Source organism: Zootoca vivipara, chromosome 1, assembly GCF_965207765.1.
Source record: "Zootoca vivipara chromosome 1, rZooViv2.hap1.1, whole genome shotgun sequence".
NCBI classification, from domain to species: Eukaryota; Metazoa; Chordata; class Lepidosauria; order Squamata; family Lacertidae; genus Zootoca; species Zootoca vivipara.
The window spans coordinates 85,075,847-85,183,095 of record NC_142582.1 but is presented as its reverse complement, the minus strand read 5'-3'; the positions used below and the strand labels follow the sequence as shown (position 1 = coordinate 85,183,095).

The 107,249-nt window shown below is 44.4% G+C and overlaps 1 protein-coding gene across 1 annotated transcript; it reads right to left on the bottom strand.

Annotated features, from left to right (window-relative positions):
* Nucleotides 1-421: 421 nt before the first annotated feature.
* On the bottom strand, nucleotides 422-83,739 carry CREB3L1 (cAMP responsive element binding protein 3 like 1). Its single transcript, XM_035115505.3, has 12 exons — nucleotides 83,106-83,739; nucleotides 37,161-37,389; nucleotides 26,306-26,466; nucleotides 23,137-23,215; nucleotides 19,056-19,213; nucleotides 17,527-17,676; nucleotides 13,019-13,077; nucleotides 10,352-10,420; nucleotides 7,209-7,308; nucleotides 6,053-6,173; nucleotides 2,751-3,015; nucleotides 422-2,061 (listed from the first exon to the last, which is right to left on the bottom strand). The coding sequence occupies exons 1-12, from the start codon at nucleotides 83,211-83,213 to the stop codon at nucleotides 2,025-2,027; spliced, it is 1,536 nt and encodes a 511-aa protein (XP_034971396.2). The 5' UTR covers nucleotides 83,214-83,739; the 3' UTR covers nucleotides 422-2,024.
* Nucleotides 83,740-107,249: the final 23,510 nt, after the last annotated feature.

The window sequence follows — 107,249 nt, the reverse complement described above, 5'->3', positions numbered from 1 at the left end:
TGAACTACCCTGAGTATAGAGCGATGTGCAAATTTAATAATAGCACATCTTTTATTTGCTTGTTTTGAAAAGCAAATGTGCTTTTCTCCTACCAGCAAGGATAGTTCCCATGCAACAAGATTTCTTCCTCATCTATTATATTATAAGTATATTATATTATAATTATATTATTATAATACAATAGCTACCGGGGTATTGCTATCAGAATGATAGATCTAGGAGGGAAGCTGCTGTCATCATTCCCTAGTAATTAACATTTCTGTATAAGCCCTCAGAGAAACACTGCTCGGCTCAGAGACCTCTGCTCACAAAGGGAGAGCACAGCTATTATTCTGTGAGTGATGGCAGGCCTGCACTTGCACTGAGATTTGCTAAATTAATAACCCCTCAATTAAATAATGAAGAATCTGAACAACAGAGCTGATGCTGCATCTTTTTTTTTAATTTTGCTGCTCCAAAGCAATTGCAGAGCTAGTAACAGAAGGAAAAGAGCGATATATAGTATTTAAAAAGAAAACTAGGCAAACAACAGCTGCTAAGACTAAGAGGAAACAGCGACCTGCAAAGAGAGGAAGTTCATAGAGGCCAAGCTCGCAATAACTCTTAATAAAATACAATACAGAAAATAGGATCTGAGAGTCTCCAAAATACAATATCTTAAGGGATTGGCAATAATACAAAATAAGGTTCATTATGTACAAACAATTTCTGCTTTTGGTCTCTGTACAACCATGTGAACTTGAGGCACGCATGGACTATGCCCAGCAGCATGTCTAACTATGGAACAGTGGTTCTTTATGCTGGTTTTGGGTTGGGACAGAGAGAAGGGTGTTTTAGGGGTGGGGTGAGGAGGCTGCAGCGATATGTGTTGGTCCCTGGTGGACTTGACTGGAGAAGAATTGCTCTGAAGGATCTCTCCATCCCTACATAAACTTTGGAAAGGAAAGCCAGGGCTGCAGCTTGCTGACTTTTACATCTGTCCCAAATGTCACCAGGAAACATTAAATGAATGGGGGACATGCAAGGAACATACACTCGTCCCTACCATCTCTGCAGAGTGAGGAGGAGTGTATTGAGACAGAGCCAGCCAAATCTTCCTTTTCCTTAGGTAGCTGATCTGGAGGCTCATCCAATCTGCAGTCTCATGTTTTAAAGGGGGAAATGATAGATAAAAAGGAGCCCTTGAGGTGGCTTGTCTAGAGAAAATTGAATGAAAAGACTGTCTGCAAAGAGAGCCAAGAACTGGGATAAGATTTATTCCCAGGTAAGTGTGTTCCTCATCACAGAGGAACTGATTCATAGGGGTACTTTGTGAACTCTGCTTAATGTTTGATGGGGGAAAGCCTCCTTTGAAGAACGTTTTTCTCTTTCTCTTATCTGAACATTTAACTGTAATATGTCTCTGCCTTTGAATTCTTTCATATTTTGTTTTTTATGTAACTATGTAGAAATAAGTCACAAAGTAGAAATTAAGCTTTTTCTGACACAGAGACAGACACGGCTGGGGGAAATTTATATAGTACAGATTTGTGTGCCAAGAAGTTGGTAACTTGTGGTGACATATTGCAGAGAGGGGAAAGAACATAACCAGTGGACGTGGTGATTGTGAGTGGGGGTAAATTAGAGGGCTGACCGAGGCTTCTGACCAAGTTGCCAGACGCAATCCCTGATTGTGGGGAATGCAATTTTGACACTGGGAATCGAGTGTATAAGAGGCAGAACTCAGGGCCACTTTGGAGGTGTCTAAATGGAACATCCTCTCCCATGTGCTGTGCAATCCTATGCATGTTTACGCAGAAGGAAGTCCCATTCTCACCAATGGACCTTCTCCCCTAGTAAGTGTGTTTAGGGTTGCAACCCACACCCCTTACAGTGTAATCCTACACATGCTCACTCAGACTTTAGCCCCACCAAGTTCAATGGGACATACTCCCAGGTAAGCATGCATGGAATTTCAGCCTTGACCAGGCATCTACTAAAGGATCCTCCACCCAGACGGAAGAGGCCCCGAGGGTTGGCAGCTGCTACAAGTATTCAGCTGCATCACTGGAGGTTCTGTCTCTGCAGAAAGAAAGGGAAAAAGTACCAGTCAGTCATTTTGTCACCTGCTATTTATTTCTCAACTCTGTCCTCATAATCAACAACAACATTTTATATATTTATATCCCACCCACCCCCACCCCCCAGAACTGGGACTCAAAACAAGCACAGATAAAACACAAAATCCTTTGTTCTATTTTTCAGGTTGGCTAGTGAGGTTCCTCGGAAGATTCTCCTATTTCCTTATTTCTCACTGTCAGTTGAGTGGGGTGGGGTTCTCTTTGCCTGGACCAAGTTTTCCCAAACTTGGTTCTCCAGCTGCTTTTGGACGACAGTCCCCATCATCTCTGGTAGCTTGTAGTCCAAAAACAGTTCGAGACCCAAGTTTGGAAAACCCTGGAACATAGCTCAGAGTTAAGAGTTTATGCTGTGCACGCAAGAGGTCTCAGGGAAGGATCAGAAACTTTAGGTTTATGGTTGCAAACAGAGAAGAAAAAACACAGCCTGCCCTTGTGACTCTTGAAGACTGCAATCAGCAGTGATGTTATGGCATGGAGTGCCTGACGTCTGCAGATCTGTTAAAAGCACAGGAGTAGCGGTTAGTGGTTTTCTTTAAAGTTGGCAACCCTGTTTGGACCCCACGTCGCACTTCAGAGATGGAATATAGTTGGTATGAGCTGGAAAGAGACGAAAGCCCCACACCTGCTTACCTCTCCTGGAATGGCTTCTTGGGGTTAGTGAGAGCTGAGCTGGTCTGGTTCTGATCTGGCCCCTCCTGGTGGGGTTTGTGCAGGTATTTGGCTGTTTCGTGGGCCACAGCCAGGGGGCTGTGCACATGCTCCTGAGGTCGCTGTTCTTCGCTTTGGCTTTGGTCAGCCTCCCACTTGTCATGAGGCTCCACAGAGATGAAGGAGCTGTAGCCTTCCTCAAGGGAGCCCCCATGCTCATCATAGAACAGAAGGCGCCGTGACTGAACTGAAAAGGGAGAGTTTTGTTAAGGGCTGAGAACAGGAACTTCACGAGGCTGTTCCCAGCCCACTCCAATGTGCCAAGGCATGTAGATAAAGCCAGTCACAGAATATAGAGACATCTTGACCATCACACACAAACGTATTGCAAGGCTTTGCATTCCCTCCCCTTCTTGTTCTCAACAGCTTCACAGCAAGCAGAAATCTAGCAGGTGAGGCATTCATCTGCTGCATCTCCATAGGAGTAAAAGCTGCACACATTCCATTTCTGCCTGTCATGCAGTTCCTGGAGGCTAAAAAACCAGGCCAGAAAAAAAGTGGCAACTGTCAGAAAACTTAGTTGTCGGATACCTGCCCAATATTATTCACTAGAGTGAATTCAGTGGGTGTGTTTTCATAGGAGACCCATATAGTTCCACTTTCAGGTCCCATAATTTCAGGACAAAGAAACAAAAACACTTCTTCCTAAAATCCAGCTGTGGGACCCAAATTTATTTTTCATAAAATGGTGTCATGTGATCGTAATACATCCCAAAACTACATGAAAATGTTTTCTGACCACCGGCGGAACCCTTTGACACCAGAGTTGGGGCCAAGTCTATATATTGCAGGCCTTCCAAATAAGTTTCTGCAAAACAACACCCTTATGGTAACAACTTCTTCACACGGTGGTCATGGCTGTGCAGTGCTACTTCCATGTGGATGTTGTATGTAGAATATACCAAGCCAATACCAGAGATTCTTGGTGGCTGCTACAGAGTGGAGAAGTTGCCACACAGACGCTGTGATTTATAGGCTGCTGCTTTGTTTGGGCCAAGAATGTGGCAGCACCTTTGAACATGATATCTGTACCTTTAAGGAGCAAATAAAGTCCTTCCTCTTTGCAGCTCCATGCCTGTATTTAAACAGAGCTGAGCCTGATCAGGGTTTGAATGGGAAGCCTACATATGTTGTTCCAGGTTTTTAAGGGATGGTTGGGATACAAAAGCAATAAGGAAAAAGCACTACTAAAACTGCCACTGAGGCTATAAAACAGACTATCCCAACTGCTCGAGGGCTTTAAAACAGGCCATCTGTTCAGAGAGAGAGAGAGAGAGAGAGAGAGAGCGCTATTCTTCCTCTCTTCAAGGCTTTCAGCTGGTCTGGCTACCCAAGGGCCAATATACACATTGCAGCTGCCTCCTTACTGAGTGTTGGCTGAGCCATAAACAAACAACTTAGGTCTGGTTGTGACCTCCATGCTGCCAGGCTTTAAAGCAGATCATCCTGCCTATGGCCGTACACAACAAAAGGGTACCAGCTGTTAGTAGGTTATTGGAGATTTTAAATCCCCCCATTCCAAAATGCCAACTCAATTGAGATGAAATACTTAGACCTAGTGCTCATGAACAGCAGATAGGTTGGCAAGCCAGTGTCTCGACTGTAGCATTTCAGACTGCAGGTGAGGCCTCAACTGAATAAATAATTCTTATGTACTTTTTAAATATTTCCCCCATCCTTTCCCAGTGAGCTAAGAGGTTCCCTGGCACCAGTAGAGAATCACAACAACCCTCTATGATAGATAAGGCTGAGAAATAGTGACTGACCCAAAGTCACACTGTGAGGTTTATGGCTCACTGTGCTACATTAGGGACTTTAAGCAGGCGAAATATGTGCTCCCTTTTCCATGACATCTAATTTTCCACAAAGAGGAAATCTGTATGAAGGAGAAACCTAGCGTGGTCAGGGAGTAACAAAGGAAGCTGCCTTCTCCGAGGGCTCAATGGACAATGAGGCTGACCGGGTACAAGGCAGCTGCCTGTGTTTCTCCTTGGCAAGCTAGCTCTCTATTTACAGGATTTTTTAAAAAATGGGGAAGCATTCTATAATATCAATCCCCCTCCCAAGTACACTCCTTGTACAAATCTAAAGTGGTACAGAGCCCACAGGTTTATGTGGGAACCAGACCCTTGTTTCCAGCTTGTCTTGCCGTGTGTGTTAAGGAGACTCATTAGCCCAAAGAAGGATTTTAGATCAGAGGGCTGAGTTGGAGTGACAGATATAGGCCCCATTTGCACTTTAAAGCAGTATCATACCACTTTAAACCATCATGGCTTCCCCCAAAGAATCCTGCGAAATGTAGTCTGTTAAGGGTTTATCAGGAGACCTCCTATTCCCCACCAGAGCTACAATTATCAGAGTGGTTTAACACGCAATGCCTCTTCCCAGAGACCTCTGGGGGTTGCAGCTTTGTGAGTAGGAGTCTCCTAAAAAAACTCTCAGCACAATTTTAAAGGCAGGCCAAGAGTGAACAAATGAACTGGAAGATCACATGTTTATTTGAATTTGGGCTTTATCTTCCAAGGTCAAGAAAACTTCCTGGCTAATTGGTTTACTTCCCATAGTGGGAGGAACAGGAGAAGAAGCATCTGAGTCTGAGGAAGAGGAGAATGAATCCTTTAAAAGGCAAATGAAGCTTTACTGTACAGCTAGGCCATAGGACCATGTAATGAATAAATGAGCAAGCAGCTCTGGAGGAAAGGTCACCCAGGAAACAAGAGCAATGCATCACTCTAATCCGTGATTCCCAAACTTGGGCCATCAGCTGTTTTTGGACTACAACACCTATCATCCCTAGCTAGCAAGACCAGTGGTCAGGAATGATAGGAACTGTAATCCAAAAACAGCTGGAGACCCAAGTTTGGGAAATACTGCTCTGTTCAAATGATACACTCTTGTAAATAAAACAAACCACAGGGGCAAGACTGGCTGTTTACACACCATACATTTAAAGCACATCCCCACCAAAAAAATCATGGGAGCAGTAGTTTGCCTTTCATAGGCCTATAATTCCCAGCATCCTTAAACTACAGTTCCCAGGATTCCTTGGAAGAAGTAATGGGCTTTAAATGTATGATACATATGCAGCCTTTGCTAGAGCTACCCTTAAGACAGAAGGATAATCTGCACCGTCTGAGGAAATGGCTGGCTGGATTCAGCAGTGATTTGGGGTAGTTCTGGCTCTTCAAGAGGGCTTTAGTAACAATTAGTAACACTTGACTCACTTTTACTGGTTGTGTATATGTCTGGCGTTGGAGCTGTTTTTACCGTCTGCGATGCTGAAGAGAATTCTGGGAGACACGGCATTAGGGAGCCCAGAACCAGAACAAAGCACAAAACGAGGACCTGTGGAGGAGATGCAGCAGAAATAGTCAGTGCAGTCAACAAACAGGGTGTGGATATGTACACGAGTTCACACAAGTCAACTGAGGAGAAAAGAAGGAAATCACAAACTATTACAGTACTGTGAAAATCAACATAATTCAGTTACTAAGCGCATATTTACTTTAGTATTTAGTTTAGATGTGTGTACAGTGGTACCTTGGTTTGCATACATTTTGGATTACAAACACGTCAAACCCGGAAGTGTGTGTCCCGGTTTGCAACCTTTTTTTGGATTACAACCCATTTTGGGGGGATTACGAACAATTTTTTTGTGGGAGGCCCCATTGGCGAAAGCGCACCTTGGGTTACAACCTATTTTGGTTTACAAACGGACCTCCAGAATGGCTTATGGTTGTAAACCAAGGTACCACTGTACTTATTCCATTAAAATCCCAAATGCCAATATGATACTTGCAAGCAAACCAAACCACTGACATCTGAATGTTAGCATTACATTCAGGTTTTAAAACAAATTATTTACTCCATTTCTGTTCTGCCTTTCCTCCAATGAGCCCAGGGCTGCATACATGACTACCACCACCCCTGGTTATTCTCACAACAACCCTGTGAGGTAGACTAGGCAAAGAAAAAGTAATTGGTCCAATGTGAGCTTAGTGGCTGAGTGGGAATTGAAACTGGATGGCCCTAGTCCTAGACACTTTAACCACATTTAGAAGAAAAGTAGGAGAAACAAAATTCAGAGACCACTAAACTAAAACATCTCATTCTTGCCCATAGAAGAACGACACCTCCCCCCCCCCCAGCAGGACTTATGATTTGTCTCCCTCCAAACAAAACATGAACTGTAACAAATGTTTCTTCTTGGATTACCACTCTTGGGTTTGTCTGGGGGAGACAAACCACAAATCTGGTCAAATGGGTCAAACACCATCCAAGTCCAAGACCACCTGGGGGAAAAATGAGATATATGTACACAATGAAGAAATAAAGCTCAGGACTTAAGTAACCAAGGAATGGGTAGCATGCAGACCTTACCATCAAGCAGGTCCCTGTCTGTGTGGAAGCCATTTTATATGGCCTAGAAACTTTCCCTGCTACCAGAGCTTGCAGTTTTTGTAGTTGCTGCAGGAGAGTCCTATGAGAGAGCAATTTTTTTTACATTTAAAAGAAACTGTTAAAAAAATCAGAGAAAGAAAGAAACAGAAAGAAATCCAAAGACATTACAAATTCAGAAACTTATTATTTATTGTTATTATTTATTGAATTTATATACCGCCCTATACCTGGAGGTCTTAAGTAGCCTGAGCTTAATACTTTCAATGTTCTTTTTTCCAGAAATACTATATGCACTATGTAAGATATGAAATGTAAAAATCAATTCAATGTTCCGGTGAAGATGTAAGCACTTCAGAACAAGTCATGGAAATGAGATGCTCCTTTAGCTAACGCTACATTATTTACAGACCCTTTCAACTTTTAACATAGAAACTATCTTATGAACTGCTCTACCATGGTAGGGTTTGCACACCCACAGTGGCAGGTTACATGCCTAATTTTGTTAAACCCCAAAAATGTTAATAGCCTTAGGGATTAATGCCTGAAAACCTCATTTGTCCATAGGTATAATGCTGGGGTTGTTTATTTTCCCAGTAGCTGCTATCTTTTAAAAGAACAGTGTGAACGGTTTGAGGATGTGACGTAATTACTGCTGCACATAGTGAACCATGGATTCAGATTAGAGCTGGATTAGAGTACGTAGACCTGGGAACCATTTCAGAATAACTGCTTTGATGCAGACAAACAGAAGTACCAGGAGAGGAAGAAAGAGTGAGATGGGGGGCAGGGCAGGGGAGGTCTATTATTCCAAATACAACCAACAATAAGCGGAACTCCAGAATTCATGGGAGAAAGGGTTCATAAACTGAACACAAGGATTCATAAAAAGCCCAGCAGATGGCAGTCACCAACCACCAACATAGCTACTTTAGCTACTGAAAAGCGGAGAATATGCTCAACGCTTCCAGGGTCTCTAGGGAGCAGCATCAAGCCACAAAGGTAGGGTCAGAAGCTGCTGTTAGGCAATCAGAGGAAATGAGTGTGACAAAGAGTCTCTGAATGAGGGCAAGGAGCTCAAGTGCAAGGTCAAGTGTGCTGGCAAGATTAAGTGAGGGGATAGGTCCTGGATAACAGGGTCACTGATGATAGTTTCCCCCATTTGGTTAAAGTCTTGCAGATTACAGAAAGCCTGATGGGAAGAGCCTGGGAAGGGAGCATCTAAGGCTGATTACACAAGGACATGAAGCAAACCATGCTGTGAAGCTCCTCTAGAGGTGCTTTATTCCTGCACTATTCATACATATGCTGATCACAAAGGAATGCCTTAATTCTGCCCACAGAAGAAATTTGGGTGCATTTCAGAGGGCAAATAAGCCCATACTGTTTGTGACTAATGGGAATGCTGGAAAGAGAAGACCAGGTCCTGTTTCTGCATTGCTCACCTAGACCAGGAGAAGCCAATGTGGTTCCCTTCAGATGTTGTGGACTACAACTCCCATCATTCCTGACTGTTACGGTAGTTATGCTGGAGATCATGGGAGTTGTAATCCAGAATATCTGGACGGCAACACATTGTCTTCCCCTGACAGAAAGTGAATCCTCTATAAAGAAAAGTCTGTACTCCTGGTTCCTTCTTCCATCTCAGCACCTCTTGGTGTGGATAATACATTTGTAAAGCTGAAAAAGCTATTCATGTGACCCCAGCCTGTGGGCATGCATGGAGAAAAAGAGTGAAACTAGAGCACAGTAGCCTAGTCTAGGATGTGGAGGTGTTGCCCCCAAACCTGTTGTCTTTTGCATATGTTTTATGTGCTGTGACTTTGGTTTTGGCCCTTCATGGGAGGCTAGGCAAAACTCCCGGTCCCCCCTGTTGTCTTCTCCCATTGCTACATGAAGCGGATATTTTGTCTTCTCCATAAGCATCAAAAGAAACAAATTCCTTGGACAGAGATTCTGCCAGGCGGGAACAAGGGGGTCTCAAGGATTGTTCAGGCAGAAGCCCAGCTCACGGCAAGAGGCAATATCTGCTTCTTTGTTATGGCAAGTGTGGTGCCTTAGAAGGGGTGGCACCACACCAAAACCTAAACCAGAACCGTACAGAGACAACTCTCCCCCAGATTGAGGCAAGAATCCCAGGAACTGTACTTTCCCCCTCTCAGATCTACAGTTCCCAGGATCGTTAAGAGGAAGCCATGTGCTTTACATGCAGGTGTGGCCTTTGATTCTGAGGGCAGCAGTTTAGCATTCTGTTCCCAGCCTATTTTTTGCTAACAGGCCTGCCATAAGAACTCCCCTAAAACTGCTCCTCATGTAGCTGCTAGACTCTTTTCTAGGTAACACTCTCCGCACCTCAAAGAACACAGAAAAGAGTTTCATTTAATGCAACGAAAGGCCAGGTCCTCAACCACTCATAGAAGGCCTGGGGGGAAAGTAGAACTCCACACAGTCCCCTGTTCCTTCAGGCATCTTGATTGGCTCTGAGCTCAGCTGGTTGTGTTTTTTGCCTCCCCACCCCACCCCACCCATCTATAAAACCCTTCCAAAAGATCAGCTTCTAATCTGGACATTTGGCTGGTGAACTTCAGTGACTGAGCCAGGACTGACTTCCTTGCTCCCTTCAATGCAGGCCCACTTAACCCTCGTCCTGGTCGCTGACTCTTGTTCACCATGGCCCGTTCCTCACCCTTGGCTATATAGAATGCTTCCCGGGATAATGATTCCAGCTTATACCTACCTAACCTTGGCAAGCACTCTCCCAAGAAACCAATCTACAATTAATTTCACTTCAGCTGTCAGCCAGTTGGCCCCAAGGCCAGGTAGGCCACTGGGAGAGGGGCAGGTTCTCGAGAACAGGAGGAAATGGTCCACTCAGAGGTGCCCCCATCTGCACCTCCATCTGTCAAAAGTTCCTTCCTGGCTGTCATAACACAAACATTCCTCATTTGCTAACCAAACCCAGCTGACTAGCTGCTGCTGCTGCTGCTGGAAAAATAAAAAAGTTATACTTTGGGGTAAGCCAAAGTCCGCCAAGAAATCTCTTCTCTTTTTGTTCCCAGCCTTCCCCTGACCTCCCTTGCTTGGCACCATCCTTCAGTCAAAGATCAAATGTGGGTTCTCCTCACCTGTTTGCATTTTCTAAGGTCTCTACTTTTTTCCACAGTTCATTGTTCTCAGATGTATAACTTTCAACCCTGGAGAAGTAAAAACAAGCCCCATTTTAGAAATAAAGAAATCCATCAGCCTGATGCACAGCCACCTCCAAAATCTCACCCTTAAGCGCTAACCTACTGTAGATGCAGCTATGAATTGCAGTTAACATTCACAGTTTTGTGATTTAAATAACAGTAGCAAGGAAGCTCCAGCAGTCCCCAAACTGTTAGAGTGGGGGGGGGGGACTTTAACTCTTTCTGTCCCTATAATGGTCCTGACAAAATAGCTTCTCTGCCATTGCAATCCTACACATGCCTACTCATAAGTAACCCCCCCCCCTTAGGTTCAACAGGATTTACATTCAGCTGCTGCTCTTTGCATTTCAAGAGAAGCTGCACTGGTGCCATTCTGGAGATCCTTGAAATGCAAATAACATATTTGGAGAGGCAATTTTATCAAGACTGTGGCAGAAAGAGAGAGTTAACCTTCCCTTCCCACTCCAGTCCCAAGGCTGCTCAGAATTCCCCTCAGATGCTATTTGCATAACAAGAAACACTCATTTTTACTCTTGGAGGGAACTGATTTCCTAGATCCATTTCAATTGGTGTTTTAGGCCCGGGTTTCGGTACAGAAACTACTTCAGTTGCCCTGTGTGATTAGCTCTGTTGGGAGAGAGATGAGAAACATGTCCCTGTTAATTCCCCTTGACTTCTCAGCAGCTTTTGATACCATCAATCATGGTATCCTTCTGGGGTGGCTGTCTGGGTTCGGGGTGGGCAGCACTGCTTTGCAGTGGTTCCAGTCCTACTTGAATGGTCATTTCCAGAGGGTGATGCTTGGGGAGTGCTATCTGGCCCCATGGAGCCTTCATGGTGGGGTTCCTCAGGGTTGGATTTTATCTCCTATGCTGTTTAATATCTACATGAAACCGCTGAGTGCGGTCATCCAGAATTTTGGAGTACGTTGTCAGCAATATGCTGATGTCACACAGCTCTACTTCTCCTTTTACATTTGCAGGGGTGGCAGTGCTGAACCATTGTCTTGCGTTGGTTATGGACTGGATTAGAGCCAATCCAGATAAGATTTAGGCATTATTAGTGGGTGGTTCCCTAGAAAAGATGAATGGAAGGTGGTCTGCTCTTGATAAGATTGCACTCCCTCTGAAAGAACAGGTACTTCTTCCGAGTCCACTGCTGTTGCTTGAGGCTCAGGTGGCCTCAGTGACATGTAATGCCTTCCCATCAGCTTCAGCTGGTGGCTCAGCTGCACCCATATCTGAGCAGGGGTAGCCTAACATCTGCCTATGCTCTGGTAACCTAGATTACTGCAATACGTTGTACTTGGGGCTGCCTCTGAAGACGGTTCCGAAACTTCAGCTGGTGTAGAATTTAGTTGCCAGGTTGCTCACAAGGGCAAGACAGTTTGAGCATATTGAGTTTTCATATTCTGAAGAGCAAAAAAAAGAGGACACATTTGCCTACTTTTAACTATGAATCGCTTGGACAACTCTCATTTTACAAACCCATGAAAATGAGGATGTGTCCTGGAAAAAGAGGACATATGGCTACCCTTAAACCAATGCTGCAGCTGAAAACGTAGAAATCAGGGCTGAATAAGCCCTGTTTGTAGGAAGTATAATTTTATATTTTCTTATTCAGATTTATATGCCACCCTTCAATTGGGGGGGGGGATCCAGTGCCATTCACAAAAGTACAACAAAATGCAACAGGAAATACTGTAAAGCTATTAAACAACCATTAATCGCAACATCAAGGTGTATTCCTGCTCTTCTTACATTGTGCCCATTGTGCAGAATATGCTGCAAGAAACTCTTGTTATCTCCCATATAGCATTTTTCTATGTACAAAGTTCTTTACAATTCTAACTGCATTTACCTTCACTATGGAACAGAGAAGTTGGTTAGGCTAAGTAGATGGTGACTGACCCAAAGTCATCCAATAAGCTTCATGGATGCTTATTGTAACAAAAGCTACCGCCTCATTCACTGATCCATGCTTCTCCCTCCCACTCCCTTTTTCAAGGATGAGGATCAGTGAGATGGTGGTACCTGGCTATCCATGAAGAATAGCACATTTGTTATTGAATTCAAGGACACAGATTCAAGGACATCTCACCCAGCAGCAAATTCCTTTCATGGGAACAGGAACTAAGGAATTTGTGCTATAACAACTCTGGTTTCTCCTTCCATCTTTATTAAACTATTTGCAGTGCTTGGGAAAGCACACTGAAAGCTCAAGGGGTTTTGAACAGGCTGCTGGAGAACAATCTTTCTCCCTTGGCATTCGAGTTTAATTTACATAATTGTTATATGGTGAAACATTTGATTTAAGTGATATCGTTAAGCACATATCGTTTCATACATTTATTTATTAGATGTGCATCTTACTCTCTGGGTAGCTGGTGGACTTCTTGAATCATTACATTCAAGACTTTGACAACAGCACGATTCTTTCCTAAAGCAGGGACGCATTAGGGAAGAGACTTAAGAGAATGTGCCACTTCTGCAAGAGGGTCACGCTGCTCCAGTAATTCTCATGATGCAGCCAAGTACAAAAGAAACTACTGATCTTACAAATCTAGAGTTAATGTAGCATGGAAGCTCAGAGAGAAGAACATACTTTTTCTCCAGACACTCCACATATTCTTTCTTCTTCCTGCGGCTCTCCTGTGCAGAAATCTAAGGAATGAGGAATGCCAACGTTAGAAATGCGAATGTAAGCTCCTGAAGAACAGTTCCCATATAGTAACTCTCCAGCCTGGCACCCTCTGGGTGTTTTGGACTACAACTCCCATCAGCCCCAGCCAGCATGACCAATGGTCAAAGATGATGGGAGGTCCAAAACAGCTAATATAATAATTATAATTATAATTTATTATTTATACCCTGCCCATCTGGCTGGGTTTCCCCAGTCACTCTGGGCGGCTCTCAATCGAATATTAAAAACACAATACCATAGCTGTCAAGTTCTCCCTTTCTTTAAGGGAAATTCCCTTATGCTGAATAGGCCTCTTCGCGAGAAAAGGGAAAACTTGACAGCGATGCACAATACAGCATTAAAAATTAAAAACGTTCAATAATAATAATTTATCTAGGGAGTATGTGAGTAGGGAAAGCTGTTCTAAGGGGTCAAAGTCAAACTAAATGTGATGTGAATAGCATCACCCACATTTCGTTTTGTTTTTTTAGAATTTAAAAGCAGCCACAGAGAAGCCAAATTTGGATCAGGGTCCCAGCACTTGGGGGAGTTAATCCTTTCTACCCCACATCAAGGCGCTGTTCCCTTTGCTGAACAAAACCCTCAATGGTTACCATTGGTGACATTTTTCCATCTTCGCCACATTAAGCAGTCGGTCCCCTACCTTTCTCAACCTGATCTGACCACAGTGATCCATGCAATGGTCACCTCTAGGCTTGATTATTGTAACTCGCTCTACGCGGGGCTGCCCTTGAAACTGACCCAGAAACTCCAGCGGGTGCAGAATGCTGTGGCGAGGCTCCTTACGGGGTCCCGGCCGCGGGATCACATTCATCTAGTGCTTTACCAACAGCACTGGCTCCCGGTGCAGTACAGGATCAGGTTTAAGGTGCTGGTTTTGACCTTTAAAGCCTTATGCGGCTTAGGACCCTCGTACCTACGGGACCGCCTCTCCCGGTATGACCCACAGAGGACATTAAGATCCACAAATAATAACATACTGGAGATCCCGAGTCACAAGGTGGTTAGGCTGGCCTCAACCAGGACCAGGGCCTTCTCAGTACTGGCCCCGACCTGGTGGAATGCTCTGTCCCAGGAGACTAGGGCCCTGCAGGATTTGTCATCTTTTTGTAGGGCCTGCAAGACAGAGCTGTTCCGTTTGGCCTTTGGACTGACGCAGTCTGACCCCACGGTTACCCTCCCCTAAGGTTTTATCTCATAATGGTTTTATTTTATTTGTAGATTTTGAATTTTAACATTGTATTAATCTGCATTTTAACTGAATTGTTTCTTTTATACTTGTGCTGATATTATCTGTTGTTAGTCGCCCTGACTGGGAAGGGCGGGGTATAAATAAACCTACCATTCAAATTATAGACTGGTCATTTCTTCGTCAGAGGGCAAACGGGCAAATTTAGCAGGGGATCAACCCCCCCCCTGTAGATTTTCTGTGTCATATCTTTTAAGATATCTTTATTGTCATTGTCCCCTTGCGGGAACAGCGAAATTACTCAGTTGCTACATCCACTCAGATAAAGCATTCCACATAATCCAAAATAACAAAATCTAATTAAAAACAGTAAATATATTACAAAATTACAAGTAAAATAAGATGACTTCAAAGTCCAGGCTTTCCATTTAAGGCCAAAATCGCTCTAGAGAAGAAACTGTTCCTGAGACGGCTTGTTCTTGCCTGCATTGTTCTATATCTCCGTCCCGATGGCAGGAGCTCAAAGAAATGGTGACCAGGGTGCGTTGGATCTCTTGAAATGTCTAGTGCTTTTCTATGGCACCTGGTGGTGTAGATTTGTTCTAAGGTGGAGAGTGAGCAGCCAATAATGCTCTCTGCTGTTTTAATAATTCTACACAGCCTTGCTCTATTCTGAGAAGTACAGCTTCCGTACCACACACATCAACCGTACGTGAGCACGCTCTGTATGGCACAGTGATAGAAGGCAAGCAGCATCTTTTGTGGAAGATGGTTTTTCCTTAAAGTTCTCAAAAAATACAGTCTCTGCTGTGCCTTCTTCACAAGCCCCCTTGTATTAACACTCCAGGACAGATCCTCCTGTAACTCAATGCCTAGAAATCTAAACGTTGTTACCCTCTCCACACAAATTCCGTCAATCAAAAGTGGCTGGACCTTGTTCCTCTGTCTCCTAAAGTCCATCACAAGCTCCTTTGTTTTCTTTGTATTTATGCCGCTCCACCTCATCTCTATAGTCCGTTTCACCCTCCTTATCAGAGATGAGCCCGATCACAGTTGTGTCACCTGCAAATTTGACAACCCTATTTCTAGGGTGGGTAGCGACACAATCATACGTATAAAGAGTCCTGTCACTACATAACTCCCCAGAGCGCTTTCGCATGTTCTTGCGCCAGCTGAAATGGGAACTGCATGTGAGCTGGGCTTCTGCTTTCTGTGCTCCTTCTGCGGTCATGGGGAGATGCACATGACAACAATTAATTAATTAATATCCTGGTTGTCTATTTTCATAATCAAAATCAGAAGGTCTTCCAAGAAAATATGCATTAAAAAGTATGGTGTGCTCTTAAGGTTTTCTGGGAACAGTTTCTGACATCAAATTCCTGCTCTGTCCAGTTGATCAGCCCTAAATTGGCTGCTGTGTCACAATCTGGGAAGGCCTATAGGCTAGAGGTAGAGTACACACACTTTGCCTGCATAAGGTTCCAGATTCAATCCCCTGTAATAAATAAAATCCTCTGCTTGAGACTCTGGATGGTTGTCCCTAGCAGAGCACAGAGCTAGGTGGGCCAATGATCTGATGGTGTATGCAAAGGATCTTCATGTGTTTGTGGGGCTGAGCTCATGCTTTGCACACCAAAGTTCCCCGACTCAGTTCCTAAAATTTCCAGTTGAAAAATTATGCCTCTATCAGGGCTGGAGATCTCCTGACAGCTTTTTTTAGGTCACCCTAACATCCTGTTGTAAAAACTTACATGTTGCTGAATCAAATATTATGATCAGAATGCAAACCAACTTATAAGCAAGGGCTATGACTTAACTTCTTTGTGGATCAGAATTTCCCAAAGTGGCTGAATCACTTGGGCCCAATGGGCTGTATCTTTGTCTGAGTCACAACAGGTGACTAATGCATACCGTGGGCTCGTAATGTGGGAACTTACATTGAGTGGTGGTCCACAGTTAGTATTTCATATCGTATCAAATATCATAGTATTTCATTTGCTTGCTCATTCACCTTGGTGAGAAACAACTCTTTTTGGGCAATTAGCTGATGAGACTGACCACTCAAGAGGCCCATTATGCTCACAAAGTTACAAGGGAATGAGTAGTATGCTGCAAACAGTTTTGATGGAATGGTGCATTTATACTGATCTTCAAAGCTTTTAAAATATATTAATAAAGGAATATGGGGGGGGGAGAGGGGGGGAAAGAAGGGATGTCTAGTTTTCCAAATTCTCTAGATAGAAGGCCCATATGCTGCCATCACACTAGGCCAAACCATGGCTCAGTGCAAACACATGTCTCCAGGAGAGGAGGTTCTTTCAGTTATACGGGCTGAGTCTTAGTCATGAAAATCATAATATTGGGACAAGAGGACAAATAAACAATAAAGCACGATGACTCCCAGTGCACAGATTGCAGCAGCTTTGCTCCTTCCAGCTTCCTTTGCTGCTGTGCCATGCTGAGATAAGCCATCGTTTGCCTTAGCATGCCATACAAACTCAGGCCTGTGTTTTAGCTCTCACAAAAAAAGCACAAACCATAGGACAAACCTTAGTTACAGCTGTGGTTAGTTTGGAGAGAGCAAAACCATGAGCCTGGGCTTCAACAGCATGGTAGACTAAACTATGGCTTAGCTCAGCATAGTACAGCAGCAGAACGAGTGAAAAAGCTGCCATTTCCTCGTTGGAAGTCTGCTTGCTCATGCGCTCATGCTAAGCCATGGTTCAGCTTAGTGTGATGTGCGAAACGGGCCCTTGTCTTGACTTGCAAAGGGATATATTGTCTCCTGTCCCAATATTATGTTCATCATTAAGGCAAAGACCTTGTAATAGAAACAACTGCATACTGATTCCCCATTTACCTCGGCCTCTATTTCCCTTCCCTTTATCTGCTATTGCGCTTGTGTCAATTTTTAGATTGTAAGCTCAGCAGGGCAGGGCCCTGTCCACCTGAGCAAGAATGAATAGCTAAATAAATCATCCTTCTCATCAATAACTGCGATGTTGGAAATGCCCTTGATGGTTGTTGTTGTTGTTTTTTAAGAACTTCAAGTTCTGGATCTAGAAAGCTTATGGCAGCATTCAAAGCCCTATCACTACACAGATTTAATTTTACCCGGCGAACCTCAGATGAGGCAGCAAGTTAAAGAAGCATGCTCACATTAATCAAACACACACACACACACACTCCTGATTTTTCCCAATTCAGTGGAATTATAGACCTTGTTCTTGATCTTTCGTCTAACTCTTTTCAGTGCTTTCTCCTCTGCTTTGGTGAGAGGCAGCTTGGTTGGGATGGGATAGCCCTCGGCAATCAGGGTACGTTTCTCCTCCTCGGTTAGGAGCAGGGGTCCCGAGGTCCCTTGCAATTTCTGTAAGTGAAAAGGAAAAGCAGGAACATTTTCAGAATTCATATCAACAATCCCGTCCCCAACTTTCCCCTGCAAAATGAAGGGCTTTGCCCCCAAAGTCACTATTGTGCTGCTTCAAATTTGGGGTTGATATACTGCTTTGAGCGGGGTGGGTGGGGAGGTGGGAAGCAGCATTCCTCATTACCACAACCCGAAAGGCCTAACTACAAGTTACATTCATGGCTTCGCACCGTGAAACTCCAAATCTCCAGGCAGTCTGAGAACTGTAAAATCTAAGGCAAAACAAAAACAAAAACAAAAAACCCCATGCATGACAGAGGTCAATGTAAATGCCTCTTGGCTGTCTCCTAGCTCAGACCTGGGTCATGGAGCCTGAGCTTCCACAGACACTGCCTGCCATGGACCAGGATTGGCAGGATAGGCACCAACTGTAACAGATATGTTCTACCTTTTTGACAATATTTTACTCTCTTGCTAACTATGCTCTTTGAAATGTGCATTTTATATTTGACTTCCTTTAGTAATGTTTTCTTTAGAAATGTTTCAGATAAAAAAATTACTGTGTTAAATGTGCATTCTGTAGTTTATACCTCCATTGTAATGTTTTATTTTGAAATCTTTAAGGTAAGATTTTAGTTTCCTGTCAATTATGTTGCTTTGAATGTATACTTTAAGTTTCTTCTGTTTTGTTTAATCCTGTTACGTTTTATTTGACGTTTTAATGTTTAATATTGTAAACCACTTTGCAATTTCCCCCCTTAAAGATATAAAGCGGTATAGAAATGAAATGAATATGAATAATAAGTAAGTGCCTTAAAATAGCTCCTTTGCCAGTAGTTATGAATTATTTCAGCATCACGCTTAGAGATGGGTGAATCTGACAATTTCACTTTCTCATTTTTCCAATCTTAAGTCCATCTTGCCCCATTTCTACATTAGTTTGCAATTTTTTAAAAAACAAAATTTTGCACAAAAATTAATACAAATTTTTGTGTGCATTTAAATGTACTTTTGTCTACTATATGCATTTTGGCAAGCAAATTTTCCTGACTTTTTGCACAATATTTTAACTACTATGCACATTTTTAATATGCATATTTTGTTGGGAGAACTCCCATTGCAAAATTCTGAGGAGTGTGAATTTTGAAGGGCAGCCGCATTTCCATCTGTGCGTTGGTTCAGAAAGTTCAGATTAGGAAAGTTCACACTTAAAATGCAAACCATTTTATTTTCTCCTCCATCCTTGTCACAATCCTGACCTGTCACACATTCCCGTTGTGCGCCTTATGAGGGGGTCACTGCCCAAAGCCACCCTAAACCTGAACTTCGTGCTCCGAGCCTTAAGATTCACGACAGGAGCTTCCCAGCTCTGTGCTTACATGTGGTGCTGTGAGGAGAGGAGAAGAAGAGATTGCTGTGGAGGAGCGTGCAGTAGGGCGGACTGGGCTGGAGGGAGGGAGGGATCTTGGGCTCTGAGATCCGTCACTGTCACTGCCGTGGCTGCTGGGAGGAGTAGGTGGCATCTGCACCAGGTCATCTAATGCGGGAGATACAAAGCAGAGGTTAGCAGACAGTAACAGCACACTGAGGCACGGACAGTGAAGGAGAGAAAGTATTTGATGAGAGAAGAATCGGAACAAAAGAGTGTGAGGCACAGAACAACAAGGCAGTAAGAAAGAGACAACGCATATTAGGAGAATCATAGGAATTATAGATTTGGAAGGGACTGTGAGGGTCATCTTGTTTAACCCCCTGCAATGCATCAATCTTTTGCCCAACGTAGGGTTTGAACCCATGACCCTAAAAAAACAGGGAAGGTTACATGAAGACAACAACACTAAAACATTTCACTGAACACAGATTTTTTTTTAAATGAAGCAGGAATAAATTAAGCTAGGAAGACTGCTTTATGAGCTCTGGCAATAACGGTGTATTAAGGCTCATGAGAGAGGCTTGCGCTAAATCGTGGGGGTGAATATTTTATTATCTCCTATGCAACAGGTCCCAGGTTCAGTTCCTGGCATCACCAGCTAAAAGGATTTCCCATACAAAGACAGACTTCCAGCAAGATCTTGGAGAGCTGCTGTCAGTCAAGTAAACATAAATGGTATAGATGGCTCAGTGCCGTGCCTTAATATAATATGGTGGCCATCATATGAATATTTGGTTTTGACCACATCAAGGTCCTAAATGAGAAATAATTATTTGAGATATGTTGCCTTTTGATATAATATGCAGCTTGGCTCACTTGCTTAATTCATCTGAAGCAAATTGTTCTGTGCACACCATTATGCACAGGGCATGTTGTGATCTGTATTGTGTGGCGCAATTTGACAAGGGGCTGATAGGTGAATATTCCTATCTTTGTGCAGTGGTTTGGACTTGTTTTCATGTGGTACTGTGAGCTCTAGGATTCTATCAATGCAAGCAAACTTTGATTATCTTGAAACAGCAGGAAATGTTTGGTCTGGGGTGCAAGCTTGAGCCACTTGGACTAAGCACCAAAATAACTGGATTCTTAATGATGATTTGTTGTTATTGCCATTCATTCACATTGTTCCATCAGTGATGCACAAGTCAATTCACAAAATTCAGTAAGATGGATATCTGAGTTCAAATCCAGATAAAGGGGGAAATGAATCAAGGAAAGGAGTGGAGGGGGTGGGAAAAACCACTCTTTGTTCTGTAATGGTTGGTTATGTAGAGCATGTGGATGGCTTTCCAGCTCCTCTGAGTAATTGGTTCCACTGCAGAACTGCTCCATTTTGCTGCTCTTAGCATTGCTTGCCAGCCTCAGCTATTTAGCTTTCCTGGCGCCGTTTTTACAAATCTGAGCTGCTCGTCCTTGGTGGCCTGTTTCTCTTCCCATTGCTTATGCATGTCCTTTTTTATTTTCATCTCTGCTGTAAGTATTTTTGTGCTGTCGCAGTGTCTTTTTAAGATGCCTCCCACTGGAATAATTTGTAGCCTTATCAACTCCATCTTTGGGAACTCCCACCCATCCTGGCATTCCCCCCCCCCAATCTCCAGTCATAAAATCTTACCCATTAAAGCCTATTACAACCAGTTTTTCTGAAGCCCAAGGTGAACCCACTCATCTTTAACTTTATATAGGATCATGAATTCCATTGTGTGACAGTCACTTCCCCCCCCCCAAATTCTTTTGGACAAGTTATATTCTTCAATTGCTCCTTTCCTATCATGAGAGTTGTCCCAACAAGTCTTCTGGAACATACTCCCCTTGTATCTTCCACCAGAACCTGGATTTGTTAGATGCTGCCTCTCCTCCTTATTTAATGGACTGCTGGTGGAAGATGCTGAGCTTGCTAAAAGTCACATTTCAAAAGACGCCTGTTTTGCGAGGGTAAATAATGAGCTGAGCATTTAAGAGGGCCTAATATTTTGTGTGAAGCATTGCTTGCTTACTTGAATATGAGTGCTTAGTGCCTAGGGGGAGGATATTACATTTTAGAGCAAATAAATAAATGTGCTCATTTGTTCTGAGCAGACCCCTCTGTGGTGTGCTAATGACTGCCAAGCTGCATTCTTGGTGTCATTACCCATCTGGAAACAAAACTGAGATCCTTTACAGTGATACCAGATACATAAGAACTGGCACCATACAAGGGCGTACCCACCACGGGGCAAGTTAGGGCAGCTGCCCTACTCTAGAAGCAGGGCTGGTGGGCAGAGGCGGAGCACAGCCCGGCGGAGCGCGAGTTCGCCATTCCCGCCGCGCCGCACCGCACCGCACCCTCCCTCCAGCTCCCCGTCGCGCCCTCAGGCAAGGCCAAGCACGGCGGGGAACCAGGGAGCGCGGCGCGGTGGGCGGGAATGCCGAACTCGCGCTCCGCTGGGCTGGGCTCCGCCTCTGCCCACCAGCCCTGCTTCTAGGGAGGGGCACAGCCCGGCGGAGCGCGAGTTCGCCGTTTCCGCCCGCCGCACTGCGCCCTCCCTCCAGCTCCCCGTCGCGCCCTCTGGCAAGGCCAAGCGCGGCGGGGAACCAGAGAGCGCAGCGCAGCGGGCGGGAACGCTGAACTCGCGCTCCGCTCGGCTGGGCTCCGCCTCCGCCCACCAGCCCTGCTTCTAGGGAGGGGCACAGCCCGGCGGAGCGCGAGTTCACCGTTCCCGCCCATTTTGTGGCCCCTCCCCTTCCGTGCCTTGGCCCCTCCCCTTGCCCCCCCCCTAGTTTTGATCCTGGGTACGCCCATGGCACCATACGCTAATATCCTTCTAATGGCTTGCCACTAAATGTCCTATACAAAATGAAACAAAAAAACTTCAAAATGTCTGACTGTAACAGAAGCCCTGCTGGATCAGACCAAAGGCCCCTCTGTTCAGGCATTCCGCTTCTCAGAGTGTTCAACCAGATGCCCATGGGTAGCCCAGAAGAAGGGCTGCTATTCAGAGGCATAGCGACTCTGACCCCAGAGACAGAATACAGAACAGAGCTGGGGAACCTGTTGCCCTCCAGATGTGGTTCGACTCCAGCTCCCACTGACACCAGTAGAAGTTGGAGTCCAACAACATCTGGAGGGCTGAAGGTCCCCCATCCCTGATATAGAATATAGCTATCATGACTTAATAACCATTGCTAGCCTTTGCTGCCATGATTTGCCTAATCCTTTTCTAAAGTCATCGAAGTCAACAGTCTTGTGGTAGCAAATCCCATATGTATGGCGAAGAAGTATTTTCTCTGTTTAGCACCTGTTTAAAACATTTTTGTTTAGGCAAGTTGATTTAGACGTGTATTTCAATCTGCTTTTGCTTACTGTTGATTTCAATTATCCTTTGAATGTTTTAAAACACCTGTTTTTTGCTGTCTTCTACTGATAATTTTAATGTGGCTTTGTAAACCACTTAGAGGTGTTATTTCAATTCAGTAGTATATACATTTCGTTTTTTTAAAAAAAAATAGTTGTTTTGTTTAGCAAAGGGTAGTATACCCTTTCTCTTGGTGGGCTACTCACCCCCAAACAAAAAGCAGCCTGCTGAGAAACAGCATTGGCATCTTGGGTTTCACGGCCAGCTAAAGGTTTTCCCAAGCTCCAGGCACATTGGCATTTGCATTTCACAGGTACACTGTTTTTAGTCAGTGCCATGCGACTATGAGAAAGCCCACTAAGGGAGGCATAGCACTGCTAGTTGGATAAAGCACACAGACACGAGACTCATGAAAGCACTAATACTGTACTCAGAGAACTCAGGTAATTGTGCCCTGTTAACAATTGTTTCTTGCAGTCTCATTAGGTTAGTTAAGCAGCATCAGCGGATTACAAGTGAATCCCACACATCCACAGCCGACATCACTCATAATAACCTTTGTGGGCTGAGGAAGGAGAGAGAGACACTTTAGAAGCTTGTGCTAATGGGTTGGTGGAGGATCCACTCTGCAAAAGATAGTTTTTAAAATAATGAGGCTGGAGGGCTGATGAAAGCGACCTGTAACTATTTTCTTACCTGTTGGTACATTTAGAAATTGGTTCACCTCTCTGGGTTCAGCTTTGATTACAGGTTGGGGCGTCATTTCTATGGGAGCCTGTATGTAAGAATACAGAATGCAACAGTTTGATTTTGCAAAGGCAATTCTTGCATGACTCTACCCTGCAGATTAACAGGCTGCTTTACCATGCAATGTAGACTCACAAGGTGCAAAACATCATACTGCAGCCCATCATTTGCTTCTTATCATTTACTCTGGCCTTTGATAGTTAAGGTTTTTTTTTATGCGGGACACACCTCTTCTGCTGAATGCATATCATTCTGCTCCATTTGAGGTCAGTTTTACAGGTTTTATAATTGCAATGGTTTTAGCCACTTCTGTATTGGATATTTTATTGTTACCTGTCCTGGGACCTTATGATGAGAGGCAGGTAAGAAACCATATGAATGAATGAATGAATGAATGAATGAATGAATGAATGAATGAATAGGTGGGTTCATTCTGAGACGATGCAGCTCTGCACAGGTATGGTGCGATTTCTGACCCCCTTCTGGGTGCCAATGAGGCCTGCACTTCTTTTTCTAATGCTGTAATTCTGTGCCATGGGTAGACACAGAGAGCAGCAGATCCTATGAGTACCACAATGGACGGAAGAAATTCTCAGATGCAGGGATTGGAATTACAGTATTAGACACCGTGGCATTCAGCCCAGGAACCATGAAGGTCAGGCATTGATACTCTGCTCCTTGCACCATCTCAGCCTCTGGTCAGAATAGAAAATGGTGGACAATTTGAGCTGGGATGCAGCTACCACAGACCAGAATTCTCTGGAAAATCATGTGATTCTGAAGGGCCAGTCCCATGCTTGCTGTATGTGTCATGTCCCTCATTCTGCACTGCTTGAGAAGAAGTTAACCCAAAGGCCAGGTCTGGGGAATTTGTGGCCCTACAGATGTTGCTGAACTACAGTTCCCATTATGTCTGACCACCCTGACTGGGACTAATGGGAGGACTCTGCACGAGAGTATCCCTATGGACTTCCAGGCTGGTTCCTTGCCTGCCTGCTGCCTCCTCTGCTTTGGGTGCTTGCCACCTCTCCAGCCATTAGAAGCTGGACTTTTTCAGCAGTTGCGTATTGTACATGAAAAGCCTTTTGAGCTATCATTGAGCTATGGAGCTTTCTAAATGCATGGTAAGAGTGCAGAAGGTGCAGGTCGGTTGGTAGCTAACCTACTCTGAAACAAAACTTATAGTGAATACCAGCATGCCCTGTGACTACGGCCATAATCCTCCTTGTTTTGATGACAATTATTTCTCAGCCCTCCAGTTGCCCTTCTTCTCCATCTTATCAACTTGCATACCAAAAGCCAGCTGCTCAAAGACAAGCAAAAACTTTTTTAAAAAGTTGTCTCCAGGGAAGTCACAATTCAAAACAAGAGTGTTTTGCCAAGCATCATGCAGGTGCGCTGCCAGGGTGCATAGCACAGGTGGCATTCACTTTGTGGACAGAATCATATTTGTCATTACCTCCTCTCTTCTCAAGCTCCTTTAAAAAAATCCATTTAAACTTTTCCTCCACATTCTCTCCCTCTCTTTTGATCTGTTGTAATTTGAGCTGGGAGTATTTGCACAGCCTTTGGAGATAGAGAACAGCCTCTACTGTTCTCTGGGCCTTCTGCAGGACCACTCAACAGCTGGTTCTGATCAAATGAGACTAAGAGTTAACACGAACAGCACTTAGTTCCCAGCTGCACCAATGCAATCCTCTTACCAGCATCCCTTTCCCACCAAAGGCATACACACACACACACACACACACACACACACACACACAACATTAAACAGAGATATTTCACACTGCCTCATACTGTAAACACAGCTCAGGAAGGGAGCTTGGTATGGCTGTCAAATGCACACACACACGCCACATGGATCTGCATTTGCAGGCCCAGGGAGTTCAAGCTGTGTAAACAGAGAAGGAAGTTTGTGTACATGTTTGGCTCGAGTAGCTGGCTTGTTGCATCCAGTTTCCCTTACCCAACATAAGTGGAAGGAAGATAACCCATGCTGGGCTTTACAACAGATCAGGGCGATCACTCACTTTATTCCGGACAACAGGAAGAGCTGCAGGCCAGGGTTGGGGAACCTATGGTTCTCCCGATGGTACTGGACTACAGCTTCTATCATTCCTGACAATTGGCCATGTTGGCTGGGACTGATGGGAATTGGAGTCCAACACCATCTATGGAGCTACAGGTTCCTCACCCCTGTTGTAGGTAATGTAAGAAAAACCTAATGCTGCCTCTGACCTTACAAAGCACCCAGCAGTGACAGTTACAGTCTAACAGGTCCTTTGCCAGCCTGAGGGGCAGTTATCACTATATACGATATCACTATATCACTATACAGTATGTGATATAGTTAGGTACGGTAACTTTAAAATCTAGATTTCATGGTTTCATGGGTGGAGCCTTCTTCAGATGGTGACACGTGTTAACACACTGCTTTCAACCCAGGGTGGGTATGGCTGCCTTCTGGCTCATACTACTGAAAGCAGCTGAGGAATAATTTAAATTTCTATACATTCCTTCATCGGAGGATCATAGGGCATCATCTGGATGGCAGTTTCCTCCCATGACTGATTTAACGCTGCAATGCTAAACCTTGAACAAAAGCAGGAAGGTACCACTAGGAAAGGGTACCAATTGGTGCAGGAGTTTGACTCTATAGATTTATTATTGTTTTAGACTGTATTTTGCCACGGGTCACTTTCATGCAGATCCTAGTAATTCTGGGCCTTCCATATGAAATAACAGCTATCAGCAAGAGCAGGCATCCCCAAATTGCGGCCCTCCAGATGTTTTGGCCTACAACTCCCATGATCCCTAGCTAACAGGACCAGTGGTTGGGGAAGATGGGAATTGTAGTCCAAAACATCTGGAGGGCCGAAGTTTGGGGATGCCTGAGCAAGAGGGTCAGCACTCTGTCCAGACATGCCTTAGGTGTCCTCTGTTCCCTTTTCTCCATTAGTGACTTATTTCAAATCAGTCATAACAAAAATAAGAAATGGCTAGCTTTTATCTTCCACCACATAACAGCCCTTTCTTTTGGAATGAAGGGCTTGCAGGAGGATAAGTTGCACCACAACTTGTTATATTGCAGACAACAATGATGCAGCAAACTCACCTCTTCAGGGACTGGCAACCTTTGCAGTGGGTTCAGGTTCAACATGGGTACTGTATTAGCTGGCGGCTGAGTCTCAGGAAGTTCTGGTGCGATGTTCTGCTCCTGTTTCACCAGGATGGAACACAGCTTGTGCTGGAGGGACCACATCCCATTTTCCAGTTCTGAGAAAAGAACCACATCAAGTTGTACTGTAAGCAATGCGGACACGGAGCAATGGATTCAAACTACAAGAAAGAAGATTCCACCTAAACATTAGAAAGAACTTCCTGACAGTAAGAGCTGTTCAGCAGTGGAATTTGCTACCAAGGTGTGTGGTGGAGTCTCCTTCTTTGGAGGTCTTTAAGCAGAGGCTTGACAGGCATATGTCAAGAATGCTTTGATGGTGTTTCCTGCTTGGCAGGGGGTTGGACTGGATGGCCCTTGTGGTCTCTTCCAACTCTATGATTCTATGATTCAATATAAGGCGTGTGTGTCTCTCTCTCCAATGCCTTCTAATTAATACACAGGAAATGTTGCAGTAGGTGGGAAACCCAGTAATCCCAGCAATAAGCTCTGCTGTTTCAGAAGGCAACACTAAAGCCCATCTGCACTATACATTTAAAGCAGTTTCATACCATTTTAAACAGCCAAAGCATTGTGGAAACCAGAGTTTGTTAAGGGTGCAGAAAATTATTAGGGAACAGCTATTCCTCTCACACAGCTACAATTTCTAGAGTTCCCTGGGAAGAAGGATTGATTGTTAAACCACTCTGGGAACTGTAGCCTCTTACTGATGATGCATGGTATTGTCTGCAAAATGTTATTCCACAATAAATGTGTCTTAAAGACACATTTGGTCTCTGTGTTGCTTTTGCTACAGCTGGTTAAACAGGGCTACTCTTCTGAAACTTGCAAAATTAATGTTTGCAGAATTGTGGTGGCTACACTCGCCTCACCCCTCATCGCCTCAATTCAATTTGACACTGCTATTTGGTCAGACGCCAGGTGAAATATTTTATATTTGTGGATCCATTGTTGCTCCAAACAACTTATCAGGCATACCATTGTAGAGTCAGATTTCTAGTTTTAGCTGAACACGGTAGAAAACTCAACACATCAAGAGCAAAATGTTTTTAAAAGTAAATTCCTCTAGTACTGTTTTTATTTTTGACAAAACAGCTCAAAACAGAACTTGTCAAAATGGACCCTTCCTTACCAAGTGTTCTCTTGTAGTCTTCCCAACAGCTGTTATTTGCAGTAAACAGATTAAAGGTAAAGGTAAAGGGTCCAGTTGCGGACGACTTTGGGGTTGCGGCGCTCATCTCACTTTACTGTCTGGTCATGTGGCCAGCATGACTAAGCCGCTTCTGGCGAACCAGAGTAGCACACAGAAATGCCGTTTACCTTCCCACCGGAGGGGTACTTATTTATCTACTAGCACTTTGATATGCTTTCGAACTGCTAGGTTGACAAGAGCTGGGACCAAGCAACGGCATCTCACCTTGTCGCAGGGATTCAAACTGCCAACCTTCCGATCGGCAAGCCCAAGAGGCTCAGTGGTTTAACCCACAGCACCACCCATGTCCCAGGAAACAGATTAGTATGCTGCTAATTCCAGGCAGAAACAAGCACATGAATATTACATACAAACTACATGGAAGCTTTTCAGTGCTAGGAACAAGAATGAAAAGGAAATTTTCTTCCGGAAATAGCTCCTGCTTGAAACCCAGGAAGACCTCTGCCAGTCAGTGTGTAGACCATAATTAGCTGGACCAATGGTCTGGTTTTGTATAAGGCAGCTTCCTATGTTCTTCCTGAAAAGGTCTGCAGGTGCTCCCATTGCAAATTGCTGGAAGCACTTATCTGCTTCTTGTCTGCTGCATTCATTTATTCAGCAGTAACTGCACCTGCACTGGCTTCTGAAATATGTGTGTTAGTAAAGTGACCACAAAGGTTCCTTTAAGAAAAAAAGCAAATACAGTACTGTAACAATGCTTAATCTCATGTTGTATCTACAGCAGCAACATGAACACATCCAGCAACATTTACTATTATGGTTGTTCTACAGCAGGCATGTCAAACCTGCGGCCCTCCAGATGTTTTGGACTACAATTCCCATCTTCCCCAACCACTGGTCCTGCTAGCTAGGGATCATGGGAGTTGTAGGCCAAAACATCTGGAGGGCCGCAGGTTTGACATGCCTGTTCTACAGTATTGGGAATGGAAGAGAGGCGACAAACTAGCATTTTGTGTATGGAAAAACAAGAGAAGAGTTAGTTTAGCTACAGTTTAGGCTTGGTCACAAGTTATCCTGCAATATGTTATTATACTGTTACTTAAACTTTCACTAAATAATAGCAGGCTTGGATCTCAATGGTGTCTTACATACCGTGTTTCTCCAAAAATAAGACACTGTCTTATATTTATTTTTCCTCAAAAAAACCACACTATGGCTTATTTTCAGGGGGTGTCTTTTTCCCCCTCCTCCTGCCGCGGCCTGCATTGCTGCTGCGCCTATCACTATGTCTTATTTTAAGGGTATGGCTTATATTCCTTGAATACTTAAAAATCCTGCTATGGCTTATTTTATGGCTACGGCTTATTTTTTGGAGAAACAGGGTATATTAACCATGAGGTTCCAAGAATATACATGTCCTAGGGTAGAGAGTAGAAGGCATTTACAGCAGAGAAATGAAGCAATGCACCCACTCCTCCTTCACCACGGTCTGCTCTAAATTCGTCTTCTAAAGTGGTTCTTAATTAAAGCAAACAAACTGCACCAGGGCTCAATTAACTTAATGTATTTATTTATAACCCAGTTTTTCAGTTGAAAAGACTGTCAGGGCACTTTACAGATTTTTTTGATTTTTTTTTTTAGACAATCCTTGCCCTCAGCCTCATGGGCGTACCCAGGATCAAAACTAGGGGGGGGCAAGGGGAGGGGCCAAGGCACGGAAGGGGAGGGGCCACAAAGTGGGCGGGAACGGCAAACTCGCGCTCCGCCGGGCTGTGCCCCTCCCTAGAAGCAGGGCTGGTGGGCCGAGGCGGAGCCCAGCCCAGCGGAGCGCGAGTTCAGCGTTCCCGCCCGCCGCGCCGCGCTCTCTGGTTCCCCGCCGCGCTTGGCCTTGCCAGAGGGCGCGACGGGGAGCTGGAGGGAGGGCACAGCGCGGCGGGTGGGAACGGCGAACTCGCGCTCCGCCAGGCTGTGCCCCTCCCTAGAAGCAGGGCTGGTGGGCGGAGGCGGAGCCCAGCCCAGCGGAGCGCGAGTTCGGCGTTCCCGCCCACCGCGCTGTGCTCCCTGGTTCCCCGCTGCGCTTGGCCTTGCCTGAGGGCGCGCCGGGGAGCTGGAGGGACGGTGCGGCGCGGCGGGAATGGCGAACTCACGCTTCGCCGGGCTGTGCTCCGCCTCTGCCCACCAGCCCTGCTTCTAGAGTAGGGCAGCTGCCCTAACTTGCCCCGTGGTGGGTACGCCCTTGCTCAGCCTCACAATCTCATGGCACAAAGGGGGGAAGAGAGAGGAAGAAAAAAGCAAACTCAGGCACCAGTTCTTAAAATTACTCAGTTTGCATACCAAAAACCAGCTGGGGTGGACACAGTGTGTGGAGAGGAGGAGCCAAAAAAAGTCTCTCAGCAGGGGCAAAGCAATGGCTCAACTCCGAACCCTGGAGCCTAATGTGTTTGTATGTAAAGATGTGCAGGAAGTACAGTCAATTCCTGTACTTCTTACCTATTGATGATCCTGGGGATTGAATCAAGAACCTTTTGAACCGAGGCTTGGACTACCCTCATGGGCTATCTGGGGCAGGTTGCCATGAATGAGACCATTTTAGAATCATAGAATTGTAGAGTTGGAAGGGACTACAATGGTCATCTTGCCCTATCAGCTGCAATGCAGGAATCTTCTGCCCAATGTGGGGCTCAAACATATAACCCTAATATTAAGAGTCTCATGCTCTACCAACTGAGCTATCCCAGGAGAAGGATAGCATTATATGCTTATTGCTCAAAAGCTCTCCAGGCATAGAAGGAAAAAAGGGTGTGCATGCAAAATAAGAAGGTGTTGTGATCTATCCGGATAGGCCAGGCCTAGTATAAGTATTGCCTGTAACAGTGGGGAGGGGTATATTGAAAATGAGCACAAATTGTCACGTACACACACTGCTTCCCTTCCCTTGCTCACTTATTTATCCACATAGTAAATGCTGTTAAATGGAGTTGGACAGTTGCATTTACTCTGTAATAAGTACTGCCAGATCCATTGTGGAATTAAATTTACTTATTGCTAGTTTGGTGTTTGTTTGTTTGTTTTAAAGCAGACAGTAAATTGGTTAGTTTACTTCTTTAACAAAATAGCAAAACCCTGCTTCAGAAAGCAGTACAGCCAGACAGTACTTTGAGTACAACTCAGTTGAATACCGCTTATTAAGCCAAAATAGATATTTAAATAGTCTTTGCATGCGGGCGGGCGGGGGGGGGGAGATTAATGCACAAACAGGGCAGACTTATGAATAAGCACAGGCAAAACTGACATGGATCAGAAACAGACTAATTTGTCCATCCCCAGATGGCTGCACCCTGCTGTGCTAGGAGCGCCAAGAGAACTGGCTTGAGCAATCTCCCCTGGACACTCCACATGTAGTCAGATACTTGGAATGTGTGTGTGGTAAACACTAGGGACTCGTAATCTAAAGATATTTGGGGGGAGGACCCATTGATTCCCCAGAGCTGTGCAAGGGTACTGGAGATGAGTAGTCAGGGAAAGCTATTAACTGTACTGTCTTCTTTTCTCATCTGAAGTGTGCATGCACATGAAAGCTCATACCAATGACAAACTTAGTTGGTCTCTAAGGTGCTACTGGAAGTAATATTTTTATTTTGTTTTGATGCTTGCTGCAGCATGCAAAGAAACTTATAGTGCTCCATACTACAGAACTGTTCCACTGTTCCTCAGTGCCATAGTCTCCCACCTTTGCTATGAAGAAATGCACTTCAGAATGAAGAACTGTAGCAGAACCCAGAAGCAGCTAGCGTACCCAACCGCCCCGTCCCTAACATTTGGCAGAACAAGACTGCCGCCTCAGGCAGCTGATTCTGGGTGTCATGTAAGGGCAGCCAGTTGTTAGTTAATTTCATCTGCACTGTTAGGGAGACACACTTGCAAGATGTTCTGTCTCAGCTGCCAAAATAAATCGGGTACTATACACCTTGATTTGAGAGGGGGGAACATTTGCTGTTCCTCCTCAGGCAGCAAAATGCCTTGGGTTAGCCTTGTGCACATGGCTTCTGCTAAGACACAAGATTATTAGCCATCCTGTTTTACTGATGTTCTCCATCTTGAGTAGGAGAGGTTTGTTCTGAGCATAAGCCCATAGAGGAAGCTCACAACATGCTGCATTATGTATGAAAATATTGCAATTCCCAAAATGTACATCTTGTAGATCGGGGAGGTCCTAGGAGCGTACCACTGGAGAGTACCTTATCTTCCCAAGCATGCTGGCATACACTCCCTCACACACAGTGAAAAGTGGTACAAACCCACAGACAAGGTTTGGCATGCGGCAAGCTCTTTCTCTAGATCAGCCCTGATCATTCCATTTTAAAAGATCTACGGACGAAGGGTGGTATACAAATTTAATAAATAATAAAAACAAAACTAAAAGAAGGATCTACCAAAGGGGGGGGAGGGAAATTTCTCTGCCTCTTCTCTTCTTAATGTTTGGTATCACTCAGCATGGATAATCCCTAACCGCAGCAGGGAAACCTATTCCCTGCTTTTGCTGAAAAGAAGGCTTTTCTTCTCTTGTATATACTGAATCTGTGCCATTCTCTCTTCAGGCCAGCTGCTGTCCTTCAACTGCTGGGACACCCACATGGTCCCACAAATTACAGGATCCTCTGCTGGGGTTGCTCTAAAAATATCCTGGCATCCTGAATTATCCGAAAATGAATTGTTTTAAAAATAGGCTCTGAAATGACTGTTCCTCTCCGTCTCCTACCGAGAGATCTGCGGGTAAGTAAAAAAGCCACTTAGTCTTCCACACGCGCCAGTAAGCACTGGCTGCAGGCAGCGGCTTCCACTGTGTCTACTACGCCCAAGCCAAAAGTGCCAGGAGAGGCACAGAGTTCTGTGCATCCACACCCAACAACCCAAGAGACCCTTTTCTCTCCTGCTGCCAATAGAGAGCACAAGTTGACATGTTTTATTAGACCTCCTTCTTGGAACGGGGATGCATGAATTTTACAGAACTTTTTCCAGACAGGTTGCAGCAGGCCAGGCCTTGACACAAGAGGAGGAGCTTAGAGTTAGGTCAGTGGTACAGCAGAAGCTCCCAGGCTCAATTCATGGGATTCCCAGGTAGTCTGAAACCCTGGAGAGCCTCTACCAGTCAGTGTCAACAGAACTAGACTGGGCAATGTTTTGCCTCAGGAGAAGGCAGCTTCCTAGAAGTACTCATCAATTTGATGTCAGAGGCTGTGTGAATATTGAGATGCCCCACAAGTGAAGAAGGGGATCTCTACCACTGAGCTGTGGTCCTTTGCCATTGAACATCTGAAAGGAAACCCACATATATAACTGTACACAATGTGTGCACTCTTGTATGTGAGGGACTCCATTTGCTGTTCAATAATGGCCTAGGCCCAGTGTACATGAAGGAGCATCTCCACCCCCATCGTTCAGCCCAGACACTGAGGTCCTTCTCAGAGGGTCTTCTGGCGGTTCCCTCACTGCGAGAAGTGAGGTTACAGGGAACCAGGCAGAGGGCCTTCTCGGTGGTGGCGCCTGCCCTGTGGAACACCCTCCCATCAGATGTCAAGGAAATAAACAACTATCTGACTTTTAGAAGACATTCTGGCCCATTTGGGGTGCTCCATCACATCTAGACTTAGTTATATTTCAAACCAAACATTCTAATACAGATCCTAACAAAACTTGCTGGAGTCCATTCATTTCCCCTCAATATGGTTGTTCATTCTTTGCCCGGACATAGGCAAATGGCTCTTAAAAGTTTCACTGCCAAACAAATCTTAAACACCACCATTATTTTTTCCTGCACTGCCTCTATTGTATAACCACATTGATGATTTCTTTAAGTCTGAGATGGATGGAGACATAGATAAAGTGAACCAAGAGCCCAGCATATATCCCCAAAGGAGCTTACTAGTTCAATAAGGCTCAAAGCAACAAGAACTGGGAACACATTGTAATGTTCAGTGAATAGTATGCTAGTGGGAGGTCATTTTCTTGGACCAGATCCAGTATGGAAACAACTAACTCTCACACTAAATGACGATAAAGCAGTAAGTTTTCTCTTTCCCTCTCTTAAAATAGTGGGTTAGTGACTCTTACTGAGTCATGAAGCCAAAATCCCTGTTTAGTCTGTTGTTGCAAGCCCTGATTAAGAAGCAAAGGTCATTGTTAAGTCTGGTATATATTTTCATATAACAGAGCTCAGTTCTTATTTGAAATGGTCAATTTCTGTTTCTTCCATTACTGCTGCTCTGAGCAAAGGACACTTGGTAAGCAAGGAAAGCTGAAATTGGCTTTCTTTAGTTTGCTGCAAATCACAGCATAATCTTACACATGTTTACTCGGGTGTAAGTCCCACCGTGTTCAGTTAGGATGCTCCCTAGTAGGGATACACAAAACTGTCAAGTTTGCTTCCTCTCTGTTTCTAACTTTTCCAATCTTAAGTTTAGTTCCTCTTATTTCCACATCAGTTCACAAAACATTTCTTTTTAAAGTTCTTATGAAAATTTGTTAGCAGTTAATGTGTCTTTCCCCTAATATATACATTTCTGCAAGTATTTCCCCCCCCCAAATATAATGCATTTTGCATGTTCTTTTCATTGGTATTTATTTTTGGATTTTATTTTATTTATTGCATAAGATTTATATACCGTACCACATGATTGTAGAAAAAAATCTCATAGTGGTTTACAAAAAAGAGAAAAACAATAAAATTATCACTAAAAATGTAGTCCTAATTTAAAACATACAGAAGGTTAAAACCACAATAAAATAGACTAAAACAAATTAAAACTCCCACAAACTTTCTAAATGTCTGGGTAGGCTTGTCTAAATAAGAATGCCTTCAGCAGACACTGAAGGAATACAGTGAGGGTGTCTGCCTGATTTCAATAGGCAGGGAGTTCCAAAGATTCAGTGCCGCCACACTAAATGATAAAGTTCTTACAGATGTGGTGCCAGTGTTATGTGGCACTTGTAAAAGTGGCTGAGTTGGCACATAAATATGTTATTCACATTTTCCCATAGTATATGCATTTTATGCACATTATTTGTATGGAGAATTGCAAAATGTATGAATTTCAAAGGATAGTTGTTTGCCAGTTTATACTGTTTCAGGGAATGCAGATTAGGTAGGATCGCATAGTGTGGTTATTACTGCAGCCTTATTTCCTTACGAGACAAGAGGGTCTTCTTAAATGAGCAATGCAAAGAAATAGAGGAAAACAATAGAATGGGGAAAACCAGAGATCTGTTCAAGAAAATTGGAGATATGAAAGGAACATTTCATACAAAGATTACCATAATCAAGGACAAAAGTGGTAAGGACCTAACAGAAGCAGAAGACATCAAGAAGAGGTGGCAATAATATACAGAGGAATTATACCAGAAAGATATGGAGGTCTCGTACACCCCAGGTAGTGTGGTTGCTGACCTTGAGCCAGACATCTTGGAGAGTGAAGTCAAATGGGCCTTAGAAAGCACTGCTAATAACAAGGCCAGTGGAAGTGATGATATTCCAACTGAACTATTTAAAATTTTAAAAGATGATGCTGTTAAGGTGCTACACCCAATATGCCAGCAAGTTTGGAAAACTCAGCAATGGCCAGAGGATTGGAGAAGATCAGTCTACATCCCAATTCCAAAGAAGGGCAGTGCCAAAGAATGCTCCAACTACCGCACAATTGCGCTCATTTCACACGCTAGCAAGGTTATGCTTAAAATTCTACAAGGCAGGCTTAGGCAGTATGTGGACCAAGAACTCCCAGAAGTGCAAGCTGGATTTCGAAAGGGCAGAGGAACCAGAGACCAAATAGCAAACATGCGCTGGATTATGGAGAAAGCTAGAGAGTTCCAGAAAAATGTCTACTTCTGCTTCATTGACTATGCAAAAGCCTTTGACTGTGTTGACCACAGCAAACTATGGCAAGTTCTTAAAGAAATGGGAGTGCCTGATCACTTCATCTGTCTCCTGGGAAATCTCTATGTGGGACAAGAAGCTACAGTTAGAACTGGATATGGAACAACTGATTGGTTCAAAATTGGGAAAGGAGTACGACAAGGTTGTATATTGTCTCCCTGCTTATTTAACTTATATGCAGAATTCATCGTGCGAAAGGCTGGACTAGATGAATCCCAAGCTGGAATTAAGATTGCCGGAAGAAATATCAACAACCTCAGATATGCAGATGACACAACCTTGATGGCAGAAAGCGAGGAGGAATTAAAGAACCTTTTAATGAGGGTGAAAGAGGAGAGCGCAAAATATGGTCTGAAGCTCAACATCAAAAAAACCAAGATCATGGCCACTGGTCCCATCACCTCCTGGCAAATAGAAGGGGAAGAAATGGAGGCAGTGAGAGATTTTACTTTCTTGGGCTCCTTGATCACTGCAGATGGTGACAGCAGTCACGAAATTAAAAGACGCCTGCTTCTTGGGAGAAAAGCAATGACAAACCTAGACAGCATCTTAAAAAGCAGAGACATCACCTTGCCGACAAAGGTCTGTATAGTTAAAGCTATGGTTTTCCCAGTAGTGATGTATGGAAGTGAGAGCTGGACCATAAAGAAGGCTGATCGCCGAAGAATTGATGCTTTTGAATTATGGTGCTGGAGGAGACTCTTGAGAGTCCCATGGACTGCAAGAAGATCAAACCTATCCATTCTTAAGGAAATCAGCCCTGAGTGCTCCCTGGAAGGACAGATCGTGAAGCTGAGGCTCCAATACTTTGCCCACCTCATGAGAAGAGAAGACTCCCTGGAAAAGACCCTGATGTTGGAAAAGATTGAGGGCACTAGGAGAAGGGGACGACAGAGGACAAGATGGTTGGACAGTGTTCTCGAAGCTATGAACATGAGTTTGACCAAACTGCGGGAGGCAGTGCAAGACAGGAGTGCCTGGCGTGCTATGGTCCATGGGGTCACGAAGAGTCGGACACGACTAAACGACTAAACAACAAATTTCCTTACCTAGTTTTCCTTTCCTGGGTTGTTCCTACCTGTTTTTAGCATGCTCATTCAGCTTATCCAAACCTCTTATCAGAAGGAAGTAGGATTCCGCCAGTGGGTATTTGTATGTATCATGGGCAATTAAGTGAGCAACACCAGTCCTATTATTAATAGGTGGATTCAAATTGATTATAAGTGGATCAAATTGGCTACATTCAAACATATTTCACATAAGCATATAGAGGGCTTATATTGAATTAAAGATTTTTGTACCAATCGTCACTGTATCTGCAATGTGAACTGATGGTGGTCTACTGTTATCATTAGTATCATTTGTTTATGATGATGGTTTGTTTTTTCCTCTTCTCTTTCTTCAATTTTATTTTAACTTTTACTCATTCCTCTACCCCCCCCCCAATCCTTGTTAAATTTAAAAATAAGAAATCAGTTTTTAGAAAGTGGATCAAATTCATTGCCCGGAGTCAAACTTTCTTCCTGAAAGTAAAGGTATGGGCCATATAATTTAGGTAGCCTGATCAGCTGTCTTCAAGGGCAATGGTTCATTTGAAAGAGAACACACCCACCTAACAGAACCAACTCTTCTGCTAACAACCCGGTAGGATTTTAAGAGGTTTAGGTACACGTTTCTCGATCCAACATGCATGGACCTTGCACACTCACCATTGGCATTGTCTTCTGTCTTGACAGGCATGAGGGGGCTCTGGGGAGCAGAGTCTCCGCTCAGGGAGTAGCTGTGCTCTGCTTGGATGCCAGGAGTAGGAGGGTCCAGATCCATGTCCAGCAAAGGGTTCTTTTCAACCAGCATGGGGTCATCAAAGAAGCTGTTGAAGAGTTCGTTGGAAAAGTCCTCCATGTTCTCGGAGAAGTGGTCGAAGTTCTCAGAGAAATGCTGAGAAAAGGGCAAAAAGAAGAGCATTAGCATCACCTCCGTGAGAGACTAGAGGGCCTTCTACTGAAACGTATCCCAATCCAGATGTATCAGGAGCCAAATTATCTGGAACAGAAGCAGCTATAGTCATCCTTTTATTCTTACCGTTTTCATAGCTACAGAAAGCTGTTGTTTTCTTAAAGAACGAACCAGACAATATCCACAAAGATATATCTCCCTGTCTGCCGTTTCTACCTTAATTTAACCAATCCTATTTAATGGACCCATTTCTCCTCAGCACTCATAACAAACCATCTATACATCTTTTTTAACAACAAGCTTCATGTTATCAACTACATGTTATCGCGGCACTCCTTGGTGTGTGGAGTCCCGCAAGGCGCAATCCTTTCCCCGATGCTTTTTAATATCTTTATGCGCCCCCTTGCCCAGATTGTCTGGAGTTTTGGGCTGGGTTGTCATCAATATGCTGATGACACCCAGAATTATCTGTTAATGGACGGCTGCCCTGCCTCGGCCCCGAACACACTGACCAAGTGCTTGGAAGCTGTGGCTGGATGGCTACGTGGGAGCCGGTTGAAGCTAAATCCTTCAAAGACTCCAATGTTTCTTGCAGCAAACACAGATACACATATCTCTTTAAAGACACTTACATGTCCATCTGGAAACCCTGATTGGGAAAGGGTTCCAACATGTGTGTACATGGATGTTAAAAGACGTGCATGTATATGTGTATATAATGCCCACATGTTACCGGTATTTGCTTGCTGCAAGAAACACTGCTTAACACCATTTTGTCCTTCAACACTCTTAGGCTGCATACGCACCATACATTTGAAGCACATTTCTCCACCAGCACCACCACCCAAAACAATCCTGGGAACTGTAGTTTAACACCCCCCCCCACAACTGCAAATCCCAGCACCCAAAAACTACAGTTCCCAAGATTCTCTGGGCAGGGAAATGTGCTTTACATGTATGGCATGTATGCAGCCAGTGGAACCCTTCTTATGAAAAGCTGTTCTACCTTTGTTAATGGTTTTATGAAGTCCCACCAGATCATACGTTTTAGCCCTTAACAGATTTCTAACCTGTTTCTACCACAGCTTTCACAGTGACCTCTTGAGTCTCCCTTGCTAGCCCCACCAGCTCCTCAGGGAACAGAAATTCAGGACTGCAGCTAACTCATATTACCCTGTGCAGATTCTGCCCTGCAGTCTTCCTACCTGGCTAGGACCAGTTGGGATTCCTTTCTATCTTCTCCATGCTGTAACCACCGCACAGCTCATATGCTTTTCATGGTGACAAACATTTGAGAGGCTTGCTATGGTGCAGTTTTGCCACAGGTGTCCAAAATCTATCCATCTGTCTAACTAAAGGTGAAAAACTACCCAGAAGCCCCATGCAAAATTAAAGAGAAGCATCTCCAAATCCTGTACTCTGCAGATACTGTCCCTGAGATAACAAGCCCTCCCGTATGTTCCTCAAACAGCATTACACACACCATGTCCCTCTAGAGTTTACAAGGCCAGATGTTTCTGTCTATCTTTATAAGAAGGAACTTAAGCTAAACAAAAGGAAAGGGCTGTGAAATTTTAATATCCTTTAGGATTCTGGCCATCTTTTGAGAGTCCTAGGAAAATACAATAAAGTCACATGATGCCTGTGAATATCTGGCTTGCTCAGAAAGATTAACTATGACTTAGTAACATTAACATGACCTGGTAACATTAATATGAGTACAACACTACCATCCAATAAATCCAGATTTTATATTTTTTAAAAAATACCCCAGATCGTTCCACATGGCACACTATTGTTTGCTGGCAGGGGACAAAAGGATTCATCAAACAGTAATCAAGAAGTTACCCTCTTAAGAACCTAGAAAAGGGGAAAGGATCACAGGGATGCTTCACACGTTACATTTCCCCTACACAAAAAAAGTATCCATATCCATGTGGGTTCATGTCATACTGCAGAAAGGTTACTTCCCCCCCCTGCTAATGCTGCTGTTGCATACAAATGGATCAAAAACTCACCTGTCCACATTCCTGCTGCTGGGAGAAAAGTACAGTCCCCTTTGTGTTAAGATACTTGCCAGACCCAGCCACTAGGAGGCAGTCTGGGGCAAGGGGCAATTTAACTAGACAAATTGTTACTGTGCCCCGAGATGTGTTTTGTGGAGAGTGTTTTTAGCTGGAAATCTAATTACTCCTTACAATGTATCCACTGTGCTGTTTTTTAAAGACATATGATGTTCACCGCAATATGATGTTCACCACAATATATTGAGCCTGTCGTTTCTTGACAAATACTACTATTTGATATATGATGCATGGATTAATTAAATTATTGATCATCTTGATGACATATACAATAGGTGGATTGTAAGCATAATTACACATACCGGTGTGTGGGTGTGTGGGTGTGTGTGTGTGTGTGAGAGAGAGAGAGAGAGAGAGAGAGAGAGAGAGAGAGAGAGAGAGAGAGAGAGAGCACAGTCCTATATTATATAAAATACTTTTCTTTTTGGATTGCAGTTCTGATGCAGAGCATCCATTTATTACTGAAAGATAGCATTTCAAGGAGGGAAGTAAGTACCGTACTTTATATAGTATTCTATACAAAACATCAGAAAGGAAAGATGTACTCTGTAGTGTGTGGTGAATGGTCTTAAAATTCCACCCTGAGGCACACTGCTTGCTATTTATTATCCAGAGGAGGGTAGTCATTGTCTGGGCTCCTCTCCGGTGAGGAAATCCCTTGAGCAGGACCTGCCAGCTCAAAAAAAAAACTGAGGGAGGAGTTGAGCTGGGCACCCCGGATACTACAATGTAAGTTCCTGTTTCAATAGCAAGGTGTGTGTTTGTTTTGCTCTGGCATAATATCATTATGTAAATAGAAGCAAGGCAATGAAAAGGCTGCATAGAGGCTGGTTAAAGGAGCAGATATCAGGTAATATCAGGTAACTTTTAAAGCAATCAGTCCTCAGCCATGTACTGAAAAGAGCAGAGAGTTCTGGGGTGATAGCTGGAAGAGGGCTATAGTCGGGTAGATATTCAGTCATCTTGGCAGGAAAGAAGTTGCCACTGGGAATTCTATGTGCACACAACTCCAACCCAGCCATCGGCATTGGTGACATTTTTTCAAAATGCATACAAAAGGTCTATACATGACAATCACAGCATATGGGGTGGCTGAATCTCAAAAGAAACTACTAGGTGAAAACAATATATTTTAAGATCTTGAAAGCAGGCCTGGATCAAGAAGGGAGTAAGAGGGAGCACATGCGCTGGGCAGCAGGTTAGAGGGGGTGGCAAACAGTTTCCTGCCCTGATCACACCACCGCCTCCTGATGCCACCCCCGAGAAAAGTCTCTCCCCCCCCCTTCATGTGCCCTACTGCTGAGAAAAAGAAGGGAACCTGAACCTATAGGCTTCCTTCTCGCTGTGACAGGAAAGGGGAGGCAAAGGGGAGAAAGTCTTTCTCTCCTTCATTCTCCCCTTGTCCTTGCTGCCAGCAAAATATGGAAGTCAGCATGGGACAGAAGAGGAGAAACTTTTTGCCCTCGTCAGTCCTCCCTGCAGGTTATGGATCAACTCCCGGGGGGTGGGGTGGCTTGCCACACTCGAGCGCTGGCAGTGTCCAATGGAAGAACAAGTTCAGGGGTGGCGATGTGAGCCATTTAGCTTCCCAGTACCAGGAGAGGAGGAGATGGAGCCTTCACCCGGGCCACTGCACAACATGGAGCCTTGTGGGACAGAAGGGATTGACCCAGCTGGCTAAAGTGGAGATAACTGTGCCAGGAGTGCACCAAGGATGCTGCAGAGGTGAGCCGGAGGAGAAGCACCAGGGTTTAAATGATTTCAAGGACCTTCCCGCTCTAGGATTCTTTCCCCCACTGGCATATTATCCTGATCCTTTTGCAAGTGCAAATTCTTCCTCATCAGTGCTTGCCCCTTTTATCTCTGGACAAGTACTCATTTACCAGATTAGCACTAACCATGGTGTGCCTCAGAATGGGTTTTTCAGAGGTAAGTGCTTTCTGCACTTAAGGTAGTTTATGCACTGGGATTAGGGATAATTATGGTCATTACCAAAGATTGTATGAGGCACAGGCACCCTTAAAGAAGAAAGCACTCCCAGATCACTCCAGATTTGGAAAATGCTATTTAATTTCAAGGCAAGGCAACAGATTCAGGGGTGAATCATAGTTCATATATTCAGCGGGGTGAATCAAAGGCTGAAGCGAGTTGAAAGATGGTCAGCAACGCCTCCTGACAAGATCAGAGACTCTTGACTTGCCCTTCTGCTAAGGCCCATGTTTGGTGGCTGGAGTTTGCACTTCCATACAAAAATACTGTGACCTGTCCACAACCCCTTTTTAAAGCCATCCAAGCTGGTGGCCGTCTCCACATCTTGTGCCACTGATTTCCATGAATTAATTATGTGTTGTATGAAGAAGTACTTTTTGTCTGTTCTGAATTTCACTCTATAACATCAAGTTCTAGTATGAGGAGGAGGCAAAAAGCGCCTCTCCCTCTTCACATCATACAAAATGTTAAAATGTCCTCCCCAAACCCCTGGCAGGCAGCAATGGGGATGGATGGAGCAAAAAGCAGCACCATTGCCACATCTGGAATTCTGCCACATGCACCAGACAGTGAGGGAGATGAAAGGGCAAGAAAACCATGAATTTTTGTTGCACTAGCTCCAGCCAGCAGCAGCAGCAGCAGCAGAGACCTGGATTAGGTCTGTTGCAGATAGCTAGACTGGCCTAGGATCCTGTTCAATCCCCAAACCAGGATGCTTGTCTTCCCATCCATGCTCCTGCACAAGTTACGTGACCAGTGCGAGCTCACAGAACACAAAAGGCCTGCCTTTTGCAGGGCTATGCTCTCACAGTGCCAATAAGACAAGTTTTGGGGCACCATGTGAGACTGCAGCCCCTAAAAGAACACTTTCTTCAGGGTGAGATCTCAGTGTAAAATTGCAAGAGAACATGGCGCCCAAAATGGCCACCATGCTCTTGCAGGAATAAAATGGGACATCCCTTTTTTCCCAGCACTTGTGGGGTATGGGATCCAGCAGACTCTTGGCCTGGTGAGCCTTGTCCCACCCTCTCCTCCCCGCCTCCCAAAACCTCAATTTTGAGGGTATGCACCAACTACCTCCCATAGGGAAGCCACCAGTGGTATCTTCTGCCTGTGTGTGGATTAGGTAGTACAGTGCCAGATCATCAATCTAGCAAAGTCCAGCACATGTATCTTCCCAACAGAAACCTCTGCCATCGCAGCATTGCTCTTAGTTGTTGTATTTTCCTAAACTAAAAAGCCCCAAATAATTTAGACTTCCTTTTTAGGGAAGGTGTTCAGCAGTGTTTCCTACTACTATATATTTCAGTTCCTACAAGAAAGTTTCCAGATTAAATATAAATGATACTGGATGGGATATACATATATCTTCTTTCAAAGAAGGAAGTTACATTTGTTTGTGTCGTATCCTAGTGGCTTTGCCACAATTGCTTCTTATGTGAGTGTCAGGAGACTAAACTGAGAAGCTCTCTCTTCCTATATAACCTAAATGCTTCATGAAATAATCACTTTATGTCATCTAGGGTGTGCTGCAGAGAAACATCAATCAAGCACTGACTGGAGTCCAATATAGCATAATGGAGAATGTTGTGGATTATGTAAAGCCTTTAAGAAAGGGGTGGGGAACCTGGTGCTCTCCAGATGTGCTCCCATCATCCCTGACCATTGGCCATGCTTGGTGGGGCCAGTGGAAGCTGGAGTCCAACAACATCTGGAGGGTCACAGATCCCACATCCATGCTTTAAGACTTTTGTCAGTTCTTTTTTGTGCTTAGGAAAACCATGGAATGAATTAATATAACTAGGAAGAGGGCTTAAGGCAGACACTCATGTAGATCTTGGGCTGAAGTTCTGGAGCCTCCTCCAGATCCAGATTCTAGCTTGTTTTTCAAAACCATATAAACACCCTTACAAACTGTTCACTGAGTTATTTAAAAGCGAATGAAGACAGCTTTTGCTGCAAGCGTCAAGTGGCAAGAGTGAACCTCACTGTGGCTTCTGTGAACTTGCCTTCACCGGTTTGAGGCAAGCCAGTTGGGAATGGGACCAACATCATGTTGTAGGGAAAGCTGCTTCACAATGGGGCCTGAAGTTAAAAACGCCAACTCCATATTTAGTGCTCCATTATATTATCTGCTTCTCTCTTTCACCCAGTGTTTGCATTCTCTCTCTCTCTCTCTCTCTCTCTCTCTCTCTCTCTCTCTCTCTCTCTCTCTCTCTCTCTCTCTCCTCTCCTCTCCTCTCCTTTCCTTCCCTCACCCCCCATATTTCACAGCCAAAAAATAGCACAAGATGTGTTTCCAAAGAGTTACCAATGAACAGTCAGGGTGGGAGCAGCCAAGGTTCACTGAGACCCATAGTGGGGCTGCGCCGATTCCCTGACACAAGCTAAAGTTTCAGGCCGCTCTTACTGCTCCACTCTTTCCCATGAGCTTGGTGATAGGGGAAGATATACCTCCTGATCTCATATTTGGGCACCATTCTCCAAATGCAGGCAATCTTTTAACTCTGTAGGAAAATCTGCTCCTGCTTAAGCTGTCTCATTCCTGAAGCAAGCATGTGAGGCTGTCAGTCACTGGCTGTGGTACGACACTCTCCCAGTGACAGACGCATGATAGGCCGAGTCTTCCAAACATATTTCCACCACATGTTCCCATCACCACAAGATGAGCTAAGGCTGCCTGAGTGAGCCTTTGTGAATCTCCATTGCAGGGCTGGCCTTACCATGAGGCAGAGTGAGGCAAGCACCTCAAGCACCAGGTGCTGGGAGTAGAAGCAACAGCCGTACCCCACCCCTATGAGCCATTTCCCTCCACTGGATGTCAGAGCTATATGTGCCTGTCATGCATCACCCAAACCACCCTCAAAAGGTACTAACCCACTGCCAGAGTTGAAGTAAAATTCAACCTACAGCCCCAGTCAGCTTCCGTACATGAAGCCATGCAAGGGTGGTGATGGTGCTATCTTGTCCTTTGCCTCAGGGAGCAAAATGTCTTGGGCTGATTCTCCTCCTTTGCCTCCTGAGCATAAAAAATTGTCTCAGAGGTTAAGCCAGGAGTGTTTGCTTTGTGCCTTTCAGATGTGGGTGAACTATAGCAGCACACACCCCATACCTTTAAAGCCCCACCCCCACCCCCGAACTGTAATTTGTTAAGGGCACTGAGAATAGGTGACTTGTGAGGGGTACACTACAGTTCCCCAAATCCTTGGGGTGGAGGAATGTGCTTTAAACATGGTGTGTATGCAGCCTACAACTCCCAGCATCCTTGATTGCAGGCCATGCTGGCTGGGGCTGCTGGGAGTTGGAGTCCAATAACATGAGAAAGGCCCTACGTTGGCCACTCCTAAGTTAAGCTGAACATATACAAATGTGAACTCATCTCTGTTGCTTGGGCTACCCCTTTCCTTTGAGAAACCCAAATTCTTCATTTCGTTTCCTCAGGGTTGTACAGTCTTTTCACCTTAAAAGAAAAAATCCAGGAAAGAGTCTCACCCCCACTGCTTCAGATTCAAATAAGTTCTCCCCATCCTGACCTTTCTACACTAAAACTCACTCCCAAAAGAAGCCAGCAAAAGGCCAATCCTTCTGGACTAAAGCCCAAATCCAGGAGACTAAGGCTGCTTGAAAACCAGAGGTTCTCCTCATGCTGGCCAACTGTGCCAAACCGGGAGGGGATTCTTCTAAGTTTTCTCTTTTACTTTTTATTATTAAATAAATATATTTTTTTCCTTCTCTGCCTGCCAAGATAAATCTCCAATTCCAGCTGTGACATCTGCATTTCCCTTCTCTGCTTTCAATAAGGAATGAGCAACCCCCCTCACCCTACACACCAGCTTCACAGCTGAGGTTTCTTTTACACTCCAAAAAAGAAGAAGCTGCATGCCTCCATCCATTCTTTGCTCCCTTAATAAAAAATTGTGGTGAATGTTAGTGCTCGTGAAACTGCAGCCTGACAGTGTTAACAAGAGACAGGCAGCATGTGGGTCTAGCAACCTGGTTATCACACCTCTGACCTGATCCTCACAATTACTGTAAACCTGTTCCCACAATTCTACCCTTCCTGTCCTCTCTTTGTTCTTAGCCCATGAATATTTCACTTTGGGACGTCCATGCTTTCCACCATCCAATGGCTACTTCACCTGTGGTTTTTAGCATGAACGTATAATCAGATAGACAAAGCTGTCTTTTTGAGAACACATGGGCACTGACTGAAAACAAGTACACATGCCAAGGGACCCAGAGTCAGCCCAATATATGTTGCTGCCTGAGATGGAGGACAAGATGGTGCACCCTCCTCATTTCATGGACAGAGCCTGAGTGGAATGGCAGCTGAACTTGCCTCAACACTAAGGGGAAAGATGGCACCTTCCACTGCATCTGAGACACCAAGTCTAGGGGAGCTGGGTCAGCTCATGCGGCACATACAGCTCTGTATTTCAGCAGAAGGAAACACCTGGAGGTTCAGGAGGAGCAGCCAGAGAGTTGCCACTGTTCTCCCCCAGCATTTCCTGCATCACCTTGTTCTGCCAAATGGTAGAGCAGGCTCCACACAGACCCAGTAATTTGACTCTTACGATGACTTACGGTAATTTTGACTTCATGTGAAACCATGGTTTGTGCTAACCATTGTTTAGGACCCAAACTACTATCTGAGCTTCCAAAGGTACAAAAAGCATGCCATGCTTTTAGAGCTGCTTCTATTTTCTATCCTCTCAGCACTCAGCTTCATAAATTCACCTCCCGCTACATGAAGACCAGCTACCCGAGGTGGTGGCAATAGCTGAAACTACTGAAACCATCAATTTAGACACCCTACTCACCGTTAGACAAACCATGATCTGCAAACTCACTTCAAACTATGATGTTTTTGCTTCCTGGCTAATTACAAACCAACGGATGGCAGTTCAGAGATCATGCCAAAGCATAGTTAAGCTTCTTCAAGCAGACATGAAACTGTGAAACAGCCCTGAAAAAATAAAGTAGGTATTTCCCTTTTACATACGTGAACAAGGTATTTAGTGTTATGATACAAACAATGTCCAACAAGAGCACCAAGTGAGCTTCCTTGAGCTGGTGCCAGATTGGATGCAAACCCACTACGTGTACTTCACACTAAATTCTCATGCTAAGTGCAAATTAAGCAACTGATAAGGAAAACAGACTCCATTCCTGTTTAAAAAGATGCAGTTGGATGTTATGGATCACGAAGTGTAACCTCATACCGGTACACTTTGGTCCTGAATGATATTTTCCAGGCCAATGGATTGCTCACTGCTACACATGTCACTTGCAATCCACAACTGGGGCTGCAAGTTCAAAGAGACTTAACATATGACCTTTTTTCTTATTGGGCAAGTGAAGCATGAATGTTTATTTTGCTAAGAGCATGGTTGTCAGATAGCTGATGAACAGAATGCAACTGATGGTATATACAGCCCAGGGTGGCTGGATCAGCTTTTCCCCCTTCCCTGTCAGTGTCCCCATAAGTCAATTGTGTCCTGTTAACATGGATTGTAAAACAAATGCGCACAAAATTAGAATGTTCTCTATGCAGTTTTTCTCTGCAGTTTTTCTCTGCACCTTCCCCCAAAATATGACACGATTTTGCATGCCCTTCTCTTTGAAATACAATTTTTTGGTAAGCAAAAAATTTGGAATGCAGTTAGCAATCTGCATAGAAGTCTGGGAACTGCTAATTTGGTTGGCACACTTTAAAACACAGGGCAAAATTATCCTCCATTGCTAATATGATTACCCCTTGAAGACTGTCTGGTAGAATTATCTGCAGACTTTCTTTCTACTAAAATGAAATGATGTTATCCAAAGCTGGGTGCCTGAAACCCTTCAGTGGCATGGAAAATACAGAATGTGAAAGAGGTATATATATTCAGCTGTTGCAAAAAATTATATTTTAAAAATGATTTTTTTCCCCTAAGCTTTTTTCTGAAGCCATGAGTTGTGAGGAGAACTTTGCAAGTCACTCTAGGTTCCTTATATTTTATAGGAGGTAAAAATATAACAAACAAGTTAAATGAGTATATACCAGCAGAAATGTCATTTTAAAGATAAAAATCCTTATGACCAGTCCTACTGTTAGGCAGAGTGGGGCACCCACCTCAGGCAGCAGCTGCTGAGAGCAGCTGCCAGGTGTTCGGAGAAGAAAGCTGTATGTGTCATGCAAAGTGCACTGTATCCCCATAGCCAGCCTGCTCCCTTGAGCTGTGGACACAAACGTTGTTGAGCTTTTTCTTTCTTTCTCAAAGCTAAGAAGTTTTTGAGCTATTTTTAAGAAATTCACAAAAATCTAAACTTCCGACATGGGTTCCCTTATGTCCGGATTTTCACGAACGTTAAAGCTATTTCTGCCTGGACACTGTTTCCAATGGCCAGATCCTGTCAGTGTCCAGGAAATTCTGGACGTATGGCAACTCCGTTTCCGAGCACAATTCAAAGTGTTGGTGCTGACCTTTAAAGCCCTAAACGGCCTCGGTGCCTATATACCAGAAGAAGCGTCTCCGCCCCATTGTTCAGCCCGGACACTGAGATCCAGTGCCAAGGGCCTTCTGGCGGTTCCCTCACTGCGAGAAACAAAGCTACAGGGAACCAGGCAGAGGGCCTTCTCGGCAGTGGCGCCTGCCCTGTGGAACGCCCTCCCATTGGAGGTCAAGGAGATAACAACTACGTGACATTTAGAAAACACCTAAAGGCAGCCCTGTTTAGGGAAGTTTTTAATCTGTGATATTTTAATGTATTTTTGTATTTGTTGGAAGCCGCCCAGAGTGGCGGGGGAAACCCAGCCAGATGGGCAGAAATAAATAAATAAATAAATAATAACTACTCTAGTTTGACGCAAAATTCAGCTGCCAGTCTAATCAACTTCTGTCGGTGGAATGGAGATTTGGGTTGCCATATTTACCTTTGCTTCCGGTTGCAAAATATCTAAAATAACCATATTGCCCTACTGACCCCTGCAATAAATGAAGTCTATTCCCCATTGTAAATTCCACCCATCACTTTTAAACAAACCTTGACAGCACACAATCCTGCACATACTTACCCAGAAGTAAGTTCTTCTCTGCTTAATATGAGTTACTTTCATGTCAGCAGGCATAAGATTGCAGCCCAAAGCACATTTGCCTTTATCAGGGGGCTAACTCTACTGCTCAGCTGTTACTGGTGCCCAGTCAATATCTGTATGCATTTCCAGCACTCCTCTTGCCATTTTAACAGTCATGGCTTCCCCCAAAGGATCTTGTGAAGTTTCATTTATTACGAGTCTTGAATGTAGTTAGAAGACCCAGAACAGAGCTACAATTCCCAGCACCTTTATCACACTAGTTTCCAGGATTCTTTGAGGGATTCCATGACTGTTGAAGTGGTATAAGAGTGTTTGAAATGTATGGTGTGAATAGGACCTATACTCTAAATACAGATCCGGCTGAGGGGAAAATGCTTTAGAATAGTCTAGACTCTTTTTCTTTTATATTGCTTCTGCAGGAAAGTTGTAAAAAAAGAATCCTGCCCAGTTCCTTGAGTTCTGGAATCCTTGAGTTTCTAAAAGGCTCCGGGGTTGACATTCCTGCTTTTCTGCCAGCAGCAAAAATGAAGGGCGGGATAAGGGGGCACTTTTACATAATCAAAACCAACAGAGAAGAAAAATATTCATGAGACAGTAGTGAGGAGTATTTTCTTCCTATGTGTTAACAGTTTACAGATCTAACAGTGGAAGGTGATATGTAAAATATATGTTCTCTTTGGCACTCGTCGCCATCCATTTAAAGACGCCACAATGAAGGCTCGTATTCATTTTAGTGCAAACCTCCTTCCAGCAAAGGATCTTTGCCAAAGCAATGGTTTTACAGTTTCTAACGCTGGGTCCCACAAGGGCCACAACGGGTGTCACAGGCACACACACAAAAAAAACCCTCCTGAAATACAGTTTGACCATTGCAGCAGAATCAGGAGCCAGCATTCTCAGGTACTTGCCAGGGACCCCATCTCAGCAAGGAGTCCCAGTGCCGAACCCTGAAACCTCTCAGCCTTCCTTCCTCTGCTACTTTCTGTCCTTCTCTTTTCACCTGACCTCTCTGAACAAGCCAGCTGTGGTGGGAGAGGGGCAAGCATCAGCCTTGGCTTGTGTTCCCTTCTCCATCTTGATGGCCGTACAAATCAAACTCTGACAAAGGTCAGTGAAGGGTCAGTGATAGTGGAATACTTGGCATGGGGCACTTACCCAAAGGCTCACACATCCTGCAGCCAGCAGCACTCAGATATATCACAACAGGCACACTTCAATCATTCATGCTGGCGCTCTTTGAAAATGTGCTAGATTTCCCAGTCAACTGCCAGCCCAAAGTGGCCTTGTTTACATTGAAGATTAAGTGACAGATTCACAAAGATAAATTGTAACCGTGAACCATCCTTGAATGTTAGTGGTCTTTCTAATATCCAGCTACATAAGAGCCGCGGCACACTGCATAAGAGTATCTAAATTCATTATGGCACAATAGTTTGCATGATGCAAGCTTTATCCTATTGAGCAAAGTCAAATATGTGAACTGTCCTCATGTTAGTCTGGGGGCCAGCTGATAGAGAAAAAGTCACCCTTACTACCAGCAATCCCACCACTGCCAGACGCAGAACTGCCAGCAGAATTTGCTGTGGAGAAAGAGGGAGGGGGGAGGAGATAAATGTGCCAACACATTTTTCACCACATTCTAGATGGGAAAAGAGAATGACTATAAAATAAACTAGATTTAATAGTACTACTGTATTTGTATGGAAAGATCAGTAAACCTCTTCAGACATCATACGTAGGCATGTGCAGAGTGGGGTTTGGGTGATCAAATCATGTAACAACTGTGCAGACAGAGGGGCTTTCTCCACATGATGGGGAAGGTTAAGAAATCAGGAGGAAGTTGCTCACACAGGCTTCCCCTCCCCTTCCCCACATGTGTTTGTGGCACCTCAAAAGGGCTATGTAGAGTAACATAAGCAAAAGACAGTATAACAGTCTAAATATGACCCCTCTGTACTCAATGAAAAGCGCCTCCAAAGGTGATTCACAAGCATGATAGCTTTGGTCTTTGTTAGAACAGAACCAGCTGTGACAAAGCATTCCAGGTTAGGCTGTGCACACCATAAATTTAAAGCATATGGCTTCCCCCCCCCAAAGAATTCTGGGAACTGTAGTTTACCCATCACAGAGCTACAATTCCCAGCACATTTAACAAAACTGCGGTTCCCAGGATTCTTTGGGTAAAGTCGTGCACTTTAATTAACCATACTTAATTTGAAATATGAGTGTAAACTTGAGAATCCACTTTCTATCTGAGTTGGGGGGGGGTGTAACAGGGGCTCCCCATGCCTTGAGTGATATATGAACATTGCACTCAGAACAAAAAGGAAGAGAGAAAATAAAAATTGGGGGAAGGAAAGATCCCTTGCATGCATTTAAAAGAAGTGGGGAACGGTTTGTTCTGGCTGATATATGTCTTGAGGGGAGGGGGCTGCTTTGATTTTATTTGTGTCTAGACAGTATATGGGATGTAGCTGCTGCAAGGATCCAAAGGAAATAATGCACAGTGGAGCGAAAGGAAAACTAGGGGAGAATGCCAGAGGGGTGCGGGGTCAGCCGGAGAAAACAAAACGGAAGAAGTGAACTCCCTGAGAAGGCAGCCAATCGAAACGCCTGCAAAGGGTTAACCTGCTCCCAAAAGAGGCCTTCTGAAGAAACAATAAGAAACCTATCAGCCTATTGGACAGCTCCTAGAGACCTAGGGCCAATGGGAAGAGCCTGCCAACGGAGAAGCCTTTTCGGTGAGCAGATCAAGAGGAGTGCAGGGCTAGAATGGAGCAGTCGCTCCGCGTGCGGTTTGTCAGGGCTGAGGTGGGAGCACCGGCGAGGCTGCTGGGATGAAAGCTCCCCTTGCACAGCCCCGAAATCTCCAGGATGCGCGAGATGCTGCTCCTGGAAGCGGAGCCATAAAGCGAGAGGCGCTGGGGAGCCATTGAGTTGCATCTCCTGCCTGCAGCCTGCAGTGTGTGTGACTGCTGTCACCAGGGCCATTCGTTTCTGCAGATATCGAGGCTGAAGCCTGGTGTACACACACACACACACGTGTCAGTATCAAAGGACCGCCTTTCCAAAGGGAGGACAACCTGCATCCTTTGTGCCATGGAACGCAGGAGTGAGTGAAATCGGTGGGCATCCTGCGGGGTGGGCCCCATGAAGCAGGGATGCAAACCACCCAAGCTAGGAAGACAAAAAGCTTGATTTCATGTGCCTGTGTGCTCTGCTGAGTCTTTGTCACAGAGGCTATGTCTGCACCATCCACTTAAAAGCACATCCCTCCCAGCCCTGCCAAGAAAAATAGTTTGCCCCTCACAGAGATACAATTCCCAGCACACTTAGCAAGCTACAGTTCCCAGAATTCTTAGGGGTGTGTATGTGGTTGGTTGGTTGGTTGGTTGCTCATGCAGTTCCTCCCTGCATTCTCATGGTGTGGCTATGACAGGAGATGGTTGCTAGATAAAAATTCTCCTGACTCCTGTACGCCTCCCTCTCCCACCATGTGGTTCAGATTTCGTTACAGGGAAACAGGAAGGAAGCGAGTTCAGGAGGTCCTTGAGTGTTGGATGGAGGCAGTAGACTAGTAACAATCCGTACACCCTGGATTCAGGGATCTGCTGAAAAGTTGTCATTGGCGAATGTTGTATTTATGCCAAACACACACACACGACTTCTTTTCCTACTGGAGGACCTTGGCCTCCCCAAGGCCCATCAGTCTGCCCCCTTTGAGTCATGCACCATGTGTGGGAGTGGGAACCGAGCCACACAGCTAATGTGGATCTACTAATCAGATAACAAGATGTTGGAAATCTCTCTTGAGCAATTCCAAACTCTCCTTCAGGCCCATGAGATTGTTCTTCTGAAAATGTTGTTGGCTGGCCAGTTCATAATAATTAGCAAGTAGTCTAAGCCTGGCTTTTCCAAGTTACATTCCATTTCTTTTGCTTAAGGATATGTTTGTAAAAATCGCTCTTCTGGTCCAAATCTGACTTGCTCCACCACCAACAACAACAACAAAAGTTTCGTGTGGGGGTGCACAAGTTTCACATTTGCACTGTGAGCATATGAGACTGGAAATGCTTAAGAGTCAGAGGGCTAGGCTGCAATGCATAAATCACGTACTCTTTGGTAATACAATCTCTAAGATTTCAACCAAGGGACGCGGGTGGCGCTGTAGTCTAAACCACAGAGCCTAGGGCTTGCCGATCAGAAGGTCGGCGGTTCGAATCCCCGCGACGGGGTGAGCTCCCGTTGTCCGGTCCCAGCTCCTGCCCACCTAGCAGTTCAAAAGCACGTCAAGTGCAACTACTGTAGATAAATAGGTACCGCTCTGGCGGGAAGGTAAACGGCGTTTCTGTGCGCTGCTCTGGGTCACCAGAAGCGGCTTAGTCATGCTGGCCACATGACCCAGAAGCTGTCTGCGGACAAACGTCAGCTCCCTTGGCCTATAGAGCAAGATGAGCACCGCAACCCCAGAGTCATCCGCAACTGGACCTAATGGTCAGGGGTACCTTTACCTTTACCTTTAAGATTTCAACCAGCAACAATACTATATTATGGTAATTGTTTTATGCATTGGGAGTAATCTGTTAAAAATAAATCACACTGAGGGTGGTCTACCACTGCCTGCACTGCCCCAGAAGCATTTGGTCTGCAGCAGGAGGAGAACAGTGTGTGTGTGTGTGTGTGTGTGTGTGTGTATTTGTGCAAGCATGCATAAATGCCCATGCAACTAAAAGGGAATAGAACTGCTGGTCTAAACAATACCTTTGGACTTCAGATCTGATTCTAGTCATCCAGATTGACTGCATCCTTATAAGATGAAGCTAGCACCAACATAAAACCCCCGCTAATACAGCAGCAGGACTCAGGGCAGGGCACACTTGTACTGGCAGACCAGCCACAGATAAAGAAGTGAAAGAGGGTGGGCAAGCCCAAAAGAAGCTCTTTTCCCATATCTTCTGAAAAGGGCAACACGAGACCCCCCCCCCCTAGTGTGTGACTACTTAGGAGGGGGAGGTGGCCTCTGTAGGTGCTTGTGGATCAAGGCCTGGCTGCATAGCTGCCAAGTTTTCCCTTTTCTCGCGAGGAAGCCTATTCAGCATAAGGGAAAATCCCTTTAAAAAAGGGATAACTTGGCAGCTATGCCTGGCTGAGAGCCAGAAAAGGTGGAGCCTCAGTCTGAGCTAGGCTGTTGCTGAAGCAGCAATTCTCTTGGGGCTCCCTAGCAAGTACTTGTTTGCAGCTAGCTGTCGGGTTTTGTACCTCTGAGCCTTTCCAGTACTGGGTAAAAATGGTCACATCTGGTGGGAGGGGCGGGGAGTCTATGCAAATAAGTCAGAAGGCACCAAAATGCCATATTGAATCCCATAAACTTTTAAAAGGAATTCTCAATTTCTCAGATCACTAAAAGATTCATCCTGGCTATTTGTTTCTTTCTCTGAAAGAATTACAACAACAACAACAATCTTTATTACGGTCCATAGACCCATCAATTCTTTACCAAGCGATACACAGCTGGGAAAGAATTACAAATCATCATGCCTCAGTATCTGGAAGAGCTTGTTGCTATAGCAAAGTAGTTAATAGAGAGGACTGGCTAAATCTGTTGGAAACACAGCTGGGTTCTGTTAAGTGTGACCAACTAAACTGTAATAAACTAAAGACTGTCAGGGAATTCCCTGTAAATTTACTTCAAGCCCTTCCTTTTTGAAGACATTTCATATTAGATGCAAGTGACAATGTTCCGCTTCTCTCTGACTCCCAGAATAAGAAACCTCAATGCATGCAGTTCTTGTACTTCAATGTGTATCAGAGAATCCATGCTGCAATTGTCACAGAGAAAGCCAACTGAGATTTCTTTCTTGGGGTTGTACCAAATATTTATCATTCTCTGGTTTTTGCTTTGGAATATGTATGTTCTTGGACAGAGAGCAAAGGCTTAAATTTATAGACTCAGTTGATTCATCTGCATCAAAATATCAGATTTGTATACTGCCAAGGCACCCAAGGTGGTTTCAAAATTTAAAACACAGGAACAAATAAATTACATAAAAACATACGAGTGACAGAATCCTCTCAGGCCAACTGGGAGCTGATGGATTGTGTGCTCCACAGCCTGGGGTTCCTCACTTCTGCCTTGCATGCATCATTACCCTTCCTATCATGTCTTACTTGGCCTGCCCCTGTCAGTCATCACACTGTGAGTTTATTGTCTGACTGCTGTGAATGAATCTAGGAGTTAGACCAGATTATTAAGCGGCCAGAATATTAGTGTTCCCTTAATGGTCAATGCCTGTGTTGTTACAGCCACACATTCTGTTAAGAAATTAAAGGTGAATGCCAAGCATGGCTGGCGGATATCTCTTTATAGAAATTAATTGTTAGAGAGATGGTTTCTTGACCATCCCTAAAACAGGAAAGCCATCAGCTAGGAAGATGGCTCTTCGCACCCCTACCTCGCAGAAAAGGGGTGGGGCAAAAGAGACTGTATTAGTTTAGCATGAGGTGGAAAGACAGTGGCTGGTGGCTAAAAGTATACTGTATTGGGGTGCACCTCTGGGATCTGACATGCAGCAGGGCATCTACTGTCTGCTTATAGCAGAGCTTTCCAAACTTTTCAAGTTGGTGACACACTTTTTGGACATGCATCATTTCGCAACACAGTAATTCAGTTTTACTAGCAAACCGGAGGTTGAACTAACTCCTTTCCAGCCCTGGGAGGAAGTGTGGGGAGCGTTCAAACGACACACATACACACTGCAGCCAACACCCTAACGTGTCGTGACACACAGTTTGGAAAGCTCTGGCTTATGTGTGTGATGTGCCTTCACCTATGTTTGACTTCTATTTGTGTAAATAAGCCCATATATTACCAAAACAAAAGAAAACTATGTTCCCCGCAATTGTCCCAAAGGAAGTCAAGTCTACATAAGCTCCTGAACCTGAGAAATAGGGAGCAAATACAGTAGCAGAGTACTCAGCAGCCCATTACATCTGTTAGATAATGCCACTATCTTCTAGGGCTATTATTAAATAATGTGTAATCTGGCTCTGCAGCAACACTCTGAAGCCCAAAATGTTGCCAGAGCTGAGTTCTGCTGTTATCCCTAAACCAGTGCTATTTTTCGTGAAAAAGAGGCCTCGGAACTCACCATGAACACCTCCCTCATTCTCTTAGAATGGCAATGGCCCCCAACCTGAGAGGTGTCAGAACTGAGTTCCAGGGAGTTCCAGCAGGAAAAAAAAGCCCTGCCGTAAACTATCTCAAAATATAAAATACTCATTTGAGGAGCACAGTTTACAAAACTGTAAAGCACTATACTGATCACAGAAGAAAACCTGTAATCCTTTCTTCATATAACCTGAGGTATAGGTTTAACGATAAAAAGGAATTATTTTATGTCTCTGACTGATGGTTGTGACTTGAATCTTTAGGTAGCAGTTGTGGATTAGAAGATTTTGTGAGTAGCTCTCAATGCTAAGGACCAGGCTCATGTTAGATGCAAACAAACTGTATCCTGACAGTTCTTGAAAAACCCACTTTGAGAGGGGTTCACTGAGAACAGATGAATAAGGCTAAGCCTTTCCTTGCTCCATAGCCTCTCAGATTCACTGGGAAAGAGGGCAATTTGGATAAGGGAAGTGGCAGAGAGGAAAGATGTTGTTTTCCACCACTACTTCTCAATAGACCCCTCTCAAAGCAACTTTCCAAGCTTAAAAAAAGAAAAGACATTTATGTCAGGATCTAGTTACACACATTTTGTGCAGATAACATACAGTTTGGCCCTGTTAAAGAAACCCAAAGAAACAGCTCATTTGGGTTTTCCAGCTCTATCTGTGGTAGACAAAGACTAGCCTGTGTCCACACTGGAAAAAGAAACTGATAGGATTCATAATGATGTCAAGATCACACAGACACACAACATAAACCACATCAAAAGATTGTGGCCAGAATAACCAAGTCATGAAAAAGAAGCACAACATTTTAATCCCTACCATTCATGGGGAAGGAATGCTGAAAGACCCCAATAACTTTTTTTAACCTTTATGTGTGGATGGGTTTTTGCTGTTTGCTTTGCTTTCCCCATAAAAGCAAGATGTAAGGAAACTGCCTCCAGATCTTAGCACTCATTTCCCTCAATGGGAATTCACGTCTTCATACAGGTATAGAAATCATACCTGCTAGTATAGCCCTGGCAGGATTTACCGTAATTCTACCACAGCCTTGTAATTTGTCTTGCTCTGCATGTTTCTCGAACTGCAACTGGCCTTTGGACAGGCTTCCAAACATTTGAAGTACTTTTATAGCTAGGAAGAGATTATATGGAAGGAGGCCAAACTTCAAAGAATAGCCAGGCTCTGCTGAGGATGAACTTTTTAAAGTCTGAAGCACAGAACGCAGAATACTCAGAAGGACTTCAGGGCTCATTGTCTGGGACATTTGAATTTGCGAGGGGGTGAGTGTTGCACTACAAGCCAGAGGGGCCAAATAAGAAGTGACATTAATTGTGCAAATGGAATTGACATCCCATTTAAACATAAAGACCCATAACAAAGGAGAACAGAGAAACTGAAGTTGGCATCTGGACAGCAGACAGAGTGAGAAGACCACTCACCTGGTCACCGTCTTCCCCACTATGGTGAGTTGTAGTTCCAAGTAAATTAATTATTTCTAATTCTGCATCTCTACATATAAATCAGGGATGGGGACGCTGTGGCCCTCCATATATCATTTGATTCCATCTTCCATCAGCCCCAGCCAGGATAACCAATGACCAAGGATGATGGGAACTGAAGTCCAACAACATCTGGAGGGCCACAGGTTCCCCAATCCTGATTTGTATGCATAGATGTGGAAGAAGGCCCACTCTCTTGTAACGACCAGGCTCCCCTCAGATGGTGGAGACCTTCCATTGAATATCTTAAATATGCAGATAGGTACATATTGAGACAGATAGTTACTTGTGATAGCAATGCTCACCTTGATAGGTAGCACCATTTCTGTGACCATCTTGGGTGGCTAGGAGGTTAAAATATCTATCTCAGACTTGAACAAGTGCTAGTTGGGGGAGGGGACGGGCTGGGAAACCAATATCAAATACTATTGGAGAAAAAAAGCTAATTTGCTGGCATTGTGCCCAAGGTTTGTGATCAGTTCCAATAATTGTTTTCAATTTGGACCACAAGTGAATAACTAGAGGAATGTAACAGCAGTTTCCTTATTATAAAGCCACAGACTTAAGAGTTTTGTTTTTTGTTTTTTAATGGCAGTGAATATCTGTGCACATGGCTTGCCACAAGTATCTATGGCCAATAATTCAGAATGAGCCACAAAACTTGATATACACAAATACATCTGTACAAAATGTATTTCATTATTTTCTGTTGCTTAAGGTTAAGCAATCCCCTCCCTTTTCACAGTACCAGTTGCCAGTTGCCAGTTGGCAGGCATTAGAAGAAAGACTGACTTGAGAATGATTGAAAATGGGATACAGATACAGTATGGATCTAATTCATCTTGGCATTTCTGATGCCCATAAGAACACAGAGCACCGTTCTATACATGTTCAGAGGCACTTAGCCCCGGTAGATTGCATCCTTAATTATCTATAGTTGTCTATATCAGTATTCCAAGGGGCTAAACTACATCCAATCCTTGTAGTTTGGTTTGAGCAGGAGTCCACAAAAGATTCATTTAGTCCAACATCTTGATTCAAATACAGACCAGCTGGATAGGTAAAGGGCTTTAGCTCGGTAGTAGAAAACCTGCCTTTCTTAATCATCCCTAACATTAAATAGAACGCCATTTTCACAGCTGCTGCACATTTGATTTATGTTCTCATCGCACTATCCCCCCTGGCCACAATATCTCTTTCCTGGATAGTCACAGTTAGTTCACATCTTATGTTCAGCTCAGGAGGGGAGGTTTGTCTCTCAAAATGTATCACTTGCCCTCTTGCCCATTCAGATTTGGAGAAGTCTTTTGAAAGCTCTTGACAGTTTGCTTGGGTTTCACCAACCATGCTGAATTATTTGTAACCCTCCACAAACTAGATTTTGCTCCCTGCTCGCCCTAGACTCCAGATAGTCTATGAATATTTTAAATATATCACTGGCCCAGTACAGACACTTGGTGGGCCCAGCTGCCTACACCTCCCCATTGTGAGAACTGTCAGTTTATTTGTACTCTCTGCTTCCTGCTGTTCAGCAGCTATGTTTGCTCAGGAGTCTTCAGTTCAAATCTATATTACCAAAGCACTCCTATCTGTGCATTTGTTGACACTCTCATATTATACAAAGAAAACAGCTTGGCAGGACTGAGGATTACAACCACTGGGTAATACTGCTGCATTTGGGTTTAACTGACTTTTACTTTTTACCCAGTGTATCTTCCAAAATTAACCCTTGGCTTTGCTAAAATTAAAGCCTGCCACATTTCTATTTTCTCCTGCTCCCTGCCAGCCCAGGAACCTATGGTTTTGTATACAGTGTGGAACAGAACTGGGTTACAATACAGGCTTTGTTTTCACAAATGAATGTGGGCAACAGCCATCTTTCCCTTTTCATCCCAGAATTCCCAAGTCTATAACCTGACATCTCAGCACCTGGGACCTTACTGGGAGGGATTTCACCTGTAATCTCTGATTTAGGGCTTGTCCACCCAGAGAGTTTAATTTGTGTTGGCAGTTGTTTGAGGTCTCATTTAATTTGCATAGTCCACAAATAACATGACCTTCAAACAACACCAATCTCAATGATTTCCGCCCACAAATTTGGGGTAATTCAATAAATTCGGGTAAATCAGGTTCTAATCCACTTCACTCAGGGTTGCAGACTATTTTGGGGAAGTGTTTTGGGATGGATGAATCCATCATTACTTTCTGCTATTCCCCTCTCCATGCCCACTATTTCCTCAATGCTTTCATTTCTTTTCTGGCAGGGTTTGCAACTATTTCCAGCACACTGCTGAACAAAGGTGTTTTCTTTTCTTTTGAGCTTTCAGATTTTCACAAAACCAGAAAACCGCACTAGCAAATTGCCTGACTGTATGCTTTTATGCACCTCCTCCATAAGGAGTTTTTAAAAGAAAACAACAAGGTACACACAAAGCTAACTGCACACATTGCCTATCAGTACTTAATCATCATAATAGAATCAACAGATTAGAAAGGTGCAAACACAAAAGGGAACATCTACTGGTATGAATGGGGAAATTGTTCTTCACATACATAAAGGTGTTTAGGTATGGACTCCTCTAGTCTTACTTGAATGGGGAAAATTATGACTCAACAGCTAAATAATGCTCAAATGTGCACAAGCCCTTAGACTCAATTTTTAGTCAGACCTTATGGCTACAATATTCAGCTCAATTTTTCTACTTTTCGGTTCACCGTTTTGTTTGTTTTCCTTCTTTTGTGTACCATTTTCTTGCCTGATGGTGAGTTCTGGAGAACTCACTTGGAACAAGCGCCAGCTCACCTTCCTCCCCGAGTTTGGTGGCGGCGGCGGCAACAGCACTGGTAGAGGAAATAGGGACATTCTGAGATTGAATCAGAAGCTGGGGTGGCTTTTGTAATTCTAGGACTGTCCTTGGAAAATGGGGACACTTGTGGGTTATGCACACACCTTCCCTAAATCTGCTCTGGAGGGTCGGGAGAACAGCATGCAGGGGGTGGTGACAGGAGATTGTTCCATTTGGCAAGCAGAAATCCTTGCACTGATAGAACGATTGTATTTCCACAATGTTGAATTCTACCCAGCGACTTTATAAAATTTGGTAATTAGGCCTAGATGTATTTCTTCCCCTTTTACCTCTGTTTGAGAGAGGACTTTGTCTTCTCTGAGAAAAATCTGATTTAGGTGGTGAGTATCAGTCCAAAAGATTCTGAACCAAAAACATATGCAAAAAAGGAGGAGGAGGAGTTACTTTTCTACTTTCTCTCCCCTCCCATGAGGATTCTTATATTGCTTTGTCCTCCCTTGCTATTTTCCTGCTTCTGATACAGTACATCCAAATAAATTTTTAGCGTTTTGCCTGGCGTGCTCTGGTCCATGGGGTCATGAAGAGTCGGAAACGACTAAACGACTAAACAACAACAAAGTTGTTACAATCAGCCCCTCAAGTTCTTTTTACCTTATTCTCAACTTACATTTGTTTTTGCCAGAGTAGATGCTTCTTTTTATTTGCTTCACATAGGCAAGACTTCAGCTTTTAAAAGAAATACTTTGTGCTTTTAACAGCTCAGCTTTGCTTGTTAACCATGCAGACACCCTCTTGGGTTTCTCTGTACCTTTCCTAGTCTGTGGTATTTATTTTACCTAAGTTTCTATTATAGTTGTTTTCAATAGCATCCAAGCTTCCTGAAGAGACTAGACCCTGCTCCCCCCTTGCTTTTACATTCCTTTAAACAGATCTGCTCATTATTTTATTTCATTTCATAAATTTCCTTTGTTGAAATTAAATGTGATTCTTTTGGACTTTTTGAACAATTTCCCACTTCCATATATACTAAATACCCAAGAGGTTTCCCACCATATCACATCTGGAGACCACTCAAGATTGATGCAATCCTAACCATGTCTTCTCAGGAGTCCAGTTGCATTATTCCCAGGTAAGTGGGATTAGGGGGGGCAGCTTAAGTTTCGTTTAATAATTTAATAATAAATAAAATATTTGAAGGCCCACTTCCCCTCTAGTTGCCTCTATGACTAGTTGTTATCAGTCACTACTTCTCCTTTGGCTATTTTCCCAATTCCTTTTTCAATATCATCATCATGGTTGGGAGGGGAGCAACAGTATGCCCCCACCATTAAGATTACTTTTGGAGCTTAGTATTCATGTTCACAATAATTCTGTGGAAGAGTTAGTATTCAGGTTGGTCCTTAACCCTAGTTCAGATCTGGGGAAGCATTAGCCTTCCAGATGCTGCTGAACTACCACTCCCATCAAACCCAGTAAGCATGGCCAATGGCCAAGGATGATGGGAGTTGTAGTTCAGCTCATCTGGAGCCCACCTGCCCTGGGCTTATTCCTGGGTTACACATACACCACCCATCTAAAGCACTTTAACAGATGTAGTCTCCCCCAAAGAATCCTGAGAATTGTAATTGTAATTTGTTCAGAGTGCTGAACAAATTACAATTTGTAATTTGAGGACCCTTCTATGAGGGGTCCTCAAAATTCTGAATGCTAGCAGAATAAGTAAAGTTATGGAGATTGGCTGCCGCAGGGGAGGCCCGAGTTTGAGACACACATACACCCCAGTGCCTTACTATAAGAATTCCTGTACTACTGGTAACTCCAGAAGCCAAGCCAATCTTTATGCTAATTCCAGAATTCCAAGCCAAGGCTGTGGAATTGGAATGCTTAGTATTAAAAGAAAAAGTAAGTAGGCATATAACCTGGTGGAACATGTTGTCAATGCATACAACACGCTATCCATTGATATAAAAGGACATGTTATCAGTGGGTGCATAAAATATTTCAGAATTATTCTGGAGCAGTGTTGTTTAATACATCAAAGGGACCATTGAGTCCAATCAACAGGAAGCCAATCAGCTGATCTGACAAGCCAATCAGGACTCACCTGACCCTCCATATAGAATCCTAAGAACTCCTCAGACTGATCAGCCTACCATTAAGAGAAGTTGCTAAACAGACTTGCCTTAACCTCACCCAGAAATCTGTCTGCCTCTTCCAGAACCACCAGCTCAACCTAGACCATGCCATCTGCCTCAGGATTCTTGCCTGCCTGCTCCGGAGCCCAACCACTGGCCTGTCTTTGGCTTTGTAATTTGGCCCTTTGGATTTTGAAGCGCCTGTGCTGGAATCATACATGTACAGCTTAAGATTCTCACACATGAAGCCACTTATGTATACAAACTCCACAATACTGTGTGCTCATGCTAATTTCTTCTGGGCAGTAGCTCTTAGGGATAACTCCCCTGAGTTGGCACGGAACTCTCTTGGAATGGCTCAAAACCTGTTTTTGGTCTCTTATTTTTCCTTCTAAAACCTGCCAAACATCACATCATTTTGGAGCCAAGTCCTATTGCTCTAAATTTAAACCACCACTGCCAGCAGCATAAGCTCCAACCCAGGTTGTATCACCTCACTAACATTAGAACTGTGGCTCAATTCGTCTTCAAAGGCTTCTACTTCCACCCAAAATGGTGCTCTATTTTTTGCAGACTATGATAATTATTTGCTCATCTACCACCAGCTGAATCCTATGTTGATAAAGAATGCTAGGGCACAGATTGCCAGATATTGTCTTATTTCCCCCCTTTTGTAGAGTTTACCAATATTTCTCTTCCAGCATCAGAGGTTCTGCCCTTACTCTTTTATTGCAAAATAAAAAAAAATTCCTTCAGTAGCACCTTAAAGACCAACTAAGTTTTTATTTGGTATGAGCTTTCGTGTGCATGCACACTTCTTCAGATACCTTTTATTCAGATACCTTCTTTTATTGCACTGAGCTTTCTGTTAATTCTGAGGCTACTCCATGTGAGCTTTCATTCTTATTTCCATCCTCTTAGGATGTTCTTACACCCAGCCAAAATGATCCAAAACGGCTTCTTCCTTACTGATCCCCAATACTAAATCCATAAGAAAGAATACTGAGTGATCTCCCCTCAAAGGCATCAAAGAGAATCTCCCCTTTGATGCAGGGTGAAAGGGGAGAGAGACTGTGGTTGTGAGTGCCCTGCAGCAAGAGGTAAAGACTAAGAAAAACCTTTCTTTTCCTCGGGAGCCGGCAGCCCAGACAACCCAGTGAGTTGATCAGGATTTATAAGTCAATTTTTATTTCACTTTGTATTTCTGGACTTTGTGGAATTTCTTTTTTGGTTTAAATGTTTGTGAAATGTGAGTTCGAACTTTATTGTTAATAAGACTTGAAGAATGCAGCCAGTTTGTTAAAATGGAGTCGAGAAAATAAACTGTGATCATATTCCACCCCACGTGACAAGTTTTGACCTTGGCAGGATTGAACTATGTCAACAAAAAAGTGTTCCCCTGAGTTCCAGCGGTCTGTTTTGACCTTAATGTGGGAAACAAGAATAGAACTATGTCAAGAGGAGACACGACGGCAAGAGTTACAGCAACAATTTCAGATGGTGATGGCAGAATATGATTTTTTTAGAAGATGAAGCTTTTGACACTGAAAAAGATGAATGTGAGAATGACAATGATGGTGACTGTGATTTGGAAGGAAAAGATGAAGATGAGGACTGTGATGATTCAACACAAAATGAAGCACACCACGAAAAAAATGATGACTTTACTCTACAAAAAGTTGGATGGAGTGCCCTGCCTTTGAGGGGGGCACGATTGGTATTATTGGAACTCCAGAACGCCCACAGGGAAGAAGGAAAAAATATGCAGAGAAGAGAAGAAATTCAGGGGTCCTGTATGGTGGCCTGGATGGCAAAAGACTGTAAACAGGGGGTGGGGTGAAGGGAAAGTGATGTTGTGATTATAAGGATGGATTAACAGGTTTATAACTGGTCTGCTGATTATGGAATTTGCTGGATTGGGGGGGGGGTGGAGCCGGTAATCGGGGATGTAAGGTTAAATTGAGAATAGTTATAGTTTTAAAAGTGAATGGATTTTGGAAAAATGTGAAAATATGGAGGCTTATAGAGGGAGTAAAAATTAGGCACGGGAAGATAAAATGGGAGTTTGATTTTTCAGTGATTTGAATATTAGATGAAAATGTTAACAATTGATTTATAAGTTGTATAAGATACAAAGGTGTATTTTTATAAAGTAAGAAACTGTTGCAGATGATAAAAAAGGGATGAAAACCGGGGAGGGGGGGGGAGGGGAAGCCCACAAAATATGGTTTTACAATTATGAATGTAAGAAATTTTTTTCTGTTTTGTATTGTTTTTTTCTCTTTGTTTGCCCTTTCTTTTTTCTCTTTTTTCCTATTTCTATTTTTCTCTTTTTTTGGTATGACAATAGATGGTTGGATGGATGGCCTCCTGCGTACTGCCCTGGTTTGCTGGAGCTCCCTGGTGGCAGGGGGGGGGCTTTGGGGTCAGGGGAGGGGGAGGAGGACAGAAATCCAAGCATAAAATGGACCATCTCTGACTGTTCACATACATGGGATACTTCTGTGGCAGGGGAGGACCCATGTGGGTGGGTAGGAAGGAGGTGGAAAAGGTGTTTATGTATGTACCATTTTTTTTTTTGTATTTTGTAAAATTAATAAAAAGTATGTTTAAAAAAAAAAGAAAGAATACTGAGTGATCTTCTGTGGCCTTCTTCAATAACCTGCAGGACAAAGCCAGGAACAATTCCCCACATTGTGTAGGCGCTGGGCCCCCGAAGATCACACTTGTGAAAAGCAAAACAAGATTGCAGCTGATCAGGTGACACAACTGATGGCAACCTTTCTTTGGTTCTTTATGGAAGGGATAGTGCTGATTTCTCAAAATGTCCCAAGATAAGGAAGACCTACTGTATACAATCAACCCAGATGCAAAATCCCTTTTCATCTAAATCATCTTAAAGCCAAGCTGGAAAAATCTTCAGGACTACAAAAGAGTCGCTTTCAGCAGGATGGTGATGTAATTAGCAGACTGGGCAGGATCACACCAGCTGCTAGACTGCTCGTGGTTTCAGTGATGTGATATGTCTAGGCACCATGGCAGGCAAGGAGCTCTCTGTGAGCTTGTTGGCAGGAGGTCTCTATGCCTTCAGGCATCACGGGTGTTTTCCAAAGCACTTTCGCTCAGAACGAAGAATTCTGACCTGATGCCAGTAACCCGATGGAAAGCCTGTGCCCTGCAATCAGAGAGGCGATTAACATTGAACTCTTAGCTTTAAAAATGACATTTTTTGCCATCACATTCAAGTTGAACAATAAGAAGTGAAGAAACCAGGTAAAGTGAAGGTTCTTCTTTGTGCCAGAGAAGGCTTGAAGCCTGCAGGCAGGATTGCTGTTGAGTGTTGGTTCAGCCGACTGGCAGGGCTCAACCAAAATGAAGTTCAGCAGGAACAATATTTTGAAAACCTGCAGCCGGTAGAGGGATGGGGTGGGAAGCTATTGTAGCCACCTCTGCTACTGTCAACAAATTCAACAAGAAAAGAATTCAGATCAGAATCCCCTATATTCAGCTGGGGGTGTTACTTTTAATAATAATAATAATGTTTTATTTATACCCCGCCCTTCCTGGTTCAGAAACCCAGGCTCAGGGCGGCTAACAACAAATTTAAAACACTTAATTGTAATACAACACAAAAGCAGCATAAAATACAGTATAAAAGTATGAATATAGCAGTCTATATTTTACAAGCCACCTATTTCTTTTTCAATATTTCTCAACACGATCAAGTGTAAATAGTAGTTCCACCAGGGCACTGGCCTCATGATCCACATCACTCTTGGCAGAGAAAAGCACATATATCAACAGGTAGCCCTATCTAGGAGGGTTTTTCTCCGACCAAAGTATCCCATGGGCTAGAGGTTCCTCAACATGTATTAGACCTTCTTCTAAAATAATTTATTATTATTATTATTATTATTATTATTATTATTATTATTATTATTATTTTGCTACTCTTATAGCATCATTCAGTGGGAACTGCAAAAACACTACTTTCTGACATTTTTCTTTACAAAACAAACCCATTTCATTATAAATTGTCAGAAAATTCCCAAACACAAGAACTTGTAATCAAATAGTCCAGGCACAGGCAACCTTGGCTCTCCAGATGTTTTGGAACTACAACTCCCATGATCCCTGACCACTGGCCCTGTTAGCTAGGGATCATGGGAGTTGTAGTTCCAAAACATCTGGAGAGCCAAGGTTGCCTATGCCTGAAATAGTCCTTGGTTAATTTAAATTTGCTAAAAAGGAGATGCAGTCACTGGCAAAGAAAGAAATCAACAGCTTGCAACACCAAATATCCCTCATACCACACTGAAATCAAGCTTTCACAATGTCCATTGATGATAATTTGTCCAATTTTGAGTTCACGGGCCTTAGCAAATGTTTCAGTTCCCTATATAAATCTGCCCCCCCCTTTAATCTGCTGTGTATTTTCCAGCCAAAGCCAAGTACCCTTTCAGAGCTGAGCCCAACTTACTCAACTATTTTTGGCAGAGCAAAAGATATTCACATTCATTGACACCCATGTATAGCCACTGCTAATCCCATTCACTCTGTGATCACTGATTGAGTGTGCTGATGAACCATGTGACCAAGCAGAGAAGGAAAAAGAAGAAAATACATGGGTTTTTTTCTTTCTTTCTATTAAATAAAAAAGTATTTTTATTGGTTAGGGATGGGGCAAGGCCAGCCAAACCCCTAGAGCCAGTAAAGGGTTAGAAACTGAGCAAACTCATAAATTCCTGACTTTAGAAAGGGCTAGGAATAACACCAGTTAACCACCTAATGAGACCAGCCTGGTGATGGCTTACTGGGGGTGGGATCCTGAAGGAACAAGGGTGCTGATGGATGGGGACAAAACATGACTTGGGTGTGATTGCACCCATTTGGGCCGCCTCTCAAGATATCACTGCCAAATTCATCAAGAGGGTTCCAGAGGTGGGGGTAATAGACTTTGTCACTGTCCAAAAGAATATCAAAAGTTTGTAGCAACCTTTTGTATGGGACCATATAGCAGACTGACTGTCAAATGGATTGTCCCTGAAATGTTACAGTCCTTTCACAGGATGGTGGCATCTCAGGATGCATATTAGGAATGGCTTATTTGAAAGGACTACCAAGTTAGGATCTTTCCAAATCAATAACTTACAAGTCGGGGGCGGGGGCGGACGGGACCCTCAGCCTTCTTCCTAACATGATGTAAAATGAGACTAGAGAATTTATGGCTCTCCAGATGTTGTTCAGTAACAACTCACATAATCCCTGATCATTGGCCATGCTAACTTTGGTTAACAAGAGTTGGAATTCAACATCTTCTGGGCCACAAGTTCCTCGTTCCTGATGTAAAAGCTGCCCTATGCAGGAACATATTGACATAGGGATACTTCCAAACAAGCATTCTGTAATGCTTTAATCCAATCAGAGGACTGCACCGCATCAAAACTATATGCTTGAGTAGGCTCTAGGCCCGGCTCTAGGGGTAGTCTCGGTGGCACGGGGCGCCAGGGCGTCGGGCTGGCAGACGGGCACTGCGCGCTGCGCCCGCCCACCAGGGCGGGGGCGCCAGAGCGATCTCCACGCCAGGGCGCCTGACCTGCTTGAGACGGCCCTGGTAGGCTCTGACAGCTGTTTCAAAGCTACTTGAACATATTTTCTTTAATCTCCCAGCAGTAAGTAGAATCTCTCTCTCTCTCTCTCTCTCTCTCTCTCTCTCACTCACTCTCTCACACACACAAAGCATATAACGTCTGAAATGGAGCCAAATATCCATTTGTGTCCCTGGAAAAATGTTAACTGTCTGCATGCAACAATATTCTAGTCTGCACACCTTTATGAATATTCAAACCATTTTGTCCCCCTATTATACTGTGCTTCTATAACATAAACAAACGTTGGACCAAGTTCTATGGGTCCACAGTGCTGACCGTCCACAACCCATTGCCAGAACTTGAGTCTGGCTAAGTCATTTCCTCACCCACCTCCTTTACACATAAGTCTTGCTTCTCTCCTTCAAGCCTGCTACTGGTCATCCCAGGCCTATCAACAGTTTTGTTGTTTCCCTCTGGACCGAGCTCCATCTATTGCTAAGTAAGTGCCACTGTGTTTAGTGGGGCTTACTCTCCCAAGTAAGCATGTATAGGATTACCTCAATGCTCTTCTGTTTTGCCCCACATCCAATCAATGCTCCTGCATCTTTCCTTCTCTCTCCTGCTCCAAACGCTGTCTGCATTCTTCTGATGTTTTGCTTCATGTAAAGGTAATGGTAAACCCTGGATGGTTAAGTCCAGTCAAAGGCAACTATGGGGTTGGGGCGCTCATCTCGCTTTCAGGCCGAGGGAGCCGGCGTTTGTCCACAGACAGGTTTCCAGGTCATGTGGCCAGCATAACTAAACTGCTTCTGGCACAATGGAACACCGTGATGGAAACCTTCCCGCCACAGGGGTACCTATTTATCTACGGTCCTTGCACTACTGTGCTTTCCAACTGCTAGGTTGGCAGGAGCTGGGACGGAGCAATGGGACAGAGCAAATCACCCCGTCGCAGGGATTTGAACCACTTCTGATCAGCAAGCCCAAGAGGCTCAGTGGTTTAGACCACAGCACCACCCGCATCCCTTCAATTAACTGGTTATATTGGGGTTGTTCTCTGGAGGGCGTGAATGGGGTTTTGGAAATGGTCTGACTTGGACAATAGGAGCTATTGCTTTGATCAAGACATAGATGGAAAGTTATCTCCAAGGAGTAGCTGACACACCAATTTTGTGAGGTTTGACTCTTGGTCTCATTAGCATACCCTCCAGCATTTATCCGATGAAAATAGGGACATTCTATTCCTATTCTATTATTATTCTATTATTCCTATTCTATTATTATTCTATTATTCCTATTCTATTATTATTATTATCATTATTATTATTATCATTATTATTATTATTACTACTACTACTACTACTAATATCCCATCCATTCAACTGGGTTGCCGCAGGCACTCTGGGCTGTTTCCAACATAATAAAACATTAAATGTTTTTTAAAAACCTTCCCTATACAGGGCTGCCTTCAGATGTCTTCTAAAAGTTGTATAGTTACTTATCTCCTTGGGTTGGAGCATCACATAACTCCATACACACCAACATTTCTCCAATGAAAATAGGGACATCCTAAGGAAAAGTGGGACATTCCAGCATCAAATCAGAAACTGGGGTGGCTTCTGTAAATCTAGGACTGTCCCTGAAAAATGTGGACACTTGGAGGATCTGCATTAGCTTGTCCTCCCCATCTCTTCTAACTTGCTTCTGAATTTTCCTGAGATTACATTTTGGAGTTTCAGACTTGCTATTATTATCGTTACTATTCCTGGCTCTCTTACTTACAGGTGTGGCTCTCCCCACTCTCTCTGGCCTAGCTATGGAAGGACCAGGCTGTGTAACCAAAGCAATGACTCAAAGGCCCTGGCTCATGTTCAGCAGAAACACGTTTTAGCCAGAAGGATTCTTAAAGAGGCCTTTCTAAGGGCTTGTTGGCCTGTATCTGACTGTATATTCTGGGACAACCACTCCATCCCTCACTATTGGCTGGTGGGGCAGGAGGCTCACCATTCCCCTGCTGATTTATAAAATACCAGGGAAAGCCAAAGAGAAGGGTCATTCTGTGCAAACTATGGTCATTCTCTCAGAGAATACCAAGAAGGCCTACAGAGAAGGCCTTCTTGTTAGTGGCACCCTCCCTGTGGAACGCCCTCCCTTCAGATGTCAAGGAGATAAAGAACTACATAACTTTTAGAAGACATCTGAAGGCAGCCCTGTAACAGGAAGTTTTTAATGTTTGATTTTTTAAAAAATGTTTTATATATGCTGTAAGCCACCCAGAGTGGCTGGGGGGATCCAGGCAGATGGGTGGGGTATTATTATTATTATTATTATTATTATTATTATTATTATTATTTACCCCAAACTCTGCCTATAGAAAAGTTTCTCCTCCTGTTCCAGGTTGACAGTCCTTTACTCCTAGTCCAGATGAAGATGTGAGCTACACAAACATGCAGAAGGGGCAGATGCAAGGACAGGGATCATTCTCTAAATGTGAGTGCATGTGGGAGAATATTGCCATCTTACTGGCAGATAAGAAAAGCCTCTTCCAGCAGGAATTAGATGGAAACAGACTATCTGTGTATCTGTACTTTAGAGGAGAAACCACAGTTTGCACACTGTACAAGCAGCTGGCTTGAAGCCTGGCCAAGCCATGTCCAGCTGCTCTGTGTCCTGGCTGGAGAGCATCCTTTCACTGAAGTGATACAAAACATAAGCAGCTACTAAGGAAGAGCCAGTAAACCTCCGCATATCTCTGCAGGAAATCAAAACACCCGCTCCCCCAACATGCACCAGATGCAGGGCCATCCCAAAGCAAGAGGAGGGGTAGAGGGAAAATCAGAGCTGGACTGGGGGGATTACATCATGCCATGGATCAACCCAAGAGCTTGTCCAGCTGAGGCTGTGCCAGGAGGTCCAGACAACTCAGAAGTGTGCTGCATGCATCTCCAGCTCTGTTCTCTCTTTCTTCCCTAGTCGCTCTCTTTTTGAACTAGTCCCTTTCTTTTCTTGCTTACCCTTCCCTCAGGAACACATGGAGTGGAGTGGATCAAGTCACTGAGGTGTCCGTGCAGCCTGAGTAAACACTGGTCTGGGGCCTGCGAGGCCTGTGTCCTGAGGCAATGACCACAGCAAGGACAATTCCTCATTTGCCATATCTGAGCATGCGGAAGTCAAAAGGAATTTGTGTTCTGAAGTGTAGGTGGGTTCAAGAAACAGTGATAACAGCAAGAACCTTTATTGATATAACAGAACTGGACAACAGGGGCAAAGCAACTGCTTATATACATTTCTGAAGCCTCGGCCACTCGGCCGGGGGGTTCCAGGGTAGTGTTTCCATTGGGAAATTGAGGCACAGTAGAGACTGGTGTCTTTGAGAAATGTGATTTATTTTACACAAATTTATACCAAAGCCTTCAATGGAGGTGGCACAGAACATTATGCTGTAAGAGTGTCCCTCATGGCTCATCCCATAGCTTCAGTAAGCTTCATAGCTGCCAAGTTATCCCTTTTTTACAGGGATTTTCCCTTATGCTGAATAGGCTTTCTCGCGAGAAAAGCGAAAACTTGGCAGCTATGGTAAGCTTGGGTCCAAATCAGCAGCCAGTCATGGCCTCTGGTTTCTCAATGCAGCCTCCTCTAGCCAGCATTGAATGGAGCCCTCCCTCCACTTCCTCCTCCTTGTTCCCAGAACACCTTGCCAAAAAAACCACCTCACCTTCTGTCTGCTCACCCCCCCCCTTCTTCAGACCTGTTTTTTAAAAGGATACAATTTTCCTGTGTGACATCATGCCTCCTGTCACCTCCTTCTCCCAACTGTGCTATTTCTTCTGCTAACTAACACACAGCTGTGGGGGGGGGGGGGGACAGCACCTGCCTGGTCTATTGCTCTTTAATGGACAGGCACTTAATTCTCCTTGTGTTCTTAATGGCATCACTATCAGTGATCTCCTGAACAGGAGAACTGTTTTGGCCTGTATTTTAAAGCTAGCATCTGGCATATTCCCTTCATCCTACAAAAACCCGCTAAATTCTACCCCTTTATTAACTTCTAACATTCAATAACTCTAGCAAATTATGGGGGGGGGCTTGCACCTCCCACACTCTGTTACTCCAGATCTGTAACAATATATGTACAGGTAAGTATCTCGGACTATTTATGGAAATCCAAGACTGTGACCTGTACCATTACATTGCAAAGGAGCTTTTCAAAGAGAATCAAGTATATTAGGCTGCAATTCTATGCACTATTAATTGGGAGTGAATCCCATTGAACTCTGTGTGACATACTTCTGAGTAAAAATGCTGTACATTTCTTATCCATCCATTTCTCCCAAGACCCAGAAGGATTAAAATGCCAACTATCTGTGGTTGCTCTCAGGACCAAGGCCAGAGCTTCAAGAAGGAAATTGTCATGATAAGAGAAGCAAAGAATAGGCACCTAAGTATGAGCCTTGTGGCTGTATCTCCTTCTTTCAGACTCACTCTCTTGTCACATGGAGCATAGCGAAGATGATCATCAGCAGAAAGACGGTTGCTTAAAGATTATAGGAAAAGCAAGCTCATGGTATTATGAGTACCAGATCAGTTCAGCACGCTGTAAATCTCTGAAAACTTTGGTAGATTTCAATGATTAAAAAAGCAACAATAACCCAAGGATATATCTTGGCTTCTATATCCCAACCACCAGTAAGCAATCAAACGGCACATACATGTTAAACTCCTCGCTTGGAGGTTTTAAAGCAGAGGTTGGATGACCATCTGCCATGGATGCTTTAGCTGAGATTCCTGCATTGCAGGGGGTTGGACTAGAAGACCCTTGGGTCCTTGACAAGATTCTGTTATTCTATTATTCCTTCTTCTGCTCTTTCCTCTCTTTCCTTAGGCATTCTCACAGCATGTAGATAATTTAAAATTGGTGAAAGTTGCTGCCACAAAGTGTGGTAATGGCCACTGGTATAGATGGCATCAAAAGGGATCAAGATAAATTCATGGAGGAGTATCCATGGCTACTAGCCATGATGGTTATATGCAACCTCCAATACACCGCTGGGTGCAAGATGCTGAAGAGCAAGAGCAAGAGCAGGAGAGGGCCACTGCCTTCATGTCCCATCTGTGGGATTCCTAGAGACAATTGTTTGGTCATTGCGGGAAACACGATCCTGGGCTAAATGTGTCCATTAGTCTGATCCAGCAGGGTTTTCAATGTTCTTGTGATGGTCATGTCACTGGAAACATGGCAATACTGAAGCTGGTCCCTGTACCCCTCGCAAGCTCAGGGGAAAGGGCAAGAGGGAGAAAAGCCAACTGATCTCACTTTCCCATACACGGATTCAAGGGCAGGTCAAAGAGAGGATGGTAGCCAAGTATACTACTTGCTATGGAGAAATAGGGATGCCCTCTCCAGCCTTGGGCCACTCTAATCTTTCTATGACTACATCATTTCATCTTCTTTCTATAGTGCAGGAAGGTGTGCCATATATCCATTCATACACTTGTGACAGAGTAATTAAACCTGTCTGGTTTTATAGACTGCCTGTACAGACAGCACTTTCGGTCCACATTAAAATTCAGAATGTTAACGGTCAAGAAAAGGCATTCCAGTTGGACACCTTTTTACTCAAAGAAGATGCTTTAGCTAAGAATGCTTCTAAGAGAAGGAGGCAATTTCCAGCCAGAGTTTGTGCACTCTTAGGCATCAAAATGCAAGCCAGTTCTCCAGCACATGCAATGATGTTGTTAACATGTTAGAAAAATGCCTATGCCCCCACCCTCTGAAGAGTGTTTAATAAGTTTAATCTGCAAATATTTTCACATACTGCCTTCCTTACAATTTTCCTTTAAATTGGTTTTCAAAATCTTTGCAAGGCATTTTCTTACGTTTCTCCCACCAGCTGCCACCAACCATTTGAATTACAGTTAACACTGTTACCTGATAGTTGATGTTTATTTTTATTATTTTTAATTTGTATAGTTTATTATTAAATTTGTATAACACCCTTCATCTACAGATCTCGGGGCGGTTCACAACATTAAAATACAAGATACTGTATAAAACACAAGATACATAAGAAAAACAAAAACAAATCAATAACAAACCCCTCTCCTGCAAAGATAAGCCTGAACTGAAGGAGTTTACAGCCGCATAAGACATTTCCACCACTCTCACTCTTCACTGCTAAACTAATTAACTAGCTAACTATAACTCAAAATATGCTATGGATCAACTAACTGTTTGCAGCTGATAAAATGGGAAGTGTGACACTTTCTATGTAGGCCACAGTGCTGGGCTGGCTTCAGCTCTCCAGAGACATCTGTGTACCTCTCACAGAAGCTGGGAGAGCTTCCCACTCCACTAAGGAATCCAGCAGAACTGGAAACTGGTAAGGATTCCTGGCTAGTCTTTTAATTCCAGTTTCTTTGGAGGAGGGAGGAGTGCTCAGGCAGAATTAAATGCATATGGCACTTTTCAATTAACAGACTTTTTCATCCACCGGGAACACAGTATTTGCTGCTTTTAAACAAAAGAAAATGGAGTAAAAGCAAAAGCAAAAGCGCCTATGTATTAACTTGATAATCAACAAGTGTAGCCTGGAAATGGCCCTAAAGTGATATGAACTCACAATCTCAGTGCAGTGCAATACCAGTTATGCTCAGTGTAAACAGCCTGGGGCTGATGGGAGTTGTAGTTCAAAACATCTGGAGGGCACCAGGTTGGGAAAGGCTGATTTAGGGCTTCTGTTAGGAACCAGAGAACTGTAGATGGACTTCCATCCCAGTTTGGTGGAAGCTGGTTTAACATCCCACGGCCTTGTCCATCTCAATTCTCCCCTTTATGTATGCCGAGCTCTAGAGCTCTTTCCCTCGCTCTGTTCACCATAGTTTCCTATGAAGGGCCCTGCTGGATCAGACCAAAGGCCTATGTAATCCAGCATCCTTTGTTCTCACGGCCGCCAGCATGTAGGAAACCTGTCAGCCTGTAAGCCTGATAACAATAGCCCTCTTCCACTCCTGATCCCTTGCATACCACCTCTGATTCTGGAAGTAGGTAGTATACAGCCATCCTGATTAGTAGTCTTTTAGAGCCTTATCCTTCAGGTCCTCCCCTCTCAGGTGCTACTTCAGCTTCAGCATGGCCATTCTGCCAGACCCAAGGTCAGGAAAACAGTTGCCTTGCAGTCCCCAGGTAACTTCTGTGTTGCCAGATACTAGCAACTGGCATTTAAAACTCCCTTGTTCCCCAGAGCCAGAAAATTGGCAGGTGAAATGCCTGGTAGTGGCAAAAACAACGCAGTAACCAGGTCACCCAAACTGTGGCACCCCAATCAGTGATGACAGCACCCAGTTGTTCAATGTATGGAGCAAGCTTGTTTTCTCCTGATCCGGAGGGTAGGACCTGAACCAATGGATTCAAGTTACAGGAGAGGGGATTCCGACTAAACGCCAGGAATAACTTTCTGACAGTAAGAGCTGTTTGACAGTGGGATGGTCTCCCTCGGAAGGTGGCGGACTCTCCTTCCTTGGAGGTTTTTAAGCAGAGGTTGGATGGTCATCTGTCACGGATGCTTTAGCTGAGATTCCTGCATTGCAAGTGGTTGGACTGGATGACCTTTGGGATCCCTTCCAACTCTACAATGTAATTGCCCTGCTCCCATTTACCAGGCTTGGAAACTTAAAAAAACTTCTTGGTTAATATTAATGCATTGCCATTCACTGTCCCAAAAGACAAAGCAGGTTGGTTCATTGTGGGTTTAAAAACTCAGAAAGAGATAAATTCCAGAGCTCACCACGTCAGGGGCATGAAACCAATGAAAGGAGTAGTGACCACAGGTTAAGAAACCAAATAAAGCACAAAAGGTGACTGTGTCTGAAGCAACATGTGAGAGGTGCCGTCTTAGTCCCGGCATTAATGAAAACAATGAATGAATAGGAGCATTCTGGCAAGATTCAACAAAGTCTACAGCTGACAATAGAAAGGTTAAAGCAGCAAGTACAATAATATGATGAGAAAGTTCACTGCAATCTGTAAGTAAACATAGCATGGAAGATTAACCTTACTTTTGAAGACTCCTTTCAAGTTTGAAACCTAAGCACAGGTTTCCAAGGTCAAAACAGGAAGCTGTGTGCCAAGCTAGAAGGGTCTACTAGGATGTACTTAAAGACCTGATAAAATTAAGAAACAAGTGAGCCCTGTGGCAAACTGTTGTGACGTCGAGTACTGTTTAAGTTTCCAGCCATGCCCTTTCCCACAATACTCCATTCCATTCTTCCCCTGCCCTCACAGTAGTCCACTTCAGGCATTTTAAATGCATGTGAAACAAACATGCTCAGACCTCCCCAGCCAACCAACAACAAAAGAGCTTCAATTTTCAATAGCAAAAAATTGAAAGAGCCAGGAGGGCTTGGCGGAAGAGTGCCTGGGGGCACCATGGTGCCCACAGGGGCCATGTTGGGGACCCTCATTTCCCAGCCGTGACCACAAACAAAGGGGATAATAGATAAACCAGTTATGGACATCCAACTCTCATGGACGAGAGGGGTTGTCGCAAGATCAATGATTGCTACCACAAGAAAGAGGGATGGATACAAATAACACACTGGGCCCAGATAATCCTGCTGGCGGTCCAATTCCCATTACTCCTGCATTATTCAGCAGTCATATATGGTCTGTATATCACTCATAAACCTGTCCTATTAAAAGACAGGAAAAGTAACAGATTGCAGAGAAGCCAGGCCATGTGCCCCTAGCTGGTTTCAGACTGGCTAAACCAACCCCATAATAATTTTGCTGTATTCAATCCAGTATAGGTGTCCTCCATCCCTGACTGTCTAATATAGAATTTAATCCCTCTAGGCAGGTATTGTGTTATTCCTGTGCTTTATTTATAATGCACCATGCAGTTTTGCAAATGAAATGTTAAATATTTTTGGTACAATAATAGTATACATTCAACTGGTGGTAGTGATGGTGTTGACTGGAGCTCTGTTTTTAATTCATAATTAAAATTCATGAAGCCAATTAATTCATGAAGCCAATTAAGTTAACCAATGACTTAATGCTTTCAGACTTACTAACAGAACAATCCCACAAATACAGTCAGAGGGCTGTTGAGTTCATTGGGGCTGACTCCTAAGTTACAGCCTAAACATGTCTTTTTAGATGGCAGATTCCAACCCTACTTTCTAAAAGGACAACTACATGACAATTAGGCCTTAGATAATACTACTCTGCCTCAACCTTAATTAAAATACAGATACTATTCAACACCCAAAATCTAATGAACATAGGGTTGCCATATTTCTAAAAGTTAAAATCCTGGACACTAAAGTCGTTGAGCTTTTTCTCAAGAAAAATTGACCTGGGTTGCCATACGTCTGGATTTCCCCAGACATTTTTGCCAATTTCCACCTGGACACTGCTTCTGACTGCAGCAGATTTGGACTCTAAATGCACATGTACAGGCAACTCCCCATTTATGTGGGGGTTGTGCTTTGAGGCACTGTACATAAGTGGGACGCACATAGGCCCGCCCTGTTCTGCTCTCCACCTTGAGACGCCACACACCTGCAGTTGTGTGCAGGATGATCACACACAAATAGGGAGTTGCCTAATTGTGCATGTGTATATGCATACAATAGGACCCAGGTGGCGCTGTGGTTAAACCACTGAGCCTAGGGCTTGCTGATCAGAAGGTCGGCGGTTCGAATCCCTGTGACGGGGTGAGCTCCCGTTGCTTGGTCCCAGCTCCTGCCAACCTAGCAGTTCGAAAGCACGTCAAAATGCAAGTAGATAAATAGGAACCGCTACAGTGGGAAGGTAAACGGTGTTTCCATGTGCTGCTCTGGTTTGCCAGAAGCGGCTTTGTCATGCTGGCCACATGACCTGGAAGCTATACGCCGGCTCCCTCGGCCAATAATGCGAGATGAGCACGCAACCCCAGAGTTGGTCACGACTGGACCTAATGGTCAGGGGTCCCTTTACCTTTTTATATGCATACAAGTCGGACGTGGGTGGCGCTATGGGTTAAACCACAGAGCCTAGGGCTTGCCGATCAGAAGGTCGGCAGTTCGAATCCCCGCGACGGGGTGAGCTCCTGTTGCTTGGTCCCAGCTTCTGGAAATAAACAGTAAATTGCAAGAACTCGGGCCAGAAGGAAGATGAATTTCAAGTAAGTCTTCAAAAGGTTTTATTTATGTAATGATAAGATGAATTCAAATAGGAATCAATTCCAGTATGATAGTGAGGCAAATAAAAATAAATTCCAGTGAAAAAATCCCAGGACAAGGCCCTGTTTCGCCAATTCTTCATCAGCAATGTTTTAATGGTCAGAGTGTACCAAGTATGTTTGCCTCCCAGCTTCTGCCAACCTAGCAGTTCGAAAGCATGTCAAATGTGCAAGTAGATAAATAGGTACCGCTACAGTGGGAAGGTAATTGGCGTTTCCATGTGCTGCTCTGGTTCGCCAGAAGCAGCTTTGTCATGCTGGCCACATGACCTGGAAGCTGTACGCTGGCTCCCTCGGCCAATAGAGTGAGATGAGTGCCACAACCCCAGAGTCGGTCACGACTGGACCTAATGGTCAGGGGTCCCTTTATGCTTTTTATATGCATACAATGTGTGCAACACACACACACACACACACACACACACACACACTGGATGGCAAGAGTTAAAAGTATGTGTTGGGAACCCAACTGCATATAAATATTGATAATTAGAAAGTGACTCACTGATCATGAGAAAGAAATAATCATACATTTTCATGAAGCCAGTTTTGCAGTCACCATCCAAAAAGGAACTGTAATTTAAATCAACCAGAAAAACAACATGGTATACATAGCCAGCAAAAATGTTAAGAAATATTTGCAACATTGCTGACAAACCAAATTTTTCTCTCACAAGTTTTCTTGTATTCATAGAGGGCAACCCATAGGCTCCAGATTGAGGGAGGAGCTGGGCAAAGCAATGGAAGATCCAGAATTGGACTGTTTTTTAAAACAGTAAATGCAAATTTTGGGGGCCTGGTTTATACTGTCACTACATGAGGGAGTTAATTCCTTGTCCCCACCAGATGCCACTTTCCCAAAGCTACTATTTTCCCACTGAGTAAAGTATACACACTTTCAACTCATAATTTTTAAATATATATTCTAATACTATTTTTTTTAACATGGACTGCTAATCTTGAATACAGCCTCATTTATTTTAATTACTGCTGTATCCTTTCAGCACCTATGAGAAGAAAGAAGGAAATGTGTGAATATGTAAACGGAGTGTATAATTTGAAAGGCATTCTTACAAACGTTCCTGTGCAACAGATCAATAATATGTGCCCACTATGAAGGGCTTATCTAATTTATGAGAGTAACGTTTGATGGAAACAGACAAATAACTATATTATATGGGCTAGATATACCAGAGGAGGGAGAAAATTATTTATTTATACCCCACCTTTTCCCAAAACCAGGACTCAATATGGCTTCCAAAAAATGAAAACAAACACAGATAAAAAACAGAAAGTTAAGAAAATTAACAATTTTGTGCAATTTTGGTAAGGCAGCAAACATAAGATCTAATACAATTATCTACTATAGTAGCCATTGATACATGGTTTGTCAGTACAACCCCACTGGGTAATAATAATAATTGATGCTTTTTTATAAAAAAAGTTAAATAGTTTCTTGATTTACAAAGATATACCAGTATGCAATGTCTCTCGTGATTTTTACAAATCAGTTTCATTTGTTGAGACATTGGGAAGAAAGGGGGAAAGAGGTAGATGGGGGAGAGATGGGTGGGAACAACCATACCCTAGGCCAACCCCAGCATAATTGATGCTTTTGAATTATGGTGCTGGAGGAGACTCTTGAGAGTCCCATGGACTGGAAGAAGATCAAACCTATCCATTCTGAAGGAAATCAGCCCTGAGTGCTCACTGGAAGGGCAGATCCTGAAGCTGAGGCTCCAATACTTTGGCCACCTCATGAGAGAAGAAGACTCCCTGGAAAAGACCCTGATGTTGGGAAAGATGGAGGGCACTAGGAGAAGGGGACGACAGAGGACGAGATGGTTGGACAGTGTTCTCGAAGCTACCAACATGAGTTTGACCAAACTGCAGGAGGCAGTGGAAGACAGGAATGCCTGGTGTGCTCTGGTCCATGGGGTCACGAAGAGTCGGACACGACTAAACGACTAAACAACAACAACAACAACAATTTATTATTTGTACCGCGCGCATCCGGCTGGGTTTCCCCAGCCACTCTGGGTGGCTTCCAACAAAGATTAAAATACATTGAAATGTCACACATTAAAAACTTCCCTAAACAGGGCTGCTTTTAGATGTTTTCTAAATGTCAGGTAGTTGTTTACCTCTTTGACATCTGGTGGGAGGGCGTCCACATGGCGGGTGCCACTACCGAGAAGGCCCTCTGCCTGGTTCCCTGTAGCTTTGCTTCTCGCAGTGAGGGAACCGCCAGAAGGCCCTCAGCGCTGGACCTCAGTGTCCGGGCAGAACAATGGGGGTGGAGATGCTCCTTCAGGCATACTGGACCGAGGCCATTTAGGGCTTTAAAGGTCAGCACCAACACTTAGAATTGTGCTCGGAAACGTACTGGGAGCCAATGTAAGTCTTTCAGGACCGGTGTTATATGGTCTCAGGAGCCGCTCCCAGTCACCAGTCTAGCTGCCGCATTCTGGATTAGTTGTAGTAAGAGGGGAGAAACCATTTGCTTGAAGTTGCTATTAAGCTAGATACCATATGCTAGATACCATTGCCCTACATACCAGGGCAATGTAGATTATCAATAGTGGAAAACAAAATTGTGGCATCTCTCACTACACAAGGACATGGAAAGTAGCCTTATATCAGGTCAAACTATTTGTTCACCCAGCCCAGTATTGCCTCCTCTGACTGGCAGCAATTCTTACATAAAGTAAAGGTAAAGGGACCCCTGACCAGTCACAGACGACTCTGGGGTTGCGGTGCTCATCTCGCTTTATTGGCCGAGGGAGCCGACATACAGCTTCCGGGTCATGTGGCCAGCATAACTAAGCCGCTTCTGGCGAACCAGAGCAGCGCACGGAAACGCCGTTTACCTTCCCGCTGGAGCGGTACTACCTATTTATTTACTTACACTTTGACGTGCTTTCGAACTGTTAGGTTGGCAGGAGCTGGGGCTGAGCAACGGGAGCTCACTCACCCTTTCTCAGGGATTCAAATCGCCGACCTTACGATCAGCAAGCCCTAGGCTCAGTGGTTAGACCACAGCGCCACCCATGTCCTTACATACCAGGTCCTTTTTGGGTAAATGGAGATGCCAAAGACATAACATGAGAGCTTTTTGCATGCAGGTCATGAGTGACAGCCCCTCCCTGAATCTCTTGCTTATGGGGTAGGACAGGCATTCCCATACTTCGGCCCTCCAGATGTTTTGGACTACAATTCCCATCATCCCTGACCACTGGTCCTCTTAGCTAGGGATCATAGGAGTTGTAGGCCAAAACAGTTTGGGGATGCCTGGGGTAGGATATAAGACACCCAGGGAAGGAACAAAGCTTCAGGGAGTGAAAGAGATTCCTAAAATAAAATTTGACATTACTTTACAGAAAGGTGGCCCCGGTATATAACATATGGGAAACTGCATGCCCCAGTCAACAACAGGATGCTATTTCAGTTTCCAGTCGAGGAGACAAGTTTCACCCAAAGGTTCAAAGGCCTTCTGTTATATATATTCAATATCAGACACTTTGCTGAGGCCCCATAAGGTTTTCTGCATTCATGTGTGAGATTTTTTTGTGGGTTCCCACCCACCAAATGGAGAAACTCTTCAGACCACAGTTAAGATGGTCTTAGCCAAGATGAAACTTTCAGAAGGTCATATTCCTTTATTCTGGAGTCATATTCCCTTATTCTAGAGTGATTAACCTGTAATAATCACAAAGCAGTTCACAGCATAAAGATATAAAATGAGAACACAAAATACACAATGAAACAAAAACAAACCAATAACACACACACACACACACACACACACACACACACACACACACAGAGCCAAATATCACCCTTCACTGTTGTTATAGTAACATGCCGATTCGGATTGCCAGTGCATACATAACCATAGACAGAAGCAGGAAATCCACCACAGATTCCTCAGGAGGTCTAATAGCAGCTCAAGTGGGACTTGGGATTTAGCCAGGGGAGGATTTAAACCCCACCACCACCAATGCGGCTGCTCTGATCTAAACTGGAGCTCTCTCCCATGCCCTTTGCTAGAGAGAATTCTCATCACAGATTTCCTGAATACACTCAAAATTTGCCTCAACACCACAGACATTAGCCTGTGATATTAAGGCTCTGGCCTGATTTTTGACCTGATTTAAGGTTTTTAGGACACTTTACTGAATATATTCACCTATTCACAACTTTAAGATCAAATGGAACCCCTCTGTTAAGTAAATGAACATAGTAGTCCTACAATAGAATTTTTTTAAAGATGTGAACCAACTTTAAGACGTTCCATTACCGTAGATAGGTCATCTAAGAACAGATTCGCAACAACCATTTGTTGCATGGTGATGTGAAATTTTGCACTCAGACAACAAGTTCCATCCATGTTCACCTCCCAGCTGGTATGTTTTGAAGCAGTCTTGGGGCTGCTTCACCCATGCATGGTTATCTCCTGAAAACCACCCGTGTCCCTTCAGATGTGGTTGGACTCCATCTCCCATCAACCACACAGCCAATGGTCAGGGATGATGGGGAGTGGGAATCCAACGATACCTGGAGGGCCACGGGTCCCTCGCTGTTGCATCAAGTGCATGAAATAGACATCACAAATCAAAGACCAGAGGTAACGTTTTCATCTTATGCCAGACACTGCATTTTAATAGAGACCCTTTGCTAGCCACCAAGTGATGCGCATCACGCCTTTGCGAATGAACTGTGCCGGCAAGGAACGGGGTTGAACGGCTGCTTACATTTACAGGGGACGAAACGCTCGTGTGAATGTGCATGTGACACGTGTTGCTGATCATATCCGGATTGGCATATTAAAATCGCGGTAGTAATTCACAACAAGGGGCAGCCGGCTGCAGGCAAGCCAGGGGCATCCCGGGACACAGCTAAGTCTCCTTCCGACTTGCCCCCCAGCCTACCTCCTCCTGCTCACCTGCGAACCCTTCCCTTCACCCCAGGGTCCAGAAGAGACAACCGAGAGGCCCTCAGACCTTCTGGGAAGGAAAGCCGCTTTACAAACCTACAACCACCACCCTATCTCTCTCTCTCTCTCTCTCTCTGGCCCGCAGCAACCTCAAACGCCGTCCAGCAGCCGCTCCGCTCTTACCACATTGCTGAGAAAATCCGCTTCGTTTAAATCGCCCAGATCCAAGAAGCTGGAGGCTCCTCCGGGGAAGAGGCGCTCCGAAGGGAAGGGCTCTAGGATACTGTCCATGGTAGCGGAGGCGAGCCGAGTCGGGGGATCCGTCGGGTGTGGGGAGCAGGGGAGCCCCTTCCTTCCTCTCCAGCGCTGCGGGACCTTCCCTTAAGGATCGCCCGGCGGTTCACTCCAGAGCAGCAGCCCTGAGCGGCAGATCCCAAGGCGCTGGGCAGAGAAGGGCCATGCCTACGTCTTCCCCTGAGGGAAGCCTGTAATCCATGGGGAGGGAAAGAGGGAAGGAGGGGACGGGGGTCCTTTCCCCCCGGGGAGGGGAGCGAGTGGGGAGGGAAAAGACAATGGGGGCTCAGAGGGGTGGGGCTGATGGGGGCCACTCTGGGAGGGAGAGGAGGAAGAAGATGTGCAGGATCCGGGCTAAGAGAGGGAGCGGGGTGCGCCCGGAGGGAGGGAAGGATCGTGCAAGGGCTGAGGCAGCCTCCTGTGGGGACGGAAGGAGGGGCGCCTTCGCCTCCTCCGGGATCCCTGCCCAGCTGTCACAGTCACACTCCGCGCACCATCCCTAGGCTCAGCCGCCTCCCTGGACACGCCCCCTTCCTCCCTCATGAATATTTAACGCCCGGCCGAAGCAAGCCAGGCGCCTCTGTCCCCGACGCAACCCGAAGCCGCGCCCACTACCGCCCCTGCCCAATGGGAGCTCGAGGGAGGAGCTTGGGGCCGGTCGCTCAGAGCGAGTCGGGCAGTAGCGCTCCGCTTCGGGACGCGCGTTACCGTAAGTAGGGTAAGAGACAAGCAGCCGCTTCTGGGTCTCTTGCGCGCCTGGCTGGGGAGCAACAGGCAGCAGGACTCAGAGATCGTCATGGCAGCCGGCATCGACGGTGCGGGCTGATCCTTCGCTAACGGCTGCTCTTCCTCTGGGAAAGATGCCAGCTTCCAGCCAGCGCGCTTCGTAGCCGAGTTGACTTTTCCCCTCGGCGAGAGCGTAGGAAGCTCCCTTGCTTAGACTGAGTCAGACCGTTTGTCTGCATTGGGGTTGAGCTGAGGACTTCCCCCCCGCATCGTGCCCCCCCATGGTCTCTCTGCCCTTTGCAAAGTGGCCCAAGCAGGAGCTAAAGACCGGGCACGCGCTAAGAATTTACACTGTACTCAGTACAATGTATATGTTTACCCAGAAGTAAGCCTTCGTGTTTAACGGGGCTTATTCCCAGGAAAGTCATAGCTGCCAAGTTATCCCTTTTTAAAAGGGATTTTCCCTTATGCTGAATAGGCTTCCTCGCAAGAAAAGGGAAAACTTGGCAGCTATGAGGAAAGTGTGTACAGAATGTCAGCCTAAGCTTTGGTTTAGAGTTGGCATTGGGACAGGGGAACACGTCTTGTGTGCCTTAAGCAGTTGCATGGCAAGCAGGAATTCAACAGGTTAAGCCTTTCCTACTATGGAAATACAGTTATGGCAAAAGCTTCTCTGTGACTATAGCCTCCTCTTTCTCCCATGCCCTCCATGGAAGCCCTCACCCCCATGGCAGCCATTTTGTGATTTGTGCCCACAGCACTCTTTGAATTCAAAATGGTCCCCAAAAGGTGACCCTTGGCGCAAGGGATGGATCCCATCAAATATCCCGTGGAAACACAATCAGCTATGAAGCAGCCCAGCCATAGCTGCAGTGTTGATTGCACAGCAATTTTGCTGATTTTTGAGATTTTCCTGAGTTTTGCAAACAGCTGTTTGAGGCACACACTTCCCAGCTCTTCCCATTGTCGTAGTCCAGAGGCAGACAGTTTCTTCTTTGGGGAACCAAGAAGCCCAGCAAATGGATGTAGAAGATTGTCCCATTGAGACGCATGGTTTTTTTATAGGGCAGTCTCTGGGACAGTTTCATGCTTGAAATAGCCACTGTTGCTATTGAGAAGTCTGATTGTATGAAACAGATCACAGATGTTTATCTCTGGTTCCTCCATAGCCAGAACTGGTATACCTATGAGGCAAGGTGAGGCAGCAGACTCAGGTGGTGGAAATTCAAGAGACAGAGCCCTGCCTGCCTCATCACTTCTGCCACTGGTGGAATGCCTCCCTTTTGTTGAATTTCAGAGAGAGGAGGTATTTTGGTGCATGGTGTTACCGCCCTTCTTCCATGCCCTGCGGAATGCCCCTCTCTTGCTGGGTTTTGACCAGTGGGGGCCATTCCGCTGGCGGCAGAAGTGGGGGGGGCGTATTCTCATTTTGCCTCAGGTGGCAAAACGGGATGAGCTGCCCATGGCCAGTGTAATGCATGCCCCAGCTCTCTGCTAAGAGATCAGTCTTCCAGAATATTTAGTATATTGTTGGCACAGAAAGAAGAAAGTCTTCAACTGAATTACACCATTTCCTGAGGCGTAATATCTCCCATCAATTTCCTCATATCTCAAAGAAAATTGTATTAACTGCTGAATTCACAAAATATTCTTGACTATCATTATTTAAAAAGATGACTCTCAGAAGTCAGATAACTTAATTGAAGAGAGCCAGTTTTCAATAAAGAGCCAGCTTATGATACTGCTGTGCGGAAATGGCCTTTTGAAATTATCTACCCTGTTTGTGGTCAGAGAAACTGGGAGGACCATTTCACTACATTTCTCCACGGTAAGGAAAAGGAATGGTCCCAGGGTTGTTTTCAGCGTTAAGGCCCACCATTAACAGAAATGCAGCTTCTTTCTCTTTTCTTTGGTGGGGAGACCTGCCTCTTCAAGTGGCAGCAGCAGCAGCAGCAAATGCACAGGCAGCCTGAGCACTATTTTTGTGTCTTCCATAATGCCCCAGACCTAACATCATTCTGGGAGAGTGGGGTTGTGGGGTTGGAATGGCAGCTGCCACAAAAGAAATGTTGGAAAAATTCTACAAGGTGGCCTTTTTCTGCAGAGGGGGGTTGAGAAAGAAAAATCTCAGCTGTTTTCTCAGAAAAAAAATGTCTTCTGAGAAATTCAGGTATGGTCATGAAAACGCACGTGATTTCTTTGGCAAGCCCCCTGTTCTTCTGACCTAGTCTTCTCCCTGATGTTAGTAGACATCTGGGTATGCTTAGTGAGAAGAGATAGAGAAGATTTTGATTTAGGAAACCCACATTTTGTAAGTTGAAAGCAAGCAAGGAAATTTGTCTGTTGATTCCCTTTATGCTGCCAGTTACTCTGTCAATGCAGGTGGGCCTGTTTCCTGTAGTCCATCTAATCACTCTGTAATTAAAGATTCAAGTGCCATTTTAGACTTTCAGGAAGATTACAGGGCTTCATATAAATGGGATTATAGATCCTTGGCCAATCTCATCCTCTTTCAGAGAGACATCTAGAAAACCTCTTAGAATAATCTTTCAGGAAAAGCTCAGCTATCTGTAACACAGTAAAGTATCCTTGCCTGCTATTAAGGGTTTTCATTTCATTGCAAGGGAGTCAAACAGTGTACAGCATGGACTGCAGTCTTGTACTTAGCCTATGTGTGACGAATGTTGAGGCACTGGGCAGGGTCTGTACGTCAGTAGCAGACCACATACTTTGAATGCAAAAGGTTCCAGCTTTGAGCCTCAACATCTTCAAGGAGGGCTGGGGGGGGGGACTGTCTGAAATCGTGTAAATATCTTGCCAGTCAGTAGACCACAGGAGGGGAACCTTTTCTAGGCTGAGGGCCACATTCTGGGGGCCTCATGCAAGGTGTTATCCTCAGTCATTCCGCATACAAGAAGACTGCATGCTTATTATTGTCTTCCAAATGCCAGGTTGTTTTTTTAAAAAAATTCCCTTAGTTGGAGCCGGATTCAACTGCTTTCTATTTCCTGCTTCCTTGTTCGTTCTGTACATTTGCCAGTTATAAAAAACACCTGTTACCATACCCAGGAAGCCCCAAGAGAGCCAAAAGAGCAGTGAAATGAGGCATCACACGAAAGTTTATGCCATAATATATCCGTTTGTCTTTAAGGTGCCACAAGCCTGCTGTCACTACCGTAGTAGAGGAACTCTAAAAGCAAGGGAGTTCACTTAGTTATTTTTTCATTGCAAAAAATATGTATCAGTTTGCATTTTTAATCTGAACTAATGATGGGGTTGTGGTTCAAGTGCAGAGAGCATTCTGTGTGGACTGTGTTTGCATCAGAGGCATGCATGTGCAAGGGAGAACATGTAAATCGTTTTTGTTTCTCCGCTGCTCAGGCCTCTAAGCTAGCTTGCGGGGGAACAAGAGAGCGAGGAAAGAAAAATATAAATTACAGCTCTGAGTGTAGATGCGTCCCATCAATGCTGTGGCTTAACGAGCAACCTCAGGCTATGCCGGAAACAAAAGGGAAATCACAAGCCGGGAGTCTATGTAAAGTTTCTATCTGTTTTGGTCTTTGATATCACTCCAGATCAGAGCAGCACAGAGACCATCAGAGGGATCCTATCCACCAGCTAGATAGGCATCTCGTTCCTACTATATTCTGTATATTTGCTCAGCCCTTGATGGGAGGAGGAAAGTACAAAAATTATGGATTGAAGATGACAGATACACCCCCAGCATGCCTTGAAACCCTACCAGTAGGCACCAATCACCTACTCTGCTGGCAACAATGCCCACAATGTTAGCTCACACATGGAAAGTGCCAGTGAACTTGGGTCAACATGGATATATCCCTGCATCAACACACATGCATGAGGGTTTTAATTCCCTCACAAGTACAGTTTTAGATTTCAACACACAAAGGGGAAGACGGAATGGTTCTCTGGGCCGGATGCCTGCAGAGGTGAACACAGCTGTCCTGGGACAAGGGATCAAGACAAGGGTTTCTCACCCAGCGAGGGGAACACTCTCATGATAAACAGCAAAAGTGGAGGGGTCAGGAGCAATGACATTGACAGCAGCATCCAGTGGCTCACTCCACAAGGATATGAAACAGGCAATGGGAGTTTGAGCCTTAGTATGGGTGAATGCCCTCACTTACCTTCGCATGCCTGGGGGGAAATGAATAATGCCATTGACAAGAGAGGGTTTTTGTCCACAGTGGAAACTCAACAGAGCAGCTCCCTAACTAACCACTCAGCCACAGTGGCAGATAAGATGGGGCATATTTCTTTCTTTCCACCCTGAACCACAAGACCCAGTTATTACCAGGAGACCCAGCCTTGCAGCTGTTGCCATTTTGGGTATCTTCCCTCACCTTGATTCCAAAGTCTCCATCGCACCAGGATGGTACAATAAGCTGAGATTTCGGCACCCATGACAAGCCCTTCAGCAGACAGACTCCACGAGAAGACCGCACCCTAAAAGGAAAAAGATCTGAACTATCATTTTCTTGTTTTACATGTAAAACTCAGCATGACTTGCTTCATATTTTCTGTTGGCCATCCCTTCAAATTGTGAGCTTATCCTTTCGCAGCTGTGTTCATAAGACATCTACTCCCCCACCCAGTCCATACAAAAATTTACAGTCTTCAGAAACTAATCCTATACATGTCTATCCAGAAGAAAGTCCCAAGTGAATTCAATGGAACTTACTCTCTGCAAAGTGTGTATAGGATTGCAGCCTATACGCTTTTGTATTTAGTGTGTGCCTTTTTTAAAAAAAAAGAAGAAGCAAAAAAAAACACATTTCATAAAGTAATTTTTAACTTTTCTGTGGTCCTTAGGAAAAAAATATACTTTTGAGCCCAGGATTTTCCATGCTTACTTTGGGCCAGGGAACTGAACTGTGACAAAAAATGGAGAAAAGACCCAGAAAGCTTGTGTAAATTGGAACCAAACCAGAGGCATAATTTCTTGTACATATTGGGTCCAAGTTGGAACTTAGCAACAGAAGGTATTTTCAGGTTTCCAGTTAAATTAATGGTCTGGCTTTTTGAAAAATGTTAATATAGTTTGATTTTTTTTAATTGCCACGATGTGTTAATTCCAAAAGGATGCTACAAAGAAACATACCAGCATGTGACCAACTACAATCAAAAGCTCCCCCCCAAAAAAACAACAACAACAACACTCTAGGATGAGGAAGGTAGCCAGGCTATGCATAAGATAGTCTTTCCAGCTGCATGCCAGATGTTGGAACTAATAGCCACATCCCCAAAATCACCAAAAGTTGTGTATCTTTTTAAACAGAATTTTGGGGTGCTTCTTAATGTAGCCTGTTGTTAGATTCTAGCATGAGTTGTATGATTCAGCAAAGTTGCCTTGCTCATGCAAGGACTTTTGCTTGTGCAACAGAACTTCCCCTCCCTCTCTTTTTCCCAAATCTGTTCTAGGGGTCCCCTAACCCTCCAGAGCAGATGGGGGGGGCAGCACAAGGCATGCAGGGAAAGGAGAGGAATAGAGACGCTCCATTGCGCTACTGGAAGTCCTTGTGCATATGGGATCACATTGTTGGATACAATCCATTCTTTCTATGATCTCAGTTGCCCTTATTCAGCATCTGATTCCCTCTTCCAAATATTACACAGTTTTATCATGTCTCTTTTTTAAAAGACCATATAGTGATGGAGAATTAGTATCTCCACACTCCCAGAGGAAACAGGTAGGATTTTCAACCTGGCCTATGCACGGAAGGAAGTGCTGATGCAGACAGGAATGGCAGGCCTTTCATATGTCACCAATGAAAGGGTGATGGGATTATTTGGGGAAACTCATGTGCTTTAAATGTGTGGTGTTTATCCAACCTCCAATTCTCTTCACCCTCCTAAACATTGTTTATGACAGCTGGCACTGATGGGGAGTCTGACAACAACTGGAGGGTCACAGACTGCCCATTCCTGCCACAAAACTCCCAAAGCACCATTTTAAGCCAATAAATCTATAGTGATCTTCCCCAAAGAATCCTGGTGTTGAAATGACATGATGGAGGACTCCTTGACAAAGAACTAACTTTCCTTTGGAGGGAAATGATGGCATCTACACAGGCTAAACTTTGCACATGAACAGAGAAGTTGTATGCTGTTCTAAGCAGACCGCATTCTTTCATAGCTGTCCTTAGATGGCCTGATAAAAATATCTCTATCAGCTCTTCAGAGATTAAATTTGTAAAAAGAGGTTGAACGCCTCCGCAGCATAAATAAAAAGCAGCAACCCAGTCATGTTTCATCATCCTCCCAGTTCAAATAACATTGTTTTAGTCCCTGGCAGCCTCACCCCATGGTAGGTAATTACAGACTTTAACTTGGGGAAAACAGAGACGAAGTGGAGGAATCCTTCATTAGAAAATCATCTTTCAAACAGAAACCCCCAAATGTAATGTCTGCGGCAGCAGGCCAGAGCCACCACAACTCATCGGAACAAAGCTTATGCTTACTCTGTGATAAGGGGGTGAAGTGTTAAAGAGAGATTTCATAGGATCACTTTGTTAAAGTTGTTCTGGGGAGGGGAGGGCTATGGGAGAATTACAGTGCTTTCAATAATAAAGAATGCGCTCTCTTTCTCCTTTTTCATCCTCACTTAGCTACTCTTCCTATATGGGCAGGGCACTCCTATACACACATTATGCACCACCACCTCAGAACTAAAAGGGAGGGGTGCACCCAGACCCTCTTTCCATGCTAGGGGTGAGGAAACTGTGGTCCTCCAAATACTGTACTCCAGCTCCCACCATCCATCTCTTGGCCATACTGACTGGAGCTGATGGGAATTGAGGCCTACAGCATCCTGAGGCCCACTGGTTCCCCACCACCCACCCTGTTGTATGCAACTGTGCTTCCAACCTGTGGATCTGCCCCCCTATTATGTTTAGTTTAGCTCTGTGAAAGCTTCCTGCTATGATTCTCAGGGTTTTGATTTCTGCTGCCGCATCTGAAGCAGTTGAAGAAACCTCCAAATTGCTCCTCAGAAAGAGCGTTGTTCACTCCAAATACATTGGGCCCAATGAACTCTCCATCTCTGATCTTTCTTTCTTTCTTTCTTTCTTTCTTTCTTTCTTTCTTTCTTTCTTTCTTTCTTTCTTTTTTATTCACCTCTGATGTTCTTCAGACGCTTTAGCTTAGGGGGTTTTTGTTCTGTTTTTTTCATCGTTCCTCTCCCCCACCCCCACCCCGGTGTCTTCTTCCTCCTTACATTTGGGGGAGTCCGAATGACACAGGTTCAATTTCTGCCTTTAGAATTTCTGCTTAGGGGTAACAGGGGTTTAATCAGATTTTCTTTTCTGTGTAATGCAACTGGCTGAATTTTGATATTCTTTTCTCACTTTACAGAAGGGAGCCGAGAAAAAGGGTTGTTGTTTTTTTTACCTTCTGGCCTTGCCATTCAGTTATGTTGACATTTCCATTTGGTCTTACCTCTGATGCAGAGTTTTGACGTCAGGCGGGCTGGTTAATAGCTTGAAGTGTGTATGACTCACTCAGCAGTGGGGTTTGCAATGGGATTTGTAGCATGGCCTTTCCTCTTTCGTATTGCTTGTTAGGGTTGTGTGTGTGTGTGTGGTTTTTTTCAAAATAAATAAATAAATAACATGAAACCTGATTCACAACTTGAGAGGAGGTGCAGCTCAGTTCAGGCTCTAATAGGCATCTCCATGGCAACTGGTTTTACAGGCATACTTGAAATGTCACTATTACAGCAAGCCCTCATCATTGTCCCTTTCGGTCGGCTTTGGCAAGCGTCTGTTCCCTCTAGACATCCATTTAGCCAATCAGGTTGCAGGAGGACTCACTTGGCTCAACCAAAACCCATTGCTACGCACTGGGGTTCAACCTATGTTTTCTAAATCAAAGCAAATTGAGGTAGTTTCATATTGGATCGGACTTTTCTTTGTTTGTAAGGAGCAGTTATAAAGTGCCACTGTGAGGTTGGTGCTAGGTGCCTTACATAAAACCGTAGCAAATGCTGTTTTGAGGTAGCAAGTTGATCATGTTGAATTACGGTAGCTTGCTGTGTTGTTGGGAGATCTTAAACTAGGCACAAGTGGGAAGTTTTTACATGGTTCCCATGTAAGAATGCATGTTAAGCATTGTGGTTACGTAAAGACTGGATTACTGCAATGCACACTATGTGGGGCTTCTCCAACGCTTGTTCCAGAAGCTGCAATTAGTGAAGAATTCTGCAGCATGATTGCTGGCAGGAGTGAGGCGTTGTCAGCATATAACACCTGAGCTTGGAGATCTGTACTGGTTTCCGGTTTCCTTCCAGGCGTAGCAAGGTATTACTATTAGTAAATGAAGCCCTTAACAATTTAGGACTAGTTTATCTGCGAGATTGCATTGCTCCATATTGACTGCTTAGCTCTGCTTAACTGGCACTGTTACACGCGCCACATAATACCTGTTCTGCAATAATATCTGTTCTGCATTTGTAAGAAATCAATCTCCACCCCCTAAAAATATTTTATTTTTCGGGTTTGTTTTTTTTAAAAAAAATTACAATCACAAAAATTAATTTCATTTTCCAATTAAAAATGTATAATTTGACTTCCTTTCCCCTCCTGTGGTTTCTTATGTTTTAATTTTCATTATTGCATCTCCCACTTAATTACATTTATTAGTTGTTCCCCATGTTTTCCTTAATAAATATATTTACCTGCTTGTTTTACATTAATCCTGCTCATGAACTTAGTTGTTTACAATAATTTTTCAAATGACCCGCAAATCTTTCCCATCCTTTGTTTAAAAGATATCAGTCTTTTAGCGTGGCAGCACCTACAATTTGAAACCCCTTGCCTTTTGGTAAAGCGTATGATAGCTCAAACCTTGAACACTTGCTGACAGCAGATCATGTAAAATATCCCATATTATTTTGCGGGGGAGGGACACTGTAAGGAAGCTTTAATAACTACACTTGCAGATGTGGCCCTAAAGCCAGCACTTCTGAAGGACATGTGCCTATGGTGGGTGTGGCCAAAGTGAAACATTGGCATAGCCAAAGTCAGTGTGAGTGTGTCAATCACACACACACACGGTCAGAGACACTGTGCTGATCAGCAGAGGATCAGAGAGAACATTTCGCACGTGCCCCCCCCCCCTGCGGTTCTGGGATGGACAGAGTGGATTAAACCTACAGGAAAGGAAGAAACAGGTTTACCCTGTTCTCAATTTCTCCCAAGTGAATAATAGTAGTTATTGGTACCAGGTCTTCACAAAGCAAAGAGTAAAAGTAAGGAGTAAAACATCATGACTTTTTATTATTTTTTTTGAGGTCAGAAACATGACAGTGCCCTGGAGGCCCTTTTCAAAGATTCATGGCAGCAGAGAATAGCTGCTGGGAGAGAGCGTGTCAGCAATCTCTGCAGCTTATGACTTGCCTACTTTAAACAAACTTTAACAGCCAGGAGATGTTCCAGCTGAAGCGCTTGGTTGGAAATTCCATCCATCAGAGCAGTTTTTCTCCTCCAGGCATGTTGCTACAGTTGATGTGGCAGCTTTGAACCTTGTCACGATGTTCCCCCCCTGCCCCTCTCCAAGTGTGTTAAATGATCGATACATGTGGGTTTGTGGACCCTATGGCTGGTTTGCACAGATCATTGATTATGATATGAGAGCTATGTAGCTTAGCTTTTTAGAAAGACCACCTCGTAATTTCAGAACCTCGGTTAAAGAGTGTGTTGATCAGGACTGAGGACTGGCAGAAAGATATACTACATACATGTTTATATTCTACTCCTAAGCTTAGTCCTGGCGTCCTCTGGTCCATGTGGTCACGAAGAGTCGGACACAACTTAACAACTAAACAACAAAGCTTAGTCCAGTGCAGAGATAGGAATGTCTTCGCTATCTCAGAATGCAATGCCCCAGAAAGGCAAGGAATAATAATAATAATAATAATAATAATAATTTATTATTTATACCCCGCCCATCTGGCCGGGTTCCCCCAGCCACTCTGGGCGGCTTCCAAAAAAAAACAGAAATTCTAAAATACAGAAATCCATCAAACATTAAAAGCTTCCCTAAACAGGGCTGCCTTGAGATGCCTTCTAAAGGTCTGGTAATTGTTCTCTTTGACCTCTAGTGGGAGGGCATTCCACAGGGTGGGTGCCACTACAGAGAAGGCCCTCTGCCTGGTTCCCTGTAACTTGGCTTCTCGTAATGAGGGAACCGCCAGAAGGCCCTCGGAGCTGGACCTCAGTGTCCGGGCAGAACGATGGGGGTGGAGACGCTCCTTCAGGTATACCGGACCGAGGCCGTTTAGGGCTTTAAAGGTCAACACCAACACTTTGAATTGTGCTCGGAAACGTACTGGGAGCCAATGTAGGTCTTTTAGGACCGGTGTTATGTGATCTCGGCGGCCGCTCCCAGTCACCAGTCTAGCTGCCGCATTCTGGATTAGTTGTAGTTTCCGGGTCACCTTCAAAGGTAGCCCCACGTAGAGCGCATTGCAGTAGTCCAAGCGAGAGATAACTAGAGCATGCACCACTCTGGAGAGACAGTCAGTGGGCAGGTAGGGACTCAGCCTGCGTACCAGATGGAGCTGATAAACAGCTGCCCTGGACACGGAGTTGACCTGTGCCTCCATGGACAGCTGTGAGTCTAAAATGACTCCCAGGCTGCGCACCTGGTCTTTCAGGGGCACAGTTACCCCATTCAGGACCAGGGAGTCCTCCACACCCGCCCGCCTCCTGTCCCCCACAAACAGTACTTCTGTCTTGTCAGGATTCAATCTCAATCTGCTAAATCAGTGCAGGAAGTTCATGATTGCGCAGATAATATTTATATTTATCGTATGTTTATATTATTATTATTATTATTTTAATTTTAAACTATTTATTAAAGCAATTTATATACTGCTTACCTACAATAGTCTCTAAACCATTTACAGAGATACAATACAAAAGAGAGAGAGAGAGGCAAAACTATAAAACCAGTTGCTGGAAACCACAGGAGGAGAGAGTGCTCTTGTGCTCGAATCCTGCTTGCGAGTTTCCCACAGGCAAGAGGTTGGCCACTGTGAGAACAGGATGCAATTGGCCTGATCCAGCAGGCTCTTCTTATGTTCTTAAAATCAAATGCCAATTAAAATGCCTGCTGGAATAAAATCCAGTACGACACTGAATAATGATAACATCAGTAGTCTACCACTGCCTGTGAAGTACTGCGTGGAATCAATGCAGCCTGCACTTTTGGAAATGAGTCCCATTGGATTCAATAGTACTTATTTCTGAGTAGGCATGGTTCACTTTGCACTGTACATGTATACAACTGTCTTGCTCATGAGCTTCCCACAGGTGTCTGTTTGGCCCTCCGTGGAAAGGAGGATGCTGGACTATGTGGGACTTTGTTGTGATCCAGAAGAGCTCTGGCTATGTTCATATGGCAAATGGATGTACTTAGCCAAGTGTAATCCCTTCTCAGACTTGCATCTTTATTTTGCGAAGAGCTCCCCAAACGGTTATTGTGGTTTCGGGCTTTTGATATTTCTAGTAAGAAATAAAATAAATATGAAAATCCCAGGTCTGGAGATGAAAAGCAGTTGCAAAAGGCCAAAAGGGTTGACCCGCAATGACTGTAACCTAAATTGTTCACTTGTGGTTTAGGGCTCTGAATGACTTTTTAAGGAGGGTTTCAAAAAGGAGTGGGAGGCAAAATACCCCTCCTGATGAACCAGTGGCATTGGCTTTGGGAAGGGTTGACCCATGGGATGCCACAAAAGGAGGAAATTAAAAACCTGTCTCCTCCTAGGCCACAGAGCAAAGGCCCTTGTAACAAATGTTGGCGTGAGACTGAAAATAATTTCCTTTCATGTGCAAAATAGTGTTTAGATAAGGAGAAATACCAAAATGAATGAAAGCCTGGAGATGGAATGGGTAGAAGGAAGAAAACACACACACACACACACACACAAAATGCACAACCGTTTCTGCTGCTTTTTTTTTTTAACATTTCAAAGGAAAACCTGCTACTTTGGATCTGGAAACAAAGCACAGAAAATAAATGGCTGCATCAAGACTTCTGCATTTTTTTATCTCAGTGATGCTTCTCAGAGACTTCCACCCTGCCTAATCCTGCCCTGTGATCCACATCTATCCTGCAATACAGTGAGTAAACCAAGCATCACACACCAGCCTGCAGAAACAGAAAGGTTACTCATTCCCAGTTATAGGGTGGTTTTATTCATTTATTTCATTTATAATCCATACTTTCAGAAGATCAAAACAGCAGCCGTGGAGCTCTCCCCTCCCACTCCCACTTGATCCTCACAACAACCACAATAAGGTAGGTTAGGCTGAGAAAGGGTCATCTGGTCAGCTTCATGGCTGAGTGGAGATTTGAACCCAGAACTCCCCAGCCCTGGTCCAACACTCTAACCCAGGAATAGCCAAGGTGGTGCCCTCCAGATGCTCTTGGACTGCAGCTTACATCAACCCTGACCACTGTGGAGTGGATGAGAGTTATGGTCAAATATCCATGTTGGCTATCCCTGCTCTATCCACTACACCACGCTGCTTCTCTTTAGGTTCTTGGTCTGTTAGGCTTTCACAGTAGTGGTGGCAAAGAATCGTAAGGCTTTTGTGAAATATACGTAGTTCAGTAGTACATGAGGTGTATTTTAACTCCATATATTTGTTTGTTTATAAAAACATTTATATAACACCAATTCATACAATAAAACATGGCAGTATATACAATAAAATAGAAGAACACACACACACACACACACACACACACACACACACACACACACATATACCAGGGCTGTAGCTCAGGGCCAGATACCAGGGTTCAAATCCTCCAACTCAACCATGAAACTCACTACCGTAGGTAACCATAAGTATCTCTCAGCCTGGCCTACCTCACATGGTTGTTGTGAGGCTGCACTGTGGAGAGGACAAAAACTATGCACCCCACCTTGAAATCATTTGAGAAGTGTGTGTGTGTGTGTGTGTGTGTGTGTGTGTGTGTGTGTGTACACACTTACCTAGAATATTTGTATTACTACTCTACTATTACTGTTATCTTTCATTTCATCTCCTAGAAAATTCTGATTAATTGTCATGGCAACTCAGTGTCATGTATATTTTTATTTTTATTTTTATTGTTACATTTTATTATCCGTATTTCACCCTAAGGTTACAACAATTTAAACACAACATGGATATTAAAATGCAGCATCAAACTGTTTCAGAAACAGATTGAAACAACTTAAAGATATATATATATATATATATTTAAGGCAACAGGAAATGTCTGTTGGAGGAATGAGGGTAAGTGAGGTCAGACCACAGCATAAATGGAGGCCAACAGAAACGTTTCCCTGAGTGCTACCTTAGTTAGTTCCCTGAGCGTTGTGCAGGAGGCTCACACGGTGCAGGTAGTGAGATTTAAGGATCCGATAAGCTGCCCGGCGATATCCCTTGTCTTGGGTTGATTTTCCCTTGTCCTTCCATGTCGTCTGCTATCCTCCCTTGTTTTAATGGTTGCCTGGGGATAATTTCTGCCTTGGATCATACAAGCCCAATGCTGCAATTACTTTCTGACCTCAAAGGCGAGCGTTTCCAAATTACACTTCTTCATAAAAAGCCACTGTCTAGTGGTGTGTGTGCAAGCGCACTTATTTTTATATACCTAAACAGTTAAATAGTGGGTGTGGATGAAGAGAGCTGAAATGGAGGAAGTTGGGGGGGGGAGGGTTGAGGGGGGAAGGCCGGTTACCATGTGGATATAGCAGAAAGGAGGGAGAGGAGCAGAAAGGACCTTTCCCCCAAGATGGCCCAAGCTTAGGGCTGGAAGAAGTGGAAGAAGCACTTCATTGTTGTTCCCACAGCATTTGCCAAGCTGGTATTTCCCCCCCCCCCCGGATGTTTTGGACAGCTGTGCTAACTGGGGCTGATGGGAGTTGTATTCCAAAGCATCTGAAAGGTAGATATTTATTTATTAATTGCATTTATACACCACCTTTCTCTCCAAGGAGCTCAAGGTGGTCAATATGGTCCTCCCCATCCCATTTTAGCCTCACAACAACCTGCTGGGGTAGGGTTAGGCCAACAGACAGTGACGGGTCCAAGGTCACCCAATGAGCAGCATGGCTGAGTGGAAATTTGAACCCTTGTTTCCCAAGTGGTAGTCCAACACTCTTAACGGTTACAACACACTGACTCTCGGTGCTAGGAACAGCAGTGGATTCTTCTTTCCAGCTCATATCATATCCCATTTATGCTTGCTATAATCTTGTGAGGTAGGTCGTGCTGCTCCTGGGCCCACTGTTCTTCAACATCTTTATAAACGACTGGATGAAGGAATTGAGGGGATGCTCATCAAATTTGCGGAAGACACCAAACGGGGAGGAGTAGCCAATGCCGCTGAAGACGGAATCGGGATTCAATTTGACCTTAAGTTGGAGAACAGGGCCCAAACTAATGGACACATGAGCAGGAGAGTGCTGTTGCACTCGTATCCTGCATGTGGACTTCTCTTGGACATTGGGTGATCAGGGTAGGAACAGAATGCTAGAGAAGATGGGTCTCCCTATGTTCTTAAGGACTTAACACACTGGATATAATGATTTCTGCCAAATTTCAGGCAACTTTACCTTCTCATTTACTCTTAAGTCTCCAGCATCATTCCCTCTCTTTCTGATGTACTAATGTGAGTGCCATTGCTTAAAATGCCAAAATGGCACTACCCCACCCAAGAGGGAGATATTATTATTATCCGGGTTGGGGAACCCCAAGCTTTGCAAAAGGAGAAACTCAGTGACTGGCGGTTTGGAGGGGGGCGGGATAGAAAACTGGAGTGGGGAAGGAGGAACAGAATGGAGTTGGTGAAATGGTGAGGAGGGAGTCCACCACATTGCAACACTGTGTTGCAGGTTCCATTTGTGACAATAGATTTTGCTGTGCTCTCTGCCTAGTATAGTCTGTTAATGTTAAACTGGTGCTCTCTCTTCCGTTTCAGAATGAGCTGAATTCTAATCCAAGGTGAACTGAATCTGATCTATAGTTTATGGGGTTCCTTAGTATGCTGGAAGAGGGAACAAGCATTGCGTACATCCTTCTGTTCACACATGCGCCCACACATACTCACCGAGGGAAAGGGGCTGCTTTGTCAACCTTGATCTATACAAACACTTCCCTGTTCCACACAGGGATTAATTCAAGGCAAGGCAGGGGGTGGTGGTTCTATCCTTGACATATTGAGCAGATCCAGTTTTCTGCAATAACCATAAAAGGAGGCAGGGGACATTCTTGGCGTAGGAGAATTTGTGGCTTCCCTAGATTCGATTGAACAATCCTTTCCCACCTACCAGCATCTGCTGGGTATCAGTATCCAAGACAGAAGCCAGAGGTGCAGCCCTAGTAAATTCCAATTCGGGTTTTTGAATTAATTCTGAGCGTTTTCTTTCCATTTGGGGTCTTGGGGTCAATCAGCCATCTACAGCCTGGGGGGGGGGGAGAGAGAAGCGTATTAAAATTCAAATAGCACAAAAAAGGGCTTCCAAGAATCCCCCTGATCTCTCCCTCCTCCCGCTACGTATCTCCTCCATGCACATCTGGATAAAAGCTTGCACTCCACGAGCAACAGAAAGCATTAGCTTTGGGCACCAAGCCCCCAGAGCAGGGCTGTGCTCCCAAAAAGCATTGCACATGCTTGCATCATATGGCAGTTATGGAATGAAGAGCTTCTGGGACATCCAACTGCTTCTGCCCCGTAGTGTTGTTGACTCAGGAAGTAATGGAAGGTGTGCTATTTTATTCTACTTGTTTATTGCCATCGTTTGCTTGCGTTATGCCAGATAGACCTTCCTCCTCCTTTCAGATGCTGATGCTGCAGGCAAGGCTGAACCAGTCAGCCAAATCTGGATCCGGCCATTCAGCTGTATTGCTGGCAAGAGCCCTCACTTACAGGGTGGGGCCCAGACACACAGACGAAATGCCCGTCCTCCCTCTTCCCCTCCACAAACCTATAATATATCAGTGGAACATTTCTTAGGGATCTTTCCCCCTCCCCCTCCCTTGGTAGGAGGCTAATAAATCCCCCTGGATGTGAGATGACATTTATTCTAAGAAAATTGTTGGAAAAATGAATGTGCGTGATTGGCTTCAGCTCACACACTGCGCTGGCACACAATAGAAAGCCCTGAAGAGGATGTTTATTGACAATGAATTCCTTGATTGAGCAAGTAATCAACCCCTTTTTACAGTGCTTGTAAAATGCTATTTTATGGTAATTTACTTGCTGGAGTGTCATTTATGGGGGTATGCAATCCACAAAGAAGGCAGCCAGGGTTGCGAGACACTCTTTCACCATCTAAGAAAAGGTGTAGACAGAAGTTTGGGGAACAGATCGGGTACTACACTTCTAGGAGAAGCAAGAGGGGCAGATGAGCTGATCCCCCTGCCATTTTAGATCCCATGTTTCCCCAATACCATGTGTCAGAGAGGGCCCCAGCAGCCTCAGATGTGGAGGGAATGGGGCTGACAACACCCAGAGACCTTCATCTCCACCCCTGGCCCCACAGCTGTGACTTGAATGGACTCGGCTGTCTCATCCTTCCCTTTAAAGAGATCACCACACACCACTCAGGCTTGTAGATAGCCTTCAGGGTCTTGTGTGGATCTGAGACTTCTGGAGCCACTGACAGTGTTCCTGTTGCCATGGCAATGCTGAAGCCCTGTTACCCTTCAACAGATGCTTTTGGGGGTGGGTGGGGTTGGCCCAGGATTGCTAAGGGACCCCCTCGTTCCTGCTGCTCAAGGTCTTCCATCCTTGAAAATACCTTCTGGCCTCCCCAGGCACATCCTGTGCCAGAACACAGGAGCCTTGGATTTCGTTAGATGCTACCATTAATTGGGCTAGGAACGGAAGGATTGTCCATTTCAGTTCTCTCGGTTCTCATTTTTCCAACCTTACAATCACTTATCCACATTTCCACAGCAATTTGCATTTTTTTTAAAAAAAATCCTAATAAAGATTATTCAGTCTTTTAGTGCAACTTTCTCCTAATAAGCACATTTTTGTCTGCAGTTTTGACTCATGTACATATTTTTGCAAGCATTTTTTCCTAATATAATGCATTTTTGTACAATATTTTTAGTAATATATTTATTTTTATACACATTGTCTCCTAATGTATGCATTTATTGCATTATCCAACCTTTGGTTGGAGAATTGCATTGCAAAACACATTTTGAAGGATGGCTATCATATTGTTCTGGAAAAGTGTGAAATTGATAAATTTGGCTTTAAATGCGGACTGAATCAAATGTCTCTTGCATCTTTAAATGAATCTCCAAATGGGTGTCTCTGAACGTGCAGACATTTAGGAAAGTGTGGAGTGTAACGAGATGATGACCATAACTGAATTTCTTATTATTGTTCTCAGTTTGTTAATATTGTTCTTTAATGTTTGAGGTTTTATTACATTGCCCGAAGTGGCTGGGGCAACCCAGTCAGAATGGATTATTGACGTTAGTAAAGGATAGCTCACAAATTGCCATAGACTAACCCCTCATCATGGTAATTTGTCACCTATCCCTTTCCCCATAGAGCAGGCATCCCCAAACTGCGGCCCTCCAGATGTTTTGGCCTACAACTCCCATGATCCCTAGCTAACAGGACCAGTGGTCGGGGAAGATGGGAATTGTAGTCCAAAACATCTGGAGGGCCGAAGTTTGGGGATGCTTGCCATAGAGGGAAATGGAATCAACTTACACACACAGAGGAACATAATAAAAAACTTAGTTGGTCTTTAAGGTGCTGCTGGGAGGATTTTTTTTATTTTGTTTCGACTACGTCAGACCAACACGGCTACCTACCTGTAACACAGAGAAACACACCCCTTCCCCTTTGGCCTAAATCCAACAGAAGGGTAACTCTTCAATCCTATAAGTGATTACTTGAGAACAATTCCCACTGACGTCACAGCCACACCATACATTTAAAGCATTTTTATACCACTTTAAACAGTTATGACTTCCCACAAGGAATTCTGGGAAGTGCTGCTTTGTTAAGAGTGCTTGGAATTGCACCTCTGTGATGGGTAAAGCACTTTGGGGGGGGATGGGGAACCAAAGGTGGTATAAATGTACAGTACTGTAAACGTATGGTGTGGTTATAACCGAAACTCAGTGCAGCTTACTTCTGAGTAGCCGTGCCTTGCAAGTGTAGCAATGCCCATTTATTTCAACAGACATAGGCACACATTCCTTTCCGTCTTCCATCTCTGTTGACACAGATTTGTCTGATTTCTTCATCTGCTTTTAGTCTAATCCCAGCCTTGCCTCCCTCGGCTCTGGGAAGCAGACACAGCGCCTACCCGAGGAAGTTTCACAAGGAATGGGAAACACATGTGAAAGAAGGAAGGCTGTTCCGTTCCCAGTCGTGTCTGTCCCTTCGTAGCTGTTTCCCCCTTCACGTCTAAAGAAAGTTGGTGTTCATAGAAGATGGAGGCGATGATGCACAGGGCTCTGCTTCTCCTCAAGCATGCATGCGTCTGTGATGTGCGCATGCACAGGAGCCTATGTATGCCTGTTTATGTATCATGGTATACGTCCATGAGGAAAGGTGTATGAATGTTCTTGGGAAACTTAAAATTTACACTGTACTGCTCCCCAGAAAACATTATTTGACTTCAAGGGATTCCTTCTCTGATGACTGGACCAGGTGGTGGTGACACATACTTTTCAACTTGCATCACAATCATAAATGCTAAGATTGATGGTTCTTATTAGGTTTGCTTGCAGGGAATACCAGGTTATGTTGCGGCCAGCTGACCCGCAATGCTGAGTTGCCTGCCATTTTTCTCTGAGCAGGTGGTGGTTTTATGTTTACAAAATGCAGCTGTGACGCCTGCAGTCTGCATCAGAAGACCTGCAAGGGAGATGAGTGGTTTCTCAATGCTTTCTCTCCCCCCCTCTGTCTTTTTTTCTCGTTCAAAATCTCCACACAGCTGCTTTTTTTTCCTGGGGTGGGGGACCATGAGGGGGGTAGGATTAAGAAAGCCCTCTGCATCAGGTCTTCCAGGGCAGATGGTGATGGTGATGATTGCAATTTGTATACCACCCTTCATCAAATATGGTCAATCTGCTGTTTACGCTGTGCAGGACTGTTAGCTTTTAGAAATTCATCCAAACCATGGAAAAATACCTACTCTGTGCTTTTCTCTATGAGAAGAGAGTAGCCACTATGCTCTGAGTACGGAGGATTTTAAAGGACCTTGGCATTGAGAACTGTATCAGTTTACGCTGTTTAGATAGAAGTGCACTTAGTTAATTGCAGGGAAAACATTGGGGACCTGATGTGCAGTTTATTTAGCCTAATGGTTAATCCAGCCCTGGAATGGACATTTCCTTTTGTGGTGAGGATGATGTGTGGATGGATGTGAGAAGCGTACCAAGGGAATCTTAAGAAATGGGATACACTGACTACTGAAACTAGACCCACACATATGACAGGCCTAGGGCTTCTTCAGTAACTGATTTATTTTTAGCTAGATTGCAACATCTGATTTCATCTATCAAACTTGTGAAGATATAGAAGCCACAAAAGTGTTTAAAATAACATGCCTTGAGGCAACATCTGTCATCTCCGAAATTAGGAGGCGGAGTGAGGCTTAGGCTATGTGAAGTTCACTTCACTTCTTGGGCTGCCTTTGAGTACAGAGTGGTGCCCCAGCCGTCCCCTCGGGCACTTCTGCGTAGAGATTTTCACAGTTTAGACTCCAGGAAGAAAAGAGTCGGGAACATTTAGTAATCCTTTTCAGCCTTAATTAGATTTCCTTTACATAAAAGCACTCTTGCAAGGGAAATTCAGAGTTCACATATATTTTGTTTTCTAGCTCATTATTTATGATAAGGGGGGGGGAGAGATTTCTGACTTTTCATTCCTTAGCTTGTGTCCATATTTCTTTTTAAAAGGAAAGGTGCAGTAGAAATTTCCAATCAATAGTCTCTCAACTATAGGTGATAAAATAAGAAGTACTGCCTTAGACCGAGTAATAGTGTTAGACTGTCTGTTCTAGTATTCTTTACTCTGACTGGCAGCAACCCACTTAGGGCTTGGGCGCAGGCCTACCCCGGCCTTGCGCCCTGAAATCTTTTTAACTTGAAATATCAGGGAGATGCAAAGCAGATGCTGTCTGGTTCTATTTTCCAAAAAAAACAACCACAGTCCAACACCAAAAACAAATGATTTGTGATCCTAATTCTATGCTGGATTGTGGACACTGTCTTGCAGAGTTAATACTCTATATATCCGGGGTGGGGAGCCTTTGGCTCTCCAGATGTTGTTCAACTCCATCTCCCATCAGCCCCAGCCAGCATAGCTAAACGGTCAAGGATAATGGGAGCTGAAGTCCAACAACATCTCTCAAGGCCAACCCTGATGAGTGTTATAGGTACATTACAGAATCCCAAGAGAGAAAGAGATTCCAACAGTGCAGTGTAAACTACAAGACTTGAGTGTGGGCTCAGGACATGTAAAATTTCTGGATTTTCCCAGATTAGGATAAATGCGAGTGATGTTGTTGTAAGCTCGCGCTAGGAACTTCAATAAGCTGCACATGCAATCTCTTGTATGTGTACCATATTGCTATGGAGAAGCACTAGCAACATTGCCAATGTCTGTGCATTGCTTTACAGTTTCACACTTTTGATTTATGTGTGTTAAACTCTAGCACCATCTCACTTGCAGCAACTGACTCTTTGTTTGTGTGTGTGTGTGTGTGTGTGTGTGTGTGTGTGTGTGTGTGTGTGTGTGATATGTCAGTGGGTTTCCTGATATTCAGTGGGGAGAAATTATGAGGGCTTTTTTGCTCAGTGCAGAAGTATAGAACAGCTGCCCTCTGCTGGCTGGACAAAGCACATATCCCTTTGTCCTTGATGGGCTGCTTCATATGAAGTTATCCTTTTACAGCAGGGGTGGCCAACTACCAAAAGACTGTGATCTACTCACAGAGTTAAAAAGAGGCAATGATCTACCCTATTTGGGGGGGGTTCAGGTTGTTGAGCTTTTTTAGGGAGGAAAGCCTGTTTTTAGGGGTTCAGGTCAAAGTTGTTGAGCTTTTTTAGGGGAGTCAAAGTTGTTGAGCTTCTTTGAGCGGAGCTAGTGATCTACTATACCAGTGATCTACCACAGACTTCCAGTGATCTACCAGTAGATCACGATCTACCAGTAGATCACGATCTACCTGTTGGATGTGCCTGTTTTACAGTATTAAACAAAAAACCTATTTGCATTGTCAGTTGTGAAGTGCAGCACAGATACTTATTTTTCACAGGTACAAAAAGCCAGAATGCTGGTGTTAACAGGACATTGGGACCTATTTTTCTGACACAGAGGTTATTTCCATGGAGAAAACGCAGCATGTGTGAAGCAGCCTTTATAGATGATGGGTTCTGCACAAGTGATGAATTTTAGGCTGGTGATCAGTGACAAAGGCCATCTGTTTTTAATATTAATTATAAGCGGGTGAATGTTCTCCAGTCACTTACAACTGCCCAAAGATAAGCCCGTAATGCAAGATGTTTTAGTAAACAGAAGGAATGAAGAACCTCCTACATTATCATGCCAATGAAAAAAACATGAGGATTTTACAGAGGCACCGGTGCAAGGCTAGCCAATGTGGTGACTTCCTCATATTGACAGAGTACAAGCCCATCAGTAGTCCCAAAAACATCCAGAGGGCACCACGTTGGCTATTCCTTAAGTAAGATTTGAACACGTTAACAACAGTGTAGAACAAGTTGGAGAGCAACTCAGGCCCGTCCTAGCCATAGAGGCTAGTGGCGCGGAGAACCACGGCGCCGGGTGCTGGAGGGCACCAAGTGAGCGCAGGGTTCCGGCGATCTGGCCAGGACTGCGCTCCTTCTCCAAGGACTCCGCGCTGCGCCTCCTTCTCGTTTCCCCAGTGCTGGGTTCCGCTCAGTCAAGCTTCACCACCAGCGCGCGCACAGCGCCCAAGCAGCTCTTGCTGGTCCCGCGGTGCGCGCGCTGGTGGCGAAGCTGGACTGAGCGGAACCCAGCGCTGGGGAAACGAGAAGGAGGCGCAGCGCGGAGTCCTCGGAGGTGGCCTCCCGCTGCTGCCGTGGTCCGCTTGGCACTCCCGGGCCCTTGGAGAGGCTCTGGAGGGGGGCGCTGGAGGGACCTAGCGCCAGGGCGCTGGATGGGCTTAAGACGGCCCTGGAGCAACTGTTATAGCACGCTTCCTGTGAAAATTGGGCTATGATATAATGGACCACTTGGAGAGACCTGGGACCATCTGACTACCTCTTCATTGCGTTTGCACTTGAGCCACATGGAAAAGAACTTGGGCAGTTTGTAACACCATAGCAGCAGGTAAGCTTAGCCGAGAACAGGTGACACTTCAGAACAGCAGTAGCAAAGATGACCTATTTACCTATAGAGAGCCTCGCTTTGCATCAGTGGAGTACTGGAAATAGAGCTGGGAATATAAAGCACAGTGTTTGCAAAAAGCACAGCCTCGGTTGCCTGCTTTTACAACTTTTGACTGAACCTTGCAGGAACCTCACATTTTCCTGGCTCAGCTTGAACTTCTTCAACTCTACATTTCTTGGCTTGTATCCCAAGATTCTTCAAGCCCCAGAAATGGAGACACTCGACAAAGTTTTAAATACAATGCTGGAGGTGGGGGGGGGGTGGAGTGCGGGTGGGATGAGATGGGGGGAAGACTTCTTGATCCATCCAGTGTCAAGGGGATGCATGTTAAGTAAATACTACCAGTCACATGCATTTTTTTGTTTGTTTGAAGCAGCTTTTAAACAAAAGTTCTGAAGTCTCTTAGGAGAAGAGCAGATACTCATAAATGACAATTGTTTCTTCATAGTTTCATATTTCAGGATCTGGAAGTACAGTAGCATGAATTTAACTTAAAGGGGAAAGAATTGGGGGAGATAGAGCCCCCCCCAATATATGCTGTTACCATGGTTCATTTCAATGGAGGCAGCTGAGTGAAGAAGACCCAAACCTCCAACCTGAAGAGCTCTCCAACAGAGGCAATTATTTTTCTGCCTCCTAAGTGTGAAACCTGTGGCCCTGCTGCTGGACTACAACTCACATCATCCCTGCCCATCGGCTGTACTGGCTGGAGCTGCTGGGAACGAGTCAGAGAACATCTGGAGGGCCATAGGTTCCTGTTAAAAATGCACCCTTTCAGATAACCCACCATGGGTGTATTGAGGGGGAAATGGGATTCCGCCTTGGCCCTTGGTTGGTCCCCCCTCCTTTCATCTGTGTATCATCCAT

What these genes read in the sequence shown, in the direction of transcription:
- CREB3L1 (XM_035115505.3), bottom strand. Translation starts at nt 83,213, where the DNA reads ATGGACAGTATCCTAGAGCCCTTCCCTTCGGAGCGCCTCTTCCCCGGA. An exon ending in GGTTGCCAGTCCCTGAAGAG is followed by an intron (nt 23,216 to 26,305) that starts GTGAGTTTGCTG and finishes TCTTACATACAG; the next exon opens with GCTCCCATAGAAATGACGCC. An exon ending in AGACAGGGACCTGCTTGATG is followed by an intron (nt 6,174 to 7,208) that starts GTAAGGTCTGCA and finishes TCTCCTCCACAG; the next exon opens with GTCCTCGTTTTGTGCTTTGT.